The sequence below is a fragment of the Trachypithecus francoisi genome, unplaced genomic scaffold (genome assembly GCF_009764315.1).
Source record: "Trachypithecus francoisi isolate TF-2019V2 unplaced genomic scaffold, Tfra_2.0 Lachesis_group17, whole genome shotgun sequence".
Classification (NCBI taxonomy): Eukaryota; Metazoa; Chordata; class Mammalia; order Primates; family Cercopithecidae; genus Trachypithecus; species Trachypithecus francoisi.
The window spans coordinates 107851647-107995825 of record NW_022681462.1 but is presented as its reverse complement, the minus strand read 5'-3'; the positions used below and the strand labels follow the sequence as shown (position 1 = coordinate 107995825).

General features: G+C 45.2%; 1 protein-coding gene and 1 long non-coding RNA gene across 12 annotated transcripts; one reads left to right on the top strand and one right to left on the bottom strand.

The window, feature by feature from the left end:
- Window positions 1-65672: 65672 nt before the first annotated feature.
- TMEM18 (transmembrane protein 18) lies at window positions 65673-74996 on the bottom strand. Of its 5 annotated transcripts, XR_004428598.1 has the most exons (6): window positions 74839-74969; window positions 73084-73204; window positions 70421-70475; window positions 68348-68656; window positions 67929-68043; window positions 65673-67426 (listed from the first exon to the last, which is right to left on the bottom strand). XR_004428598.1 is itself a non-coding variant. In XM_033176698.1 (5 exons), exons 1-5 carry the CDS (start codon window positions 74893-74895, stop codon window positions 67270-67272), a joined length of 423 nt encoding a protein of 140 aa, XP_033032589.1. In that variant the 5' UTR covers window positions 74896-74996; the 3' UTR covers window positions 65673-67269. The 5 variants fall into 5 exon arrangements, 4 of the variants coding, with proteins under 4 accessions (XP_033032589.1, XP_033032587.1, XP_033032590.1 ...); XM_033176698.1 differs by lacking the exon at window positions 68348-68656 and having other exon boundaries at window positions 65673-67365; window positions 67950-68043; window positions 74839-74996; XM_033176696.1 differs by lacking the exon at window positions 68348-68656.
- On the top strand, window positions 74615-113388 carry LOC117062805. 7 transcript variants are annotated; one of them, XR_004428599.1, is made up of 6 exons: window positions 74615-74629; window positions 74687-75023; window positions 79861-80015; window positions 88234-88402; window positions 91921-92377; window positions 108742-109280. It is a non-coding gene; the product is annotated as an uncharacterized LOC117062805 (long non-coding RNA). The 7 variants fall into 7 exon arrangements; XR_004428601.1 differs by lacking the exon at window positions 74615-74629 and adding an exon at window positions 110278-113388 and having other exon boundaries at window positions 74885-75023; window positions 108742-110157; XR_004428603.1 differs by lacking the exon at window positions 74615-74629 and adding an exon at window positions 110970-113387 and having other exon boundaries at window positions 74885-75023; window positions 108742-110489.
- The last annotated feature ends 30791 nt before the right edge of the window (window positions 113389-144179 follow it).

The following is a 144179-nucleotide window of genomic DNA, read 5'->3' as shown; positions in this document are numbered from 1 at the left end:
TTTACAAAAGAGATACTTTCAACATAATGATACAAAAGTTGGAAAGTAAAAATAAGTGAAAATGATATGAAAAATAAACCTGGAGTAGCTCTGCCAATACAGACTCTAAGGCATAAAGCATGAGCAGAGATGAAGAGGAACATTTAATAAAAACTCAAGCTTCAAAGGCAATAAGACAATTGCAAATGCACATGCTCTGAATAACATAACCTCAAAACACATGCAGCGCGTGTTTTCAGAATCACAAAGGGTGACGGACAGCTCCTCAGTTATGCTGTTTGGTTTTAAAATGCTTGTCTCAGTAACTAATGGAAAAGGCAGGCGAAAAATCAGCAAGGACCTGAAAGAACTGAACATTCTAAGACAAATTAATGTAAATCACCACATTAACAGAAGAAAGATAAATCATATTTATTGATGCAGAAAAAAGTATTTGATGAAATGCAATATATATTCACAGTTGACACCATTCATACAAAAGGTTTAGCAAACCAGGAATAAGAAGATAATGTAATTCCCGAGTCAAAAAAAGGATAATCTATGAAAAGCCTACAGCATGGCTGTAATTAGTCATAGAAGGTTGAACACTGTCTATGCTGAGATGGAGAATGAAGCATGAAGCAAGAAAGTCCATTATCATTACCTATATGTAAGCTTGTCCTGCAGACCCCAGCCATGAGAATGAAACTGGAACAAGAGAAAATGTGTAAGAATTGGAGAGGAATATAAAAACCCACCTTTATACACAGATCGCATGATTGTTTATATTGAATAAAGTATACAATAAAGTATGAAAATAAAATTTTAAAAAGTCAATAACTGAATTTAACAAGATGCTGAATAAAGATCAGCATAAGCATTCACTTTATTTTAACATACAAGCAATAAACAATTAGAAAATAAAATGTAAAAGATACTTTTACAGTGGGTTAGAAAAGTCAAAGCTTAGCAACACACCTACCAAAAAAATGCATGAGACTTGAATGGAGAAATCCAGAAAATATTACAGAAAATAAAGATGACCTAATTGAACTGAAAGACTCAATCATTTTAACTATGTCACTTTTCACCAAAGAGTCCTATGGGTTTAATAAACAAAAACAAAAACAAAAAAAGCTAGAATAATTTACAAGGTTAAGAAAATCTTGTCTAAACAAACTTGGAATAACTATAGACTCACTGTACAGCTACAATCATTAGGCCGGAGAAAAACCATCCCAAGGATGGACATGCGGGACAGAACAAGTCTGCAGGGAGAAGCCTGCGGAGACGGGCACGCAGGTGGACAGCAGAGCGGGCAGAAGGTGCGGCCTTCCCATGAACCGCACGGGCCCTGGATATCCACGTGGAAAAATGTGACAGGATTTCTGACTCACACCACAGATTCAGTTCCGGGAACAGTAAACCTAAATGTAAAATACAAAGCAATAAAACCCCCAGGCGATAACCCAGTCAATACGCAGGAGGCCTTGAGGGCCGGAACCCTCCAGTAAACCAGGAAAAGGAGCCGTTACCATGGAAACATGTGGTGGACTCCATTAACATATGAAAAAAAAAAAAAGCCCAAGGTTCACATCACAGAGAGGTCCTGACACAGAATGAGACGCCCACGGCCGGCAGAGGACACCTACACCTGGCACCCCCAGGGAGACGCCGCCAGGGCCACAGTAGCTGGCATCAGAGGGAATAAGAAAAGGCCATGGCCCTGCCAGCACCTGCAAGAGGCTCCTCCCCAGGCCCGGGTGGGAAGGCCCAGCCCACAGGAGCAGGAGCAGGAGGCCCTGCTGAGCCCGGGGCGCTGGACCCACAGAGACTGGGAGAAGGCAAACACGAGCTGCTTGGACTCTGGATTTGTGGTACTGGCCAGACAGCTGTGTAATACTAAGACTATCATGAATGTGCTGCAGGCCTCTGGGCAGCCTTTGGTGGCATCAGAGACGGGAAGGAAGCAGCATGGTGCAGTGTTGAACATGTGTCAGGTAAACTAAATGCAACAATGACAAATTAAAACTGCAACACTCTAAACACCTACAGTTGAAACTGGAGGACCTACTGCAGAAAAGATGAAACGAGGGAAGGAGAGAATGGAAACTGGCAGGCCAGGTCCGTGGGAGCAAACGGCGGCTTTGAGCAGGAGAGGCCGCCACGGAAGCTCAGCTGCTTAGGCCGAATTCCTTCTGCGAAGTAAGTTTTAAAAGAAAAGAAAAACCAGCAATAGACACAAAGCTAAATGCATGAACACTAGGGTCAGGCCCGTGTTAGGCCTGGGCTGGGCCGGGAGCCACGGAGCTGAAGAGCTGCCTGAAGAGCCAGCACCCAGCACGGCAATGGCCTCGCCCCAGGAGAAGATAGAATGGATTAGCCCAGCGACAGTGACCAGGGAACCCACCCAGCAGCCTAGGGACGGTCGGGGAATGGAACTGGGGTTCGGCCGTCACCAGCCCCAGGGCTAGGCTCAGCCAGGTGGGCAGCTGGATTCTCCTCCACAGAACCCTTGGGCTGGCCCACAACATGCAACTCAGAGCAAGAGAAAGGCCATTGGTGTCCACCTCCTGCAGCCTCCGCACACCTGAGCCCACGCCTGACATATCCCAGAAGGAGACTCCACAGCATGCGTCTGTCCTCTCTAGGGCACCTTGTGATGAGAAAGGAATTTACTCGACATGCTGGAAACAGGAGGAAATTACCCTGACTAGGACAGACATCCACACCGCCGTCCAGGGCCTAGGAGCAGCGCTCAGCATGGCCTGACCCCTCTAGAGCACTGGACAGCTGCAGCGGAGGTGCCATTCCCAGGCAGTGTGGGTACCAGGCCATCTGGGGGGACGGCCTGGTGGGCATGTCCTGAGAGGACAGCAGCAGCCTGGCAGGGGCGACGTCCCCCTCACAGTGGAAAGTGGACGTGCCCCCAGGAGGAGCCACCGCTTAGGTTGTAATCACTCAAGTCCATCGCCACAAAACACAAGGATTGTCTTGCCAGAGGGTAGTGACCGGGAACTTACGGGAAAGGCCAGTGAGCAAAGAGGAGCCTTCTCAGTTCCGCAGACCTGGTGCCTGCGGTTGCAGTAAGGGAGGCTGAGCTCAGCCACGCTCCCCCACGGAAAGCATGGGGGTGCTTCCAGGAGGGCAGAGCATCCCCTGCCTGGCTGGGGGGACTCGGCCAACTCGAAAATAGATAACAGGGGGTCTCAGAGCCCCTCGCAGTGCTGCTTCGGCACTGTGAGGCACTTGGATGACGTTGTTGTCTTCAGTAGAGCTGTGAAGAAACACCAGAGACTCCCAGGAAATGAAGCTGAAATTTGTCTCAAGTAGAGCTGGTCCGAGATCTTCATCATGTGGGCAAGGCCTTTACCGCTGCGAGAGCACATAAGAAAGTTGGCCTTGCTAGCAGCAGAGACAGGCCTGATGTCACTGACCCTGAGGCAGGAATCTTATAAACCGTATAATTTAATTCTCTGCCAGCTCAAGCTGATCCCTGAGATCATCCTGTGTATGAAAATCGCCGTGTGCTGCAGCACGGAGGGACTGAGGCCCCGGAGGGTCCCTGCGTCCTGAATGAGGAGCCCACAGTGGCCACCGTCCCTGACTTAGAATAAAACAAAGACAAAAGCAATCAGAAAACGCATGCACCACAGGCTGAGCCGTTTTTCAAAGACGTCATAATAGGAAAATAATCAAATGGAAGAAAACTGAGAACTCCATGCCCTGGCTTGCTCCAGAGGCCACTCCGACCTCAGGCCACCAAGAGGGGAGGCCTGCAGAGGGGCTCTGCCTGGGTAGAAATCCCTCTGGTTTTTGTCTTCTACCAGATGTGGGTAACATCGATTTCATCCTTCTCAGCATCACAGCTAATGTTAAAAGGACTCAGGTCAGGAAAGACTGAAGTGCTGCAGCCCTGATAATGCTACCAGTGAGAATTTGTACAAAACATTTCCCTGGGGCTGCAAAACCAGATCCAGGCAGGGCCCTGGGTGCTGAGGACGGCACCTCCACCTCCCTTCTGCAAAACCAGATCCAGGGAGGGCCCTGGGTGCTGAGGACTGAATTCCTACCTCCCCTCTGCAAAACCAGATCCAGGCAGGGCTGTGGGTGCTGAGGACAGAACCTCCACCTCCCCTCTGCAAAACCAGATCCAGGCAGGGCCGTGGGCACTGAGGACTGAATCTCCACCTCTTCCCCTCTGCAATGCTGCCTCTTCACAGGCAGAGCTTTCATTTCTCTTCAGCTTCTCACCGGCCCAGGATGCAGGGAATGAGTAGCTTATCAGCACAGTCTCGGGTATTTTTGCTTTGCCAGCTGGGCTCCTATGAACCATGTGTCCAGCTACAGGCAAACGACGTGAGAGCGATAGCATGCGTCAGGACCTCGTAAGAAGCCCAGCCAGAGGCACGGGTGGCAGATAGGACATGGACGGGGTGAGCAAGATGCAATCTGGAGCAGTCGTGTGTCGTGACAGGTCTGCGGGGGGTAGGGGGAACAATAACCTTGGGCCTGGCTAAGATTTGCTTGGGAGAACATTGACCCAAGTCCCCAGGAGAACATTGAAGAGAACCGTGGCTGACTGTCAAAGGGAGAAGCAACTGCCGATTTTTCTTTCTGGTTCCGAGGAGATGTGAGGGGTGTGGCCTGCAGAGCAAGGACGAGGGGGTCCTAGAGCGCTGTTGTTGGTCGTTCAGCCAGAGGCTTCACGTCTCTGCCTGCACAGCTTTCTGCCTGTGAGTGTAGGTTATGTCTATACACATGCATGAAATGATCTATTCTCCCTCAGCCGCCCATATCTAAACATGGTAGTATTAGGAAGAATGGGAAAGCAACAGCCTACTGGGTCACATTGCTTCAGTGAAACCATTTCAGCCCCTGAGCCTCTGCATGCCAGTTAACACTATGAGTAATGAGAATGTCTGTCTCATGGGGGTTTGGAAAGACAAACTGTAAAAATAAAATGTGGAGTGCTTGGTAAACTAAAGTTCTTTTTTTTTTTTTTTTTTTTTGAGACGGAGTCTCGCCCTGTCACCCAGGCTGGAGTGCAATGGCCGGATCTCAGCTCACTGCAAGCTCCGCCTCCCGGGTTCACGCCATTCTCCTGCCTCAGCCTCCAGAGTAGCTGGGACTATTAGTTGTTACTATTATTCTATCAGGAGTCGCAAGACTGGAATAGTTCACTTGAATAAAAACTCAGTGCAGAGAAGCTGGATAAATTGGTGAGTTTAAAACTTCAGTGGGACTAAAACTATGCCAGTTAATTTACTAACGTATGTATTAATGTGTGCATATTCATTAATGTATGCATATTCATTAACATGTGCATATTCGTTGATGTGTGCATATTCATTAACGTGTTTATACCGAAATGAATGAAAGGCGTAGCGCCTGCCTGGAGCTGGGAACACGCCACCATCAAGGCTGCATGAACTCTGTCCTCACCACGGCTATTTTCAAATGACCACAGAAGAAAGTAAGTGGGAAACACCGGTTATTTCATTCAGTTGATAACTTAGTTGAGTACATAGCTCATGTTAAGTCAGTCTTAATGAGGAAATCAGAACATTCAGGGCTTTGGGATTAAGACTACACATCTCTCTGGCAAGCATTCAGAGCTCTTTGGGTCAGACATCAATGTCTGCAGAAGTGTTACCTGAGAAACCCACAGGCTTTCTGAACGCTTGCGGGAGTTTCCTTGTCTTTCAGGCCACTGTGTGAGGAAAAATACTCCCACCCATGACCCTAAGGGTCACAAACTGCAGGAGAGGCAGACAGTAGCCTGCCAGTCCCTGTCAAATGCTCGCTGCCCTCTTCTGGGCCAGCCTCATCCACCCAGCCCGTGGTGCCCTCTGAGACAGCGCAGCCACCGCACTGCCCACCTCAGCTGATTCAGGACTAATCAGAGCATCAGGATGCTGGGCACACCGTTATCCGGGGTGACTCAGAGTCATCTGCCGTGGGGTGGGGCTCGGAGTGAGGGACGTGGTCACTCACGCCATGTTGATGATTCAAGCTCTCACTTCTCTGTCAACTCAGTGCCTGTGGAGTAGAAGGAAGTACATCTGTTTCTCTCTTGGCCACAAGAGCAAGTTAATACATTTTTTAAAACTTTGACATTTCATCTTAAAGCAACAGTGGGCCTTGTTTAACTAGAATCTCATTTCTCCAGCCTGATTCTGCTGGACAGACTCCCAACCCAGGCAAGCCCCTGGAGGACAGAGGTCTGCAGGGGTGCTGGCACCAGACGCCTTTGTTCCTCAGCGTTCAACCCACTCAGTTATAAAATTACATCAAAGGCTAGATAAGCTTATCCCCAGCCCTTTTTAAAGGTCCAAATGTTACTACATTTTATAAGAAAATACAGTTTTTGAATCAACCCTCAGGGGCTCCAGCCTTCAGGAGACACTGGTAAGTAACTGCCATGCCTCTGGCCTCACAGTGTGGTTTGTAAACTGGTTTGTTCTTTGCTGGAGAAAACCGCACAGGTGGCCATGGGTACCCTGGTTAGCAGAGTCAACGGGATTGTCTCTGGCTCTCGCCTTGTGGAAATCATCAGCACTCTGGAGTCACCTGCAGGCCTCTGTGCAGATGTCCTGCCGAGGGGCTTCAACCTGTAAAAGTGAACCAGTGGACACAGGACCTGCCTGGCTTCCCAGCTTCACAGAGCAGAACCACACCCCAGACTGCCCTCTGCCTGATCCACACTTGTTTTGGAACTTTAATCCATCAAAGCATCCAAATAAAAAATATGTAGACTCCCCACCCTATCCCACCTGCCGTTGAGTCCTAATTCCCAGACAGACGTCCCATAACAGCAGTTTTCTCTGTGATGAGGACTCCTGCACTGGACTCCGTCCCTCCCCTGCTGGAAAAGCACAGGTGCTGTGGCGTGAGATCAACCGACTTACTTCAATTTGCTGATCTGCGGGGTAATAATTCTAAAATCGGGCAACAATACCCCCGCTAGTGTGCTTGGGAGAACCTCCCCATTTCTTGAGGCCCCTTCTGTTTTTGCTGTCAACCCTGGCATCAGAGCTGTTCACGCCATGGGCACTGGTCGTTGAGTTACTGTGTGAAGTCAAGCTTTTAAGTCCCAGGAATAAAGGATTCCTGCTTCTTTAAGCTGTGTTTATTTTACACTATTGCTGGTATACTCGGCGGGTACTGAGTGAAGATGAGGCAAAAGTGTGAGAGAGTGATTTCCAGTACAATGGAAGATGATCCGCAGTTTCTCCTCCCTTACCCAGTGCGCGACGTCTGCCCTGTGGCATCAGACAGTGGAGGCCGTCGCGCTCCGTGTGGGGCCTCCCGGCTGAAGGAGGTGACGACAGGGTGTCCTGTCTCCCTAGACGCCATGTGCACCTCACCCTGCTGGTGACTTTCTTGAGAGGAACCCATGTGTGGAGTAGGGAGTGCTGCCTTTGGCGTCTACCCAGGTCCTGCTCTGGACTCTGTCTCTTACCAGGGGTGACTTGTGTGAGTGGGACCTCTTCACCCAGAGGAGAGGGACGAAGGCCCCCTCACCCGGCGGCTGTAAGGGCGCAGACCCCCAGAGTCAGACACTTCACGGTGAACACAGCGAAGGTTCAAGATGATAGAATCTTCCACTGGCTCATCTGAGTGCAGCACTCCCAGACATCAGCTCCATTCAGAACCAGCTGCTCTGCTGAGCGCTGCTGTTTGCCTGGGGTTACAAATACCTTAAATCTCCATAGGTTGCCAACTTGAGTCAGGAGTAGAGATATTTATGTGCATGAGTAATGAATAGCGACTTTTGTGAAAGGCAAATGAAAGAAAACGAATGAAAAGACAACTTGAGTGTACAAAGGTCTTCAAACGCAGGATCTGCTTTTTCACTTTCAGTCCTTTTTTGTTGGTCACGAGGCCTACGGAGGTATTAACATGTGACTTCGCTCTTCAGGCTCAGCGAGTCCCTCTCTTACCTTGCAGGGGATTCTGGAATTTGCAGGTGGCAGAATTCTAAGAGCTAGAACTCTTGACCCTGCCTGGGGGAACCACGGGGCTTCCCATGAGGTAAGTCTGCAACTGCAGGCACCTGCTTTTCAGAGTAGGCATTTTCAATTCTGTCACTGCCACACTTGCAGTGGTGTCCTTTGTCGTTTTCCCTGATGGAAAAATTATTTGTGTAAAACTGACATAAAGGTTCTGATCTTCCAACACTCACATTTCCCATGCTGAACAGCAGGGCTCCACTCTGTCCCCAGACTTCGAAAGGGGAGGCAAGAGTAAGGCCCGGCCTGAATCTCCAGGTGCTCCTGGGAACTGTCCAGAGGTCACTCAGGTCCCGGATGGGCAGCATCTCACAAGACCAACCTATCTCGTGGCACAACCTGCGGGCCACAGAGGCCGCTGCCAGAGCCATTGTCTCAGACAGTCCCAGACAGCCCCAGACAGCACGCCGCCCCGTCAGTCCAGGGATTGCTCTCTTTACCACAATGTGTGGTCGAGGGACTTCATGGAGAATGTTCTTGTGGATGTCAGGAGCTTCTTAGGGTTCTCTAATAATAAACCCCGTGAGAAGCAGGCCCTGAGCATGGTGGGTGCTCAGTGCGCATCTGTGTCGCCAGTGCCTGATGAGCTGTCCAATCAGATGCCTGTGGCACTGGGCGTGGTAATCCAGACCAATCAGAGGCCTGCGGCACTGGGCATGTGGATCTGGTCCAATCAGAGGCCTGCAGCACTGGGCGTGGTGATCTGGTCCAATCAGAGGCCTGCAGCACTGGGCGTGGTGATCTGGTCCAATCAGAGGCCTGCAGCACTGGGGGTGGTGATGTGGTCCAATCAGAGGCCTGCAACACTGGGCGTGGTGATCTGGTCCAATCAGAGGCCTGCAGCACTGGGCGTGGTGATCTGGTCCAATCAGAGGCCTGCAACACTGGGCGTGGTGATCTGGTCCAATCAGAGGCCTGCAGCACTGGGCGTGGTGATCTGGTCCAATCAGAGGCCTGCAGCACTGGGGGTGGTGATGTGGTCCAATCAGAGGCCTGCAACACTGGGCGTGGTGATCTGGTCCAATCAGAAGCCTGCAGCACTGGGCGTGGTGATCTGGTCCAATCAGAGGCCTGCAGCACTGGGGGTGGTGATCTGGTCCAATCACAGGCCTGCAGCACTGGGCGTGGGGGTCTGGTCCAATCAGAGGCCTGCAGCACTGGGCGTGGGGGTCTGGTCCAATCAGAGGCCTGCTGCACTGGGCCTGTGGATCCGGAGGGCATCTTCTGCCTGTGGCTCTTTCTTCTACCCAGTGCAGAGTCCGCACTGGTCAGGGTTCTCCCGAGAAACACAAGCAACAGGACGTGAGGACAGACGCAGAGGGAGATTTGCTATAAGGAGTGGACTGTTGATTGGCAAGGCCGATCAGTCCCGGATCTGCAGGACGAGGGTCAGCCGGGGGCCAGGAGAGCCCTGTGTGGCTCTCTCTGCTCCAAGGGCCCCAGGCGGGAGGAATTCTCTCTCTCTGGGGAAGGGCAGGCTTCTTGTTCCATGTGAGCTTCGGCCTGAGGGGACGAGGCCCCGCGCTGGGAAGGGCAAAGTGCTTTACTCCATCTGCTGATTTAAACATGAACCTCGTCCGGAAACACAGCCAGAGGCACCCAGAGTAAGGCCTGATCATGCCGGGATCCCTGTGGCCCAGTCAAGCTGGCCATAGAACTGAGGTTCACAGCATCTGAGAACTTTCTCTTCCTCCTCACACCAAGACCCCCACGTGTGTTCTAGACAACGCATTCGTCACGGAGCGCAACCACTGATGTATTCTTCAAGATTTTCCATAACTCAGTTTCCCAGTGATGGCCAAATATCTGCACGGGCCAGGGTCCTGCGGGCGCTCCGACGCTGGCTCACACCCATCTCCGGCTGGTTCACACTAAGAGGACCATCCAAGACCGAAAGCCAGGGCTCTGGTGGGCGTTCCTATCCAGACAATCTGAATTAGAGTCTGGATTCTAAGCGGGGCACCTGCCTGCTTCCCAGGCTTCTTCCTCCAGCGCTTCAGGTGGGGACGCACGTCTGGGCGCATCCACACCGGGAGCCCACATTGAGAGGGTAACGGTTGGGTCACCGCACTGTGCCAGGGCTATGGGTCCCCAGGGGACTGGTTTTCCAGGAAATAACGAAGCAGCCACCTGGAGAAGAGGTAGAGGCGAAGCCTCGACCCTGCAATGCTGCGGGAGCGGCCCCATTCCTGCCTTTGCCAAAATTATTGAGTGTTCTGTTTTGAGAACCAAACATTCCCAGATAAAACAAAGCGTGCCCTACGTCACCCTGCAGGAATTGTCCATGGGCTACTTGGCTACAGGAGTTCTATTTCGCAACTGCTAAACCCAGTCAGCGAGGCAGACTTAGACCTGGAAGCAGGCTCTGACACAGGCCTGGGCCGTCTCGCATCACTGCATGAGTGGAAGGGGCCAATTGAGTGTGCATTTGACTTTTCCGCTACTGAACGAATTATGCCAAGGCATTTTACATCCTAAGCCAACAGGTGGGCTTCACGAGCCAAAACACAGGTGCACAGGAGAAAGGGGACCACCGGTACAGCGGCTTTAATCCAACACAGTCCACGAGGGAGGCGTCTGTGCAGGGCGTGGTCCAGCACCATCGCTGTAGTTCAAAGAGCAGCAAAGGCCGGGACACAAATCCTTTGGTCGGCCACACAGCCAGTCCTTCCAGAGCCCAGGACCTCATACCCCTAACCCGCAGCTCACCCGGGACCCAGGAGGCACATGCAGGAAATGCCGGTAAACAGCTCGGCCACGTAGCTGGAGGATCTTCATGGGTTTTGAAGCAGAGATTTTTCATAGGTCAGGGATTAGAGAAAAATGATGACCTTATTTTGAAAAACACAATGTATTGGAACTTCAAAGGGCTTCCATCAATATTCAAGGATGATTCTTTCAGGATATAACAAAATTTACAAGATAAGGAGACAGTGAATCACTGAGCTGATTCATCTATTGACTTCAAGCGTAAGTTAGAAACCTGTGTTTTAATGCAATATAGGTGAGGCAGTGTGCCCAGTGATCCCTAATTAACCTCAAATTCAATCATAAACTTCAAAACCAGAGCGGCCCCCAGTGTTCAGTGTGACTCTGCAAAGCTGCCGCCCAGTCCAGATGTGAGCAATGTGGCCCGGCTGTGGGATCCCTGACCCCAAGTCTGCACCAACCTGTCCTCCAGGTAGAAGGGGCTGCACGGCTTCCTCCCAGACAGGTCCAGGAAGAAAATGTTTTCCTTTAGAGACGGCTTCTGAACCAGCCTGAGTCATGATTCCCTCCCGTCTGTGAGGTGTTTGAAAATGAAATACATTTTTTGAAATCTCTTAACAATTTATAAAAACTAAGTTCCTTGTTTTAGCCTATTTATGCAGAGAGAGAGAGACGTATGTATTAGTCTGTTCCCATGCTGCTAATAAAGACATACCTGAGACTTGGTAATCTATGAAGGAAGAAGGTTGAATGGACTCACAGTTCCACATGGCTGAGGAGACTTCACAATCATGACAGAAGGCAAAGGCACGTCCTACATGGGGCAGGCCAGAGAGTGTGTGCAGGGGAACCGCCCTTTATAAAACCCTCAGACCTCACGAATCTTATTCACTACTACAAGAACAGTGTGGGGGAAACCACTCCCATGATTCAATTACCTCCCACCGGGTCCCTCCCACCACACATGGGGATTATGGGAACTGCAAGGTGAGGCTCAGGTGGGGACAATGGGGATTATGGGAACTACAAGGTGAGGCTTGGGAGGGGACATAGTCAAACCACATCACCATATTTGCTCACAGCATTCAGTTCTGTGGTCTTAAATTTTTACTGTTATTAAATCCAATCATTTTGCCTCACAAACATCTTTAAAGGTTCTTTCCTGCCTTTGGTGTTTGAGGAAGTGGCAGCCCACTCACATGGAAGGAAGGGAAAGCAGATGGCTGGCCACCTCCTCTGCCACTCAGAGCCTGAACTGAACATGTCTTCTTTTCCTGGCTGGCACGAGGTCTTCTGTCAGCCTTGTTCCATCCACACGCCCTGTGGGCCTGTCCCAGAGGCCACGGCTCCAACCAAGGTCTCCACACCTCCCGGGGATTACAGCCACAGACGTCTTTCAGCTGGAGATAAGCAACATGGGAATGAATCAACATTGTACCTGCTCACTTTCATTCAGATGGACTCAGGGTGTACAACATGCACCCCATGTTAAAGAAGTAAGCAGTTGACAGATTAGCTCATCAACACATTGAAAAATAAAACATTTAGAAAGCAACTGAATCCAACCATTCAGATGCTGAACCGACCATCATCATTTAAATAAAATGCAATAAAATCAAGTGCACTCCTTCATCCACATTGCACGTGGAACTCAGGCTCACAATGCAGCCTGACAAACGCAGCAACAGCTCAGGGCCAACTGAGCACAGCAGGGGACGCAGAGGGGTCAGGAGTAGGGGGGTGTCCCAGGCTGAGAACTGAGGCCGGAACCCACCCAGAGGGCGGAGTCCCCAGACGCCTCCTCCTCGGGACTGCCCCATCCTGCCGGGAGCCCAGGAAGGTCTGTGTCTGCACACGCCACACCTGTACAAAACAGCCACACACACTTGTGTGTGCACACAGATCTTAAACTGTACGCACACGCAGGTACCATACACACACCGAACACAGCACACAACCACCACACACGCCACACACACACCCCACACACCACACACATATAACACACCACACACATACACCACACTAGACATGCACACACAACACACACACACCACACATACCACACAATGAACACAACACACACCAGACGCACACAACACAACACACACAACACACATGCCACACGCATACCACACACAGAACACAACACACACAACACACAACACATACAACACACGCACACCACACACAATGAACACACCACACAGCAGACACACACGACACAATACACACACCACACACGCAACACACAACACAAACATACCACACACACCCCACATGCACAACACACACCACACACACACACACCACACACAACCACAACACACACACACAACACACACACCACAACACACATCCCACACAACACACAAACCCCACACACTATACAAAACACACACCTCACACCACACACACACAACACACAAAGCACACACCACACACCAGACACATCACACACACATGCCACATCCACCACAGACACATTACACACACCACACTTCACACGCACCACACCTCACATACACCACATCTCAAACACACCACACACACATGCTTCATACCACACACCACATACACACAGAGCCTCCACACCACACACACCCCACGTATGCACCTCACACACCACACACACACCACACACCTCACACATATCACACATTACACGTGTACAACACAGCCACGCATACTTTTGTGTGCACACAGATCGTAAACTCTACACACATACAGGTACCATACAGGCACTGCACACACCACACATGCACATACACACACCACACATGCACTGCACACACCACACATGCACATGCACACACCACACATGCACATACACACACCACACATGGACTGCACACACCACACATGCGTCATACACACACCACACATGCACACACCACACATGCACATACACACAGCACATGCACACACCACACATGCACTGCACACAACACACATGCACTGCACACAGCACATGCACATACCACACACTCACTACACATATACACGCAGCACGCACACACCACACATGCACATACACACACCACATGCACATACCACACACTCACTACACATATACACGCAGCACGCACACACCACACATGCACATACACACAACACATACACGTACCACACACTCACTACACATATACACGCAGCACGCACACACACCATGCCACACACACACTCTACTCCACACACATCAGACACATCACACTTTACACACACCACTAAACACTACACACCCATACAAACAAGCATGCATGGGCACATGCACAAAACCAAATCTCACGCAAACCCCAAACCTAGATTTAACTTTGAGAGGGCAGTTGGGGCTCCAGCCTGTCCCGGCTGGTGCTGCTGTCTGAAGAGGGAGGTGCGTGGGGCCTGAAGGTTTGGTGTTTTGAGTCACCTGACCGACTGAACGCGCGTGTGTAGGGAAGCCTGGTGGATTTAGAAGGAAAAGGAGGAGGACAGAATCCAAGGCTTGTGGCTGGAAGCCCGGCTGCCACCCTCCACCTGCTCATGTGTGTGTGGCTTCCGTGCTGCGGGTGAGCCCCCAAACGCCCCACACACACACCTGGGCGCCAGCACACCTGGGTCCCCTAGCTCATGGCAGGGAGGGAGGCACCCTGGGCCAGCAGGGGCACAGGCCTGAAGAGCAGGTGGAGGCTGCCTGTGTTTCTCCTGCTGTGCAATATTTCCTTAATCATGCAGCGTAAAACACAGGCCTTTGCCACCTCAGAGGCAGCTGGTCATGCCCAGGCGCCACTCTCTGGGGCCTTCTGCGGGCGCTGGGAAGGCTGTGCTAGGCGTGAGCTGGGCCTGCTCATGCGGAGGCCGGACAAAGGAGAGCCTGGCTCTCGGCTCACAGGGAGCCGACCTGGCCGTATGCCCTGCTGAGGGACCCAGGGCTACGTGTCCCACCCTGGGGGCACCCCGGTCTGTCTCCCAGTTGGCCTAGAGGGAATCTCATCTAATGCAACCAACACGGAAAAATACTGACTTGCATAAATGTTGAAAACAAGATTAAAAAAGAGTGACTATAACAGTATCCTTGTTTCCAAAATGGTAATACATACAGATTGGCAAAATGTTACCAGTTATTTCTGGGTGATGGGAATAATGGGGAATTTTATTTTAGTTTGACTTACTTTTGTTCTTTTTTACTTTCTATAATTGAACACAAATTATTTTTACCATAAGAAAAAGTATTTGCCCTTAAAAATATAAACACGTGTTGCACTAATTGTAACATATTGTATCAATTTTTCTGACATTAGGACAAATATCAACAAAATCTGAACCCTGACTCTAACATCAGCATTTTCTCCCATTTTGTCTGAAAGAAAAAGAGAACCCATCACTTTTCAGGAGAGTCTAATGGAATATTAATTTACAACCTTCCTTTCATAATTGTTTTGGTTTTAAAATGTTATCCTGTATTTCCGTCATGTGTCCCAGGATGTAAATTGGACAGAATAAGAATTTAAGCTATGGAGTTTGTTTTAAGCGGGATTAGTTCTCGTGTCACCTTTGAAATCCACAATGCTTCCGGATTTGCCTTTCCCAGCCGCCACCCTGCCTTCCTGAATTCTTCCGGACTCTCTGCGTGGAGGTTTTAACGTCTGTCATTTAAGGATGGTTTCCTGAGCACTGTTGTTCAACAGGATCCTACAAACGGTGGAAATGCTTACTGGGAAGCTGTCCTTCAGTGGAGGCGTCTGGACCCTGGAGTGGAAGCCTGACGATTGTGCATTCCACAATTGCAATCTATACGCAATCTGAAAGTGGAGGGAAAATACCGGAATTTGTCAAGACCTGAGAATCGAGCGTCAGGAAGGCTCCGAGGCCCTGAGCGTGAGGGGTTGGTCAGGCCGTCTGGAGCTGGGTGAGGTGGGGCTCTTGGTGACCAGAGGATGTTCCAGGTGGAAAGAGCAGAGGCCACAGCCGCAGAGATCGGGCCTGGTGCGTCTTCCCACGCCCCTGTCCATCCCCAGGAGGGCTGAGCTCATCCACCGTGGGAGGAGACCAAGGTTCAGTGGATCACACCACTGTGAGGTGAGGCGGGGGCCACAGGTCCCAAGAAGAGGAGAGGACCTGTCACTCACTTTTAAATTTTATTTTATCATTTGTTTTAGTGTTTCCCCTGTGCCCAAAACCCAAAATTGATGGTTCTAGAAATAATGGCAATCGGACTTCCAAGGTCTGTGCTTCCTCAAGCGCGTCATGCTCTGCTCTCATGAAAGCTATTAGAAACTCTGTATTTAATTAAAGGTTTAAAGTAGTCACTTCTACATGGAAGATACTACATTTACATAATATTTAGAAGTGGAGTTTCTCCCTTAAATTGTGGGTGGAATTTGTCATTGTGATCTTGTAGGTCTTTACAGAGTTCTTGGTTCTATGAAAGGAAGGGGAATTCAGGGTCTCCTCTGCATCCCTGGCGTGGCTCCCTGCTCTGTGGCTCCCATGCACGGAGGCTGCAGGCACCCAGCCTGTGTCTCGCGGTCACTGGACGGACCCAGGAGGCTGAGGTCAGTGTTGTGAGGAAGGTGGAGACACTGTTCTTTCACATAACAGGATGCAGCCAAATGCTCTTCCTAAATGTATGCTTTTCCACGAATCCCACGGGTTTCAACTCTTGCCTGGGTCTGACACAGAAGGTGCTGATTAGGGAAAGAAACCAGCTATGAAGACATAAAGTTGGGAATCTGCCTCAGAAAAGCCCTTAAGAAACAGACATTCCTCCTTCCCCTCTCTGGCTCCTCAAGATTCATCCTGCTTTGTGTTTACTTTTGGAAACAAGCAGGTTTGTTAAAGAATGACTTTTTAGGCCGGGCGCGGTGGCTCAAGCCTGTAATCCCAGCACTTTGGGAGGCCGAGACGGGCGGATCACGAGGTCAGGAGATCGAGACCATCCTGGCTAATACGGTGAAACCCCGTCTCTACTAAAAAATACAAAAAACTAGCCGGGCGACGAGGCGGGCGCCTGTAGTCCCAGCTACTCAGGAGGCTGAGACAGGAGAATGGCGTGAACCCGGGAGGCGGAGCTTGCAGTGAGCTGAGAGCCGGCCACTGCACTCCAGCCTGGGTGGCAGAGCAAGACTCCGTCTCAAAAAAAAAAAAAAAAAAAAAAAGAATGACTTTTTAAAAAACATTGGCAAAATATGGATTTCTTGCCCAATTACTGGAAAGGTTACCAACACAAGGAAAGGTCAGTCAACTCCTTTGTGGGTGATGTTTTGTTTTGTCTTGTTCATTTCTTTCTTGAATATTTTAAAACTCATTTTATAAAACTGGTTCTGCAGTTTTATTCCAAAATACTCCTGTGGGGAGGTATCCACGAGCCAGCGTATGGGATTGAAGACAGAGGCACGTGGGGCCTGAGGCAAGTTCATGACAGCAATACTGTGTTCAGGCTTGGCCCTGGGCAGGGGTGTGTTTTGGCTTGGTGGTTGGTGCAGGGCCTGGCAAAGTTGCTCTGAAGCCAGCAGAGCCAGGGCTGGCTTTCAGTTCAGGCCAACTCTGTGCTCCATCCTGGCCATGCTGCTGTTAACTTTGACGGGTTAAGGAACAGCTTTATCCACTCTTTTTTAGGATTCTGGATGTTTCTGCATTACAACTCCCTGCTCCCACTTTGTCTGAAATGGTAGCGAGGCCCCAAGTGAAAAAGGCATAAAGTTAAGGACACATTTAAAATGGGAACCAAGGTGCAGTAAAACCAGATACTCTCCCTGGGGAGGCACTGGGCTGCGAGCTGAGCCTGAGGGTGCAAAACCAGCTCTTTCAGACCCGGGGCTGGAGGCCGCCACTCGTGCCATGTACCCCTCCTCATTTGACACCAGCGGGGCAAAGCCCGAGGAGCTGGCGCCCTCTCTACAGTCGTCACCTGAGACGTGACCCATGTCTGTCCAGCAGCCCAGGCGAGCTGAAGCGGGGGTGAGCTGACTGAATGGACGGGGTCTGTCTGAGACGGCTGCTGTGTCCATGTGATCACATTGTAAAGACCCTGCCTATCGAACCGACATTTCCTTACCTCAAAATTACTGTTCTATTTTAAAATACATGTTCGGGCTCACTGGAAGGAGTGTGAGATACAAGCTCTGCACGTTAACGCAGACATCAGCATTCAGTGGCCGCAGACACGAAGCTGCAGCCCGGAGAAGCTTTGTTTACTGTGGCAGGGCCACGGTTCCGACTCTGCTGGCTATTGATCAATTGGGCAGAAATCTCTGTGGGTTACAGAATGTGTTAATGGGAATATCCGTGTACCCACAGCAGAATTTACTCACTCAAAACAAACAAACTGGAATTGCCCACACTGGGCTGCTAATGAGTCAAGAGGCATGTCGGGCCCAGGACGGTCCCACCGGCGAGTGTCACTCCAGCCGGCGTCTCCGGAAGAGGAATTCTGTGCAGCCCGAAGGGCCTCTTGAGCTGAGCGTCACCAACTTGGAGAGTGCCAGAACCTAAAGCATTGAGCTCCCTTGTTGCACTTTCTCATCTGTGTATTTTCTTTGAAAGACACTGAGAATGATGCAGCTGCATCCTTTGAAGGCAGTCATGTTCCCAGGAAAGAGGCGCTCTCAGAGTTTAACTATGGAACGAGCTGCAGATACATCTACAGAAGGGGAAGTGAGTGTAAAAGAGACCTCCTTCAAAACCTGTACAGACGCAGAGGCTGCATTCTTCAGACGTGAGGCTGGCTGGGAGTTGAGTTAGGCGGGGCCGTCTGAGGATGTAGCTGGGACCTCAGCTCCTGTCTTCCTGGGGTCCTTGGGTGGACAGCAGGCTCTATGCCCCACGGCCTGGCTGGGTCTGGCCCTGCACTGCACACCAGCACCGTGCACGTGGTAAGGAGTGGCAACTGCTCTGGTGAGCATCCGTGGATTTGGGTCCCTGATTTCTCCGAGGAAATACCAGGCCCCATCACGCCTCCCCTAGGGCCAGGAATACCCCAGGCTGGAGAGGCTGGCAGCTTCCCAAATATGCCACATTCCTCCTACCTGGATCACTCACCAAGAAATCAGGAAAGAGAACTCTAGGGCGAACCCAGGACCTGGCCCCATACCACAGTCTGAGCACATTGTAGACACAAGGAGTCAGTTTTCTCACAATAAGGAAACATTGATTCACATTATGCATTTATCCAACAGAAAGCACAAAAATACCAGAGGCTTCCCTCAAGTCTGGATGTCCCACAAGGAGATCCCCTCTGCCTTCCTCCAGACCTTGGACAAAGCTCCTTCTTCTACAGAAATGAAGCTACCATGTGACCCTGCCCAGGACCCAGCAGCACACACGGCTGCCAGCCAGAGACTGCTCCAAAGTCCCTCAGAGGCAGGAATAGGCTCTGTTAACTTGTTTATCCTCAGCTATCAGCCTCGTGTCTCCCAGAGATAAAATATACAGCAAATAACAGATAAATTAATCCAGACCACACGTATTTATGTGTGGGGCGGCTTCGTCTGGCACCATGGAAACAGTGGCAGAGTGTTCATCCTAAAGAGATGCTGTGTAACAAGGCAGCTTTCCTCAGGCAGAGGGCCCCTGAAGCAGGTGCAGCTATCAGTAAGCATGCATGAACTTCAAAATCACTGTGATTAATATGTGCAAGAAATGATACAGTGGACATTTTAGAAGATAATTGGAAGCTGTGAAAAAATGCTATTGAATATTCTAGAATTTTAAAAAGTTCAATCACTGAAATCAAGAACTAAGTAAACAAAAGAGGTAATTCATGAAGTAGAAGGTTTAAAAGATAATATGCAGAAAAAGCACAGAGAGAACACAGGAGAAAAACTGCAAGAACCAGACACACAGGCCATGCCTCGGACAAGGTGCTGGGTCTGCTGCACTTGTAACCAGCGCTCCAAAGGAGGGGAGAGCATTGTGGAAGAGGAGCAATCGTTGAAAAGGTGATGCTTGAAACATTTTGAAAACTGACAAAAGACATAAAGCCACACATCCATGAATCCTAAAAGTCCAGGTCAGCAATCAGAATAAAGACAACACAGTCACAGCCAGGCACATCAAATTAATAATACACCAAAACATGAACGAAAGCCAGGGAAAGAAAGTCTTTCCGGTTTATAAGTGCAGGAAGTGAGAGTTAACTCCTTAACAGAGGATGGAGCCAGAAGATGCTGTAAGGGCAGCTTCAAAAACAATAAAAGCAAACGAATGTGAAAGAAAGTTCTACAGGCAGTAAATATGTTTCCAAAATATAGAAAAATATAGAAAAAATATTTTTAACTGGAAGGAAAGACTTGAAGAGAACATGAAAAGTTAGAGGGCCCTTGTCAATGTATGTAGAGATGCTGACTTAGGGTGGAAGACGGTTGCTTCAAATGGAATGGCAGGAAGGAGGAAGAGACACACAGGCGGTGTCCAACGCAGCTGCCCTCACAGTGAGCGCCTCAGCCAGCGTTCAACACAGAGAGGGCCAGGGGGCCTCAACGGGAGAGGGGGCTGGGGGGCCTCATGCAGGAGCGGGGGCCCAGGGAGTGTCACACAGTAGTATTAGCATAAAGCTGAAGATACAACCACAACCCAAACATACTGTGCCTTAAATATGCTTAAGGTGAGGGTGGGGAGGGCAAGGAGAGAAAGAGACACAGACACAGAGAGAGCACAGTGAAAAATGTTATGGGAGCCTTGTTTACATAAAACTATAAAACAATATGACAAAACATAGGTAAAAAATGATAATAATAATGCAAGTGGGCTTGTAATAGTAATGTAAATATGCTTAAAGTACATTTTAAGATTTTTAGGTTGGCTGCATAGCAAAATGCATTCGTTAGTATACAGGAAACATATTTAAACAAAATATTCAAGAAGGTAGAAACTGAAGAAAAAGGTTCAAATATAGCAGGCAAATATAAGAAAAAAGAATTAGGCCTCAGTATTTTGATCTCTGCTGAGGAAGAATTTTGAGTAATAAGCATTAAAAGAGGCCAAGAAGGTTATGTTATGATTCCAGAGGATTCAGCTCTTAATAATTATAACCCAGGGACCCAGTAAAGCCTATGACATGCCAGAAACCACTGGAGATCCAAGGGGAGGTGGACAGGAACGTGGACAGAAACCACTGGAGACCCGAGGGGAGGTGGGCGGGAACACGGATAACAGGCGGGTCTCCCTCAGCCTGAGACGGGCCAAGCAGCCAAAGCTCTGTAAGGGCCCACGTATCCTCAGCACGAAGATCTGCAAGATGGTTTGGGCAAGATCCATGGAACTCAAATCCCTAATCGAAGAGAAGACACCTTTGCTCCAAGTGCACATGGAGCATTTGTAAATTTCTGACCTCAGAGAAAGCCTCAAAAACTCAAAAAATAGAATTTTTTAATTAATAAGACATGATTCTCAAGACAGAATGCAGAATAAAAATCTAGAAATTAATGATGAATAAAAATAGAGCTGAGATGCATATAAAATTATATTAAGCAACCTTTGGCACTAAAGAAAGAAAATAAAATTTCACAGTATTTTGAAAAAAATAATAAAAATACAACACAAAACATTTATCTTTCAGAAAGAAGTTTACTTTGAAAACATTTTAAAATAAAAAGCAAATTGAAAGATGTTAAAATTTCCAATGAAGTACAACATAATGAGCAAAATAAAGCAAGTCAGAAATGAATAAAGTTAAAAGAAGAATCTAATAAATTAGGACAAAAAACCCCAAAAAAACAAAGAGTAGAACAGACAAATCCACACGTGTGTTTTTAACCAACCAAACAGGGAAATCTAGCCAAATTAATGAAGAAAAATAGGAAAAAATAAATTAAATTAGAAATAGCAAGAGAAGTCATTTTCTTTCTCTTCTCTTTCAATAAGAGAATTTTAAAATCCCAAGATAAGACTTTGTGCAACTTTCTTCAAATAAAATGTAAAAACTAACAGAAATTGAAAAAATACTTTTATAAAATAGACCTCAGTAGAGTCAGAAAGTTTAAACCAATAGCCTTAAAGGAAATAAAATTAACTAAGGGGTCTCCGATTGAAAGCGAAATCCCAGAGAGTCTAACACAGGAATTCTACCAAATTGTATAAATCTGATGATCCCGGTGCTACCTGAATTATTCTGGAGCACAGAAGAAAAAAGGAAAACCTGAAAATGATCTTTCCAAAGGTAGACAAAGAATGAAACACAACAAATTGCCGTCATCCAGTAATGATGAAAAAAAATAAACAAAATAGCTGCAAACAGAATCTAACAACACATTAAAAAGATGACACATCTTTAGCACAGTCGCATGGAACATTACAGTCCTCACAGTGGGATCTGCAGCCCCTGAGGCCCCGGAGACCCGTTGAGGGGACACGTGAGGACAGAAGAATTTTCATGATGATACTTAGATGCTGTTCTTTCTCCCCCTGTGTTAACATTTGCACAGGTAATGAAACCAACCAAAATGAGGTGAATAAATCTGCTGGTGCCTTGGTTCCATCCAAAGAAAATGAGGTGAATGAAACTGCTGGTGGCTTGGCTCAATCCAACCAAAAGGAGTTGGGTAAACTTTCTGGTGCCTCGGCTCAATCCAGGTGGTAGCAGGAGGACCTCAGTCCCCATTGTCTTCATGTCTGTGCCAGGTTCACAACACACAAAGCTTTTGTCAGTTTCACTTAATGATTCCTTGGGACAATAAGTATTATTAACTATATTATGTCTCAAATCTCAAGTACAATTTAAAAAAATATTCCATGTATCAGAATGGGAAGCATACATGAAGCCCCTTGGCTGCACACTGAAGTGAACGCTCCTGGAACGACAAAGCTGCTGTGCTGTTGTTCAGGTACACACGGAGGCCGCTGCTGGCCATGAACACATGCCACTCTAAGGACTCACGCGCGGGGGGCTTGGGAGACTGAATAACGTGAGCCTGTCAAATCACCAAAAATGGCTGACAGTATTTGCTGCCTATAGTAAAATTCCAAATTTCAAGCAACAGAAAAAGAATTTTAGAAAATCTGCATCCATCACAGTGAGATTGAAAGTTTCCAAGTCCTGCAAGACTTTGGAGTGACACCAGCAATGATGATAACACATTCCATATGTTGACAATGCAAACTTAAATGTGCCAACATTGGGAAGATCAGCATAATTTAGTAAGACCAAGATGTTTCAAAATACCAATTCCTGATATCACAAAATCAGGCCTGAATACAGATCCACTGGAAATGCACGATAGGCCAGTGGATTCTACCTGATAAGGATGTGCAATGCTCAGGGATGCGGGTTTAGACTCCACACTTGCTCAGGGATGCGGGCTTAGACTCCACACTTGCTCAGGGATGTGGGCTTAGACTCCACACTGCAACTAACTTCCACTCATTTTGCGTCCCTGTTGGATCAAGGAAGAATTTCCACATTGGCTGAAAAAGCCTTGGAAATCCAATTGTTTTCTATTCAAACTTTAAAGAGATTTGCCAAACTGTAAAATAATTCCACAGTTTCCCACTATGTTTTGGTAAATATAGTTATATTTACACAAAACATTATTTATCTTAATGTTTAATGGGTTTATCGTTTTTAAATTTTAAATTACATAAATATGTTAAATATTTCTATTTCTAGTAACTAATATAAACTAGTAAAATACAGTATGATAACTAATATAAACCACACATACAAAGTATCTTTGGAGCCTCAATAGCTTTTAAGAGTTTAAAATTAAGAACCATCAACACAGCACAGACCTCATCCTGAGTCTTATTTCATGTGGAAACATTACCTTTCTTGCAAAACTGTGGAAAACCAGACAGCCATTGGTTTTGCTATTATTTATTATTATGTGGGAGGAATTAGTCAATGCAATAAGACAAAAAAATGACTAAAGAATTTAATTCAAATTCAACCAAATTTGAGAAAGGACATGATTTTATAACCGGCAGCCCCCTTGCCCCACCGCCCCCAGTAATGTAATAGCTACTACAGGTTGAGCATCCCTTATACAAAATGCTTGGGACCAGAAGTATTTTGGATTTTGGATTTTTTTTTTCAGATTTTGGAATATTTGCATTATATATATCAGCCCTAACCAAAAAATCCGAAATCCAAAATGTTTCAATGACCATTTTCTTTTAGTGTCATGTTGGTGATCAAAAAGTTTCACATTCTGGAATGTTTTGGATTTGTGAATTAGGAATATTCAACCTGTACAAACAATGAGATAACTTAATAAAGTATCAGGATATACAATTGTATGTTATCCAATAACTTTTATATGTACAAGCAAAAATTGGTTCAGAGATAATTGAGGAGAGCCTTCATTTAAGACAGAAAAATTAAAAAACAGGCTTCGAGTGAAGAAATATACAAAGCCTATAGGAAATGCTCAGAAAAACTCAAAAATAGAATGAAAGAAATGGAAAGGCATGCCACCATATTTTTATTTGTATTTTTTGGCTAAAAGTGCTCAATATCATACAGATGGAATTTCTCTCTAAGGAAATTTATACATAATGTGATCCCAGGTAAAGCACCATCAGAACGCCCCTCCCCAACGTGATCAGGAAAACTTCAATATGAAAGGTTTTCAAAGACAAATATCCAAGAATAGTCGGGGGTCTCCGGCGAAAGAAGAGAATTGCGGGACTGCTCAGGCAGATCTCAAAACGTGCCATAGAGCCTGTATCAGCAAACAGCCTAGAGTTGCCCTGTAGATAGATCAACAGAAAGAGCAAATCCAGAAACCTAGCGAGTGCATATGACACGGGCTGTGAGGACCATCGCAGATCAGCGGTAGGGGGCGCACTCCTTCCGGGGGCGCGAGGAGAACGTGTTAGCTGTTTCAGAAAACCATATGCATTCACACAGTCATAAGGATAAAATCCAAAGGACTCAGATATCTAAGTATTAAAATAACAAAATCACATAAGTTATTGAGTAAAACGTGGTAGACTAATTTAGCCTTTGACTAGAAAATTTTTCCTAAGTAAAAATTAAAATTAAAGTCCCAAAGCAATAAGAAATTTTTAATAAAATGTTAATAAATAGAATATTTTTATACCAAAAACACTAAGCAAAGTAAAAGACAAATGACAAACTGACAATAATATTTTAACTTCTTACTGACAAATGGTACAAATACGGATAATATTCAAAACACATAAAGAATGAAAAAGTAAGTTCAAACAAGAAAAACTAACTTTCAAAATAGGAGAGTGCGTTTGCTTTTTGGACCATCCCTATCATTTTAGTGATATTAGCAAAACAAAAAATGCAATGATAACAAAACAAAATAAACAAAAAGCAAAGAAAGCACGTTAACACGCCTGCATTAATCATAACGACATATAATGTGCCTTCAGGGGGAAGTAAACAATACCATACATGCAATGTTCTTGCTGAAAATCAAAATCAAACCTGAGCAGGATTATGCCCTCATATCTATCACTTGATGGAAAATTCAGGAAACAAAAATATGTGAAAAGGCATCAGAATGACTCTAGACTGGGAAGTGTGCTACAGGGCAAATAATCACATTTTCTGGACAAATTAACTGCAAGGGAAAGAATAGAGATTAAGAGAGTGCCATGGACCAAAAGATGCTTAAGAAATGTATCAGCAATTTGCAACAATGGATCTTATTTGGATTCTGATTAAACAACAAAATTGTTAAAAATAAAATTATGAGAAAATTAGGGAACTTTGGACAGTGACAATATTTCATAATATAAGATATTTTATAAAATAAATTTTAAGGGCCTGGGCACAGTGACTCATGTCTGTGATCACAGCACTTTGGGAGGCCTAGGAGGTGGATTACTTGAGGTCAGGAGTTTGAGACCAGCCTGGCCAGCATGCTGAAACCCCATGTCTACTAAAAATAAAAAAATTAGCTGGGTGTGGTGGCGCATGCCTGTAATCCCAGCTACTTGGGAGGCTGAGGCAGGAGAGTCACTTGAACCCAGGAGGTGGAGGTGGCAGTGAGCTGAGATCGCACCACTGCACTTCAGCCTGGGTGACAGAGGGAGACTCTGCTTCAAAAGTAATAATAATAATAATTATTATTATACATATACACACACATATTTTTATATATATATAAATTTTAAGGATGTGATAATACTATTAGATTACACTCTTTATAATTCATATCTCTTAGAGGACATATTGAAATATTTAGAGATGGCCGGGCGCGGTGGCTCAAGCCTGTAATCCTAGCACTTTGGGAGGCCGAGACGGGCGGATCACGAGGTCAGGAGATCGAGACCATCCTGGTAACACGGTGAAACCCCGTCTCTACTAAAAAATACAAAAAACTAGCCGGGCGAGGTGGCGGGCGCCTGTAGTCCCAGCTACTCGGGAGGCTGAGGCAGGAGAATGGCAGGAACCCGGGATGCGGAGCTTGCAGTGAGCTGAGATCCGGCCACTGCACTCCAGCCTGGGTGACAGAGCGAGACTCCGTCTCAAAAAAAAAAAAAAAAAAAAAAAAAAAAAAAAAAAGAAATATTTAGAGATAAAAAGACAAATGTCTGGGATTTAGGGATCCAAGAAAACATGAGAGAGGAAGTGGGGTGCAGATAAACCACTGTAAGTACATAATTATTGAAGCAGGAAGGGGTGTATAAACAAATTTATCACATTTTATATTATATATAATCTATACATATATAATTTATTATATTTTCTTGACTTTAGAGAAAGTTCCACATTTTCCACAGTAAAAAGTTTAAAGAAGTGAAGGAGGCAGAAATAGGTTATTTTCAAACAAAAGTTGAGAGTTGGTTAGAAGCAAAACCACACCAAAAGGGATTTTCCAGGAGGGAAGAAATGATGCCTTATTCGTAGTTTGGAGATGCAGGTAGAAAAGAGCAAGCACAAATCATTAATATGTGGTTCAAAACCAAAGAGTATTGTCTGTATCAAAACAAATTGTCTGGGGGATATAAACTGTATGGAATAAAAATGGCCAACGGCAGTAACACAAAGCAGGAGTGCAATGAAGGGGCGTGTCCTCAGCTCCTGGCTTTGTCCAGAGGTGTTAAGTGCACTAAATTCTGTTAGACTTAAATAACTCAGGGAAGTGCTTTGTAACCTCGAGGATAACCATATTATTTCAGTATTAGACTAAGATTTATAATCAACTAACCTTGAGAGTGGGAAATTGAAAAATAAGATCTAAGTACTTCTTTGATAAGATCAAAGAAGGCAGACAGGTTAGAAAGGGAAACCATGGCAAATAGAATAGATAGAAATATTGAAGTGGTCAATTTAAGTTCAAAGGCAGCACAAATTTCAAAAAGTATAAATGTGCTGTATTTGTCAAACAAAACACAAAGGCTATCAGACTGGATAAATGTTTTAAAACTCCAATGATATTCTACTTAATGACACACCTAAAATGCTGAAAGCAAAGGGATGGAGGAAGTCCACGCCAGGCAAGTCCTAGGAGAATGGCGATTAAACTCTGTCAGTGTCGACAGCAGAGGGCAAGAGACATTTGAGAGTGACAAAGCATCAACCCCAGAAGATGTGATGGTTCTAAACTGTCTGTACCTAATAACAGGGTCTCTATACGTATAAAGCAAAGATTAATAGAGTCATACTGAGGTAGGAGGCAGAACTCGACTCCAGAGGCAAGGGCTGGACACTGGACCAAATTGAGGACTAGCAGAAACAGGGCCAGGGAGGAAGCAGCTTTCCATTAGACACACCCTCCAGTGGGCCGCCTCAGTTTACCATTGCCATGGCAACATCCGAGAGTTACCGCTGCTTTCCACAGCAATGACCCAATGACACAAATGTTACTACCCCTTCCCTAGAAATTTTCTGCATAAACCACTCCGAAATCTGCATGCAATTAAAAATGGGTATAGATGTGACTGCGGAACTGCCCAAGCTGCTGTTCTCCACTTCCAGGGTAGTCCTGCTCTGCAGAAGCCCTGTTGCTGCAGAAGCTGCAACACTGCTTGTTCAATACAGCAGTTTTCTTCCACCTCTGGTTTGCCCTTGAATTCTGTCCTGGACAAAGCCAATAACCCAGTGGGCTAAGCTCCACTTTGGGGCTCACCTGCCCTGTGTCTAAAGGAGAACAGGATAGATCCAGGTGCACAGTGAGGGATTTTAAAACACTTGTATCTGAGCGATGTTAAAACCACAGTGTGGAGGAATCAATGCAAAGAACTGAATGAAATTTGTAAAATGCTACTATTTATGAAAAATGCAAAATAAAAATACATGTGGACAAGATGACGATGCATATTTTATATAACTTGGGGAAAGCCACATAGTAAACACTGTGGAATGGCTGATGGAGGCAGAAGGAAAGAAAAGAAGAAAGGAAAGTGGAAAAGAGGAAAATCAGGTGAGGTGGAGGAGAGGAAAAGGATCAGAGGCTTTGCTCACAAGAGCAAGGAGGACTATGTGCCAGGAGGCAAAGATGGCGTCCACTCCTGTCTGCCCCTGAGACCAACCTGGCCAAGCAAAGCAACGCAGCAGAATGGAGTAAGGAGAAGAAGGGACGACAGGCAGGCTTCATCCAGAGCTGCTCTCAAAACTGCTGCCTGTCATTCTTGCTTTCATTCACTAATATAATCTTAGTTTTGATCTTAAACCAACACTATTTAGTACCACACTACATTACTAAACAATACGTATCCAATAAGAGATAACTTATACATTATGTGTGTAAAATGGCACAAATTAAAAGTATTTTTAAGTGTTATAAAGGTTTACATTTAAGTGTTTTGTGTTTTACATGTCCTGCTATTTCCCAGCGTCCCCTTTTTCATGCGGGGAAGAGTTTTGCTTCTATTTTGTTTTGCTTAGGAACCCTCCCTCAAAGTTCAAGGCTAGATGCACCTATGAAATTCCAGTAACTTGCTAGCCCTGGGAACCTGCACTCCAGTTAAACATCCTACCTTTTCTGGACACACTTTAATGACTGGCAGCAGAGTCAGGCGATGCGGACCTCCCCCTGCCAGGCCCTGTGCCTGAGAGGCCTCTCTGGGAAGGGTGGGGTCTGGGTGCAAAGCCACCTGGTAGGGTGACTGTGGGAATGCAGGAAGAGGGGTCTGCAGCAGGATGTGCCTATGGCTTCACCAAACTTCCCCCTCCCTGAAAACTAGGAAAACAAGGACAAAACTATGAAAAATTAGCATGCTCAGGGTACTGCAGAATTTCAGAAAGGTGTTCCAAGGTGGGAAAGTTGCAGGAGTGTGAGTCTCTCACCACAGCCCTTCAGCTCCTGCTTGGACAGGCACAACCTGTCAGGGAAAGGCGGTGTCTGCAGCCTGCGTAAGGAGGCGCTCTGCGGGGAGGGCGATCGCCCAGAAGTGCCCAGGAGTTGGCTTTGGAGAGTCAGCACAGTCGTCTCTCCTCCCTGATCATGAGGAGGGTGGGCAGAGGCAGCCCACCGGTGACATTGTAGCCAGAGTTACTGGCCATAGCGAGACCAGCGAGGGTATAAATGGTTCAGGAAAAAGGTAATCATTCAACTGTGAAATTACAAAGAATCTGGGGTTGGGGGGGGGAAGAAACAGAAACTTATTTTAGAATAAATAGCTCCGTTCAGCTTAAAAATGAATTGCTCATTTATCTTGAAATCCTTGATCATCACCAGATTCCAGCATTCATATTTATAAGAGAAGAATAACAACAAAAAATTAGTAGTTCATTTCATTTTCCATCCTGACTCAGAGAAAATCAAAACTGTGGCTGAATGTCTTTTCAAAATTAGTGGCATGTGGCTGGGAGGCTGACATCATCGCTAGACATCTGGGGTTGCAGCTCGGTGGAGCCCCGAGTTCTTCACGTGCGGACCCTTCGAGCAGCCGAGCTCAGGGGTCACCGTGTCCCCGCTGCGCATTGCGGAGGCCACGCCAGGCTGCCCGGATCCACGCGGGAAGGCGGGACTGCGGCTGAGCCAGGCCGCAGCTGCCCAGTCCAGGCCTGCGGCTCCACTGTCATTACAATTAGGGTCCATTGTGCTCTCAGAGTTTCCTGATTTGGATGAGAGATGATGTGTTGACCCTAAACTCAGCGGTGAGAACGCGCGCTCCGGAGCCAACCGCCCGAGCTGGGCCCGGTCCTGCGCCTCCCGCGGCCGTTTCCACCTTCTCGCGGCAGGGACGACGCCTCCCCGCAGGCTGCCCAGGGATTCAGTGCATACAGTCGGTGCAACATAAACGCTTCAGTCCCCGGAGCACAGGGAGCCGCGCGCCCGTAGGTCAGCCCGCTCCGCTTCCTTCCCGGCCTCTGGCTGGGCGCGCCCCTCTCCGCGGTGGGTCTCCCAGGCCGCTTGGGGGCCGCAGATGCTGGCGCGCTCCCGAGGCAGGTCCTAGAGGCGCTCCGAGGTCAGGGGGCGCCCAGGCGAGTCTGAGCCTTTTCCGCCCCGGGGCGCGCGCGGTCGGGAGCCTCCCTCTCTCCCGGGAGCCCTGGTTTGGCGACTCAAAGGCAGAGTGTCCCTGGAGAAAGCTCGCGTAGGGGATGAGACCCAGCGCTGGGGCCCTGAAGGGGTGGCCTGAGCCCTCCACACCTGTGGGCGTTTCTCCTTAGGTGGAACCAGAGACTTGAGAAAAGAAATGAGACACAGAGACAAAGTATAGAGAAAGAAAAGTGGGCCCAGGGGACCCGCGCTCAGCTTACAGAGGACCCACACCGCCCCGGTCTCTGAGTTCCCTCAGTATTTATTGATAATTATCTTTACCATCAAAAAGATAAGGGAGTGGCTGGACAATAGGATCATTGTAGGGAGGAAATCAGCAGTAAGACGTATGAACAAAAATCCCTGTGACATGCATAAGTTTAAAGGAAAATGCTGTGCCTTGAGATGCATATGCAAACTCTCCATAAACCTTTTAGCAGCATTGCACCAGCAAGTCCCACCTTATTCCTAAAGGCGGTTTTCTCTTTGCTCAGTAAACAAAGCATACAATCAGGTTTTATATGGAGATGTTCCATTGCCCAGGGACGGGCAGGATTTTTAACCAGCAAGCTGCCTTCAGGCACTTGTTTAACAAAGACACATCCTGCACAGCCCAAAATCCATGAAACCTTGAGTCACCACAGCACATGTCTCTTGCAAGGACAAGGTTGGGGGTAGGGTCACAGATTAACAGCATCTCAAATACAGAACAAAATGGAGTCTCTTATGTCTACTTCCTTCTATATAGACACAGTAACATGCTGATCTCTCTTTTCCCCACAGGGCGGCAGAGAGGGGAGAGGACCCGGCCGCGTCATCCGAGGCCCTGAGTCCAACTCTCCTTTCCAGCGAGTAAACCCCGCTTTTGCCTGAGGCAACCGGTCATCCCGACCCTGAGAACCGAAGAAACCCTGGTTTTCCACCGAATGGGGCCGCTCCCCGGGGCAGAGCCTGACTTCCAGGGTGACACGTCTCCTAACATCGGTCCCCAGGTCACGTGGAGGTACTGGGGGCGTGAGATGTCTTCTGCGCTCTCAAGGAGGACTGTAGAAAAACGTCCTGAGCGCTAAGAACAAAAGACCGTCATGAGGGTTGGTCCTGGGGACCAGCGAGAGCGGAGTGTGCCTTCGCCCCGGTCCTGAGGTCACGTCCTGGAGAGTGGAGACAGGGGTGCACCCTAAGCAGAGGCCCAGGCAGGGAGAGCGGGTCCTGAGAACAGGCAGCCCCACCCCACGTGGCCAGAGCTCCGCGAGAGTCGTGTCCAGGAAGAGCCCAGGCCCGCTGGATCCAGTGCTGGGACCGCAGACCCGAACAGGTGTCTCCCCGGGAGGCCGCGCCCCTCTTGGCCTGCTTGGAGCCCATCCCTGTGTTTTATTGTACATTAGGGCAATTGATGTGAACTCACCCTGGCATGGTCCCAGGCGGGCATGGCCACCTTCTCAGGTCCCTCTGCATACACACATTTCGATTCCCACAGCTTAAACAGACACAATGCAGGAAGTAGCCCTTCCCGTGCCATGGAAAGATGGCATAGATTCCTGAAACATGAAGCCTCTTATTTGCCATCAAAGTTCGGGAAGATTTTAAAGACCGTTCCATGATGTCAACATGAAGAACAGTATTATATACAAACAAATCTCAGTTTGTCTCGGCTCTAGCGAATCTCACAAAGCTGATTTGCCTCTTTTCAGGAGAATGACTCTCACAGTAAGTCAGCAAGGTTAGGTAGATGTTCATACAGTCACTAAATAGCTGGGAGCAAACCACCTCCACCATTCTGCAGGGTTACCGGAAACGCTGTTTCCAATTCTGATTTATTTTGATTAGCATTACGTAAGGTACACGGCCACAGCCTGGCCTTTGATGAATTGGTTCATCTTCCAGGCAGTTTCACCGGATGGTTTCGGATGATGCTTCAAACTTCATGGGAGAAAGAGGAGCTGCAGCTTGCATCTCATCAGCTCCCTAATGGAGTAGCAGCCAAGCTCAACTCATTATCTTACTTTGCAGTCACTCACCCAGAGCTGTATGCATCAACCGTTAGGGATTTTTGAGGCCTGTTATATTTGAGACTAACATGGAAATAAAATATGTATTTCTTTTTGTGCTCTTCCCTCCTGAATGTTTTCTTTATTAGTTCTGGGAGTTGCATTTATGGCACTATAAAAGGTCATTTTCTAGTCCTGACCTTCACTGTTGCTTATTTTCAATGCTCCAGATAAAAACAAACTAGAAGTATGTTGGAAGGAAAATGCATTATGATACTTTGACAGTATTTCATAATGAAATAAATCTTGGGTTGTATTTGAGCCATTTATGCAGAAACAAAAAATGAGTGGGCTCATCTGTAAAGGTCAGACGACATTAACTCTATTATAGAGGCATTGTGAAATACCAGGCAGGCATATGCCGATAAAATAACTTATTTTCAGATTTGTGTTAAGTCGTGATTTCAAGTCAGAAGTCACATTTTGTCCAGGCCTAATACCAGATGTCCAGTTCCTGGTAGCATGGACATCCCCTTGGACAGAGAAAGCACATATTAAAAAATGTTAAAGCCAGAAAGGAAAGGAAAGTCACTGCTGTTGTTGACCAACTTTTCTGTGCAAGACCCTGTGTGAGGGTCTTTACTGATGATTTCATTTATTAATTTTGGCATCAGCTGGGGAGAGGCATCATTATTCGTCCCGCGCCATCCACCTTCCTCTGTGCCACGCCTCCCAGCCAGGTCGCAGACCCTAGAGGCAGCCAGAGCCCCTCGATGCCCCCTGCTCACTTCCCCAGCCTGGACCAAGCTCCTCACCTAAAAGCCTGAATAATCCTTCAAAATGTCATTGAGATTTGATCACTTCCCCACTCAGAATTCTCCATATAACATGGAAGGAAACCGAGGGCTTTTTCTTCTCTGTCTGAGCCTCAGGCCCTGTGCGACCTGGTCCTGCCCACCCCAGCCCCAGGCATTGCCTCCCCTGGTCACCACAGCCTCATCGGCCCATCTGCTCCCTGACACAGCCCTTTGCTCCTCAAGGTTTTTTTGTTCCTATTTCTTCTGCTCGGTGTGCTTTTCCCCACTTCAGAGTTTTCATTCCAGGAGTAACTTCACTCAGAGGGGCTTCTGTGGCTGGCCTCGCTGACAGGAGGTCCTCCTCCGACAGGTTCGGTAACCACTGCCCCTTCCCTGTCCCATGCAGCCCTCGCTGGGGTCAGCAGTGGCCTCTCCTCAGGAGCTCACTCACGGTCAGTTTCCACTGCACAACACAGGCTGCTCAGAGAAAAACATGCTGAACTGATAACCGCCGAGTTCTCAGTGAGCAAAACGAGCCCTTAGAAGCTGCAGAACGAAAAATCACCGAAGGAAGAGCATGGATGCAAAGACGAGAATTGAAAACAAAAGCTGAGATTGGCATGATGTCTGCCCAGGGGCGTGTGCCTCTCAGCAGAGAGCTGAAGAGAAATGGGGTAGAAACTGCTTTATTTTTCTGCACAACCCTTACACCACCTGACAGATTATTTCTCATTATTACTAAATTTGCTCTCACTGTCTGTCTCTCCTTCTCCCACTAGAAGTGAGGTCCATGCAGTGGAGCCTTCCCTGGGTTTGGTTGTAAATGTGGCCCTACCACCAAGAAGACTTTCCAGTTCATAGAAAAGACTTGGTAAAAAGCTCCCTTTTCTTTAAATGCATCAGCAAGCAAATGCACCACAGAAACGGCATTCGCATCGAGAGATTCAGCTGACCCTAAAGCTTGCATTGACTTGCACTGCGGGAGTGCGATCCAGAGACGCCAAGCAGGCAGCCTTCTATGGAGGGGCCTCGCCTGGCTTCATGGCACTTTTCTGCTCTGGAAACACCTGTCGGAATTCAAGGGTGAGGTAGCCACCAGCAGCTGTGAGTTCATAGCAATGAGAATTGGCTAATGTATATAAATATATACGTGTGTGCATGCAAGTATGTGTGTATGTATCTTATACTTTTTGTTAACACTCCCCAGGGCCAAGGCGCTAAGACACGCTTGTGTGTGTGTATTTGTGTGTGTGTATTTGTGTGTGTGTATTTGTGTGTGTGTATGTGTGTGTGTATGTGTGTGTGTGTATTTGTGTGTGTGTGTGTATGTGTGTGTGTGTATGTGTGTGTGTATTTGTGTGTGTGTGTGTGTGTATGTGTGTGTGTGTATTTGTGTGTGTGTATGTGTGTGTGTATTTGTGTGTGTGTATGTGTGTGTATTTGTGTGTGTATGTGTGTGTGTGTATGTGTGTGTGTATGTGTGTGTGTGTATGTGTGTGTGTGTGTGTGTGTGGTGTGTATGTGTGTGTGGTATTTGTGTGTGTGTATGTGTGGTGTATTTGTGTGTGTATTTGTGTGTGTGTATTTGTGTGTGTGTGTATGTGTGTGTGTGTATGTGTGTGTGTATTTGTGTGTGTGTATTTGTGTGTATGTATTTGTGTGTGTGTATTTGTGTGTGTGTGCACATAAACATGTGTATGTTGCCTTTCTGGGCAGCCCATATGGGTCTCTATGAGTCAGCTGAGAGAGGTTTGTGAATATCTGTAAATATGTGTCTACTGTCTCCCAGAATGAAACAAATGCCACTTGTTGAAGACCAGCTTCCCCTGGAGAGAGGCTGAGATGGAGTCCCAGGGGTTTTGCTGGAGACCTGCACCAGGGCGTCTGGGTGTTGGGGCCTTCCGGGTGGTCCCATCAAGGCTGGGTCAGCATCTTTGTGCCTCTGTCCCTCCATTGCCCTGAGCCTCAGGAGGGAGGCCGCCCGGCCAGCAGTGTCACCTGGGCCAGGGGCTGCCATCACAGTCGTCTCCAGAGGGACCTCGGGGATGCTCAGCCCTGTAGCCCCATCTTGGGGGTGCACAGTGAATGCTCACCAGTGATTCCAAGATTTGACGGTTTTAAATTTGATTATGTCACACCGAAATTTTGTTGCTTTTCAGATATAATTATCTTAAGATTAAGTGGGATACTGTCCTGCATGGAGTCAGTTAGCACTGACTAAATTGAATAAAGATATAGACCTCCTGCCGCCTGCGTGCCTGTCCACATTTCTACAGAACTGCAGCATGTCCACGAGCCAGGTCTCCTCCTTGCTGATTCTACACTGGTTTAAACTTCCTGACTCAGAGGTGGGACTAATGCAGTTGCTGGTGAAACACGAAGTGAGGTGCTGGATGCAGGTGCGTGAGGAGAGCCCATGCTGCTCACGGAAGGGAGTCTGCAGCCTTCGTTTCCTTGATCCCGTCTTTCTTTGTGTGGCCTGCAGCAAAGGCATGAACAAAGGACTTCAGTAAAATAAGAAGTGGGATCGTACCTCAATGTTGCCTCAATACAATTCTAATTACAATTCTAATTCTGCAGATAAAAAAACTGAGGCTCACCAGGAAAAGCAACCCACCAAGGAGAGAGTCTCAGAACATGCTGGAAGATAGACAGCCTTTCAGGAAACGCTGGACACAGTCCCTGATGGGCTCTGATCCTGTGGTGAGGGTGTGGAATCCAGCATGAAAGCTTTTTACAGTGGGAACTCACTCTCCACGGGCGAAGCTGTGATCTCCATCACTTTCTCCCCATCCTCTGTGCGTGGCGGCATATGCTGCTCAGAAGACGCCCCTCCTGATCTTGCTGGAATGAAAGAACCCAACTCCTTTTGTTATCAACCCAAAATAAGAGAAGAGAACAGCCGTAGGCGGTGGTCATGTTCCTTCCAACTCCACCAGGAGGCCAGGTCCTCCAGCGCGTACTAGGAAAATTCACAATACCAACAGTAAACAGAATAGAACTTCCTGATGGAATTTCTTTTTGTGATTCCCTTGTGTTTTAAATTCTCCTGTTTGTATTAACTATACTTGACCAACTTTCTAATATAAAAAGTTTATATCATGCTCAGAAATAAGTTATTAATGATTACCAAATAAAGCAAATTACTATTGTGTTTTCTAGGTAAGCACGGAGTATGTAAATGCTATTATTATCATTACTCAAATTATTAACTAAGACAATGAAGGCTTTATTCTTGAGTTTTAAATTCCTGGTTGAACAAACCTTGTTATATTTGACACTTCCTGTGAAGGTTCAAGAAAACACAGGACTGACTGAGAAAGTGACGTCTGTAGGCATCAAGGAACAGGTGCTGGAGTGTCACCTGCCACTCACAGGCTAGCTGAGCACCATGTGTGAATGCTGGGTACCCTCCCGCTCAAAGCAGGGCTGTGTAAGTTATTCCGTTTATTTCCGATGGAGTCTCAGCCGATTTGATGTGGTGAGACCAGGCATTGCCCTGGTAATTAATGATGGCCGGATCATTTGCATAGTTTTTCCCTAACAAGTAATTTTAGAGACAATGATGTGCGGCGCAACCAACAAGAATGAAGTCCAAATATACAAAACAGAAACCGAATTACAAAATGCTGGGCCAGGGCACACAGCTGGGCCGGTCATGCTTGAGTGTCTCTTACTGCCCATTACCTGCCAGGACCCTTCTTGATGGGCATCTCGACCCACAAATAAATACTTTCTGAAATAGTCCACTCACAGGGAGCAGTGCCATAAGCAAGTAATTCCTGCAGCCACAGCTATTTTTAAAACATGATTCTGGAGGTTCCAATGAATCCAATTAAACATGAGATTAAATTTTTTATGTAACTATCTTTCATTTTTTCCATATAGGAGACATGCAATAACTATTTCCTAAATAAATGAACAATTAAAAGATGAGTAAAGGGTGTTGTTTAAATCAGGTTGCTCGGTGCCGAACGAGTGACTCAGCCTCCTTGCTGTGTGCCTCCTCTGTGTCCCCAGGGATTTGTTGTTGTTGAGCAGGAAGAAGCCTAGCCTTGACTGTGTTTGGCAGTGTAGATTTGTTCCTTTTTGAAATCAGAACACAAATCCCCAAGCAGGCTTGTTGGGACTCCAGCGAGGTAGCTTTTCCATCACTGAAGGAAACGTAGCAGGCAGCGTCACTGGAGCAGGGCACAGCGGGTTCAGTCAGAATGGCCCCGGGCAGCTCTTGAGAAAACACCAGCATCTAAAGATCCCACAGAGACCCTGACGCCCACGTTGCCCTGAGGTTACAGACCCCCAAATTGGAAGTTGACAGGAACTAGACGGTGCGGGGACACCGAAGTTCACAGTGGAAGAAGTGGGATGACGTTCATGTATTAAACACATAGAACGCTGACACAGGCGCATGGGATAGCCACAGCTCCTCTGCTGGGGCCATTCCGATTCTTCACCTCACCAGAACAAGCCATTAAGCTGCCCAAGTTAGGGGGGCATAAAAATAGATGACTCAAAAGGATTTGAAACCACAGCGCAATTATAATACATGAATTTGAATTAACCAAATGTGAAATAGTAAGATAAAAATATATTTTAAAAGTTCTAATTTATATGCAGAATTTAAAATAATTCAAATCTCCCAAGCTATAAAAATCACATACTTTCAAAGCTGTTGTAATTTGTGTAGTGTGAACACTTTCACATATCAGAAAATAAAGATCTATAGTATCCTTTTTTACTTACTGCAAAATAGTCTACAGTAGGAGTATACCATTATTTATAGCATAACATTCCCAAGAGGACTTTCAGGAAGAAAACGTGAATATGAACTTACATATAGAGATTTATAAAATGAAATATTTACTAATTATCTTATACCTTAAAGTAAAAATATTTTAAATGTAATTAATTGTTCATGCTTTAATTTGTAACAAACTTTCAACTTCCAGGAACTAGGCAATATATATTTTGCCTTTGATCTATCTATCTATGATCCAGCTATCTATCATTGTCTATCATCTATATATTTATCTATCAATTATACCAATTCTATCATCTATCACCTGTCATCTATCAATCATCTATTATGTATTTATCAACTGCCATCTAACATCTATCACCTATGTATCATCTATCTCACTCATCTATTCTATCATATACTTATGATCTATAATCTATCATCTCTCTGTCATCTGTCATCTATCTATTCTATTCTATCTGTCTCTATCTATTCTATAATCTATTCACCATTTATTATCTTTATCATATATTATCTATCTACCATCTGCAATTGATCAACCTATCTATTCATCTGTCATCTATCATTTTTCCATCTGTATATTATCTACCTATCATGTATCTATAATCTATCTCTATATCTACTAGCTACCATCTATCATCTCTATCTATCTATCTATCTATGTTGATCATTTTTCTGTAGACCTAATAACCTGCTTCTCTGCTCCCCTTAAAGGTAAACTTCCCTTAAAAGTTGTTTACCTTCCATTTATGCTTTAAAAAAGTTTTTACAAACTATTATGTCATTTGAAATTTCTATCAAATAACACTGTAAGGCCTTCGGACTAGTGGCTTAGGATATTTATTTGGTACTAAGAGTAGATGATTTTTAACATACTCCTCCTTCATACAAAAAGTTACTTTCCATAGTAGTTAGGAAATATAACAAATAATAATGGTCAGAAAAGAAATGCACCCACGAAGATTTTCTTTCATTGGACTTTGTATAATTATGTCTTTAAATTGCTTGTTTAATTAATAAGCAATATAGAACAAAAAGGGCAAAGTAGTAGATTAATACTTTTTATTATATTGACATAATTTTTGAAAAAAGGTTAAATGCATACTAAATATCAGTCCATCACAGTAATGGGTAGCTACTTCACAGTTTCTATTGTTAAGCATTAACTTTCACAGAGTACTCAATGCTTTCTGCAAATTCACTGATGATCTTTGCACAGTCACGTTTGCTGAAAGGTGCTCCCAGATCTGTCAGTCCTCCACCAGGAATCTAACAGACATTTCATTAATTTAATTTTAATTATTTACATGAAACAAAAGATATACCAGCACATAGAAAAGTCTTAAGTATTGAGATAATTTTGGTCAAACTTCATAAATATGTCATTTCACAATAAATTCCAGGAATTGCAATACTGCCCATGTTGCTGTTCCTTTGGGATTGATTCTAGATGCTTCCAAATGTCTCCAGTTATGAACACATTCAATTTTTTTCTACTTTTTTGTATTTTCTTCTAGCCTTTCCTTATACATTCCAGAAGCTACTTACTTTTAGAGAATATGGAATCACTAAAGTTTTGTCATATCATGACACCTAGTAAGAAAAGTCACCATCATGTGATTTTTTTTCAAAATTGCCTTGTTTACATGAATTTTGGAATACTACTTTCAAAGTTTACATAAAACCCTGTCGAGATTTTTACTGGAATTACACAGAATATACGAATTTTTAGAGGACAGATGACATCTTTATGATAATACACGTTTCTATTCAGGGATATTGTATATGAGTCCTTATTTAATTTTGTTCAATACAAAGTGATAATTTTCTTTATTATATTCTCTCAGTTAAACTGAGTGGGCAAACATATCATCTGTCAATAATAACAGGGATTATTTTTTGAATTCTTACAGCTTTCATCTTTTTGGTTTATAGCATGCATTATGACTTCAATAGGAGCCCTTTAATAACCATCCACATAACCGGGTGCACCTCACCCCATCTGTCACCTCTGGTCCTGCACTAGGTCTCTGCAATCTGTGCCTGATACAAGCCAGAGTGGCATTTTTGAATTAAATGTAATCGTGTCCTGTCCCTACTGAAACCCTCCAAGTTTTCTCCAATTCTCTTGAGCTATATAATCCAATGTCCTTCCGTTTCCTAAGAAACCTACATGATCATGTGATGCTCCCTCTCCAGCATCCCTGATACCGCCCCGCTGTGGTGGGGATGTTGCTCTCCCTTGGCTTCCTTTGGCTGGACTGTTTTCCACTTAGTTGTCCCACGGCTTCCTTTTTGTCCTTGATCCCATCTCAAGGATCCCCACCCTGCTCCATCATGGTCCTGGTTTATTTCTTAGACAGCTGTCACAATCTGCAGCTACCCTGCTTCATTGTGTTTGTGTGTTTTTATCATTTAATTCCTTCTTAAAGAAACTCTGCTCCCAAGGGAGGAAAACGTTTTTATTTTTCTTACCTCTGTTTCTCTTACCACATAAGAGGTGGTAAGAGAAACAGAGGTAAGAAAAATAAAATGTCAGTCAGTATTTACTGATGGGATAAATGAGTGAATCCAAGTGGAGTGTCTGAGGGGCTTAAGGGTCTGGTGCCCACAGACAGTGCTGTCAGTTGGCTCTTCACCCGCCAGTCCCATCACGGTCTCGACTCAGTTTCCTTCCTCTGTAATTACTGAATCGAGTGAGTTCACCTTTGAAGGGATAGCTGCTAATGACATTGTCAGATACAGAAGAACATCATCAAGTTATAGAAATGTGCAGATGCAGGTATTCCTTATCATCAATGCAGGGTGCTCGGTGCTCCGGGGAGGCCTAGGAACATGGATGGGTCTGGTCCTGACCCCCAGTACCCCAGCTTCTCACAGCACATGGTGTAGAAAAGCACCTGAGGGTCGGCAGCTGGGCGGGGAAGCAGCAGACACAGGCATGCGCCTGGGAGACTCGGCAGATATCACAGGGAGACTTGAGCCTCTTGGCCCTCAGGGATAGTAGCAGGCACTCTGACCATCTGCATGGATATCTACGTGTATTTATTTATTTTGAAACAGAATCTCACTCTGTCACCAAGACTGGAGTACAGTGGCGCCATCTTGGCTCAGTGCAACCTCTGCTTCCTGGGTTCAAGCAATTCTCCTGCCTCAGCCTCCCGAGTAGCTGGGATTACAGGCAAGTGCCACCATGCCCAGCTAATTTTTCGTGTATATTTTTAGTAGAGACAGGGTTTTATCACATTGACCAGGCTGGTCTCGAATGCCTGACTTCAACTGATCTGCCCACCTTGGCCTCCCAAAGTACTGGGATTACAGGTGTGAGCCACTGTGCCCACCTATGTGTTTACATTTACGTGCATTTCTGTATTAATTCGAAGTGACTCTTCCTTAGTCAAGATTCCTGCCACTCCTTTAATGTATGACTCAGGCACTTTGTCCTTGCTTCAGTGACTGTGATTTAGGTGCCTTTGATTGGAAGTTGACTGCAAGTTCTTGTTACAGGTGAGAGACCAAGGCCCAGACAGAGAGACAGGAGAAGGGAGGGGAAGGGCAGAAGTCCACAGCTAGGAGCACGGGGACTCGGGCGACTTACGTTGGGGCCTATTTCTTGTTCATCCCTACAACTGCTTAAGTCTCTGTGTTTTCCTACTGACATCATCTTCCTCATTACACATCACGCTGAATTTTTCAGTAAGTCAATTCACGTCGCTTATTTTAATTCCATCGAGTTGCGTGTGACAAACCTGAATATCCCATTCATTTTGTGCCCAGGTTTTCAGACGTTTGCTTCCAGGAACATTTCCCAACCTTGCTGCCTGTGCACTGCACGCCTTGGTCCCAGGCTGGAGCGTAGTGTGAATGAATCTGTTTCCGGCAGGCATGGGGGTGAGGTTTATATCAGCCTTCATTAAGCAGTAATGACAGCCTGCCGCTAGACGCACATTTCCCACACACATGGGATTGCAGGAAGCTAACATTCGCCTCTCCTGTTTTATTTTCTGCCACCCTTGCTTGAAAGTTCAATTCATGAGTAATATATTTAGATGGGAAGATAAGTAAGGTTTATCTTTTAGCTAATGTTTATTACAATAATAATAAAGTACATACTATACACCTCATTGTTTACAATTGTGAAGTACTGGGGTTACCTATTTTGATGAAAAATGTCTTAAAACATTAAGATTTTAAGTATGATTTTGTCCATATTACTAATATTTTAATTCTGCTACCTTAAATATCTATCACTGACACATCAAATATGCTATTGTAGGGAAGTCGATTAAAAATCACAACTTTACATATATATTACGTTATTTCACAATGGCGAAAATTCCTTTTACATGGCAAGGTTGCTTTTCATTACTAATGAGCCAAAAGAGCTTTATAATCCTCTTATTGATGGTATCTACTTTTTTAAAATGAAAATTTTAGCTGGAGGTGAATATATTTTGCTTAAAAAATTAACATAGACAATAATACCTCATGTCCCCCATTGATTTGGCCTTCGCATATGACATTTGCTATCTACTCAGTAAGCGTATTTGTATAACATCGAGCATATTATGCAATACATATAAATGTATTTAGCAAATAAGCCAAATAAAATTATGCTTGTTTTAACAGCTCATACCAGTTTTCACATCTAGCTTTGTGGGATATTTTTTACAGTTACGGTTACTTTTAGGGCTGCAGTGAGGTCTGGCTGGTGTACGGATGATCCGTCTTGTTAAAACGAAGAAGCACGGATTACTCAGTGAGGCGTGGCCCACTGCGTTTTTAGAGAAAGTGCCCCGGGGCACAGGGCTCTGTGTTTTCCGGAATGCGAGGTGACAAGCCCGGATCAAGGTGGCTCAGGACAGAGGCCACTGGCTGCCACTTTCCGGGTCGTCCCCGGCTGCTGCAGCCGAGGCTGAGGAATGGCGCCGTCCCAGGAGGGAAATGGTGGCCCCCGAGGCCGGGACGCAGGTGGCGCTGCAGCCGGAGGTGAGGTGTGGATCCCCGGCCCGGAACGCGGTTAAAGGTCTAGCGACCCCACAGGCCCGCGGTGTCTGCGCTACTCCAGGCGCCCGGATTCACCGTCCAGCCGAGGCCCTGACCCTGGATCCGTCCACGCGGCTGCCATGCTCGGTTCCCCCGGCCCCGGCCCACCCAGGGGAGTTCGGCCCCTCACCGGCCCCTCTGAGGAGCGGGGCCCACACGCCGCGGGCTCCGCCGGTCCCGGGCTCTGCCAGGGCCTTGGGTTCCATCGCAGCAGCGTGGCCTGATGACTCCATTTTGTTGCTGCGGAGGAGCCGGACCGAGTCCACAGCGCCGCGCCGGGGAGGCGGGAGAGGCGCGTCCACAGCAGCCTCGTGTCTCCATATGGGACATTTCCTTGGCGGGCCCGGAGGCTCAGGCTCACTCAGGCCTAGGGAGGCGGGTGTTTCCGCGCCCGGCCCGACTTGTGAGGAAACCGGACACGCGAAGTGAGGGGAGTCGGCGCCGCCTGGAACAGGGTGAATCCGCAGAGCCCTCGGCCGCGCATGGCGACTCCGTCAGCTCCAGGGACACAGGGACCGTCCCCGGGCCCCTCAGCGCGATAGGGAGGGTGTCCGTGTTCCACAGGCCCAGCCACACCTCCACAAAGCTGGGAAAGACGAACACAGGCCACCCGCAGCCACCTGCTCGTCCCGCGGGAGGGAAGACGCGCCCGGCACGCGGTGTGGGAACCGCCCTGAGACGCGGCTGCGCTTTGGGCGGGAAGAGCCACGGATTCCAGAACATTTGGGATCATTTGTTAAAAGAAAAATCCTCGGGCGCCACCTAGCGCTGACACGCTGCCTAACTCCTCCCAGCCCTCATTTTGGTGATCGGAAAACGAAGCCAGCCCAAGTTTTTTACTATAAAACGGGAAAAAACTAAAACATTGCAATATGCAGATTGCATTACGCATATTATCTTAGCCGGGGTTTTTTTTTTTTTTTTTTGCACTTGCCTGGCAGATAAATAGGACATATATAGGTGGTGCTGTGTCCAATAAGAAAACACATCTGAACTCAGGTAAGGAAGGGTTCTCTCAACAGGGAGTGGTTCCCGCCAGAAGACCCCCCAAGCGTCTCCCACTCAGGAAGACACGTGCTTCTCTGATGTGAGAAGAAATGACCACAGCCAGAGAGATGTCCTACAGGGGAGCATGGGCGGGATAGTCAGCGGGGAGGGATCTTAGGCTGGGGTTAGCAGACGCCTGGAGAAGCAGGCCAGGGCTTGCTACTCCCTGTACGGGGCACTGGGTGGCTCTGTCATTGTGGGCGTCTCGTCCACCGTGGTCAGTTAATTGTGAGACAAGAACAGGGAATTTGGAGGGTCTGAACCTGGCCTGCCCGGGTAGAAAGAGGACCCCTGGGGCTCCTCTACATCCTGCGAGGAAGGTGATCTTCGCAGGGAACCATTTCTGGAACGTGGAGGCTGGAGTTTCTTGACCATCCTTTTGCAGGGGCTCGAAACTCAGGTGAAGTTTGGTGTCAGTAGAAACTCCGTGTTGCTTCCACACATGGCTGGACACGTGCTTCTAGCCTTGGCCAGTTGATTCCTGGTTGTATAGGTTTTACGTGTAGTCATGCATTGCTTAACGCTGGGGATACATTCTGAGAAATGCATTGTTAGTCAATTTCGTCACTGTGCAAACATCAAAACATCATAGGGTGTATGTGAACAGAGCCTAGAAGTTACAGCCTATGACGCACCTCAGCCATAAGGTGTAGCCTCATGCTCCTAGGCTAGGAACCTGTACAGCAGATGGCTGTGCCAGAACTGCAGGGAGCTGTAACACAGTGGAGAGTGTGTATGTAAACATAGCAACATGTAGAAGAGGTGCAGTAAAAATATGGTATAAAAGATAAACATGGTGCACCTGTATGGGGCATTTACCACGAAAGGAGCTTGCAGGATAGAAATTGTTGCTCTGGGTGTTGGTGAGTGAGTGGTGAGTGCCTGTGAGGGCCTAGACTCTCGGACATTTCTGTCCACTACTGTCAACTTTATATACACTGTACACTTAGGCAACACTCAGCTCATTGCAAATATTTCTCTTTTCTTGATAATAAATTAAGCTTAGCTTAACCTTATGAAATAACTTTTTAACTTTATAAACTTTTAAGTTTTTAATCTTTTTGACTCTTTGTAATAACACTTAGCTTAAAACACAAACACGTTGTACAGATGTACAAAAATATTTTCTTTATATCCTTATTCTATAAGCTTTTTTATTTTTCCTTTTTAAATTTTTTTTATTAAAATATAAGACACAAACACACACATTAACCTAGGCCTACACAGGCTCAGGATCATCAACATCACTGTCCTAACCCTAACCCTCCACATCTTGTTCCCTGGAAGGTTCAGGGGCAGTAGCACACGTGGCGCTGTCATCTCCTCTGATAATACCTTCTTCTGGAATCCTCCTCAAAGGGCCTGCTGAAGGCTGTTTCACTGTTAACCATTTTGTTTTTATAAGTAGAAGGGGTACATTCTAAAATAATGCTACAAATATAGTGTAGCAGCAGTCCCCAACTTTCTTGGCACCAGGGACTGGTTTTGTGGAAGACAGTTTTTCCATGGACCAGAGTCGGGGGGAATGGTTTCTGGATGAAACGGTTCCAGCTCAGATCATCAGGCATTATATTCTCATAAGGAGTGCACAACCTAGATCCCTCTCATGCACAGTTCACAACAGGACTCTCACTGGATTCTCCTGTTCTGCCATTCACCTCCTGCTGTGCCACAGTTTCTAACAGGCCGCAGGCTGGTACTGGTTCACGGCCTGGGGATTGGGAACCCCTGTAGTATAGTAAATACATAAAAGAGTGACACACTCATTTATTATTAAGCATACTGTACGTAGTTGTGTGTGCTACACTTTTATACAGCTAGCAGTGCGGCAGGTTTGTTTACACCAACGTCAGCACACACACATAAGGAAAGCATTGCATTGAGACCTTAGCGTGGTTACAATGGCTGCAACTGCCCTGGGCAGCAGGGATTTTCAGTATATGCAGCACATTCTTTACCGAAATGTTATGTGGCCCATGAACATGTATGCATATGTATATATATGACAAACTGTCAGTAGGTGTGCACAAAATTAGGAACCTCTAATCTCCAGAGAAAACGACCCCTGCTTTTGCTCAAAATAAAGAAGCACAGGTTAATTAAGACATTAACTTGATGGGGAATCCCTGGTGGTTCCTCTCAGACTGGCAGTTCTAGGGTCTTGAATTAATGAGAACATCAAGTGTGTGAGTTAACCTTGAGAGTGCACAGTCCTCAAATGGATGCCAGGCAGAATCCAAGAGCTCTGCCCTCTCTCCAGCATCCCCTGTGACTGTCTCACCCGTGGAGACACCGGGCTTGTATCTTTAATGTCTGCTGTATCAGATAGAATCATTCCAACGTTGCTGATTTTGTAGAATACAAACTGTAGCATATTGGCAGTCTCACCTGTAGAAGATCAAAGGAGTGAGCCACCTAGGCGCTGTTGAGAATTGCACGTCTGCACCCACAGCTGTGCTTGTGACTGCCAGGGAAGCTGGCGGCCACCAAGCCACAGAAAAACAGTGGAGCGGAGCCTTTCAGGATCTGCTCGCAAAATATGGCAACTCCTAGAAAACAAACAGAACTGTGAGGCATAGTCACATTAACCTGCACCGTGAGGGCATCTCAGTTCTTTGTGTTAAATGCCCCAGAGGAGATGTAAATGAGGGTAACTGACCAAACCCCAGATCGCATAACTGGAACTAAGTGGTTCAAAGACATTTTTGGATGAGGTTCTTAAATTCTAATAAATTACTCTACATTTAGAGGTGCTGGTCACTGGGCCTCATCACAACAGTGAACCCCAGACCTCACAGGATGAGAGAGACAAGTTAATTTTGACAAAGAAAATGCATCTGAACATTAATGTCACCAATTTCCTAGAATTCCAGGTGTGTTTAATTTAGTCAGCATGTAAAACAAACTCTCAATACATGGTTTTATCTTAACACCCAAGCTAAGTCTCCAAAAAATCTCGGATTGCAATTAGCTTAAAGAGCTTAAGCTAATCAAATAGCTTTTAAAATTAAGTTTTAATGCCTGCTGCTATATTAATGTGCTATGTTTCTATGGCTGAGTCTATGCACATTTTAGAGATTGGTAGCTTAAAGTTGTGCTTCCAAAAATTATCCAAAGAAAATTTCACATATACATAGACATAGGCACACCCACACACCACATATATACACATATGCACACAGGCTCACAGACACCAATACATACACGAACACATATATACAGGCATGTACACATGTACATACTTGTACATATGTATACAGGCATGCCCATGTACACACACACCCATATACACAGATATATACACACATGTACATACATGCTTATACACATTTATACACACATGCACATGTGCACACACACCCATATTCACACATACACACCTGCATGAACATGTGTGTATACACACTTGCACACACATACACACTTGTACACTTTTATACATGCATGCATGTGTGCACACACCATATAAACACGCATGTATACCCACACATGCACACATACACACTTGTACACATTATGCATACACATGTGCACACACACCCATATAAACACATATGCACCCACACAAACACATATATACACACATGCACACACATATACTCGTACACATTTATACATAAATGCATGTGTGCACATACACCCATACACACACCCACATGAACGCACATATATATACACACACGTATACATTTATACATGCATGCACATGTGCACGCACCCATGTACATACACATTCACATACACACACACACACACATACACAGCCAGACTAGAGCATGGATCTTTTGTTCCCTGACACTCCCTTTCATTGAATCTGGATCTGCACCAAGCACTGGAGACTCAACAGGGAGACGGTTGCTGTGACTTCTCCCAGGGCAGCGTCTGCACTGAAAACAGCATCAAGTTGGCTGGTGAGCCTTCTCCACTACTGCATTACAAGGGTTTGCACGATGGTGTTAGGGACCATAGGCAGGTAGTAGGAACAGGAAAAATTCAGGAAAGAGTTGAGCCTCAGGAATTCTGAAAACTGCATGCATGCTTTTCAGAGTTCCTAGGGAGCTGTAAACCATCATTGCAAATTTAGTTCAGTGCAATGCATTTGGATGGAAGGCCTGTTACTGGAAAGCACTGCAAGGAAAGAAACAGGTTTTGTTATCTCTTTTGAGCAATGACTGTCTGTGAAGGCTGGATGTGAAACACTAACTCCCACCTGATGAAGGCTGTGACGAGAAATGGAAGGAGGTTTAAGAGCGCCTGTGAGGAACATGAAGAAAAGAAAGAAGGAAATCTCACTGGGAAGACCTTAAAGGCCAGTTGGGGAAGTTGGGGGCTCTGGTTGGGTTTGAAGGAGACACTGGAACTTGGTCGGAAGGTGCAGGGGCGGCACCATTGCCAAGCAGCATCCCCACGGGACCCCACAGCGCACCCTGAGCTAAGAGGACAGCCACCCTCCTCTCAATGTAAACAGGCACCTCTTCATACAGATACGATGACTAATTCACCAGGACTTGCCAGAAATGAATTCTAACGTGAGGAATTTAAAGAGATTGTGCCGTGTTAGAACCCCAGTTCCCACCTGCCTTTACTGTGCTGCACGTGTGATAAACTCAGAAGTCTCCAGTTTGACGTTCTGCGCTGCATCCCAGTGATGGCAATTCAGCTCCATGTTACACACCACATGAGTACCTGTAAATGGACATCATGAGCAGGTTCCACTGTGGGCCGCACATCATAAACAGTCCTTGTCTCAGGGTCTGGTCTCCTCTACTTTTTCTTTTTCGTTTTTTTTTTTTTTTTTTTTTTTTTTGAGATGGAGTCTCGCTCTGTCCCCCAGGCTGGAGGGCAGTGGCCCAATCTCGACTCACTGCAAGCTCCGCCTCCCGGGTTTACGCCACTCTCCTGCCTCAGCCTCTAGAGTAACTGGGACTACAGGCGCTGCCACCATGCCCAGCTAATTTTGTGTGTGTGTGTGTGTGTGTGTGTGTGTATTTTTAGTAGAGATGGAGTTTCACCGTGTTAGCCAGGATGGTCTTGATCTCCTGACCTTGTGATCTGCCCGTCTCGGCCTCCCAAAGTGCTGGGATTACAGGCGTGAGCCACCGCGTTGGGCCTCCTCGACTTTTTCCCCTAACCAGGAAGGGGTCGACCCTGAAATGGAAAATCGCTTTCTGAGGCGTAAGAAAGAGCATAGAAAGTGAGAGCCGGGGTGTGTGAGGCTGTCCGTGGCTGCTGTGCTCTGTGATCCGTTTCTGCCCCAGCTCAGTGGGTCTGGCTGTTCATTCTTCCTGAGGAAGTGGGATGAGCAATGTGCACCTGGCTGGTGGAGCTGGGGCTGGCGCCTGGGTCTTCTGACCCCAGACGTGGTTCAGAACTCTGAGATCTGCCTGGTTCCTCAGCCTGACCATGTCCTTGGGGCAGCACAGGGTGAAGTCAGCAGTGAGTGACGCCTGGGTCCCCGGAGCCCCCACTTCCGCGATGGTGCCCAGGGTATTCACCTTGAGAACTGGCGTCCACAAGACTAACAGTGTCTTTCATAAATTCTATCAACTACTAGTTCTCATTGCTACTAATTCTCACTGCAAAAGACGAGCCTTTCAAACTAATAATGTAGAGGTTATCATAACAACGAAATCATAGAACTTGAAATGTCAAATTCAGAGCTCAACTTCTATGATTCTTAGATTCCACTTTGCAGAGGCAGATACAGAATTTTAGGAGCTAGAACTCACACAGTTTGCAGAACCCTCTTTGAGAAAAAGAGCGCAGAGGGCCCTGTGGACAGGCCCTGAGATGCAGAGGCAGCCCTGAGCCCCTGAGCTCTGGGGCCAGCAGAGTCCGCATTTCATCCGCAGGAATGATCCTGCCAACTTGCTCTCTTCCCTTTATCTGGATTAAGTCTGTTCCTCCCTTTCTGCCAGTCCCATGGTGAAGATTTGGGAATCACAGATGATGCTTTAAAACAAGGCATGTGTCATCAAAGGTTTTAAGGAACAGGAATCAGTAGAGCAGAGATAGCCTTAAAAAGGGTGAGGTGGAGCCGCCCCACTCAGGCCCACCATTCAAGAATCCAGTTTCCCTCGACCTTCCACTTTGTATCCAGGTAAAAATGAACACGAAGGGGACTGACCTGAGAAGGAAAGGACCCAGAAGAGGAGAGACGATGGGAAAGGTCTCAGCACTGCCAGGAATGTTGAGGACAGGCGGGAGGTAAACACAGAGGTGGCCAAAGGGGGCTACCATGGGGTGGGGAGGGCTCCAGGCTTCCCTGGGCTGTGGGCTCTGGGCTGTGGGCCCTCACCTGTGGGCCGCTGCCTGTAGGGTGTTCCTCCCGCATCTGAGTCCTCTGTGTCAGCTCTGCCTGGAGGTGGGGATCACACACTTAGGCTGACGTAAGCTGCCCCATCAAGTTTGCTTGAGCCCCCGGCTCTGAGGCATGCCCTGATAGCAAGGCCAGAGGGCGCTGAGTAACCGGATTTATGCAGCACCCCTGGGAGACATTGAAGCCACATGTCACCTTTCATCATAGCATGACGGTGGAGTTTACTTCTATGTGTGGTTTCTATAAAGTGAGTTTGTACATGTCACTTTCAAATCTGATTTCAGAGAACAGGAGTGGATACCTAGAAGTGGGACTAGTTTGAACTCAGTGGACTGGTTGGGTTTCATCTGGGGAGTTTGGCTCACCACATCTTGGTTCTCTTGTTATCAACAATTAAAACATGATTGGCATTTGTGTTATTTTAGGTAATTTACCAAAAATGTGCTGATAGCATCGCTGCAGTTTCAATGATGAAATTGGTGGAACAACTCAGAGGGATTTTTACCCAGCAGGCGTCTTTCCTCTGAGTTTATCATACCAGCTCTTTCTTTCCCAGAAAATACAATTCTGGTTGTTTTATTTTCTTTCTCTCTGTTAGACTGCAACTTCAGATACCCAGCGCACACGACACAGGCTCTGTCTGCCTCTTAGGCTCATATCTGCACAGATCTGTGCAGCTCTGCAATATGCACTCGTAGAGTGAATGAAGGGATGGAGGATAGAGTATGCAATCATAGTGTGAATGAAGGGATGGAGGTTATAGTAGGCAATAGTGGAGTGAATGAAATGCAGGGTATAGTATGCGATTGTAGAGTGAATGAAGGGATGGAGGGTGCAGTATGTGACTGCAGTGTGAATGAATGGATAGAGGTTAAATGGATGCACAATTAAATGCATCCAAACAAACTGAATTTGCATCACATCAGGATCCTTGTAGTTTTAAAGATAATTACAACTGGGAGTTTTTGGAACATAGTAATGAATGTTTTTTACAAATATGATTTTTCTAAGAGAAAAAACAACTTGCTCACCTGACAAGTGTTTGCACATGTGGTGCGTATTTCACCGTGAATGTCTAAAGCAGGGTCACTTTTATGAAGTCGTGATTATTATCGTGGTATGTTTGGCAGAGAAGGCTTAGGGCTCCCCCACACCCACATTCTCTCTGTCGCCCACACTTACTCACTGGGGACACTTCCCAGCCCCTTCCCAGAGGTGAGGTCTCCTGCTAGCACTGGCTCAGGAGATGTAGGCAGAGATGACAGGTGACACTTCCTGTCACCTGCTTAAAAGTTCCCAAAGATCCTCCCCTTTCTCGCTCTGTTTTCACCTCCAGGATAAGTGTGAATGAACCCTGGAAGATGTACGGTCTGGACAGATGGAGGCTGGGGCAGGGTCCCACAGCCACCCACCCAGAGGGAATCACTGGCTGTGTTACAGTGGTGACACCTGGGGCTGGCGTCCTGCAGCAGCCGGCCTCACTCACCTGCTAAGGCATGAGGATCATCCTGTCAGAGACTCCTTATGAGACAGAGAAGGGGGTGGAATCAGGAGTTTTTACAATGAGAAAATCGTGTCTCAGGAAGCTAAGGAGGCTTCCAGGTAGGGAGGCTGTGAACATCATGGAAGCACGTTCATGCCATGACATCAACAGTGGTGACAATCTGAAGAGCTTCCAATGCCAACTGCATTTGTGTTTCAACCTGACTTTAAGATACTTCTATTTGTAGAACAGATTTGAGCATAGCCCATAAGCGTGGGAGGTAATCCCGTCTAAAATGTTTCAAGGAGGCAGCTCTCTCATCCCATAGAACAGTTACTTTCTCTCTGCAGCCTGGAGATGCTCACATTTGTCTTTTGAAGAGGTAAGTTTAGAAAAAGGGAAGTTCTCCAGGTTGTCTGTATACTTCTCCCTTATAAATCCCAAACGATATTTCAAATTTAAGTATTTAGACTAGGCTTTGTATATGAAATGTAGAGCCAAATAGAATAAAATGCTTACGTATTTATACATGCAACTTGCCTAACTATAATGGTGGTATTTTTTTCCTAATAAGAATTTGACAAGGAAAAAACAAGAGGGAATCTGAACACAGTTGAGGGCAAAGGTGTTTTAGCAAAATAGTTGGTCACTGATTAGCTAATAGATGTCTTCACTCAAAATTCCAGTCCACCGAAGTGTTTTGGGGGAAACCTGCACAACCTCGACGGCAGTGTTTGGAGTTTCACTGAGAAGTGGGTTTAGTCCAGTGCAGCTCATGATTCCTGGCAACCCTGGCCCACATCAATGAGGTCATCTTTTCAAAACGACTCTGAAATGCATCTTTAATGAATTAAGTACAGCACACCTGCAGGCAATTGAAGTAACACATCCCTTCAGTTTCCATCTTCAGCTCTCAGAAACCACACGCTTGTTACGGCAATCAATACCATTGTCATTTTGTATTCCCAAAACATGGGCCTTGTGCCAGCCACATCTGTCTTGGAAGAAAGAAAATCGTTTTTTTCCAAAGTTCATGTCACTTTGTTTGGTAGAAGACCCTTTTGAGGCTGTGGTTCCATGAAAAGCTCTTATTTTTTGCAGCAGATCACCCTGCAGATGCTGTGCTTCAACAGAACTACCTGAGATAAAAACCAGAGGTTTCTTTAATTCTCTAATAACTATTTACTGGACACTATTCTACATGCCCTGGGAGGACACAGAAATCATGATGCAGCCCTAGATCTTGAAATAGCGATTATATCAATCCTTCTTTTATTACTTTTTGTATGATCTGGTTCCTACCTTGATGGAAATTACCATCTGGCTAGATACATTAAATGGATAGTTAAGATCCTGCTAACATGGGCTACTATTTGTTAAGTGATGCCAACATGCCAAACCCCAAATACATGTATGTCTTCCATGATTCTGCGCTGTTATCACAAGAGCATTGTGAGTGGGGATTGGACACCCCTGTATTCAACTGAGAAACTGAGAGACTCACAGAGATGAAATACTTTGCAAAATTCATAAAAGAAAGTGCAGAGACAAGATAAAGACATAGATTGTTAAGGCCTGGGCTCAGGAGTTTGAGAGCAGCCTGGGCAACGTGGTGAAACCTTTGTCTCTATAAAAAGTACAGAAAAAGAAAAATAGCCGGGTGTGGTGGGGCACGCCTGTGGTCCCAGCTACTCGGGAGGCTGAAGTGGGAGGATTGCTTCAGCCCAGGAGGCAGAGATTGCAGTGAGCCGAGATCGTACCGCTGCACTCCAGCCTGGGTGGTGGAAGTGAAACCCTGTCCAAGAAAAGAAAAGAAAAGAAAAGAAGAAAAGGAGAGGAGAGAGGGGAGAGGAGAGGAGAGGAGAGGAGAGAGGAGAGGAGAGGAGAGGAGAGGATTGGATTATCAAATTCCAAATACCTCTTTCTGCTGGTCGTGGCCAGGTGAAGGCTCTGAAGCAGGCTGAGTGAGCCACATACTCCAGCCCAGCCAGTGCGGTTGACCATGAGCCCCAGCACATGGCGGGGGGGGGGTGGGGAGTGACGGCCCTGCCCTCCTGTCTCCCCTGGGATAGGGCATGCCTGCGGGGAGTTCCCCTGCAGGTCTGGGATGGGGCTGGGATGGCTGATGCTGGAGGAACTTGGGAACCTGCAGGCACACCTGGCATGAGCAAAACAACCGTTTTGTGTTTTATGCCACTGAGAGCTGGGGCCATTTGTTATTACAGAATAATCAGGTCTGTTTTGACAGTCACCAAAGGAGCGTGGAGCACCCTATGGGGAGGAGGGGAAGACAGCAGGCCAGGAACAAGGGTGCAGGCCAGGAACAAGGGTACAGGCCAGGAACAAGAGTTTTAGGATGTGGGATGTGCAGGGGGCCAATGAGGTGTCTGCTGAAAGTGACTTTGAGAACGAAATTTTAATAGTTTTGAAGCAGAAGTCAGATTGGGGCAAGTGGAATGCCTGTGTCTTCATAAACTGAGTTCTTCCAAAAAAATCTTTTTTAAAAACAAGATTACTCGCAGTTGGTAGACTTTTGACCCTTTCTAGAGATAAGAAGGCGCCTATTAAAACTCACCATCAAAACTCACAGAAGGTTGGTGCCATCCGTGGCAGCCATGCAGCCGCCAGCCCTTCCAGGTTCCCAGGCTCTGCAGCACGCCTGGCCTCACTGCACGGCTGCATTGTCAGCATCTCCCGGCCTGGGTCGGGGTCAGTCGCTGGCACCGAGGTTTCTATACGGATCTTAGACAAGAGCTCAGTCTCATTAGGGCCATGATTGGTAATGGCATCTGTGTAAGATGTCCTGAGATGTCCCAGTGCAAAGCAGCACATTTGCTCACCACGCCACAGCCCCTGAGGGTGGGTCCAGGCCCAGCTCAGCCCAGTCTTCAGGCGGGGGCAGTGGACGGATGTCACTGACAAGTCACTGGAGGGCTCAGTCCTTCCTGACTGTGGTGGAGGCAACCAGGGGGCCCCCCGACCAGGCCACATCCTTCACCAAAGCTGGCAGGCTGAGAAGCCCACTGCAATTCCAGCCAGTGGAACCAGCTCTTCTGAGTCTAACTGTGGACCCTGGCACCATTCTATGTATCAGGGCACCAGGGCCAGCTCTCACTCCAGGGAGGGCCTCCTGGGGCAGCCCGTGAATGCTGCCCACAAGGAATCAGCTGAGGCTGAGTGAGAAATAATTGGGTTAATAGTAAATGAAATTAAACTTTAATCAAAGCGCAAGACGTTTTTTAAAAAATAATAATCACAGACCAATTGGATAGTGAGTGTCCTGAGGCTCTGACCCTTAGAGTGAAGGAAGAAAGTGGAGAAAGGCAAGAGCTGACCCACAGCCACAGGGTCAATGCATCCAGGGGACTCACAGACACGGGATCAAAGGACCCATAGACATGGGGTCAGCACGGACCAGGGGACTCTTGTATCCACACCGTAGATGCTCTGAGAGTGGCAACGCACGTGTGTCCAGGTCCCTGCAGGCAGCAGGTATCTGCATGGGGCTGAAATGCAGCTCTCTCAGAGGCAAATCCCCCAAAAATCCAAACACAAGGGCTAGGGTATCAGTGCAGCCCTGACCTCAGGACAAGTCAGCAGCCAGGGGTGAGCAGGAGGTGTCTGAGCGCCTGGTGGGCCTGGCCCCCAGTGCTGGACTCACCCTGGCCCTATTAGCCGGAGCATGGGCGTGGATGGCTGCAGATGTCTGGCCTGGAGGCTGAGTCCTGACACTCCCATCCTGACCTAAGGCTCTGCTCCCCTGTGGTGGTGCCAGGATCTGAAGGTGAAAAGTTCTCTCCCACACACTCCGGTGTAAGTCCCTCTCTGCTGCCTGGCCTGCTCCTCCCAACAGCCACGTGGGAGTCTATTTGTTCACTCAAGCCAAACATCTGCAGGGTGCCTGGGCTGTCAGGGGAATGGAATTGCGGGAGGACGTGGCGTCCTGTAGGAGAGACACAAGCATGACAGGGAGATCCCAGCCCTCGGCCAGGCCTGCTAGTGGGGGCAGGGACGCCATCAGGGGCCTGGGGTGGGATGCCCAGCCCTCTGCACTCTGCATTTGCTCTCAGAATTAAAGCAGAGTGCAGCGAGGAGGAGGCAGCATCTCCCTGCGTTTTCAGTCTTTGGCTTCCGAGTGCAGCAGGGATGGGAGAGGTGGGGGTGATGCAGGGACAGACAGAGTGATGGCCACAGACACTTGGGGTCTGGAGATGGACTCAGCTGGGAAGGCCCTTGCATCGGGGCAGTTGAGAAAGGTCTCATGGTTTAATTTGAGTGGTCGGCTGGCATTTGGTTACAGGCTTAAAGATTTAAAACCCAGGGACAGGCCGGGCGCGGTGGCTCAAGCCTGTAATCCCAGCACTTTGGGAGGCCGAGACGGGCGGATCACGAGGTCAGGAGATCGAGACCATCCTGGCTAACACGGTGAAACCCCGTCTCTACTAAAAAATACAAAAAATTAGCCGGGCGAGGTGGCAGGCGCCTGTAGTCCCAGCTACTCGGGAGGCTGAGGCAGGAGAATGGCGTAAACCCGGGAGGCGGAGCTTGCAGTGAGCTGAGATCCGGCCACTGCACTCCAGCCTGGGCGGCAGAGCGAGACTCCGTCTCAAAAAAAAAAATAAAATAAAATAAAATAAAATAAAACCCAGGGACAGAAGCAGATTAGGAGTTGAGTGATGCTGCGTTTGCCCGTTGAAGGCGTCCACAGGTGGCCCAGGTCGTGGGACGGTGGAGCTGCCCTGGAACCCCTGTGCGCTCAGGATATGCTCTGCCTTCGCTGGCCTCTGCATCTTGACGGCATCATCACTTGCTTGTCCCCCACAGTACTCGAAAGGAGACAGAGCTTGCCCCAGGGATGTCTCCCGATGGGGACCAGCTCTGTCCCACTGTGATATCAATGTCCCAAGACGGGGACCAGCTCTTTCCCGCTGCAGCCTCAACGTCCCACAACAGAGACCAGATCTGTCCCACTGTGGCTTTGATGTTCCAAGATGGAGACCAGCTCTTTTCCGCTGCAGCTTCAACGTCCCATGACAGGGACCAGCTTTGTCCCAGTGTGGCCTCGATGTCTCCCGATGGGGACGAGCTCTGTCCCGCTGCAGCCTTGACGTCCCATGACAGGGACCAGCTCTGATCCACTATGATCTCGATGTCCCAAGACAGGGACCAGCTCTGTCCCACTGTGGCCTTGATGTCTCCCGATGGGGACCAGCTCTGTCCCACTGCAGCGTTGACGTCCCATGACAGGGACCAGCTCTGTCCCACTGTGGCCTGGGCACCTGGTGGTGCTGGAAGTTCAGGTGGTGCTAGCCCCGGGGGAAGGGAGGACGTGTGTCTTTGCATCCCTGTTGCAGCCCCAGGCCCTGGGCTTTGCTCTCTGTCCCCTGAGGGGAAAGCTCAGAACTTTATTTATGACTGTCTACAAGCCAGCCATGCAAACAACCAGCCGGGTAAGGCCAGGGCTGCGGCCAAAGGCCTGACCCAGCAGCTTGGGTTTGGCCACACACATGGCACTGCGAGGGGCTGGCGAGGAGGGTGACCAAGACCTCGCTGAGCTTAGGATGATGACGGCTCCTGGACGGCAAGTCCCACAGATCTGTGTCTCCTGAGACTGGTCGTGGAATGGACTGAGGACCATCTGCAAACACCACTTAGTACCAAATCTCTTCTGCTTGAAGCCTCTGTTATCTGGTTTGGGTGACACTAAATAATGGGAAACATATGAAGAATTCTAAACATTGTGTGTACGCAGTAAGTGCAATCAAATCAATAGCAGTTGCTACTCAGAAATCTGGAAAAGCAATTTTCTGGAATGGATTCTAAAATATTTTAGCAACTCAGTGGGGTGGGGTGTTGTCAGACTGACTGTTGGCAAAGTGAGGGTCAATTATGGAGCCGCAATAACCTAAATTAGTACCACATGATGACTCAGGCCACTCCGCACGGATCTGTGTCTAAGAGGGCCTGGCAAAGTGAACTTGCAGCTCGGCTCAGTTTTGTTTTTGAGTGAGGAACTGCACAGGAGATTGCTCTTCAGAGGCTGCGACGGGACCCCCACACGTCCCTGCATTTAGAGGTGAATGAGGTAGAAAGATCGAGACCTGGGTTCTCTTATTCCTTGTGGCTGCAGCAGATGTAATCTTACAATGGCTGATGTGAAGCAGACGGTCCTGTTTGGCCCCATGGAGATGGCTCTAGTGCATCTCGGAGCCATCATCATTTCTGTCCCTCTCCCTTCATACCTGGTCCCAGCAAAGGACCCTGCCTTTGGCATTTACAGAAAATAAGGAGTTGAACTAAATAACAAGCAAGGGGCTGCTGATTAGAGCATATGAGTCCATTTTCATCCAGAGTCTTATTCCATCTTCCTCATGCACGGGCTCTGCATGGTTCTGCCCAGTTCCCTGTTACCTGGTTTTTCAGTTATTTGTGGATTCTTAGAAATTTTCCATATACTCTGGACATAAGTGTCTTTGCTAATTATTAATCTGTGTGCTGCCAACCTTCTACCAGTTTCTATCTTTTTAAATGCCTTGAAGATGTAGATTTTGTTGTAACTGGCACATGATTCTTGTGCATTTTTACAGTGTAGACAGTGATGCTTTTCAGAGACAAGTCTTGGTCTTCGTGCTGGAGGGAGGAAATGCTGGCGATGGGAGGCAGCAGGCAGGCAGCGGTGGAAGTCGCTGAGCGGGAAGTGGCCCGGGATGTAAGGCAGAAGCTGCAGGGACACCGGCTGGGCCTCCATTGAGAGCCAGGGAACGAGGAGCTGGTCTCCCTGGCTCCTGAGACCCCGGCGGAGTCGGGGCTCCTATCTAAGGACGGAGCTGCTGTGCACCGGCTCCCTGAAGTGCTCCTACTCCCTGCTGTGCACCCACTCCCTGCAGTGCTGCCGCTCCCTGCAGTGCTCCCGCTCCCTGCTGTGCTCCCACTCCCTGAAGTGCTCCCGCTCCCTGCAGTGCTCCTGCTCCCTGCTGTGCACCGGCTCCCTGCTGTGCACCTGCTCCCTGAAGTGCTCCTACTCCCTGCAGTGCTCCCACTCCCTGAAGTGCTCCCGCTCCCTGCTGTGCACCCACTCCCTGCAGTGCTCCCGCTCCCTGCTGCGCACCCGGAGCTGCCGAGGCTGGGCCTAGGATAGTGCAGGTCAGCCTTGGGTGTAGAGTGCAGCCTCGCCCCCGTTTCCCGTGGACATTTCCAGCCGCCCGAGTCTTCTGAGTCCACAGATAAGGTCAAGCGAAGGACGGCCTGTCCCTTCAGCTTCCGACTTCTACTCTCTACTTTAAAGTAATTCCTGAGGTTGGCAGTGCGTCAAGGGCTAGCGTGGGGCCCTTCATCCTTTCTCCTCGTGTGTCTGAGCCTCCCAGTGTCCAGCAGCCAGAGGCTGTGAACTCCTCGGGCCTGCAGCATTTTGTGAGGCTCATCCTGATCACAGCGCAGCCCCCACAGAGCAGCCTCTCAGTTCTTCCATTCTCATCCTGTTACTTCACTGGATAGGTCTTCTTTAAAAATCATTCGTGGGCTGGGCACGGGGGCTTATGCTTGTAATCCCAGCACTTTGGGAGGCCGAGACGGGTGGATCACCTGAGGTCAGGAGTTCAAGACCAGCCTGGCCCACATGGTGGAACCCAGACTCTACTAAAAATACTAAAAAATTAGTCGGGCGTGATGGCAGGTGCCTGTAATCCCAGTTACTCGGGAGACTGGGTCAGTAGAATCACTGAAACCCAGGAGGTGGAGGTTGTAGTGAACCGAGATCATGCCACTGCACTGCAGCCAGGGCAACAGAGTAAGACTCTGTCTCAAAGAAAAAAAAAAAAAGAAGCTTTCCTGAAACTAGAACCACTTAAACATGGAATGCACTTCTTAACTCACATCATCATTTCTGTGGGTGGAGGTGCAGCATGGGTGTTTTCTAATGTAACGGAAAAATGAAATCAGCGATGTCTCCAGGCACCTACGTGTGTGCACGTGTGTGCACACATGAGTACACTGCTGCATGTATCGTGTGGGCATGTGCATGAGTGTGAGCATACGTGCCCACGTGAGTGCACATGTAAACCTTCCCTGTGCACGTTGCGGTGTGACATGTGAGCATGTCTCTGTGTGTTCACATGTGTATGTGTTTAGGTTTGTTTCTGGACAGTAAAAACAGACTTTACAACTGGTTTGGGATGTGGCTAACCTCGTTGAAATGAACACAGGAAACCGAAGCACTGTGCTTCCCGGCTCATTCCCTTTAGCTCCGGGCGACGTTCTCAATCAAAAATATTAGACTTCTCTTTCTGACTAAGTGACAGAAATTTTCCCCAAGCAGCCAAACAGGGGCCTCTGGCATGGTGCTGTGGTGCCCTCTGGAGGGTTAGTGGGAAAAGACGCCTTCCTCAGACAGAACGCGGAATGAACTGGAAAAGCAAAGGAGGTGAGCTGCCCCAGGCCCTGACGTTCCCGTCATAGCTCACGAGACCGACCTGCGCAGGATCCACGGCTCTGGCCCCACGTCGGGCCGGGCTTCTCTTTCACGCGGCAGCTACGTGTCACATTTCCTTTTCTCTATTCGGGTCCCGGAGTGAGCAGCAAGGACGCATTCTCTATGCTCCACGCCATTCTGGGGATCAGGTCAGCAGCACCGCATCGCCAGCCCCACCAAAGCCGTTAACAGACGTGCAGTTTAGGGAATCTAATGCATATCTTTTGTTCCTTACAGTGATCTTATAAATAACTATGTCGAGTATGCCTATATACCTTTCCTGAAGGGAAACTGAAATTCAAGGCCATCATCACCACGTCCAGTTAGAACCGAGGCTCTTAAAAAATTGATCATGTTCCGAGGTCATCACAAGAAGTGTCTTCACGCAGAATCTATCGTCAGACATGGTAGTGCCTCTCAAGAGTTCTCGTGAACATATTTTTTACAATGACCATGTATTAATGTGCAGAATTCTACACCAGCTTGCAGCTCTTACCCTGGAAGACATAAAGGTGAAGCCCTGTAGGAGGGGGGTTGTAAACCTGCAGGACGATGGTGAAGACTCCGGAGGGTAATAAATGAGAAAGTGCTGGGTGCCTTTGAAGCAGCCAGGAAACCGGCATCCACCCAGGCCGCACCTGCACTCCCAGGCTCCACTGCTTCCGGCGGCGCCTGCACTCCTAGGCTCCGGGCTGCTTCCGGTTTCTCGTTCTGCTCAGGACCGGGATTCCAGTGGGGAAGCCTCTGACTCACCCACAAGTGCCGTGTGCGGCCTAGGGTTGGTGGGAGACGCAAACCCATCCCAGCCCAACCCAAGGTCATCCGTTACAAAGGACAGTGGCAGGGGAGACAAGGCCCCACAAATATCCACTCAGTACTTTTCAGGACTTACATGCTTCTAATATGTGCCAGGTATGCTTTGAGAGATTCTTGGATGGACTTTCTTGTGTTGTCAATACATAAGCTGTCTGAAATTTATTATTTGATTTGTCACATCAGTAACTTACAGAGAAGAATTTAAAGAGCAAAAAAGCCAACACGAGTAACTTTATTTATAAAGGTGTCACATTTCTTAGCAAGTAAATCCATTCCTAGGAAAACCATGGCTTCTGGCTTCAAATTCACCGTTTCTAAGGTCCTCCTTTTTTACCTGGATGCTTCAGCAAAAGGATATTCGGTTTGGAGGCTAGAGAAGAGGCAGTGATGCTGTCTGGGTATTTCACAGGCATTTGTGTAATAAATGAAATGAACTTGGAAAGCATTTAAACACCAGCCACCCATCAGTGTGAGCTAAGTAACAGGTAAAATCATAAGGATGGTGCGGTGTGTTTGTCGTTCTAACTCGTTTAAACTGACTTCACTGTTGCCGGGTCTTCATGGTTCTTCTCTGAGAGTCACTTGTCAGCTTGGGAAGAGGTGGAACCTCAGCTCTTCACAGTTCCTGATGATACATAAAGCAAAAAACTTTTCGACTTTCTAAAACCTTTTCAACACAAGCCAAAGCCAAACTACAGACTTGTAACATATTTCTTCCATATATGTGTTACCAATTTTAACACCTAAAATTAGAAATAGGTTTTTTAAAGCCCTTATTGCAAAAAAAAAAAAGAAGAAGAAGAAGAAGTATATGAACAGATTATTTACTAAAAAATCATTTGAAAAGTGTTAAACCTCACAGGTAACCACAGAAGTGCAAGTTAAAACAGATAAAACTTTCAGCTATTACTCAGAAAAGTTTCTTTTTTATGTTGTTACTTAGTGCAGACAAGGATTTCAGGAAATATATACGACCAGTATTGGCATATGCTTTCTGAAAATTGATTTAGCAACATTTACCAACTGTCACGTAGAAGTCATATATGTTGATTAAACTTCACTTGTAAGAATTTATTACAAGTCAGTAGTGGAAATGTAGGCATGTGAGGTTGGAGATTTCTGTGTTGCTGATGTCAGGAAAACAATTAGAAAAATGCTGCATCTTTAATATCAGTAACTGGTTAAGTAAATTTAGCCTATACCCCTACAATTTGTTTACTATGCAGGCACTGAAAATAATGTTATATAGTGAAATAGCATCATGATAAAAGGGACTACATTACTTTATAGAAGATAGACTTACAGAAAAAAAAGGGGCAATGAATTGACATTTAACAATTTTCTCCTGTTACAAAGACATCCAATGTTATATAAGATATAACCAAACATGGGTGAGGCAGAGGAATGAGCAGCACATTGAGGGCCAGGCTGTGAGTGAGCCAGGCTTAGGGATCCATAAACCCAGAGATGCAGATGCCCAGCTCAGTCAGATGGAGCATCACCCCCACATACAACAGAAACCAGAGATGCAGACGCCCCACTCAGTCAGATGGAGCAACAACCCCACACACAACAGGACTCATGGAGGCAGATGCCCTACTCACTCAGATGGATTATTAACCCCACCCACAACAAAACCCAGATATGCAGATGCCCAGCTCAGTCAGATGAAGTATTAACCCCACGTACAACAGAACCCAGAGATGCAGAAGCTCAGCTCACTGAGATGGAGCATCAACCCTACACACAACAGGACCCACGGAGGCTGACATCCAGCTCACTGAGATGGAGCATCAACCCTGCACACAACAGGACCACGGAGGCTGACATCCAGCTCACTGAGATGGAGCATCAACCTGCACACAACAGGACCCACGGAGGCTGACATCCAGCTCACTCAGACGGAGCATCAACCCTACACACAACAGGACCCACGGAGGCTGACATCCAGCTCACTCAGATGGAGCAGGAGCTGTTGAAGGCTGTTTTGGCCCAGGACTGGAGCAAAGGCGGTGGTCCTGAGGCTTACAGAGCAGACCCTATGGCCACATGCTTGGACTTAGGCCTCTGCTTGGCTGCCTGAAGGCTGCAGGGAGGTCCTTCTCTGTCCTCGAGTTCCTTTCAGGGCCTGTGCCAGGGTCTGTGCCAGTCAGTGCCTCCCCTGGCATAGGTCTTGTGCAGTTTTTAATGACAGCATGACTCGGAGACTATAATAGCTGCAGCTTCCCCCAAAGTGAGGAAAAATCTAACTGTACAGGCTGCTGTGACACTGGAACATGAGAGGAAGAGGAGCTAGAAAGCTGACCGGGCCGATGAGGATGCTTGCTGTCAATTGTTCCAGCCCCACTCAGAACAAGCTGCCACCAAGGTGTGGCACCCACAGCCTGCCTGGGTCTTGCCGCCCCATCCTGCTGTCCCCATGCAGTGACCAGGGCTTGGAGACATCTTTGCACCATCCTGGGACTGGGCAGCGCCACCCCCTGGGTCCTCTTCTCTGCCCTGGCTCGCTCCCTTCCTGCCTCCGAGAACCCTGCATGTGGAGTCCAGCCTCGTCCTCCCCAGGTCACGACTTGCTGGTGTGGACAACCTCTCAGGTTCACCTGCCTCCTACCAAGCACACGATTCCCTCCCTGCCAGCCCTCCCTTCCCTGATCCCCAAAGGGAAACAAACAGCAATCCTCTTCCCTCCGCAGACGAGGGGCTCAGGGAAGCTCCATGCCTTGTCTCCTCACCACGGGCAAGATCGTGAACACAGAGCCCTGACCACCCCCTCCACCTCCCTCTGGCCCAGCCTGTCAGTGCCTCCCACCTTCCGTGTTCATTCTCCACGTGGCAGCCGGAGCCACGAGCTGAAAGCACAGGCATTCCTGGCCTGTCTCCTGGGCAGACCCTGGACGATGCCCATGCTGCTCAGGAGCTGGAGCCTCTGCAGGGCTGGGGCCTGTGCGGTGCCCTGCCACCACCTCTCTGCACTCATGTCCTGCTGGGCTTGCTGGGTGTCCTTCTGTCCTGAACAGGCCACAGGGCCCCAGCTCAGGGCCTGTCCAGTGGCTGTTTCCCTGCCTGGCAGACCCCGATCCCTGCAGGGTTCCTTCTTCCTCTCATTTGCCTCAAACGTAAGTGCCCGTCAGCTGTGAAAGGATCCCCGCTGCTGTGCCATGATATTCCAGCAAGTACTGCCCTGGCACCACTCAGATGACTTAGATGCTCAGTAACTTCCTGTCCCTATGTGGCTCCTTGATGGGACGCGAACCCAGGGCTCCACGCCTACACACCCACAAACGCGGCACGCAGGTCCAGGAGGCTTTCCTGTTGGACCCAGGTCCTGTGTGTGGACCCACGGCTGCTGGGAGGATTGTGTGCAGCCGTGGGGGCCACTGGAGAGGATGCCAGGGAACCTGTGCCTGGTCTCTCCTGGGCTCCATTCCCTGTGCTGATCTTAATCTGTAGCTTTTCACAGGGGTAACCATAGCCCTGACTGTGACAGCGGCTCTGAGTCTGGGAGTCCCTCCAGGGCACGGGGTGGTCCTGGGCACCCCTGACTTTTCACATTCTTGAAATCAGAATGCATTTTATAATAACCATCTTTCAGTATGAGAGGGTGTAGATAAAACCTATGACGCAGGTAACTTCTCTTTACTCTTTAGATGAGGACGTCTATTAGCATGGCTAGTCACTGGTTCTCATGGCTTCAGTACAGAGGGGAAGGCTGCACTGAAAACGTGTTCTGGTTAACGTGGCCAAAGAAGAAGGGTGCTCCACCGAAGTCCAGACAAGGAAGCCTGAAGTTCTTTTCCAGAGAAAAGATGCTTGGACCTGACCGGTACATCTCTGATGGCAATTCTCGTCTGTCTTTTAAGCATCCCACTCAGCACCACTGTAGCTCCTTACCCTGCATTCCACCCCTGGCCCCCACCCCCACTTTTTAACATTTATTATTTTGTAAAGGGAGAGAACATGTTAACATTTCCTTGTACTTTATTTCTCACAGAAGCTAGCCATTCAGGCTGCATATTGCTTTCTGATTTGATATGCAGTATCTGTGCAAGGAGACTTTCTTCTACTGGCAATGACACAATTGCATTTGTTTGTTGAAACTCAGCACCAGATGCTGCAGTAAAGGGACCCGCCAGACAAAGGTGGAGCTAAGTTCCAGGTGCTCCTGTTTCCAGTTACAGTAAGAAGCAAAATAAATACCATTTTGTGGGGGGGGGAAGAAAGCATACTACATATTATTAGATATATTTTATTGCATAGCAATCGATAAACGTAAGGTGTCACAGGTTTGGAATGTGAAAAATATATTTTTATCACAAACCTCCTTTCCTGTACTTTATCAGTAAAAACATTTGTTCTGCTTAAACAGATGAAGCCCTCCAGTGAGTCATCCACGTTTATGGAGCCTGAACTCAGTGCTCTGTGCAACCCCCAGGGCTTTAAAGTGGGATTGCACCTGTGCTTTCATAAATTACTCAACTGCTGATCATTTTGCCTTCTATGACTTTCCCTAACATGAGGACAACATATCAAGACAATTGTTAACAATGCACTTTAAGGCACTGAATAGAAACTTACTACACAGTTAAAAATAAAGTGAAGGTTGTTTTTATAAAAACAAAACATAACTGTTCCAAAACACAGACACACACACACATACTGAGTGAAAACCACAGAACACACGTCATAGTTTCTCACACTGACATGTCATCAGCATCAAATTCATGCAAAACGAGCAATACTGTTATACTACTTTATCGCAGGCAAACTGAGATTCAGTCACATGGCCCCCTATGAAGTCCCAATAACACACAGATGGTGTATTAGTCTGTTCTCACACTGCTATAAAGATACTACCTGAGACCTGGTAATTTATAAAGAAGAGGTTTAACTGACTCAGTTCCACATGGCTGGGGAGGCCTCAGGAAACTTAGTCATGGCAGCGGGAGAAGCAAGCACCTTCTTCACAAGGCGGCAGGAGAGACAGTGACAGCAGGGGAACCTGCCATCTTTAAAACCATCAGATCTTGTGAGAACTCCCTCTCTATCACGAGAACAGCATGGGGGAAGCCACTCCCATGATCCAATCACCTCCCATCAGGTCCCTCCCTTGACACATGGGGATTATAATCTGAGGTGAGATTTGGATGGGGACACAAGAGCCAAACCGTATCAGAGGGTGAAAATGTTACACTAAAAATGCATAGTCTCTAGAAACTCCCTGGTTTCTTTTCTGTCCGTGAAGTCAAATATCTACACAGTGGCCCTGGACAATGCCGGGGAAGGAGGACACATCACCTTAATCATCTTTCTGTCCCACCTCTCAGCCACAAAGGCCTGAGAGGGGCACGAACTTGGCTGGTCACCTCCACACCTCAACATTCTCTTCCCAGGCTTGTCTACTCAAAGATAACTGTGCCAATTACATTTTGAATCAGTAACTTTCAGAAATGCACAATTAGGCATGCTATCAGATACAATGCACAGTGAGTATTCCCTTATTGAACACCTATTTTAAAATATCTGGGTCTCCAACTACCTTTCATTCTTAAACCACAGGTCCAGATTTGTCAGGAACCAAGAGCCACTGGGCAGAAGCTATTTTACAAAGTGCATATTGCAAAGTGACAGTATGTCTGTCCTAACAGAACTGGGAGCATTGTGTTCTCAAGCACCTAAATCAACAGAACACCAGGACATTAGGAAAGACATGCTTCTCCATGGAGTGCTGACTTCAGGGCTTCCATTCTGTTTTCAGTAAAGCAGCCCATAACTTTGTTAGGGCCTAGCCTCTTGAGAATTGGTTCATCAAACTGAGATACAACGTATTTTCCAAGAGCTTCCTTCCAAGGTCTCTCTGCCCCACCACTGCTGACATTTCATGTCAAGTCATTGTCTGTGGTGCGGCTGACCCAGGCACACAGGATTCTCTGCATCACCCCTGGGATCCACAGGAGAAGCCAGCACCACCACCCCCTCCAGTGGCAACCAATTGTCTCCAAATTTCGCCCCATTTCCTGGAAGGTGAAAACACCCTCACTGCGAAGCATGGCACGCGCTAGAAAACACAGCACGAGGAGGCGGGCACAGCGCCCAGGCACAGGGTAGCACTGTTTATTTTTGAACTTCGTATTTTATATTGTGTATTTTATATTTATAATTAGTACTAGTTACACATATGACATGGACTTCTTCAAATCAAACTCCCAGTTATGAAGCTCTGCAGAGATCATTCCCACAGCCTGACTACAAACATCAGGCGCCTGAAGACGCACGTCCTGATGGATACATTCAGTGCTGGCTGAAAAGCCAACTTCAGTGTGTGCCTACCACTGTGGATATTTAAATAAAACAACAGTTTTTCAAACCACGGAGTCAGCTGGAAGGATGCCCACGCCATGTGCACTGCAGCACTGGGAGCCGCCACGGTGGATGGGAAGGACGCAAACTCCAAGCAGCTGCTGCCCCTCAGTCTTCTTTCCTTCTCCTTTTCTTCTCCTTTCTTCTCTCTTGTACATTCTTCAGGTCAGTCATCACATTCAGAGTCTTCCAGACCCACATAATCTAAACACAATTGTTTGAAACACTGTTCAGATTTGAAAAACAGACACAGGGAGAACGACAACTGCAAGTGCCATCTACATACCACAATGATCATGGCATTCACCAGCAAGTGCCATCTACATACCACAATGACCATGGCATTCACCAGCAAGTGCCATCTACATACCACAATGACCATGGCATTCACCAGCAAGTGCCATCTACATACCACATGACCATGGCATTCCCAGCAAGTGCCATCTACATACCACAATGACCATGGCATTCACCAGCAAGTGCCATCTACATACCACAATGACCATGGCATTCACCAGCAAGTGCCATCTACATACCACAATGACCATGGCATTCACCAGCAAGTGCCATCTACATACCACAATGACCATGGCATTCACCAGCAAGTGCCATCTACATACCACAATGACCATGGCATTCACCAGCAAGTGCCATCTACATACCACAATGACCATGGCATTCACCAGCAAGTGCCATCTACATACCACAATGACCATGGCATTCACCAGCAAGTGCCATCTACATACCACAATGACCATGGCATTCACCAGCAAGTGCCATCTACATACCACAATGATCATGGCATTCACCAGCAGCGGGGCTGAAAATACTAGAGAAATGAACATCCCCCTGGAGTCGAAATACTGGTATTTTGAAAATAATCTGTTTAAAAAACAAAAACAAAAAATTACTAGGCAATACAACCAAAAAGTTCTAGTGACACTGTTTATTTAGCTAAGACTCTGGAGAGAGCTGATGTGGACTGAGGCGGGGGCAACCCCCTCACTGGGCCCACCCTTGGGAGCAGCCGTCATCTCCACTGCACTGTCCCGAATGCTCATTATGTGAAAACACACTGGGTCACAGGACAGGGAGACACCACTCAGCAGCACGGGGAAGACCCCGAGGCCTCCCACAGCAGGGAGACACCAGCCCGTAGCCCCTCTGGGTCAGCAGCACATCTGACCTCAGCTGGAAGACACTGATGACTTGAAATCCTTAAAACCTACAGAGTAAACGTCGACAATCCCCATAAATGAGAGACAGCAGCTGCATCTGCTCCACTGCTGCACTGGGAGGGAGTGGTGCCGGCCCTTCCATCCCTTTGGTTCTCACAGCAGTCCTCCTCTGTCAGTGCCAGTGCCTCTTTAGCAGGAGACTGAGGAAGGCGGAAGATCTCCACCTGCATGAGGCACAGCGCCAGGGAGGGCAGAGGATCTGCATGTGGGTGTGGATGATTCTCGCAGCAGCCAGCACGGAAATGCCGTGAACAAAGCTAGTGATGGTGGGCAGTGGGTCAGCGCCTCGTGATCACAGGGCTCCCGCCTTGCTGGCGCTTATGCTCTAGACCATGGGAGGCCCCAAAGTAAGAGGCAGCCAGTCTGAGTATGCGGCGAGTTCTGCTCTAGAGAAACATGAAGCCTGTCGGGGGTGAGGGGGCCTCATGGACTCATAGGCACAGCCAGGAGCGGCTGGGACAGAGCTGGCAGGAGGCCGCAGGGCGTCACTGCAGGACTCCATGTTTACTCCAGGTGACCTGAGGACACTCTGGAATGTTCTGAGGGGCAGTGCTTGGCTCTGAGGCCCACACTTCCTCAAGACACCCAAGAGGCTGGGCAGTAGGGGGATGGCTTAGGGACTGCTGCATGTCAGCAGCAGGTCAGCGAGGGTGGGGTGAAGGGCGTGGGACACACTGGGCTCATGGTGACCTTAAAGGTGGAGGGACGGAGCTTCTTGAAAAATGCCCTATTATGTCTCTGGTCTGAGAAGCCGCCCCTATAAACAGAGGGGAGCAGAGCAGTTGTCCTGAAGTGTGAATTTTGAGACGTTTGTTAGACGTCCTGGTGCCCAGTCCAACAGGTGGAACAGGCAGGAAACCCAGCACTTTTGAAACCAGGAGATCGCAGAGAAGCACAAAGACAGGAGGCTGCAGCCAGAGGCAAGGGAGGGGCCAGGAAGGTGCTGCACACTGCAGCTGGGTGTGGGAGGGCTTCAGGGAGGACGAGGACACTGTGCTGGCCTCTGGACAAGGTCGGGGTAACCAGGGACTGAGCACCACTCCTGGGACTGAACCACCTGGAGGCCCTGCGTCCAGGAGGAGAGGCGGTGTCCCCAGGGAGCCGCTTATGGCTAAGGAGGGGGCAGGGAGGAGAGAGACAGCACATGTGGCTGCAGGAATGCTGTCCTGGAGGGAAAGGCTGGGCAGGCAGGAGCTGGGCAGGAGGAGGCCCAGTCACGGGAGGGCTCGGAAACCCAGGCAGGGTCTAAGCAAAAGATTGCAGGGAGTGCTCAGCAACCCTTTGGTGAGGGCCCAGGATCAGCGTTCAGGGCTTATGGGCCACGAGGCCACAGTCTCAGCTACTTCCTGCTCAGTCTGGCAGTTTTACTTTTTTTCTGTTTTATATTTTAAAATGTAAAAACCATTTTTAGCTCACAGGTCACTCAAAAACAGTCAGTGAGGCCAGGTGGGTCTCATCTGACAGAGGCTGTGTGGTTCACCCCGGGCAGGTGCTGGGTTCCGAGTCCCCCTGGGAGGAAACCAGGGGTAGAGGAGGGGGCAGAGGATGCAGGGCCAGGGCTGCCAGCGGTGCCCCCGACATCAGGATGCGGGGCTGCGGGTGAGGCAGGCAGGTGCCTCAGACCACCCAGAAGCCCCCTACTTAGGTCCAGACTCCCCATGGAGCAGCCCACCCTGCAGTCCAAGGGGGAGGGCACGGCTGAGGCCAGCACGGACCACGTTCTCTAAAACGCTGCAGTTTCTATTCTGCAGCTCAAATTCCCACAGTCACTTCTCTGGCTCTGCCATCAGAGGCCTCAGCCAGCACCGTCCCACAGTGCTGTACTCAGAAAGGGCCGCTCTGGCGCTGGTAAAGCATTTACAGAGTCGCCCTGGAGCCCACAACTCTGGACGCATGGGCACGGGGTGTGCGCGGCTGCCGTGTTAGGATTCACTGTCTCCTCCGCGAGACCCACCGGCTGTGGGGGCGTTCCCAGGGACACCCCTGCATGGACCGGGTCACAGGCCCAGGGATGGGCTCACCTCCAGTTCATTGCAGCCGCCTCATTGATGTACTCAGCGCAGTAGACTAAGATTACTGAAAAAAGGTACAAGTCATGTCAGAATTTAGATGACCCGTTATTACTCGTTATAAAGTTATACATTATTTACAGTAGAACACTGAATAGAAATGTCACTTTAATTTTAAACATAAGGTCACGTAAACATCCTAACACTGTCAACTTGTGGGACTCACCCATTTAGCATAAAGAAAACCAAGGCCAACAGTGCTCCAGTTCTCCAGTGCTCTATGCTCCAGTCAGAGCCCATGCTCAGATCAGCACCTGCAGAGCCACTGCAGGAGGTGCCCGAGGCCCCAGGCTTCACCCAGGCATGGCTGGGTCTCACACATTTCCTCAGGGACAGCAGCCACAGATCAGCCTCACAGGACCCAGCAGCAGGAGCTGACAGCCATGAGACTCAGAGCTGACAACCAAGGGCTTTTCATGCTCACACTTCCCGGACTGCCCTCGGGACACTGCGACTGAGATGACCACAGGAGGGGAGCGAACAGCTTTGGGGTGCTGGAGGCAAAGGCACAGGAGGGAGGGCAGGGGCCGGTGGGGGCAAGGCGAGGCCTGCATGCTCCCAGGAGCACAGACTTTAGGGACTGGCCCTGGGTCTCCAGCTAATTTATGGGTAATGCTGGGACTCAAACCCATGAGAGAGTGACCCATGCTACCATAAAATTAAATAAAACATAATTCAGCAGATTAAGAAAAATGTGATGCTTTAACTTCTAAGGTAAATCAAAATGTAGAAATCCTTTCAGTCTTCTTGATTCACATCAGTAAGCAGATTAAACTAGGGGTTAGGGTGAGCAGTCCCTCCACTTCCTCCCTTCAGGAATGGACTCAATAAAGCAGAGGAAAAGGAGGCACAGGGAAAGAACCAGAGGGGAGTGGGGGGGAGGAAGGGAAGGGGGGGAGGAGGAGGAGGAAGGTCAGGGAGGGGCAGGAGGAGTAGGACAGCCAGACAGACGGGTAGGCTAACACAGGAGGTGGTGGGCATGGGTGCGGGGAGGAGGGTGTGGAGGGCTGAGGTTACAAGGGGAGGGCGGTAGGCACAGCAGGAGGGCGGGCAGAGAGGGTGCCACCAGGTGCTCCTCTCCAGCTTTTCCTGAAATGCACCCTGGAGCAGAGTCTGAATCTTGAATCTTGATGGTGCTAGTTATAAGCTGTGTAGCTGAGGGAGTCAGAACCTCTGTGTGCTTCATTTATAAAAATGGGCAAATAAAATCCAACTCTTAGGTTGGTTTGAGAAATGAATCACAGGAAATGTAACGGCAGGCAGCACAGTGTCTAGTATTACCCCAGTGTGAAAGCAGTCATCCTTCCCCTTATTCTAGAAAACATCAAACCCTTGTGCAGTTCTCTAGCTGACAAAGCTGTTCAGATCCAGGAGCTCAGCTGGAGAAGCTGTCACCTTTCTTTGAGGTGCCTGCCTCAGGGCCTCTGCGTGGGGCACCCGCTCCCACCCTCTGTCAGCTTCTCATTGCCTGGCTTCTGCCTATGCACCTTTTGCCCCTGGGTTCGCAGGGGACTGTGTGATTTAAATCAGGCCGCTCCTCCTGTTTCACTGTGTTTTTGGCTTTTCCATTGCAACACTTGTCACTGTTGATAACAACACAGGTCTGTGATGAAGCACTGGTGCTGGTGTCCCCCAGGAATCTGTGGGAGGCAAAGGAGCCCTGTCTGCCTGGTCCAGTCCAGCACTCCTCAGGGGACCCTCAATACAGAGCTTGCTCTGAGCACCTCCCTTGTACAGGCCCCACTGTGATGCAAACACTCATCACTTCTCCAGTCTTTCTAAGATCATCTCTTCTTCGGATTTCCTGTTTGCACACAGCCAGCTAACTAAAGTTATCTAAAATTAGTTATTTTTAGCTACCAAGAACATCTTCAGTGTCTCCCCAATGTCCAGAATCAAGAGGAGCCTGAGCCAGACCTCCAGGCCCTCCTCGCCTCTTCTACCCACAAGTGTTTGTTACGCTCAGCACCAGAAGTGCGTAGGTTCCGCAGAGCTGGCAGTTTCTCTGCCTCTGACCCACACCTTCCATCCATCTCAGCATCTGCATGTCAGGCTGCTGCCCTCCCAGGGCCAACACCTGCTCCCTCTCTTTTCTTATTAACATTTTACTCACTCTTCACACCCTGTGCCATGATTTCAGCTTTTCTGAATAATCTTTCTCAGTCATCCTGTGCAACTCCCTAACTTCTCTAAGTTCTGTAGCCCTTATCCTTGAAACCAAGTTGGGCAATGCCTTATTTTCTGCACAGAACTTTTATTTCCCGGTTTGCAATCTTCCTCCCATTCAAAGCAGTGCATGAGCAGAGCTGCCACCAAGGACACATCTTGTGTAAACAACAGCACTTCCGGAAACCCAGCTCTCCCGTGTGCAGCTGGTGCTCAGCACCTCCCTGGTAGGCAACAGGAACTCAAGAGATTCCTTTCAACTCCAACATCCAAAAAGTACTTTCCTTTATAGCTTCCAAGAGAGAAAAATGGGAGTGCCCTAGGAGCAGGCAGCTGACAGAGGGTTGGGAGGTCTTATAAAAATAAGTATATATTTTGAAGACACAGACGATACATAGTTTCATTTCACACAGAGATCTGAGTTGTGAAGTTTGTGTTGTTTTACTCACCTAGACACAGAAAGTGCCCAATCTGTAGTCTGTAGCTCCGGGAGGACAAGCAGGTGAGGAGCAGGCAGAGCGCATGGAAGGCAGCCAGCCCCATGAGCCAGGGCTCAGTCCAGTCCGTCTGCTGTAGGAACACCCCAGCACACACTCACTGTCCTGCCCCACAGGGCCGGGCTCACAGCCCACCCACAGCCTTCTCCCAGGGCGGGCGGGGGGTGGGGGGGCAGGGGCCTCTCAATCCTGAGTCCTCCTGGGGCTACTCAGCAAGGTATCCGGAGAGCACGGCCAGGCCTCAGAGAAACATGGGGACAGGAAAGGGAGAAGGAACCAGGAGGATGCAAACAGGATTCTCCCCTCAGTGCAACTATAATTCATGGAATTCAAAGTTCAAGCACACAGAACTGAAGGCATCTCTGACGTGCCCCTTTTGTTGGTGGAAAAGAATCATGTTTTTAAGCTGGGTATAATTAAAGGAATTACCATCCTTTATAACAATACTTGGTGATGATAATTGGTGACGACAAGGACATTAAGTGGATTGCTCAAAGAGATGCACTTGGCTCAACTCCAAAGGTAAAACACGAATCATCATTTCAGGCTCCTTAGCACTGAAGGCCTCGGAGAATCTGAGTCATCGCCACATGCACGACTTGATTTTCTCCAACCTCTCTGCAATACACTGAACCCTCCAGACAGTGCTGCACTCCGCCGCCTCCTGGACTCCTCGGGACCCTGCCGTACCTGGGGACAGTGTCTGGCTCAGGGACCTGAAGTAGACAAGCTCAGATCCACTGCTGCCCAGTCCCCAACTGATGCTCAGATGCCAATCCCAGCAATCCTCAACCCTTGCCATTCCCTCCTTGAGCGCCTTCCTGCATGAGACAAGCCCTGCCCTCCAGGCTGCAACCCCGCACAGCCCTCCAGGACTCCTGTAAGTGCCATTGCTCTCTGCCAGGGGCTGCAGCAGCCTCTCCAGGGCCGCGCCATGAGATAAGGACACAAGCGCATCTGCTCCCATCAATTCACCAACCAGATGACCAGAGGCAGGCAGGTGAGGGGAGCACGGCTTTCTGCCCAGACCCCATCGAGTGCCCATGCCACCCCTGGGCGGCCACTCGGGGCGCGGGCTCCCCTGGGACCTGCCAGACCAACCTGGCAAAGCGCAGGCCCCGCCCACACAGGGGCAGGGTTCCTCCGTGCCACGCCCACACGATCAGGCTCCACCACGCACGCCCAGTCACACTGCCAGGATCCGCCCGCATGGCCCAAGCCCCGCCCGCAAGAGGCTGGACTCGCCGGCATGCACCTCCCACATGAACAAAGCCCTGCCCCTCTCGCCCCGCCCACACAACTCAGCCACGCCCTCACGGTGCGGGACGAGCGCCCAGCCCAAGCCCCGCCCGCACGGCCCAGGACCCCGCTCACTGCGCACGCTCCGCCCCAAGGCCCCGCCTCACCCCAAGGCCCCGCCCCGCCCCGTTCCGCCCAACGGCCCAGGACCCCGCCTAGCACTCGCGCCCCGACGCCCGGCCCCGGCCCCTTCCCACAGGTCCCAGGACCCCGCCCAGGGCGCGCTACACCGCCCCGCCCCGAGCCACTCCCACAGGTCCCAGGACCCCGCCCAGCGCGCGCGCTCCGCCGCCAGGCCCCGCCCACGATCGGCGCCTTCCTGGCCACAGGTTAGGTTCTCTATGGGGCAGACCCAACGCCTCTCCGCCGTCCTCCCCCGAACGGGTGGTTACGCAGGTCGCGAGTTACCATGAGCACGGCTGGGATGCTGACGGGGAAAGAGCTGACGGAGAACGGGGACGGCATGGTGCCGAGAAGCCCGCCCTCACAGCAACCGCCGAACCCGGCCTGGCCACAAGCCACGGAGGAGGGCGCCAAATCTTCTCTCGTGAGATCTGCCCTTCTCACGAAACCTGCGCTTCCTTCTTCTCGCGGTAATTTCATGGCATTTGCTAGTCCAGATATCGCGATAGTTCCAGGTGTTCGCTGTAATATGGACAACTTACTGTCGTGCGGTGGGAGTTGTGCTCGCTCCGCCGGGAGGCCGAGGGCGTCTTTAGTGCTCTAACACAGAGGCAGGCGGAGGCGGGTGGGGCTTGGAAGGCTTGTTTCAAAGGATCGGGGCGCTGTGCCGCCACGCCAGCCTCTGTCCCACCCGGGACTCCCTAGAAGGGTCAGTGAGGACGGTGTCCGCCCCGAGACCCTGCAGGAGCTGGGGACATTGCCCACTCCTCGGACCCTGCAGGACCTGGGAAGGTGTCTGCTCTTGGGATGCTCAGGGCAGTGCACTCTTGGTCTGGATCAGCTTAGGGTTATCTCTCTTCACTTTGGAGATTTACCAGGTGTTTTTAGCTTCATTTCCTTGTTTAACGACAGATATAAAAATATAAAGTTAAGTTTCTTACAGCGAATTTTTTCCCTTTATTTTAACATTTATACCCCAGCTTTGAGATTTTCAAATTAAACATTTTATTATTTTAACATCATGAATTATTAAGTGTATATGCTTTCATTGCATATGTTAGCTCTTGAACTAGTTTAATGTTTGTAAAAATAGTTCTAGTGGTGGACTTTTTTTTTTTTTTGATAGCTTTAACCCCTCCCAGATCTTTCTTAAAATCTTTCCACAGTGTGGTCATTTCTGCTCATGCTACTTAACATGCATTCTCTCATTTCAGCGTAGAAGGTCATGGTTTCTTCTTATGGGAAAACATTTCTTTCATTGATATTTTTCGGCATTCTTCCTATATTCAACTCCAGGAACATCCGTTAGGTGGATAGTGCATCTTCCTTTCTTTTGTGTTTCTCAACCTTCCTCTCAAAACATCACGTCTGTTGTTGCTGGGTTTCGGAAATCTCGGTCTTGGCCTTCCTGCTTTTTTTTTTTTTTGGACCATGTCTAGCTCTGTTGCCCAGGCTGGAGTGCAATGGTGCAACCTCGGCTCATTGCAACCTCCGCGTCCCGGATTCAAGTGATTCTCCTGCCTCAGCCTCCCGAGTAGCTGGGATTACAGGCGTTCGCCACCTCGCCTGGCTAATTTTTTTTTTTTGTATTTTTAGTAGAGACGGGGTTTCACTATTTTGGCCAGGCTAGTTTTGAACTCCTGACCTCAAGTAATTCACCCGCCTCAGCCACCCAAAGTGCTGGGATTACAGGCATGAGCCACAGCGCCCAGCCGGTGTGATAGTTTTCATCTGTGTCCATTTTCACTCCCCTGTGCTTGTTCAGCTGTTTTCAACAGGACCTTTCAGTTACAGGGAGTAGATCTGTCCTCTTCAGTTCAGCCTGTTACTGTGTATCTCCCTGATGATATTTCGTTACTATGTGAAGCATCACTCTATTAATTTCCATGGGTTAGTTTCATCGTCAGTCCTGTCCGGTGCCTGCCTTTCTTTTGTGGGGTCTGTTTTCTTGTAATTTCTGTAATTTTGGGTCAGACTCTTTTAGCTATTAATATTAACCACAGCCTATCTATGGTCACTGGGATTTTTTCTCCTCATCTTCCCCTCAGCCTCCCCTCCCAGATCTTTCACATGTGCGCCCTGGCACCCACGCTTCCAAAATTGTTAAAACTCTGCCCCTCAGTGGCTTCACTCTCTGTCCCAGGACATTCATCTTCCACGTTTCTCCTGCCCCGCTGTTCTGAACAACGGTAGGCTGCCGGACATTTAGACGTGAAGCTCGTGAAATGTCGCCAATCTGAGATGTGCTTTAATTTCAAACATATACCATCTTTCAAAGACTTTGTACCAAAATGTAAAATATATTATCAACAATTGTATTATTTTGCTTACATGTTGAAATTAATATTTTGGACATACTGGACCAAATAAAATATATCAATAAAATTCATCTCTTTCTCTTACTATTTTAATGTGGCCACTAGAACATGGCCTACTCTCTATGTTGGTATGTGAATGCTGACGTGGACTCTATTCCATTTACTTGGAATTTTGTGCTTTCAGAAAGGACTAAATGAATCCGTGATCGGAATAAAGAAGACTCAATTTATTTCCTTGCCTTGCCTTGCCTTTTCCCTTCCCCTTCCCCTTCCTTCACTTTCCTTTCCCTTTCCTTTCCTTTCCTTTTTTTTTTTTTTCTTTTTTTTGCGTTTTGCTCTTGTTGCCTAGGCTGGAGTGCAATAGCAGGGTCTCGGCTCACTGCAACCTCTGTCTCCCGGATTCAAGTGATTCTCCCTGCCTCAGCCTCTCAAGTAGCTGGGATCACAAGCATGTGCCACCACACCGGGCTAATTTTGTATTTTTAGTCGACATGGGGTTTCACCATGTTGGCCAGGCTGGTCTCGAACTCCTGACCTCAGGTGATCTGCCTGTCTTGGCCTCCCAAAGTGCTGGGATTACAGGCGTGAGCCACCACGCATGGCCCAATTTTGTTTATTTCTGAAATAGCTTCACAAGTTGATTCACTTATATTTAATCCACATACAATTGGTTTTCAAGAGCTTTATTAATGGGTAAAATACGTTTGTGAGCTGTAATGTATTCTACAAATTAAAGCCAGTACTTGATAGCTCTCTTGCTCTTTGTGTTGCTCAGGTCCCAGCAGGCAGCTGATTGTTTAGATGGAGAGACCACAGGGGAGAGCTGCCCATTGCTGTGGGAGCAATGAGGAGTTGTGGCGGAAAGGAGAGGCACCAAGACCAGGACTGTGTCCTGTGACCCAGAGGCAGCCTTGGGAGGGGCGTCTGTCTAGGAAGAGCCCCCTCCTCAGGGAAGCTCTGAGGGGCACGGATATCCCACAGGCACCCTCACAGCAGCTCCCTCGAGACCCCAGCATCTGTATCTCCACCACCTCCCATCAGCAACTCTTCCATCTTCATGCCGGCTCCTGAGCAGCCCTTCAGGGTCAGGGTCACAGGATCTCTGCCAGGGGACCCTTCCTGCATTCAGTGCAGAAGCAGGTGGTGCTCTCAAAGTTCTGCTTCACATTGTGATGCTCATTCCGTGACCTTCAGGGTCAAGCTGACATGTGCCGTCAGCTGCCCAGGGTCTGTGTGGCCTCCACCCACCTGCACACCAGGTGTGGCACCTGCACCTGTCCTGCGAACCAGGTGCGTGACCTGCATGCGTCCACTGGTGCAGTTGGGAGGAAGGCCAGTGCCCAGGTGGGCACACAACACAGGCCCTGTCCCTAGCATTGATAGTCAGTCAGGAAGTGTCCAGGCCATTACCTGGGCCCTTGAGCCCTCAGTCACTACCCAGAGTGAGTCAGGACCTGCTTCCCCAGGAAGAGGAGCCTGGAGCACCGGAGGCTTCGCCGGCTCTACCTGGGACTGCACCCAACACCATACAGAGACCCTGCAGGCCAGGGTTGCTATTGTCCTCCACAGTGAGGCTGCGGAATCAGGGCCCCCGTCCCAGGTGCCCAGGGCCATGAGGACCTGTATCTGTACAGATGGCCCCCTGGAACCGGGGCCAGGTGGGCGCCGCCACGAGTTCACCATGGCTTGTGTTTTCCACGTTGTGGAAGTCAAGTGTTGCATGGTCTATGTTTTGGTGATGGTAGTCAGGGTCCTAGCTCCAGGATCACTAATTTGGTCCTTCTACTGCAATAGCAAGTGCTTGGGGGTTAGTGGTCCAGGACCAGGGGACACTGCAAGTGACCCGGAATGTCTGCTCTGGTATTGGGAGGAGCCACAGCCAGGCCGACATGGGCAGGATCCCCTGGACCTGGCCTCCATAACCCCATGCCAGCGGGGTGCCAGGTGCAGACCCCTGGGCTGGTGACAGCTCAGACAGTGCCAGGAAGCCCAGGAGGGTTGGACCCTGGGGGACGGCAGGGTGCATCTCAGGAAAGGTTTAAACACTGTAGCACACCCAAATAATTATGTGAGCCCGGAGGTTTCATTCCTGAAGACATCATGGTCAATAATATAGATCCCTGAGATCCCTGAGAGCCGGACTGTGGGTGCCTTCAGTTTCGGAGTCTTGGATGCGAATCAGGCCATAGAAGTGCCCTGATCTCCAACACTGTGTTCTCCATTTATCCCCATTGAACTTGCCAAGCTCAGCAACAGCCTGCAGGACACCAACCTCACGGGTTGGGTCCAGGACCCCAGGGAGCTTCTATGCGGGTTCCTGGTTCCTGGTTCCTCCCTTTGTGCCTCTGGGTCCAGGACCCCCGGCGGCTTCTGTGGGGGTTCCTGGTTCCTCCCTCTGTGCCTCTGGGCTGCACCGGTTTGACCTTAACGTGTGATCTGGTTGCTCTGTCAGTTTATACAATGCGGTTTACAATAAAGCATTTGACAGCAATGCTTAATTTATCATTTCCAAAGCTCTCATTTCTTTCTGAACATTCTCAGGTGGTATCATTTCCTCTCAGACTAAAGTTAGCATCCCATGCAGTTCAGTTCTGTGGGGGATGAATCGGCTTCATATGAAAAATGGTCTTGTTTTGTCTTCATTTAAAAAGATAGTTGTGCTGTGAATTGTCGTTGAATACTGTTTTTCTTTCTTTTCTTTCAGCACATGAGAGATATTCCACAGCCTTCTGTCTGCCGTAGTTTCTTGTAGAAAAGCAGTGATGTTTCTAATCCTCATTTTCCCACGGATATCGTGTCATTTTTCTGTTTTCAGAATATTGTCTTTATCTTGGTTTCAGCAGTTTGACTACGATGTGCCTAGAATTAGTTTTCTTTGTATTCATGTTGCTTGTGTTTGATAAATTTCTTGATTGTGTGAATTTATATTGTTAAATTTTAACATGATTTCTTCATTTTTTTCCTCTCATTCTTTTTCTTCCTTTATTAGATGAAGACTGAACATTAGACTTCCCACGATCGCAGAACTGTCCTTCGCTGCAGCTGTAAAATCGCGGCAAGGCTGGATTCATCCTGGCGGTGGGTGCAGGCCCTAATTCCCGTCACTGAGCAGGGATACGGCAGGAAGCTCCACCTCTGAGCACAGTAAGGGGATTGTTCTGATTCTGAGTGCGTCTGTTCGCTAGAGTGGGCCACACTTCCCTGGTTCTGCAATTGTGGATCATTTAGCATGACTTGTTGGGCATTGCCAGTGTCATATCGTGGAGAGTCTAGGCTCTGTTAGTTTTTCCAGTTGTGTGTGTGTGTGTGTGATTGGGCCATTAAGTTGGTTTGACGAACTGCAAACTATGCCTGTTGAACCGCAGCTGAATTCTCAGTTTGGTTCTTTTATCCTTGTGCTTCGTGGAGTTTGAGTCACACATTCAAGGTTCAGATGTCAACTGAGTTCTGGGCGGAAGTTATACACAGAATTTGGGGTTCTCTGTCTCTGATTCTCTCCTTCCTTCTCAATTTTTAGCAGGCATGTTCCCAATTTCTTCAGGAGGGAAAGACCAAGTGTTTTCTGTTAGTGTTTTGGCAACTCTGCATTGCATGGTGTCAGACTCACTCCTAAGCTAAAAACCATAAAAACCCTCTTTCCCTTTGTTTCTTCCACACATCACACTCCCCTTCCATAATCCATGCTTTTCATCCCCATTCACTGCCTTTAGGGAGTTAATTTTATATTTGTTCTTTGTCTATAGATTTTCCCTGCAGGAGAGTGACATTAGACGGGCTGACTTGGCCACCATGGGAAAGAGATATCCAGAGATGGACACATTCCCTAAATGCTTCTATGCTGCCCTGTGGGAGAGGTTATTCTACTCACCTGAGGAAACTGAGGCTCAGAAGTAGCATCCTTTGCCTGAAAGGACATAGCTCATGAGCGCTGGAAGCATGGTTTGGTGTCTGACTTGGCCAATTCCAAAGCTTGTATGATTTTCACCAGCACTCAGGACGTCTCCCTCCCTACCCAAGAAAAATGCTATCCCTCCCTTTTCCTCTAAAAGTTCTTTTGTATATTAGGAAATTATTAGGAAATAATCATTTCTCTCCAAAAGTAACACACTGAGGAGGCAGTATCTGAGGGTTTTGCCCAAATATGGCCTTTCAACCTCTGAATTAATGCCTCCAGAAATTCCAGGATGTTTGTTCATAGCATTTTTATTCTAACCTCCTTAATCAGTGAAATGGTTTGTCTGTGTCCCTACCCAAATCTCGAATTGTAGCTCCCATAATCCCCATGTGTCATGGCAGGGACCCCATAGGTGGTAATTTAATCATGGGGCCAGTTACCCTCATGCTGTTCTCCTGATAGTGAGTTCTCATGAGATCTGATGGTTTTATAAGGGGCTTTTCCCACTTTTGCTGGGCACTTCTCCTTGCTGCCGCCATGTAAAGAAGGACGTGTTTGCTTCCCCTTCTGCCATGATTGTAAGTTTCCTGTGGCCTCCCCATCCCTGAGGAACTGTGAGTCAATTAAAGCTCTTTTCTTTATAAATAACCCCGTCTTGAACAGTTCTTTATAGCAGCATGAGAATGGACTAATACAATGCGTTAGAAACATCAAGGACGCCAAAGCAACTTTTCTGATCACCGAAAATGGCTCACACTAGGGACATAAAGGCAAGATTTGCAACTTCCTGCCCATGTCTGTTCTATGCCTGGCCATCTGGCTATGCCCAAGAAAAATGCTATCCCTCCCTTTTCCTCTAAAAATTCTTTTGTATATTAGGAAATTATTAGGAAATAATCATTTCTCTCCAAAAGTAACACACTGAGGAGGCAGTATCTATACAGGCTAGATTCATCTTTCCTCCTGTTTCTATGGCAACCCTCTCAGAGAGCCAGCAGGGGCAAATCTCTGCTCTCCTATGACCTTGGGGCCTCTGGCTACCTTCAAGGCAGCCACTTTTATTTTCTCTGACAATTCAGGGCAAGTAGGGAAGACTTGTGGGTGTCCCAGGCTCTGGGCAATGATTACTGGGTTTACCATCCTACTTGTTTATAATGCAGTATAGCTCACTCAAGCGTAATTTTAAATGCAGTTGTTAAATGGCAGTGACATTTCCAGTTCCACTTAAAGCAATTATAGCTCATTCTTACTGAATTAATAGGCCCAGGCTACCCTGCTGGCTGTGGTTTACCCTGTGTTCACTTAGGGGTACCTGCTGTTCTCTTGGCATCACAGAGAGACAGAAGTCCCCAGGATGGATGGTACAAGTTTGAAATGCCTGTTTGAGATGAGAAGCCAAAATCAGCAGGGGATTATTCCTGAGCCTTTAATATGCAGATGGGCCTTTGGAGTTCATTGATTGTTAGGGCAGTTTCTCTGACATAAAAATTAGTGTTCAGAAATTTGCACACACACAGAGAATGAAGCTGGCAGGATTTAACCTGCCCAGTGTACATTTCTCTTCGGTCCAAATTCACATCTTGACATATGTTGATGAGTTTAGGCTGATGTGTCTTGTAATGATGTTGGTATTCAGGGAAGTTTATGCTAATCTTCACATGAAGTGGTCCTTCCGTAGGAATTGCTGTGGTTCTCCGACTGACATTCTGCACTACTGTGTGACTTCCTGGGCCACCATCATGAGACACTACAGCCTGGCCAGCCTAAACAGCAGAAACTGACTTCTTTACAGTTCTGGAGGCCAGCAGTCTAATATTGTTAAGACATTGACAGGTTGGTTCTTTCGGAGGCCTTTCTCCTCGGCTTGCAGACACGTCTCCTCCCCATGTCCTCACAGGGTCAGCCCCCTGTGTGTGTCTGTGTTCTGATCTTCTTATAAGGACACCAGTCACGTAGGATCGAGGCCAACCCTTATACACTCATTTAACTCACTTTCCTTATAAAGGCCTCATCTCCAATCACTGTAGCCTTCTGAGATGCAGGGTTTGGACCCTGACATATAAATTTGGGGACACAAGTTGGCCCACAACACCACCAAGGGTACCACTGGGCACAGACAGAACTTGCTTCTCTTTCCATTTTCTTCTCTCAAATTTTATAAGCATGTGGAATATCAAGAAGAAAATGGACCTTAGATCAGGGAAGATTTTATGTGAGTATGAGTTCTCTCACTTGAAGTGACCTTAGAATACTAGTTTTGATTATCAAAGCCTCAGCTTGCCTGTGTGAGAATGAGGACAATAATACTTTTCTAATGGGTGGTTTTAAGGATTTGGGATGAAATGCCTTAAATGCCCAGCTCTGTGCCAGATACATGGCACATGCTTAATAAGGACCAACCATTAGGACTGGAATGTTGCCTCCTCTAAGGATAAAGGTGTTTATCCTGCTGTTCTCAGGGGGTCCTCTTTTTATCTCTTCTTTTTAGTGCATGAGACCAACACTGTTTATTTACAAATATTTTCTGCACATGTTGATGTAATGACAATGGAAAACACAGTATTGCTTCCTTTATTTTTTGGATGGTGATATGGTTTGACTTTGTGTTCTCACCCAAATCTCATGTCAAATTGTAATCCCCACATGTCAGGGAAGGAACCTGGTAGGAGGTGATGGGATCATGGGGGAGGATTTCCTCCATGCTGATCTCGTGAGCTCTCATGAGTTCTGATGGTTTAAAAGTGTGACACTTCCCACCTCACTCTCTCTCTCTGCTGCCATGTAAGACATACCATGCTTCCCCTTTACCTTCCACCATGATTGTAAGTTTCCTGAGGTCTCCCTAGCCATGCAGAACTATGAATCAATTAAACCTATTTTCTTTATAAATTATCCAGTCTCAGGTAGTTTTTTTATATAAAAGGGTGAAAACAAACTAATACAGAAAATTGGTACCAGAAGTGGGGTACTGTTATAAAGATACCCGAATATGTTGAAGCAGCTTTGGAAACTGGGTTACAGGGAGAGGTTGCAACAGTTTGGAGGGCTCAGAAAAAGGCAGGTAGATGTGGGAAAGTTTGGAACTTCCTAGAGACTTGTTGAATGGTTTTGACCAAAATGCTCATAGTGATATGGACAATGAAGTCCAGGCTGAGGTGATCTCAGATGGAGATAAGGAACTTATGCAGAAATGGAATAAAGGTCACTCTTGCTATGCTTTAGCAAAGAGACTGGTGACATTTTGCCCCTGCCCTAGAGATTTGTGGAACTTTGAATTTGAGGGAGATGATTTAGGGTATCTGGCAGAAGAGATTTCTAAGCAGCAAAGTGTTCAAGATGTGACTTGGATGTTTCTAATGCATATAGTCATATGCATCACAAAGAGATCATCTAAAATTGGAGCTTATGTTTAAAAGGGAAGCAGAGCATTTGAAAAATTTGCAGCCTGTCACTATGTGGTAGGAAAAGAAAAACCCATTTTCTGGAGTGAATTTCAAGCTGCCACTTTCAGAAATTTGCATATGTAATGAGAAACCAAAAGTTAACAGTCAAAACATTGGGGAAAATGTCTCCAGGACCTGTTGGAGACCTTTACAGCAGTCCCTCCATCACAAGCCCAGAGACCTGGCAGGAAAAAGTGTTTTTGTGGGCCAAGCCCAGGGCACAGATGCTCTCTGCAGCCTCAGGACAGGGCGCCCTGCATCCCAGCCACTCCAGCTCTAGCCATGACTAAAAGGAGCCAAGGTACAACTTGCGACATGGCTTCAGAGGGTGCAAGCCCAAGCCTTGGCATCTTCCACATGGTGTAGGACCTGCTAGTTTGCAGAAAGCAAGATTGAGATTTAGGAACCTACTCCTAGATTTGAGAGGATGAATGGAAACACCTGGATGTCCAGGCAGAAGGTTTTCTGCAGGGGTGGGGCCCTCATGGAGAAGCTCCGCTAGGTCAGTGCAGAAGCGAAATGTGAGTTTGGAGCCCCCACAAAGAGTCCCTGCCTAGTGGAGCTGTGAAAAGAGGGCCACCATCCTCCAGACCCCAGAATGGTAGATCCACTGACAGCTTGCACTGTGTACCTGTAAACACTGGAGGCACTCAATAGCAGCCCATGAGAGAAGCTGTGGGGGCTGAACCCTGCAAAGCCATAAGGTGGAGCTACTCAAGGCCTTGGAAGCCAACCTCTTGCATCAGCATGCCCTCAATGTGAGACATGGAATCAAAGGACACTATTTTGGAGCTTTAAGATTTAATGACTGCCCTGCTGGATTATGGACTTGGCATGGGGGCTTGTAGCCCCTTCATTCTGGCCAATTTATCCCATTTGGAATGGAAGCATTTACTCAATGCGTGTACCCCCATTGTATCTTGAAAGTAACTAGTTTTTGATTTTATAGGCTAATAGTCAGAAGGGAATTGCCTGGTCTCAGATGAGATTTTGGACTTGGAATTTTGAGTTCATGCTGGAATTAGTTAAGACTTTGGGGGACTGTCGGGAAGGCATGGTTGATTTTGCAATGTGAGAAGGACATGCGATTTGGGAGGAGGGTGCAGGGTTGGAATGATATAGTTTGGCTCTGTGTCCCCACCCAAATTTCATGTCGAATTGTAATCCTCATGTGTCAGGAGATGGACCTGGTGGGAAGTAATTGGATCATGGGGGTGGATTTTCCCCATGCTGTTCTCATAATAGTGAGAGAATTCTCACGAGATCCAATGGTTTAAGAGTGTGGCACTTCCCCTGCCACTCCTGCCATCATGTAAGACATGCCTTGCTTCCCTTTACTTTTTGCCATGATTATGTTTTCTGAGATCTCCCCAGCCATGTGGAACTTTGGGTCAGTTAAACCTCTTTATAAATTACCTAGTCTGTGGTAGTAGTAGTTCTTTATGGCAGTGTGAAAACAGACTAATATAGATGGCATTATTTCCGAATAGTCACTTGGCAAAATCATGGCAGCTGATGAAATGCCCATGTTAGAGGCCAGAAGAAGTCATAGTCCAGTGTCATTTTTGTTTGTTATACAGATGAAGGGATTAAACAAATCCTTCCTGTTAATACTCCCTTCTCTCCAAAATACCAAAAAGTGTTTAGAAACAGAATTCAATACGTCACAGAAAAGAAGAATAATAATGATATATCAATCTAATGAACATTAGAAATATATACCATACAAATAATTATTCACTGGCCAATATTTAAATAAAGGTGCTGTTCCTGTTCTTTGATATGGGGTGATGACTAGAGGTAGGAATAGTCTTTGCTACTTAAACTTCACCTAAAATGTTTCTCAGAGATTTCCAATTCAAAGTGAACATAACTTTAAAGACACTTGAAAAATTATCTTAGTGTAGGCTATTTCTAAGTTACATATTTATTTATGCTTTTCCTTTAATCAAAATGTACTCCAATATTTACAAATCTTTCCAGAGTATTCAATTTAGTCCTTGCTCAGGAATTATGAATATTAGTATTTAATTCAGTTAAATGATACAATGATAAGCAAAACTATATAAATTGGCTTGGGAAGAAATACAGCTTACTTTCCATAAATAGGTGAATCCCTGGCTAGGAATACATACATGCTGGCCTTGGGACTATCTAACTTTGTAGGACACAGCAAATCAAAATAAGAGGTCTTGGGAGGGATCCACTAATTCAGTGAGTTAGATAAAGAATGATTTATGGCAGTGCCCACATTCAGGAGAAATATTCCTATAAAAAACCAGCAAATATGGAAAACTGAGCACATGAAGCAAAACTATTTAAATATTTTCAGAAATTTGGAAAACCTAAATTGCATTTTGAGACACAGGATGTCATGATCTGTTTTGTGCTGATATACTAGAATACCTGAGACTGGGTAGGTTATAATAAGCAGAAATATAATAAGCAGAAATATATAAATATATAAGTTATGAAAAGGCATCCATTTACCTGTAATGTTAGAAGGAAAACAGGAGACAGCGGATGCAATGAACGTGTGCTCAGGTGCGTGGGAGGGGAACGTGCTCAGCCTCTGTTGCCTCTGTGCCTGGCACAGGTCGTGTGGCTGCAGCTGGAACCCACATACAGCTCTGCGCTGCCCCTGGGCCCCCATCAGCCCCGCAGCTCTTGGACTCTCCATCCTCAGTGGCTGCTCCATTGGGGGTCCCTCCTGCCTGGGGCTTGTGTGGGCCTCTCCTGGCTTTTATCCTGGACAGGGCAAGTTAGGACCACTCCCACAGGGCCTCTGGGCACAGGAGACTATCCTCTCTTCCCTCGGGGCAGCAGTAACTCCTGGGCCTCCTATTAGCCCCTTTGTTCTGTGGGCCCTGAAGTACTGAAGAACTGCACAGTGGCTGGGGACTGTCTCAATCTTTAGCCCCCGGAACCATTTCTGTGCGTGGTGGAAGCATTTCTCTCTGGTGTTGTCTTGCTGAGGGTAATTTATATTGGCTGTGGAAATAGAGACAGACCAGGGTCTCAGTGGCGTCATGCCTTTTCTGGCTCAGGACGTATCAAGTCTGGGTCTGCCAAGCCTCCCGAGGTTTCCACGGCTGTCTCTATAGGAGGAAGAGGGCTGGGAGATGGTGCAGAAAGTGGAAAGGCCCTGGCCTAGCACTGGCTACGCCACTTCTGCCCACGTTCCATGGTTCAGAACCTCCCCACACAGCCCCTGTGCCATGGCCCTCCTGACACCACAGCCTTTGGGGCCTGCAGCACTGGCTGGCAGGAAAATGCCACCCAGAGTCACAGGTGGGCAATATTGCCCTCTCAACTACCGAGGCTGGTAGTGTGAGCCAAGTGCAGCCTGCCAGGCCAAGTGGGCGAAAAGAGCTCAGCAGGCCAGAGCAAAACTCAGGCAAAGGCCCCACCAGCCACAGAGTGGATTATCCAGCCAGAAAAACGACACCCCCCCAAATCCCATAACAGTATCCAAGAAGATTCAGCAGGGCAGCTACACACTGTGCACCCCAGGCAGCAGCTCCTCCAACCTCCCACACTTACGAGGAGCCCAGCAAGCTCTTCCTTAGGCTGAAGCCATCCTGACTCAAATCTGCAAAAGAATCGGGTATCTTGAGGGTGTTAAATCAAGTTTAGCCTAAAGCTGCCTCCTTACAGATTTTAAGGTCAGCCTAAAGGTTTTCCTGCACATCATGAATATAACAAGGAGAGGTGTATGTAGACCGTAGCCTACACTTGTGCCAGCCACTGAGTTTCGGCCAATCAAATGTAGTCAACTGTTCGAACTGTGTTCAAATAAGGCAAATAAGGCAAATGCTGAGCTATAACCAATCCAGCTGTTTCTGTCCCTCCCTTCCATTTTCTGTAGGTCACTTTCCCTTCAATGTCCATAAATCATCTTCCACTGAATGGTTGTGCTGGAACATCTGAACCTACTCTGGCTCAGAAGGCAGTCTGGTTCGCAATTCATTCATTGCTCAAAGTCTTTTAAATTTAATTTGGCTGACGTTTTTCTTTTATCAAGGATTACCCCACAGCAGGAGCCCCTACAGAAGCCCCCACGTCATGCCTGCCATCTGCCTTCCATCTTTCTCAGCAAAGGAGGAGACCAGATTTGGAATGGTGGAACACAAGTTTTTAAAAGTTGGCAACTCCTGGAAGCCACTGGAGTGACTCAGAATCAACATTCTCAGGTAAGAAGCTCCAAGACTTAAGAGCGTGCTCTGCCCCTATGATTTTTTGTGGAGGACTGCATCCCAGCACATCCGCATATATCCCAGCACATCCGCATATATCCCATAATAATAGCTGACTTGTCCTGCATCTCACTTTTATCATGAGAAAAATCATAGTTACAGAGTAACGTATTTTCAACCACATCAAGAGATGATCTCCTCAGTAAATAGAAAGGGTTTATAAATAAGAAATGGGAATTTGTATGTGAAATTGTGTGCATGAAGATCACTGACTTTATGACAAAGGAAAGTCTGGAATTAGGTATTTACTGGGTTCTTTCTTTTCTTCATTATGAAATTATGCTTCTTTGTTGAAGTTTGGTCTCAAGGGCTTGGTCCTGGCTGTAGAAAACACATCACAAACACACAAAACTTGATACCTTTTTTTCCATCCAAATGCCTTCTTGGTCTTTAATTAGACCTAACAAAACTGTAATGATTTCATTAGTGGAAAGAAAGAAAGAAACCAGAAAAGTGGGTGTCATTGCTCGTAGAGAAGCTGATCATTCCATGTGTTTTGTTCTGAGCTTTTCAATGTTCCATCTTATTAGAAGATTGCTAAAATGACAAGTATTTTAAAAATAAACCAAATAAAACCATTTCGTAAAATGTAACAGACCATAAATACACTCCACATTGCGTCTAATAGTTTGCTGTTTTAAAGCATGTGTGTTAAGTAATCACTGGCTTACTCCACTCTCTTCCATTGGCTGACAGAGAATATGCTGACTTTTTCTGTAGTGTGTGCTAATACCGACCTCCACTAGAGAGCCTAAAAAATAGACGTAAGGAAGTTAAAACTTCTCTTTCTCTTGATTTTGAAGTTCTGTTTCCCATATAACTTATAGAAGCTTATTTTTATTTCCTTCACCTCTACAACTTTACAGTAAACTCAATTTCATCATTTTAAGAGTTCAGCCCCTCCTAATAATATCTCCTCCACACAACCGTGCACAGCATTTATTCAAAAGGCTACATCAAGCTGTTTTGTGAAAACTTGAGCTGACAAATGTCCTGAAATCACCATCTTCCATTTCCTGCTGGAGGGCTACGCTTTTCTTCTGCAGTTTGGTGAGACAGCCTTCTCTCTGCAGCCTCCTCCATTTACTTTAAGGGAAGGTCCAAGCTTCTATTATGTCTTACTTCATAGGGGGATTCAAATTGTTTATTCAATAGTAGTATTTTAAATTTTATTTTGCTTATGTCTTTGGTTTTCACTAAAGAATATAAATGAAACAGACATTTATATATCTATTTTAAATTCACTCTGGCATAGAAAAGAAAGTGAATTTAGAATTTTGGCAGGTCCTTAATGCTAGCTTTTCCCTCTTGCCAGGCTCACATTTCTAACGTAGTTGCCTTTTTTACCCCTTCGCAATCTATCACAAAAACACCCATGCTGTTTTTATAAAGGCTTATTTTTTTGGCTTTATTTTCTACCATAATCAGAAGAAACACAGAGACTCTAGCTGTTTAAAAACCTGGGTCCTCGTTAGAACTTTCTGTTGCCAAGGGCAGGCGTCTCTTAGTTGCTTGCTGAGCAGAAATGCCACCTTCCCACTGGCTCCATGTCAGCTCTGGTGGCCTAGGAAGGAGGGGAGAGAAAGCTGCCAGGAACAGGCTGCAAGATTCCTCCAAAGACCTTGATGTCCTGGTTAGGAAACCATGTGTTCCTATGACTTCCCATATAAACAGGATAAATGTTTGTTATCCATATGGCCGGGGCTTGTGTTCCAGGAGTGAGATTCAAGTTGCTTAGCATTTCCTAGAAAAGTGTTAGTCTGTTAGAAACAGGCATGAGAAGCCTGGTAATTATATATTGATTACCAGCCCTGCTGATCACATTGGAGGAAAGAAAACACTATCTTCATCTTAAGTGGAATTTCCAAAGCAACCATGAGGAGTTCCTTATTGGAGCCATAAGAGTTTCAGAGATGATACATTTATTCCTAGGAAATGTATCAGACATGCATCTTCCAGCTTCTGTACATTATAAACTATGCAGAAAATGTCCAGTTGACTCAAATTGATGACATGATCATTTTTCATTTTATTACACTGTGACAGCTGTATATATTTCTCTTGTTTGCTTAAAGTTAATTTGATCCAGAAATTATTGGTCAACATAAAGTTTATTTGGGAGATAATTTTATATGTTGATGTTCCTTAATTAATAAATATTTTCAAAACTCAACAAAGGTATTGGCACCTTACATTTTGCATACAAACGTATAGTATGTTTTATAAGTGAAAATAGAAATAGAATATTATGCCAGAAATAAAGAAGCTTTTAAATTATTTCACTATTGATACACCCCTACAAACTGGACTTTTAAACTTTAATGTACTGTCTAGATTTAAGTTGGTAAAGTCTTACATGTTAAAAAATAATTGTGCTTATCAAACATTGATTATGAAACTACTTTCTCCTAAACCTTTTTTTAAATTTGGGAACGTAATTTAATGTTGGTTTATCACATCTGTTGTTTCAAAAATCACATTAGTTTTAGAAAAAAGGGTAATATGAACCAGAAGGAATAAAACTGTAAAGAAAAAATAAAGAGAGAGGGGAGAGAGCCATAAACTGTTGTTCAAATCACTAGTGTGTGCCACCGAATTTACCCAGTTCTCACATGCCTCCAAGGCATTGCCCTCATGACTGTCCTGCCGGCTCATGGGGAAGATCTCTCTCCTTCTCCATGCAACATTTGCCATTTTGGGGAAGTCAGTGTCGTCAGGAATCTAAGGCTATTTTTCTTTCTCAGAGCCTTAACATTTTTCCCCAAGGCCAAAAATATTTTCTACTTTAAATGTCTTAAAATACTCTTCCTATCTTTCCCCATAAAGACCAAATCCCTGAGGGCTGATGTGGCCAGGGATGTAGTAAAGGCTGGCCCTGGAGGGAAGAGGGGACGAGTCTGAGGAACAGAAACTGATTTTAAATCTCAAGGTGCTGAAGCTGGAGCTCCACATGTGACCCCTGGAAGCATGGGTGAGTGAGAAGAAGGTTCCCTCAAAGAGAGGCTGAGCCACAGCTGGGTGACCTCAGTCCTTGGTGAGCAGGCGTCATCTGCCTCTAGCTGGGCCACCAGCCAGTGTCAAATGGCTCCACTTTGGGGAAAGATGGTATCATCTGGAGCCCCCATTATCTCTGCTATCATTTACACAAGCATGTGACATTCACTCAGATGTCACCAAGCACACACAGAGACTGCACTGACTCCGCACAATCAGGACATGTAATTTCAATAAAAATCAAACATCAGGAGATCAAAAATCAAACAAGGCTATCAGACAGACTTGACTTAACAACAATTGATAAATATGCTCAATAAATTATTTGACAAGATGGGAGATGTGTCCCCTATCTTGACATAATGATCATATGTTTACATCATAATAATCATTGACTAATAATGTCCATAGCCTATTTGGGATTCCTTAGTTGCTAACCTGATGTTATTTTTCTGTTCCAGGACCCCATCCGGGATGCCACTGTGTATGCAGTTGTCACATCTCCCTAGACCCCTAGCCGCTGGCAGTTTCTCAGATTTTCCTTGTTTTCAATGATTGGGATAGTTTTGAAGAGTAATGGTCAGGTATGCTGTAGAATTTCTCTCAGTTGGGGTTTTTCTGATGATCCGATTGGGATTATGGAATTTGGGGAAGAAGACCATAGAAGTAAAGTGCTATTTTTATTACACTCTGTCAAGGCACCTTTGGTCAATGACTCATCACTGTAGCACCCGCCTCACCTGGCGGTTGTGGCCTCTGCCAGGTTTCTCCACAGGAAAGTTACTCCCTTGTCCCACTTTCCAGACTCACTGGAGCAAATTCACTATGCATGGCCTTCACTTATGCAGCAGGAGTTACGCTCTCCTCCTTTAAGAGCATGGAGCCTGCCACCTTATTTGGAATTCCTCTGCAAGGGAGGTTTGTCTATTAAATATTTACATATTTACCCATTCGTTCATATCACTATAAACTCATAGATATTTATTTTATAAATTGGATTATGAACCAATGCTGCTTTTTGTTATCATTATTGTTTAGTCATTCCAGTTTCAGTTGCAGGCCAGATCTTTCCTTTGGCTCCTGTGGCCCTGACATGCCCCGGCAATGTGGGCTGTTCATTTTTATTTTTTCAGCAGTTATTAATTTTCTAGCACTACAAAGTGCCCCCAGCTTACCTTGTCTGTTTCCTGTTCTACTCCTAGAATCCACAATTTCTCTGGTGAGCCCTGGTTCCTTTTACTGGAGATTAGCAATTGAAGCAAAGATCTGGGTATTTCATATTATCTTTGAAATTGGGATGTCATTGCTCTAGTGAGTGACAGAGCAGGAATCTACACATGTACATACGTATTTCTATAAATATTTCTTTATGGAATCTATGTTGAGGTCCACATGGGTGTACACTGGTTTCTCCACGCCTAATCCGTGTCCAGATGATCATTCTGGCCTTTCTTCTTTTCTTCTTCCTAAGGTGGACGCTTAGATTATTAATTTTATATCTTGCCTTTTTTATGATGTGCACTTAATGCCATAAATTTCCCTGTTAAGTACTGCTTTCACTACATCCCTCAAATTTTGATAAGTTGTATTTTCAATGTTATCTAGTTCAAAATATTTTAAAATTTCTCTTGAAAGTTCTTTGACTCATGTGTATTTAAGTGTGTACTGTTTAATCTCTAAATATTTGGGTTTTTTCTTTCCATCTATTGTTCTGCTACTGATTTGCAGTCAATTACAGTGTGATCTGGGAACATACTTTATATGCTGTGTATTCTCTGACATTTTTAGGTGTGTTTTACAGTCCAGCATGTTGCCATCTTGGTTAATGTTCCGTGAGTGGGACAATGTGTATTCTACTATTGCCGCATGGAGTATTTTATAAACAGCAATTAGAGCAAGCTGATGGTTCTGTTCAACTATGTCCTTACTGATTTTCTGCCTGCCGTATCTCTTGATTACTGAAGGGGAGGTGTTGAATTTTCCAGCTGTAGTAGTAGATTCGTTTCTCTATCTTTTCAGTCCTGTTGAGTGTTGATTCGTATAACTTGATGCTCTGTTGTTAGGTATGTCCACGTTTACTATTGCTATACTTTACTGAAGAAGTGAACCATATATCATGTAATGCCCCGATCTCTGAACATTTTTTCTTGTTCTGAAGTCACCTTTGTCCTAAGCTAATTTCTCTAGTCCAGTATTATTCTGATTAGTATTAGTATGGATTATCTTTTTCCATCCCCTGTGTATATGTTACATATACCTTTTGAAATTTTTCTACAGTTCTCAAATTCCTATTGTTGTAAAATTTTCAGTCATTTTTATTGTGAAGTTCCTATTGACATATTTTTAAGTCACTGACTCTTGGCAGAATCCATTCCACTGATGAGCCCATCAGCAACATTCATTATTTCCTATTAGAGTGTTTTGATTTGTAGCCTTTCTTTTTCATTCTTTCTTAGCATTTTTATCTCTTTGGTTACATTGTCCAACTAATTTTGAGTATTGCCTTCTTTTACTGTGACAGCCTTTAACATATTATTCATAGTTACTTTAAATACTCTAATACTTCTAAAATCCATGCAATATCTGAGTTCATTTTCATGTTTGTCTCTTTAGACTATTATTTCTTACTTTCTAGCTTATCACATAGTATTTTATTTTGTCAAAAGCCAGATATAATTATCGGATAATAGAAACTGAGGCAAAAATATCTTTACTGTGAGATTCGATGTTAATCTGGCTAGGATTTGGATTGTGTTTATTTGTTTTCTAACTATATATGCCAGATGCTTCATATTTCTCTTGTGCTTTGGTTTTTGTCCCATATTGTCTTGGGGCTTCCCTAGAGACTTCTTCTTAAGTAAAGTATAAGATGTGCACTTCTTTCCATTGTATTCCTCAATTGCCAACATGAGGAATATAAAGTAGTCACCAGTAAACAAAATAGAAACTACCATAAGAGGAAACGATGAATGAGTTTATGTCAATATATTTAAATGTGAATAAAACAATTTCCTAGACAGACATCACACATCAAAATTATACAAGAATAAATAGAAAATTTGAATAGATACCTAGCTCTTAAAGACACAGAAGCTGTCATTAAAACCTTACTGCAGTGTAGACTCATGTGTCAGATGGCTTCATTGATAAATTCTTCCAAACTTTTACTAAATAAATAACCAAGACTATCATTGATGGGCACTTGGGTTGGTTCCAAATCTTTGCTATTGTGAATAGTGCTGCGATAAACATATGTGTGCATGTGTCTTTATAGTAGAATGACTTATAAACCTTTGAGTATATACTCATTAATGGGATTGCTGGCTCAAATGGTATTTCCGGATAAAGAAAAAGTGGCACATATACACCGTGGAATACGATGCAACCATAAAAAAGGATGAGTTCATGTCCTTTGCAGAGACATGGATGAAGCTGGAAACCATCATTCTCAGCAAACCGAGAATTCTCAGCAAAACAAAGACTATATCAATTCTTCATGGTAAAATGAAAAATATAGAATTCATTGTAATAGGTTTTATGATACCAGTATTACCTTGATTCACAAATCTGACAATATGGATTACTGGACAATTTATATCTTAAATGTGGATTCAAATATGACAAACAAATATAAGTAAAATGGGTTCCTTGATATATAAAATAGATAAATACAAAAACTGAGTTTATATTAATGTATTTTATATATTAAGAAAATAAAATAAAAATTATCTAGGTAAATGACAAAAACATTTTTGATAAAATTCAATATTTATTAATTATTTTTAAATACCTTATAAAAATTTGCTATAAAAATTACCTTCTTTTTCTGAAAAATGGTATCACTGGAGCCCAAAACAAATCTTAGATCCAATATTAATATATTAAAAACCTCTATCTTCAGATCATGAATAATAAAAAGATATTTATTATTAACAATTTTAGTCAACATTTTATAGGAGTTTCTTGTCAGTGAAATAAGGCATGTAAATACATGGTAAAATGTTTTAAGTAAAGAAATACATGTATCTTCATTTACAGATAACACATGGTTATAAAAGTAATTTTCTATAAATTATCAAATTTAATAATTTAGGTGAGTTAGGCTTGCTGAATACAATGTCACTAAACAAAAATTATTTTATTTTCTAGCATTTAATATAAAAAATTTTTAATCATGCTATTTACCATAGTATCAAAAGTTATCAAATATCTCGAAAACAATCTGTCTAAATATGTGTAGCACCTCTATACCAAAATTATAAAAAGATTATTGAGAGAAGTGGGTGACAACCTATACAAATGAAAGAACATACCATTTTCTCAAATTGGAGGAAGCAGTATTCTGAGAGTAAAAATTCTCCTTATATTCCAGTTGGCTATTTTTATTTGTGTGTTGATGACAGACATGCTAATATAAGATTATGTAGAAACAGAAAGAAACAAGAATAGCAAAAAATTTTGAGGAAGAGCAAAGATAAGAATATACATTGCCCAATATCAAGATTTATTGGAAAAGTAAGTTCATATGACAGTGTGGCACTAGTGAAAGGGATTAAAAACAGATTGATAAAGAGTCAGGAGAAAAGAAAGCACATGGGGAAACTTCATCTAAAACAAAGCTGGCCATTTCACAATATTTATTCTTTCCATCCATGAGAATGGGATGTATTTCAATTTGTGTCATTTATGATTTCTTTCAGCAGTGTTTTGTAGTTTTCCTTGTAGAGGTCTTTGACCATACTTCCAAAAGCAATCTACAGATTCAATGCAATCCCCATCAAAATACCAACATCATTCTTCACAGAATTAGAAAAAACAATTTTAAAATTCATTTGGTATGAAAAAGAGCCCACAAAGCCAAAGCAAGACTAAGCAAAAAGAACAAATCTGGAGGCATCACACTACCTGATTTCAAACTATACTATAAGGCCATAGTCACCAAAACAACATGGTACTGGTATAAAAATAGGCACACAGACCAATCGAACAGAATAAAGAACCCAGAAATAAACCCACATACTTACAGCCAACTGATCTTTGACAAAGAAAACAAAAACATAAAGTGGGGAAATATAATGACCTGAAACTAAATACAAGACCTGAAACTATAAAAATTCTAGAAGATAACATTGGAAAACCCCTTCTAGACATTGGCTTAGGCAAGGATTTAATGACCAAGAACCCAAAAGTAAATGTAATAAAAACAAAGATAAATAGTTGGGATTTAACTAAAGAACTCTTGCACAGCAAAAGGAACAGTCAGCAGAGTCAACAGACAGCCCACAGAGTGGAATCTTCACAATCTGTACATCTGACAAAGGACTAATATCCAGAATCTACAACGAACTCAACGAAATCAGTAAGAAAAAAACAAACAATTCCATCAAAAAGTGGGCTATTGGCTGGGCACAGTAGCTCATGCCTGTAATCCTAGCACTTTGGGAGGCCAAGGCAGGTGGATCATTTGAGTTCAGGAGTTTGAGACCAGCCTGGCCAACATAGTGAAACCCCGTCTCTACTAAAAATACAAAAAAATTAGCCAGATGCAGTGGGGTGTGCCTGTAGTCCCAGGTACTCGGGAGGCTGAGACAGGAGAATCACTTGAACCCAGGAGGTGGAAGTTGCAGTGAGCTGAGATCGCACCACTGCACTCCAGCAGCTTGGGCGACAGAGCAAGATTCCGTCTCAAAAAAAAAAAAAAAAAAAAAAAAGTGGGCTATTAGAGAAATCCAAATCAAAACCACAATGAGATACCACCTCACATCAGGTAGAATGGTGATCATTACGATCATTAAAAAGATAGGAATCAACAGATGCTGGCAAGAATGTGGAGAAATAGAAATGCTTGTACACTGTTGGTGGGAGTGTAAATTAGTTCAACCATTGTGAAAGACAGTGTGGCAATTCCTCAAGGATCTAGAACCAGAAATACTACTTGACCCAGCAATCTCATTACTGAGTATATACCCAAAGGATTATAAATCATTCTAATATAAAGACACATGCACACATATGTTTACCGCAGCACTATCCACAATAGCAAAGACTTGGAACCAACCCAAATGTCCATCAATGATAGACTGGATAAAGAAAATGTGATACATATACACCATGGAATACTATGCAGCCATAAAAAAGGATGAGTTCATGTCTTTTGCAGGGACATAGACGAATCTGGAAGCCATTATCATCAGCAAACTAACACAGGAACAGAAAACCAAACACTGCATGTTCTCACTCATAAGTGTGAGTTGAACAGTGAGAACACATGGACACAGGGAAGGAACATCACACACCAGGGTCTGTCAGCAGGTGGGAGGCACGGGGAGGGAGAGCATTAGGACAAATATCTAATGCATGCAGGGCTTAAAACCTAGATGACAGGTTGATAGGTGCAACAAACCACCATGGCACATGTATACCTATCTAACAAATGTGCACGTTCTGCACATGTATCCCAGAACTTAAAGTAAAATAAAAAATAAATACATAAATGAGTCAGTTCTGAAATTCTGAAAAATACAAAAGTGGACTAAGGAAATGAATAGACAATTCTCAAAGGAAGATGTACAAATGGCCAACAAACATATGAAAAAATGCTCAACATCACTAATGATCAGGGAAATGTAAATCAAAATTACAATGTGATACCACCTTACTCCTGCAAGAATGGACTTAATCAAAAAATTAAAACACAGTAGATATGGGCATGGATGTGGTGATTAGGAAACACCTCTACACTGCTGGTGGGAATGTAAAATAGTACAGCCACTATGGTAAACAGTGTGGAGATTCCTTAAATAACTAAAAGTAGAACTACCATTTGATCCAGCATCCCATTACTAGATATCTACCCAGACGAAAAGAAGTTATTATATCAAAAATATACTTGCATACACATTTTATAGCAGCACAATTTGCAATTGGAAAATCTTGGAACCAACCCAAATGGCCATCAATCAATGTGTGGATAAAGAAACTGCACTATATATATGTGTGTATATATATATATGATGGAATACTATTCAGTGATAAAAAGGAAAGACTTAATGGGATCTGCAGCAACCTGGATGAGATCAAAGACTATTATTGTAAGTGAAGTGACACAAGAATGGAAAACTAAACATCATATGTTCTCATTGATATGTGGGAACTAAGCTATGAGGTCTCAAAGGCATAAGAATGATACAATGAACTTTGGAGACCTGGGGGGAAAGAATGGGAAGGGGATGAGGGATAAAAGACTACAAATAGAGTGCAGTGCATACTGCTCATGTTATGGGTGCACCAAAATCTCACAAACCACCACTAAAAAACTTACTTACATAACCAAATACCACCTGTACCCCAAGAATCTATGGAAAAATAAAATAAAATTAAATAAATTAAATAAATAAAACAAAGCTGGCACTGTGCAACGAAAAAGGAAAGGCTTTTGGGTGAGTGGTGCTAGATCAAATGGAAGTACACAGTGAAATAAATAAAATATAGATGGATTGTAGATCTAAATGTGAGATGTAAAACTATCGCACTACCAGAAGATAATGAAATATACTCTCCTATGTTATTAGAGTAGGAGGGAAAAATCTTAAATGGATTAAAAGGCTTTGGCTATAAAGAAAAAGGAACTTGTATTGATCAAAGACCTCGCTAAGTTTGTTTGTTTAAAAAGTCACCGATGACAAGAAAACATTTGCAATACCCATGACTATCAAGGGAATCATTACAGTAATAATAATATTTATAAATTAATAAAGAAAAGTGTCAATAAAAGGGCAAAGATCATGAACAGGCAACTCACCAAAGGATGTCTCCAAATAACCAATGAATAAATGAAAAGTTGTTCAATCCCATTGACCGTTAGGAGAATGACAATTGAAACAATATAAAACAAAATTACATTCCACCAGAAATGCTCTATTAATATTGTTGACCACACGAAGTGCAGGTGAGGGTGTGAGCAGCTTGCACTATCAAAGCCTGCTGCTGAGAGCGTCAGTTGGGTCACTTCTCTGTGAAACTCTGCCATTCTCTCTTGAATCCCAACATACACGTATCACCCAGAGTTTCTACTACTAGGTGGATACCCAACCAATAGTCATACACACAGAGAAAGCTTTTGGTATGAGGTGGCATTAAAGTGAAATTGCAGTAATTATTCCCTGTGGTTTGAGGTTGAGAGAATAAACACTTACAGAAAAGAGCTGTATTTCCCTGAAACCAAGCAAGGATTCCAGCTGACTTGATATAGAGTGAGAACCAACGCAAGAGAGCGCAGTGACCACGGAGAGCATGTAGGAGGCCTGCGTGAAGATCTGCGGGTGGCAGTGGCGGGAGGTGGGCAGCGAAATGTAAAATCGGTTTGGGGGATTTCCTGGCTTCCTTGCTTCTGCCTTTATCACTTCACTCCCAAATCTTCTCTAAGGTCTTGAGGCCCCCACGGTCATCACGCAGTTATGACACTCAGCTGACTCCACCGTGCAGGGGCACTCAGCTTTCTGATGAAGCCGCCTCCTTCCCTACTCCTGGTTTTGTGGTATTTACTTCCCAGGCCTTCTCCCACCTTCCAGGCCCTCTGTTTGCTTACCCAGCACACAGGGCTTACTTGGTCAGAACTGGAACTTCTCAGCACTCCCTCTAGTACCTTTTTCCTCCTGGGACTTTCTTCTCTGGTGACCTCATCCAGGCCCTTCTCTTCAATTACCACCTTGGTGCACAGATTTGTATCTTCAATCAGACCTCTGCTGTGCAGCCCAGGGGCGGCGTATGCACCTGGTGGTCTCACAGCCACTCAGCTCTTGGTCCCCACCCTCAACCCACAGACTTGGGTGAGTCTCCGTGAGCCCCTCTCAATGCCAGGGCCACTGTCCACCACACTGTGCAAACCTTAGCACTTCACAGCATGCAGTTACTGTATTTATAACTTGTTCATTTGTTTTTTTTGTTTAATTCTGTCTTTACTGGACTGTAAATGCTGTTATTGTTGGACTTATTCTGACTTGGCCAATATTGTATCCCTGGGATGTAGCAGGCATTCAGCAGAGTTGCTGAATAACTAAATCAATAAGTAGATAATAAATCATGAGTTAATTGATTTTTCCCATCATGACAATGGCAGAATGTATTTCCCCTTGTTCAGAAAGTTGGGCTCTGCAGGCTTCATCCCATGGATGTAATCTTCTCCCCTCCTTCTCCTGGGGTCACTGTGGTGACTTCTGCTTGCTCTGCCTCGCCGAAATGCACCCCTGAAAGTCACTCCCATTGCTGTGGAAGCCTCCTGTCCAGCTCTGGTCTCCTGATCACTTGGCCGTGTTCTAGAATGTACAGCTCCTATCTACTGATTTCTAATTCACTACCAGGATAATTTTCGTCTTGTTCTTCCATCGTCACTGTCAACAATTAAAATCAGTTATTTTTCCATGCAGAAAATATAAATTTTCTTACATTTTATTTATCATTATTTTTACATTAGCTCTTTCATGCTACTACATTTTTACTTTTTCAAAACATATTTAGAAGAAAATTTGAGGAGATAGATACTTTCTGAACTTAATCGTACCCATAGGTTTTCTTTTCTCGACAGAGTGAAGGATCATTTAATTTCTCTGGCTCTTTCAATGGGCTTGCTGAGAAATTTATAAACTGATAGTGGAATTTCTTAAAGACATTCTAGATAACAAGGGAAACATCATGTTTAATGTGGCAGGAATTCAGCCCCTGAAACATTGTTTAACAAATCACCAGCTGAATCTTATCATAGAAAAACAGATTTATTTTTCAGACAGTTTTGAGAGGTATCTAAAATTCAATATGTGTGCTGAACCTTCTAATGCTTTTGAAGGAGTCTGCCTGCTGAAAAGCTAAATAGCATCAGACTTAAAAGCGTGTTTCTCCTGACATCAGGATGTCGGCTGATACTAGCCAGAATGAAATGTACTCTTTTCCTCCATTTTCAGTCTATCGGCAAGACTTGAGAAAACCACAGTGACCTTTCTGCCTTCAGCTACCTCCCTTTGTCCTGTCTCTTTGCAATCACATATTTTTTTTCCAATATGTGATTCCAATAATTACATCTTCAGTGCTGCTGAAGCAATTTGACAAATAGTAATTACAATGTTCATTTCATAAGGATAGTTTGGCATCATGATTTCTAATGATAAATACAACACAAAGTTTCTAAAATGCTGATGAAAACATAAAATCTAAGGCTATTTCATGCCAGATAACTAGAGCATTAATCATCCAGTTAAAGATATGTGTGTGCATAGATACATATGCTTAAGGTGTGCGTCCTTCAACAGGCCCAAATATTTACGTGCCTGTATTACAAGCTGTTCATTCATGGATCACAGAATGCTCAATTCTTGAAAACTTGTGGTGGAAAGGACATCAGTTAAACTCATTCTGACCTGGCTTTGAATCTCATTTTTGCAGCTTATGGGCTTCTGTTATCTTGTAGGAACAATGAGAGTCCTCCGGGGAAGATCTTCCTCGTCTGGATCCCCTACGCAGAGCCTGTATGACCCTGAGTGGGTGGGTGCACACACGCGTCTCACATGCAAACGAGTCCATGAAGGAAAAGCCTGGACCGAGCTCCGAGTCCTGCCTGGGAGCTGCTCCTGGCTTCCGGACCAGGCAGGAATCTCCAAGCCTCCTCCTGGGTGATGGGGAGAGGCCAGTCAGCGTCTGCTAACTGCAAATCACGGGTGGGAACGACCACAGTTTCAGATCCCAGAACGGGGTTTTCTTAGCAGCGCCTAGCACAGTGCCGAAAGCCAAGTCGAGGTGATGAGCCTCGGGCGGGGGTTTGAGGGGAGACGGTGCAGGGAACCCACAGTACCAGACGGGGCCATGTCCCCTGAGCAAAGCCTGGAACGGAGACAGCAGCTCTGGCCTGGCGCAGCCCGTGGCCGAGCCCCGCTGGAGAGATACGGGGCTGTGTGTCGCGGCTCTGGACGGAAATCCCTCTTTCCTCCCTCCTGGCTGGGTCTTTCTTCCAGACGGCGCTGGGCCTGCTGCTGTGTCATCTCACGTGAGTGGCAGTGTCTGTTCGGGAGGCGTCTTCATGTTCGTCCTTCCTGTCAGCCCTGAGCATTCCTTTACCATCCGCAGATTCCATGCTGTATTTTTATACACACAGTCGTGTAAAATACACACATCGCCCATTTTAACAATTCTGAAGTGCACTGTTCAGTGACAATATGCACATTCACGCTGTGGTGCCGCGGACACCTCTTCCGTCTTCAGAACGTTCCACCTTCTCCCCCGGAAACGCCGCACCCGTTAAACGATAGCGCCCCCTGCCGCCCCGCAGCCCGGAAGCCCTCGCTTTACCTTCCGTCTCTGGAAACTTCACTGCTGTAGATTCCTCGCAGACGTGAAATCCTGCAGCGTTTGTCTTTTTGTGACTTGGCATAATGTTTTCCATGTTTTTGGGTTGAATCCATGTGGAAGCAGGTGCCAGCATCCCTGCTTTTTAAGGCTGGATAACATTTCACCATCTGTGTGCCCCACACCGTGTTTACTCGTTCATCCAGCGATGGCTTCTGGGCTGATTCCACGTTTCCACTATTCTGCGTGGTGCTGCCAGGAGCAGTGGTGCACAGATCCCTCCTATCTGAATCCCAGTCTTCAGTTTTCCTTTCTGTTTGTTGGAATATAGCGAGAAGTGGAATCGCTGGTCATATGGTAATTCTATTTAGTTTTTTGAGGAGTCTTCACACAGTTCTCCCCAGTGACCACACTATATTATATTCCTCTCCATACAGTTCTCCACAGTGACCAACTATATTATATTCCTCTCCATACCCTTCTCCACAGTGACCACACTGTATTATATTCCTCTCCATACAGTTCTCCACAGTGACCATACTGTATTATATTCCTCTCCATACAGTTCTCCACAGTGACCAACTATATTATATTCCTCTCCATACAGTTCTCCATAGTGACCAACTATATTATATTCCTCTCCATACAGTTCTCCACAGTGACCACACTGTATTATATTCCTCTCCATACAGTTCTCCATAGTGAACACACTATATTATATTCCTCTCCATACAGTTCTCCATAGTGAACACACTGTATTATATTCCTCTCCATACAGTTCTCCATAGTGACCGTGCTATATTATATTCCTCTCTATACAGTTCTCCACAGTGACCAACTATATTATATTCCTCTCCATACAGTTCTCCATAGTGAACACACTATATTTCTCTCCATACAGTTCTCCACAGTGACCAACTATATTATATTCCTCTCCATACAGTTCTCCACAGTGACCACACTATGTTATATTCCTCTCCATACATTTCCCTACAGTGACCATGCTATATTATATTCCTCTCCATACAGTTCTCCATAGTGAACACACTATGTTATATTCCTCTCCATACAGTTCTCCACAGTGACCACACTGTATTATATTCCTCTCCATACAGGTCTCTACAGTGACCACACTGTATTATATTCCTCTCCATACAGTTCTCCACAGTGACCAACTATATTATATTCCTCTCCATACAGTTCTCCATAGTGAACACACTATGTTATATTTCTCTTCATACAGTTCCCTACAGTGACCAACTATATTATATTCCTCTCCATACAGTTCCCTACAGTGACCAACTATATTATATTCCTCTCCATACAGTTCTCTACAGTGACTACACTATATTATATTCCTCTTCACACAGTTCCCTTAGTGACTGCACTGTATTATGTTTCTGCCATGAATGCTTAATAATCCTGATTCCTCCACAACCCAACAAATGCTTGTCATTTTATGTTTTCTCTGTACGTTTTTAAACATTAGCTGTCTTACTGGGTATGAAAATTGTGTGTGTGTGTGTGTGTGTGTGTGTGTGTAAAGTATATTTATATCATATTTTCATTGCTTTTTTTCCTACCCTAATAGATTGAAGCTCAAATTCAAGAATCATCTCCATGTGTACCTGCCATAGACCAAATGTGTCCCCGCCATAGACCAAATGTGTCCCCCAAATCCACAGTTGGAAACCTAATGGTCAAAGTGATGGTATTGGGAGGTGGGACATTTGGGAGGTGATTAGGTTTTGCAGGTGGAGCCTCATGAATCATCATGATAAGATTAGTGCCCTTATGAAACGGACGCAGAGAGTACCCCGTCTCTTCTGCTATGTGAGGACACAGGAAAAAAGGCACTGTCCGGAAACCAGAAAGCGGCCCTCACCCGACAGCAGATCCCCCACCGCCTCGATCTCGAACCTCCGGCCTCCAGAACTGGGAGAACAGGCCACCTTGTTTATGGAATTTTCTTAGAGAAGCTCAAATTCACTAAGACAGTGTTCTCACACATTGCTTATGCATTAGCCCAAGGACTGGCACTTAATGTACATTTTGCTAAATGACCTGACATAAAATGGAAGGCAAATTTATCCTGTGATGACTTAGGTGTACTGAGAATATAAAGACCTGTTATTCTGATGAAAGTAGTCAAAGTAATATACCTTTTACATGTGATGATGTAAGCATTTATGACAAAAAATTTCAAGAACATGAGAGTAGAGAGTAGCATAGTGAACTCCTTTGTGTCTAACTCCAGCTTCAGCAACTATCAGCTTGTGTCCAGGGTGGTTGTATCTACATTTTCACAGCCCCAAAAGGATATTTTGGGGCCAAGGAAGAGAGACCTCCTTCCGTGGTTAGCTGAGTGTTTTTGTAATATTGAATTTCGTCAAATGTTTTTTCTACATCAAGATTATTATTTTCTTCTTTTTTTAATGTAATGTGTTACATTCATCGATTTTCTGAGGCTGAACCTCACTTGCATTTCTGGCATCTATCACACTTGTGCAGGGTGTATAATCCCTTTAACATGTTGAACTTGGATTGCTGCCTTTGTTGTTGTAGAGTTTATGAGTATTTACATTAAGAGACACTGGTTGGCAGTTTTATTTTCCTGTTGTATCTTGTCTTGCTTTGGTGTTGGTGTAATGATGGCTTCACAAGATGGGTTAGGAAGTGTTCTCTCCTTGAGTGTGTTTTGGAAGGAGAGTACTTTGTTTTGAGGATTGGTATTATTTCAGTGATTTCTAGAACTAGCCAATAAAGCCATCTGGTCCTGGCCTTTTGCTTATTGAGGAATTTTTGAAGACTGAATCGATTTGTTTACTCCTTACAGGTCTGTTCAGATTTTTATTTCTTCTTGAGTGGGGCTTGGTAATTTCTGTCCCCAGGACTCTTTCTATTTCCCAAGGTCACCTAATTTGTTGGCATACAACTATTTCCAGCATTCTCTTATGATCCTTTCAACATCTGTAAGGGTGGTAGTAATATACCCACTTTTATTTCTGAATTTGGCTATTTACACCATCTCTCCTTTTTTAGTCAACAAGTTAAGGGTTTGACAGTTTTGTTTATTCAAAAAAATGTAGTGTTTGGTTTTGTTGATTCTATTTTTTTTTTCTCTCATCTACTATGATGATCAGCATTGTAACCTTCAGCATCTCCACACCTCTGGTAACTTTGGGTTTAGTTTGCTCTTCTTTTGCTAGTAAGGTTAGGCTACCAACTGAGATCTTTTTTTTTTTTTGCTTTAGGCCTTTTTACCTATAAATCTCCCTTTGAAGGTTGCTTTCTTTTCAGATCATACGTTTTAGTAAACTTTGGTTTTGTTTGCATTTATCTCAAAGTATTTTCTAATTTCCCTTGCAATTTTTTTTCTTTTACAAATTAGTTGCTGAGGAGTGTGTTGCTTAATTTTTATATGTTTGTAAATTTCTTCATTCTATTGGTGATCAGAGAAAAGGCTCTGTATGAATTCAATCTTTTCACATTTGTCGAGGCTTGTCTCAGACTAACATCTGTTCTATGCTGGAGAATGTTCCGTGTGCACTTGAGATGAATGTCGGTTCTGCTGCTGGTGGGTGGAGTTTTCTGTGGGCTGCTTCTAGGTCATTATCACTCCTCTGAATATTGTTCTTGTCATTACTGAAGTGAACGTTGACATTTTTATGAGCTCTCCTTTCCATTCTGTCAATGTTTTCTTCATATAGTGTGGGGTTTTTCTGTTTGATGTATATTTGCTTTTAATTTTTCTATCTTCGAGATCAATAAGCCCTTTTATCAATTATTCTTCATCTCTAGTGACCCTTTTTGACTTAAGTCCTGGTGTGGCCCCCCAACTCTTTCCCGGTATCTTCCTGCAGGATGGCTTCTCCACCATCCCCCTCACCCTACCTATTCCTTTGGCTCTAAAGCAAATCTTGTGATTATTAGGTCATTTAAAAAATTTTGCCAGGTTTGTACCTTAGCCAGTGAGTTTCTTGCTTCTATGTTTAAAGTAATTAACGACAAGAAGGATCTTCTGCCATTTTTCTATTTGTTTTCATGTCTTCTTTGTTGTTCATGATTCCCCTTATACAGCCTTATTTTTGTATTTGATTGACATACTCTACTCCTTTGATCCTTGACTAATTTCCCATCTGTATACACTTTTTAGTTATTTTCCTTATATTTACCTTTGACATTACAATTAACATTCTAATCTTACAGCAATCTATTTTGAATTGATCCAGCATAGCTTCAGGAGCAGATAGACTCTGCTCCTACACAGCTCTACAGCCTGATGTTACTGTCACAAAGGATGCCCTTGTGTGGTGCATCCCCTCCCCGGTTTTAGTAATAGCTGGACAGGCAAGATCATGGCGGAAAGAGGTATATGTGTAAATGGTGCCGGCTCCAGATAATTCTTGCTTTGTATTCTGAAACCTAATTCCAGAGAAACATTTTTACAAAGCATCGCATGGCTTTGGGTTTCGATGGAGCCACGTCTAGTTCATCTCCACACTCTGGGCACCTGTATCACCAGGGGTCCAGAATGGACAGCTGCTTCTCTAGTCTCTAAAACTCTCACCTATGCTTTTCAAGTTATGTAGGAAAGAAAAGAGGGAGTTACAAACAAAAATACAATGATGCTGGCCTTTTTTTTTTTTTTGAGACCTGAGTCTTACTCTCTTGCCCAGGCTGGAGTGCAGTGGTGCAATCTCGGCTCACTGCAACCTACAACCTCTGAGTTTAAGTGATTCTCCTGCCTCAGCCTCCCAAGTAGCTGGGATTCCAGGCGCCTGCCACCAATTCCAGCTAATTTTTGTATTTTTAGTAGAGACGGGGTTTCACCATCTTGGCCAGGCTGGTCTTGAACTCCTGACCTCAAGATCCACCTGCCTTGGCCTCCCAAAGTGCTGGGATTACAGGCGTGAGCCACTGTGCCCGGCCAATGCTGGCTTTTATATTTACCAATATGATTACTTTACCAATGTTATCTTTTTTGTATGGGTTTGAGCTACTCATTTATTTTTTAGCAATTTGGAAGAAACTTGCAACACACAGGATAAAATAGATTTTGTTACTGACACAAAATCTCTAAAATGTTAGTGTCTTTAAAAATAAATTTGCTCTGTCTCTTACTACATGTGCGCCGTGGGTCAGGAGGAGGCTCTGTGCATTTCCCTCGTCAGGGCAGCGGGCTGTGGAATGACATACCATTGGATGAAACGCTCTGTGGATTTGCACTGTGTAACATGGCAGCCTCAAGCCACATATGGCTCTGAGCGTTTGACCTGTGGCAAATGCAACCGAGAAACAGAATGTTTAATTCTATTTCATTTTAATGTGGCTGGTTTCTCCCATACTGGACTGCAAAGGTCTAGAACGTGTCTGGTGTCTTGATGAGACAAAGAACTCGGCTCTTGCTGGTTTCTTCCCAGCCATGACAGAGTTCACTTTTCACTAAGGCAAGTCACATGCCCTTGTACAACCTCCAGGGGGCAGAAGAGTGCAGTTTTAACAGGTGCCCAGAAGGAGAACCAGAAGCATTGCTGGACATCAATGATTCTGCAAAGCTGAGAATAAACCCCAGATTGCTTAGGGGAAACCAGCTGGGTAGTGGTTTAATGATTGGAGGAGCATGGTGCAGGCAGTAAGTGAACACAGTACCAGGGGAATTTGTAGAGAAGAAATGAGGACCCAGGGTGTGAAATTGTTCAAGGCCAAAGACAGGTGGTTGGTCTCTTTTAACACTTCATCCCCCAGGGCCTGCCTGCATGCTTAAGGGACCCTGGTTGCACGGCTGTGCAGGTAGCCCGAGCTGCCCAAGCCTCACTCTGTCACAGAGGCAGGCCCGTCAGGTGTGTTCCATCTCCCACACGGCCTTGTCCCTGTGGAGTGGCTAAGAGAATTACCTGAGACTGGGTAATTTATAAGAAAAAATATTTATTTAACTCACTGTTCTGTAGGTTGAGAAGTTCAAGGGCCTGGTCTTTGCTCCCTGCGAGCTTCTGAGCTGGGTAACCTGGTGGAGAAGGTCAGAGAAGTGAACAGATGCAGAGAGGACCAACCAGAAGCAGCAGCTGCACCTTATAACAACAGCTCTAGCGGGAGCCAGTCCAGTCCAGTCTCTGAGAGTGAAACCACACTCACTACCTCACAAAGAGGGATTCAGCCCCAGGACGTGAACACCTCCCACCAGGCCCCACCTCCAAACACCAACACACCGAGGATCACGTTTCACATGGAACTTGGTGGAGACGGCTAACAACATCCAAACCACAGTCAGCTTCCTCACCTCCTGCAATGCATCCTTGGCTGAGTTTACTCAGTATACCCGGGATGCTCATGTCCACTCACCAGATCTTCCATCTCAGGCACCCTCATCTTCCAGACGCAGCTGCTGTGGTCCTCATGTCCACCCACCAGATGTGCTTCCATCCCATACACCCTCACCTTTCAGATGCAGCTGGAAGTATATGAGTCATAATAAATAAACTCAATGTAACCTTGCCTCTTATTACATCAAACGCCTGAGTTGGTGGTGTGAGTTGCCTAATACTGGCTTTGAATCCCAGCACCACTGCTTTTTCACTTGACCCCACGTGAGTTCCTTAAGCTCCTGTGTGGCTTCAGGCAAAGCTTCTGGCCTTCGTGGGTCTTGGTTGGCACATTTGTGAGCCGAGTAAAATATATTATAAACTATTAATCCGCAGGGAACCATGGTCATGGTGATTATTTTAACTTTTATTTCAAAACACGATTAAGAAATACATAATTTTCCTTTAATTGTTTGTATCTTTTCAACTTACTTAGATTTATTCTCTATTAACTAGTTTGTGTTACTATTGTAATAATCAATAATTAGAAAAATAACCTAACCCTCACTGATTACTCGTGGGATTCAGGAACCCGATGAGTTCCCTGAGAATCACCTTGCTGTAGGGACTGAGCGGAGTTTCCCTGTTACTGAGCCCGGCCACTAGGTGGTGGAGGACCACTTCACTTTAGCTTTCTTGTCTTTCAGTACTAAAAAGGCTTGCAAGGATTATGCACCTTTTCTCCCACCCCTCCTTCCTTGAATGGTGAATTTCTATAACATTTGTTTACTGTCCTTTTAATAATTGTTGACCCTTTCTGTGCTTTCATTTAACCTCAAGTCTAGATTATTCAAATTGACTCATTTGGTAAAAATACACTGGGTGTCTATCAGGTAGCAACAGCTTAATGGGATCCCCTGTGAAGTGGTCAAGTGCTGAAGCTGTGAAAACTGGGGCCGGCGGATCGTGTGGGGACTGCCGCTGTGATCACTTTTAGGGCAGCGTCAGCAGAAGTGTGTGCGTTTGCAGGCAGATCTATGCTGTTTCAAATGTGGTGACACCAAGGTACAGTGCGGGGGACACGTGGCAGGGTTGGGGTGTGGAGGGAGCTTGTTCATCCTTCTTGGAAACCATGACATGGGGAAGGGGATTTAGGCCTCCTCGTTCCACACCCCTCCTTTCGAGAGACCAAGGCAGCCCTTTGATCAAGGTCACATGGTTCCTTAGAGGCAGCTAAGAAGTAGTTTCAGGAGGAGCTCTCCGCATCTTTTTAGAGACAAATCTCCTCCGTGGGAGGCTCTCTGAAGGGCCATGGTGTGCGGGGCCAGCGAGGCTGACTTCGTGACTGGACCCCCACAGAACAGCCACAGTCACAGGGATGGGACAGCTACACAGAGGTCAGCAAGCCCCGGGGATGAGGGGAGGAGGAGGGGAGGCCTTGGGGGTGGAAGGGGTTCCTGCAGAACATTGTTCTAGGTGGGGCCTGAAATAACTCCTTCTACAGACGAAGAGGTGACAGGTGTGGGACAGAGGGTGGAAGGGGCAGACCATCCCAAGAAGACACATGCCAGGACACTGAGGCAGCTGCTGGGGTGGGTGCGTTGGGTGGCGGAGGGGCAGCAGGCGCTGGTCATCGAGATGAGGCTGGGGATTAAACAGTGGCTCTGTCACAAAGGCCTTCTAGGCAATCCTTGCAAGTGTGATTTCTTTTTTTCAAAAGGCAGTGGAAAAACTTATTTGCGATCCTAAATCTTGGTCTATTCTTTGGTTTCGAAGTTTGGAGACTTGCCAGAATACTGATTCATTACCAGCAGTAGACTCAGGGATATGTCGTGGGAATGCTTGTGCCTTTATGTAAGTTACCTTTATTTCTTCAGGAAAATGAAGTGAATATGAACTTCATTAAATTTTTGCCAAAGGTCTTTTGCCAAAAAAAGCTTTTCTCCTTGAAAAGAGTCATAGATGTTTGCTTGAAAAGCATGTGTGCATTGATTGATTATCTATAGATTAGACTGGATTTTTCAGCCTCATTTATTATATTGGTTATGTCACAAGGTCATACTGCCTTGAATATTATTTTGCCACAACAATACGAAGGGGCAAGACAAGGAAGAGGAGGAGGAGGAGGAAGAGAAAGAAGAGGCGTCAACATCAACCCCCTGGGTGTCAGCTGGTGAACGTCATCGCATGGTTGGACATTAAATATGAGCCCTTTAGAAAACGTGGGAGACATAATTCCATTATTAATACCCATGTGGGTGGGCCAAGTAAGTGACCCACATGTGATACTGGAAACTGGGAAATGGAAGATGAAAAGAGCTTGTGCTGGGGAGAGAGGAACAGTGTCTCCATAATCAGAATGCTTCAGGGGCTGTCATGCTGGAACGTAAATTAGCACACGATTTTGATAGAAGACATTTTGAATGCAGTAGAAAAGCTTCAGCATGGTTCCCACCATGTACCCAGCAATTTAACAACCAGGCACTCTACCAAAAGAATAAGCATGCCAACTAAGCAACATAACGAGACCCTGTTTTACAAAAACTAAGAAAAAATTAGGCAGGCATGGTGGCGTGCACCTCTTGTCCCAGCTTCTCAGAAGGCTGAGGCGGGAGGATCGCTTGAACCCAGGAGGTCGAGGCTGCAGTGAGTTGTGATCACACTGCTGCACTCCAGCCTGGCTGACAGAGTGAGATCTTGCCTCAAAGAAAAAAAAAGAAAAAGAAAAAGAAAAAAGCATGCACGGTGAGATTTTGTAACAGAGGTGACAATTGATCGAGTATTTAGAGAAAAATATTGGAATGAAATATTAGAAATAACCTAAATATTCAAGAACAGGCAATTATCAAAAGTGTTATGGCATATGCATAAAATGGAATACTTTGAAATCATTATGTATTATGATGGGAGAAATACGAAAACTTAATGAAATATAGTTCTCGTGCCCTAATTGTTGTATATGTCACCACTCTATGGCAATACATGAAGGATGTCTTATTTTTTATTTTTATTTTTCCATATATTGAAGTATGATCTACACAAAGCAATGACCACAAATCTCAAACATGAAGCTCAATGGACTTTCCCCACGTGTACAGCTGTGTGCACACTACCTGGGTATAGGCATTGAACACACATACCACAAAGGCTGATCCCTGCTCCCTCCTGGCCAGCAGCCCTGGGAGCAAACATCACCACAACCTGTTCTGAAGATTCATTTCACTTCTATTTTGAATTTCATATGAATATGTATCTTTGTTATCATATGTATTATCTTGCTTCTGGCTTCTGTCAAGGAACATTATAGCTGTGAGATTCATATTTTTGCAGCATAGTTTATTATATTTTCTGTTGCAACACGGTATTCCACTGTGCAACATATTTATCCGTTTAACTACAGCTGAACATTTAGATTCTTTCTAGTTTTTTAGCTCTTATCAATAAAATTGCTATAGACATTTTTGTGTCTGTATTTTGGTGGGCATAGCAGTCATTTATACTGGTAGTAGTGGAATTGCTAACTCACAACTGTGTGTGTGTGTGTGTACATGTTTCTCTGTTGTAGATATCACCAAACACTTTCCCAAAGTGGTTGCACCACTTTCTATGCCCATGGATGGTGCAAAGCTGCTTATGTATTTATGAGCTACGTGGACATCTCTTTCATAACACACATGCGCACAGACATCGCCTTGCTTTCTCACTCTCGTATGTCTTTTCATAAATAAAAGTAAGCTTTTAATCAAGTTCGACTTATTCATTCCTTCATTTATTGTCGCCATTTTTGGAGGATGCAATTATTTGTATTTTTGAAATTTTGATATATCAAACTTATGGAAATGTTGTAAGAATATTTTTAAAACTGTCGATAATGTGTTACCCAGACACACCAACTGCTACATTTTGCCCCATCACATTATCTGTCTATCATCTATCTAATATCTATCTATCATCTATTGATCATCTATCATCTATCTGTCTATCGTCTATCTATCATCTATCTACCTACCTAATCATCTCTCTTACCATCTATCTATCATCTATCTAATGATCTATCAACCTAATCATCTACCTATCATCTATCTATCTATCTTTTTCTGATCCATTTGAGACTAAGTTGTGGACATAGTGGTTCTTTAATTTTTACATACTTCATTGTGTATTTTCTGACAGCCTAAGCACAGCTATCACTATTGGAAATATAATTGTAATGCAATACTATGATCTAATCCACTATCTGTATACTAAATTAAGTACTATATTATCTAGTGCACAATTTATTAATACACAACAATATCCTTGACAGCTTCTCTTTTCAGAGTCCTGGAACAAGACCTGGGGCACGACCTGCTGCACGTGTGGTTGCACCTGCCGTCCGCCGTGTGGTCGCACCTGCCGTCCGCCGTGTGGTTGCACCTGCCGTCCTCTCTCACATGGAGCAGCTCCTCGGGAGGTCTTTATCTCTCTTACCTCGACACCCTCCGAGTTCAGCCCAGTGATTTCTTCCAGCCCCTCAGTCTGGGTTTGTCTGACGCCTCCTCGACGTCCCATCCAGGTGTAGTCTGTGCAGCAGCAGCACCGCCGAAGCCCCAGTGGCCTCTCCAGGCTTCCTGTTAATACCCCGTGCAGATGAGGCCGTCCTGCCTCCATGCTGAGGCTGACTTTGATCACGTGGTCAAGGGGCTGTTGGCCAGTTTTCTCCACCGAAGTTAGAACCTTTCCTTTTGTAACTAATATGTAAGTAACTCGTGGGAAGACACTTTTTGTCCTGTTTCTCTTCATTCACGATTTTCTAAGCTCACCACCCATTCCTTCTATATTTATTTGCTATCATTCTGCTGTGAGTGAAAATTTTTCATTTATTTAATCAGTCACTCATTAACACCATTTATTTATTTGTTTCAATCATGTCAGTATAGACTTATAGAGTCTTTTTTGTTTTTCCTTTTTGCAGCGACAGGTCTGGCTGGGTGCCCAGGCTGGCCTCAAACTCCTGGGCTCAGGGGATCCTCTGGCCTCTGCGTTGCTACCACACCAGGCTAAACTCATGGATTTTTATCATGTTAATTATCACAATACTTTACTACGGTCACTCAGTTTGGCTGTAAAACGCTCCCAGCTCTGGCTGGTGGGAGCCTCTTTGAGCTGCTTAAGTGTCTCCGAACATGCACCAGCGTTCTCTGAAGACTTCCTCACTCTCTAAGGCGTTGAGGCTCCCCGGCAGTGGTCTTGGGCTCAGCTCTTTCTCCAGGGACGCTGGTTCTTGTCAGGGGAGAATGAGATTTGGAAACCAAGCTCTGGACCGTGGGTAAGCTCGTTGCTCCTGGGCCCTCTCAGCGGGCAGAGCCAGATGATACGTGCTTAGGAGGCTGAAACTTCTCCGAAGTGACGTAGTCCATGCATGTCCATGCCCTCCCCGGCAATCATAGACAGACCATTCTCCTCAAGATACTTCCCACGTGTTAAGCAAGATGGCTTCAGAATTGCTAACTCACTCCCCTGCACAAAGCAGGTGACTGGTGTTCAGCCCTTGTTCCGTTGTGGAGACAGAATTTACACACAGTGAGATGCTCAGTGCTTCTGTGCTTGACTCAGTGACTTTGGCAATGTGGCCACCGAGGAACCCACATTCCCATCAAGACACAGAGCATTTCTCTCACCTGAGAAAGTCCCACTTGGGACACTTTTATTCCTATTTTATTTTATTTTTTTGTTGAGATGGAGTCTCGCTCTGTCGCCCAGGCTGGAGTGCAGTGGCCGGATCTCAGCTCACTGCAGGCTCCACCTCCCGGGTTCCCGCCATTCTCCTGCCTCAGCCTCCCGAGTAGCTGGGACTACAGGCGCCCGCCACCTCGCCCGGCTAGTTTTTTGTATTTTTAGTAGAGACGGGGTTTCACCATATTAGCCAGGATGGTCTCGATCTCCTGACCTCGTGATCCGCCCGTCTCGGCCTCCCAAAGTGCTGGGATTACAGGCTTGAGCCACCGCGCCTGGCCGACACTTTTATTCCTAATGAACAAGTGTTTGTAGTTCTAGTGGCCACCGATCTGACAGCCAGAGTTTACCGACGCCGAGCTCCCCACGTCCTGTTGGGTGCATCCCTGGGGGCAGGTGTCAGATGAGGCCACTGCCCACCTGCCCCAGAGGTCACTGAGCGTCTCCGCCTTTCAGTTTTTCCTCCCCAGTTCCCATTTGCCTGGTCTCTTTCCGGAGCTCCACTTTGTGAAAATTCACAGATGCTGCTGCTCTACAAGAGAATATGGAGGGCTAGAAGCCGCCACGGGAGCTTCCGGGGTCCACACATCAGAGCCTTGCCCAGCCTACCACGTGGGAAGAAGGGTCTTCTCCCCAAACCTGTGTCCTGCATCTCCATCCACGTCTCTCTGTTTTAGAAGGTTAATCTTGAAATGTTTACTTTTAAATCATGTATACATTTACATAACTGAAAACACTGATTCATTCTACAATTCTTATTTTTGAAAAGGCCAGAGCCTTTGTGACATTCATCAATTTCTTTTTCTCACAGAAAATTATTTTCACCATTTGCCACTTTTTTTTTTAATTGAAATTGAATTCATAGAAGACAAAATTATCCACTTTACAGTGTCCATTGCGGTGGCATCTAGTACATTCACAGTGTCCTACAGCCACCATCTCTCTCGAGGTTCACGATTTTTCATCACCCCAGCACACCCTGGACCCGTGACTCCATTCACCTCCTCCAGATTCGGCACTAATCTGCTTTCCATCTCTGCAGATATGCAAAGCGTCAAATGGTATGTGTCTGATCTCTTTCATTTGCCATGTTTCTGATGTTCCTTTACGCTGTGGCAGGTATACTATTTAAATCTTTTTTATAACTGAACAATATTCCTTTGTACATATGTATCTTTTTTTTTATTTTATTTTTTGAGACGGAGTCTCGCTCTGTCACCCAGGCTGGAGTGCAGTGGCTGGATCTCAGCTCACTGCAAGCTCCACCTCCCGGGCTTACGCCATTCTCCTGCCTCAGCCTCCCGAGTAGCTGGGACTACAGGCACCAGCTAGTTTTTTTGTATTTTTTAGTAGAGACGGGGTTTCACCGTGTTAGCCAGGATGGTCTTGATCTCCTGACCTTGTGATGCGCCCGTCTCAGCCTCCCAAAGTGCTGGGATTACAGGCTTGAGCCACCGCGCCTGGCCTAATACATATGTATCTTAATTATTCATTCATACATCCACTAACGAATGTGTGGGTTCTTTTACCGTTTGGATATTATAAATAACATGGCTATAATTTGGATATATTTTTCTGTGCAGATATGTTTTCATTTCTCTTAGATATATACCTAGAAGTGGGATTGCTGTGTCACACGGGAATTCTGTGTTTAACTTTTTGAGGAACCACCTCACTATTTACCAGTCTCTGAGTCACTTTTCATTCCAACCAGTGAGATATGAGGGCTCCTATTTCTCATCAACACTTTTATTATTATTATTATTATTATTATTATTATTATTATTATTATTGTTTTTGAGATGTCACCCAGGCTGGAGTGCAGTGGTGCAATCTTGGCTCGCCACAAGCTCTGCCTCCCAGGTTCATGCCGTTCTCCTGCCTCAGCCTTCTGAGTAGCTGGGACTACAGGCGCCTGCCACCACGCCTGGGTAATTGTTTTGTATTTTTAGTAGAGACAGGGCTTTAGCGTGTTAGCCAGGATGGTCTTGATCTCCTGACCTCGTGATCCACCCACCTTGGCCTCCCAAAGTGCTGGGATTACAGACATGAGCCACTGCACCCGGCCTTATTTATTAGTTTTTTAAGGTGGAGTCTCTGTCATCCAGGTTGGAGTGCAGTGGTGCGATCTCAGTGCACCGTGCCCAGCTAGTTTTTTCTTTTTTCTTTTTTGTATTTTTAGTAGAGACAGAGTTTTGCCATGTTGGCCAGGCTAGTGTTGTATCTGACCTCAAGTGATCTGCCTGCCTCAGCCTCCCAAAATGCTGGGATTACAGGTATGAGCCACTGCAGCTGGGCCGTAAGTCACTGTGGCTGGCCTCACTTTTATTACTATAATTATAATTACTATTATCGCCACCCTGGTGTTTGTAACAAGGTGTCTCATTGTGGTTTTGACTGGCATTTCCTTAATGGCCATAACATTGACCATATTTTCATGTTCTCGTTGGCTGTTTGTGTAGCCTTTTTATTTTTTAGTTGCAGGAGTGTTTTTAGATATTTTGAACACCAGACCCTCTTCAAATACATAATCTGCAAACATTTTCTCCCATTCTGTGGGTTGTCTTTTCACTTTACTAATGGTGTCCTTTGATGCAAAAACCAAAAAGGTTTTAGTTTTGATAAATTTATATTTGATTGTTTGTTTTTGTTGCTTGTGCTTTGGGCATCACGTCTAAGACAGTAAGATATTATCCAATATCTCTGTTTTTTATCTCTTATTTCATGTCTTTGATCCATTTTGAGTTGTTCTGGTAGGAGGTATGAGATACGGGTCTGCTGTCATTCTTCTGCGTGTGGATATCTGGGTGTTCCAGCAGTATCTGTTGAAGAGACTGTTCACTGCCAGGGCTGTGCTGGTCTTGTGGAGTGTCTCAGGAGGTGTTCTCTTCTCCTCAACTCTTTGGAAGAGTTTGAGTAGGATTGGTGTTAACTCTCTTCTGAGTGTTTGGTGGAATTCACCAGTGAAGGCAGCTGGTCTGAGACTTTTACTTTGTAGGAGGTTTTTATTGTTGATTTGGTCACTTTGTTTGTTATAAGGCTCTTCAGATGTGTTTCTTATTGAGTCAGTTTTTGTAATTTATGTGCTTCTATGAATTGCCCATTCTACCAATATTATCTAATTTGTTTGCATGTATTTCTTTACAGTTTTCTCCTGTAATCTTTCTTATTTGTGAAAAGTCAGCAGAAATACCCCCACTTTTGTTTTCTAAGTTGTAATTGTTCTTTCATTTGCCATAATCCTGCTAAAGATTGCCAATTTCGTTGATCTTTTCAAATAATAAAGTTATGTTTTTGTTGATTCTATTATTTTTGTTGTTATTATTTCATTTATGCTCTAAACATTATTTTCTTCTATATGCTAGCTTTGCATTTAGTTTTCTCTTAGTTTTTTAGTTATTCACAGTGTAAAGGTAGATTATGAATTTGAGGTCCTCTTTTATGGTGCAGGTATGGACAGCTATAAATTTTCCTCTGAGTGCTGCTTTGGCTACATCATCTAAGCTTTCGTATGTCATGTTTTCATTTTTGTTAGTCTCAAAGTATTTTCTGATATGGTCTTTCCTGGAGAATGTCTCATGTGTCCTTGAGAAGAATATATAAGTTGCTAGTGGTGGTGGAGTGCTCTGTCAGTGTTTGCTGGGTCCATTTGGTTTATACTGTTGTTTAGCTCTCCTATTTCCTTATTAATCTTCTGCCTAAATGTCTTATTTATAATTGAAAGTGAGGTACTGGAGTCTTCAACTGCTTTGACAGAACTCTTTGTTTCCTCTTGCAATTCTGCCAAATGCTTCCTGTGTGTTGGGGCGCTGCTGTTGTGTTTTTGTGGAGGGTCAATTCCTGGCATGTTCTACTGTATCATCTCCTTTGAGATCTCTCTGCTTGTCTCTTAAAGCCTTTTTTAATAGTTCTGTGAGCTTTCTTCTATTACATTTTGCACAGGGCTTTTCTGGTAAACTCACCTAGGTTTCCAGCTCTTTCTTTAACTGCAGACTCTCAGACTTGAACTTCCATAAAAAAAACACCAAATTATCCACTTTTCTTCAAAGCTTTAGACATAAACCTCTCCCACATTGTGCTTGTGCACACATATACACACTCTTTTCTCCTCCTCATGGACAAGGAAGGTGCCCATGAATATTAGCAAATGTAAATGGAGCCTGGGAGAAGGTGCTTAGAGATGTTGTATGCAAAAGGCATCTCGACTACAGCTCAGTCAGCCTAAACGACCCTGTGCAGCATTTGAAATTCCTGGACAGGCCGGGCGCGGTGGCTCACGCCTGTAATCCCAGCACTTTGGGAGGCCGAAGTGGACGGATCACTAGGTCAGGAGATTGAGACCATCCTGACTAACATGGTGAAACCCCGTCTCTACTAAAAATACAAAAAATTCACTGGGCGTGGTTGTGAGCACCTGTAGTCCCAGCTACTCGGGAGGCTGAGGCAGGAGAATGGCATGAAGCTGGGAGGCGGAGCTTGCAGTGAGCCGAGATCACGCCACTGCACTCCAGCCTGGGAGACAGAGCAAGACTCTGTCTCAAAAAAAAAAAAAAAAAGAAATTGCTGGACAAACTTATACCAAAATGTAGACAAGGTATGTTTCTGAAGATTGTTAAGATAACTGCCATATTCCTTTTTGCTTCTCAGTGCTTGTACATTTTCCACGACACAGGTATTACTATTATACTAAGAAAAATATCTATTTAAGCTTTAACAATAAGAAATTATCAACAATATGTAGCAGTATATTCCTACTTAAATAACTTAGGTACTGATTAAGAACAGATCCCACTGAAGGGATATATTCTACAGGCAGGTGCAAATGGGAACTGATTTTGTATTTATGTGCCACCATCTACCAAAGAGCATATAATCAGGATCCTATTATTTCTCACACTGTTCTTTTGGGCATATTCACAGGAGTAGACGAGATTGCTTTGTGTGCACTGACAGCTTCCTAAGTCAAGGAAGAGATCTTCCTAAATTGAGCAGTCGGCAGCACAGGGAAGGGACTCTGCCTTATCAGAATGAAGGATGTCAGTGAGGAACCAGGGAGTGCTGTTTCTTTGAACCCAGTGGGGAAACATCATGCCTTACCCTAAGCCTTGTGCCGGAATTACGCATGTCTCAGCACTTTGTTTGCCCTTGTTTCTAACTTACTTTCCTTCCAGTGAGCCACTTGCTTTCTATTTGCCTTCCTCATTTCTGAGGACCTCCTGGTGCGGAGGCTGAGTGCTGGGCTGGGAAGAGATGGTGTGTCAGTGCTGCACTGACCAGCCGCTCACTCCAGAGCAGATGGTCACTATGTCGCATTAGGCAAGGTGCTTTATTTTACCCCAAATGACCTCATTTTTATCATAAACTTGACTGTAAGTAGCTTTCCAGGGTGCTGTGAGAATTAAACCAGAAGCACTCGGCACCTCCAGGTCCTCAGGGCTTTCACCCATATTCCTTGTTACTTGTAAATGAGCCTTTCATGTAGCCAGCATTTACACAGACGCCACTTCAAGGCGTTGGTCTCTGTATTGATGACACAAAGATAAAGACATTGTACATTTTCTGCCCGTGAGGACATTTTCCGCCCGTGAGGACATTTTCCCAGAGATTCTACAGGCTTTTTTGGAAACTTGAGTCTTCATTTCTTCAGGACAAATGCTCCCAGATGCACTAGCTGGGCTGAATCATTACTGCTTGCTTTCCAGCTTGGTTCCGCAACTTCGCCTCCCCCGACCTGGTCTGAGTTCTCCAGTGTCTCTGCATCCTCACCAGCATTCTATGTTGTCACTATCTTACGTTTTTAATTTTAGCCACTCTGATAGGTGTGTGGCCACAGCTTGTTGTGCGTTTGATCTGTTCTCCTAAAGGCTGAGGATTGGGGCATCTTTCCACGCCCTCCTTGGCATCTGTGTATCCTCCTCAGTGAAATGTCTGTTGATGCTTTTTTCCCAGTTTCTGATTGAATTTTTCTAAACTGCTGAGTTGTGAGAATTCTTTCTGTGTCAAAGTTCTGCTCCTTTTTTTGTTCTTTGCAAATATATTTTCTCCCAGTCTGTATCCTGTCTTTTAATCCTCTTCATATGGGCTTTTACAGAGCAAAATGTTTAATTTTGAGGCAATGCAGTTCATCAATTTCTTGTCTTAGGAATCTTGCTTCTGGTGTCAAGTCTAAGGACTCTGCCAGGACCCACATCCCAGAGATTCTCTCCTGTGTTGTTTTTAAAAGGCTGTATGGTTTTCAGGTTTAAATTTAAGTCTTGATCCATTTAGAATCGATATATTAGGTGTGGGATTTAGGTTGATTTTCTTTCTCTCCGTTTTCTTTTCTTTTTTTTTGCCTATAGATGTCCAATTGGCCTATGTGTCTATCCTACCACAGTGCTGCACAATTTTTTATTTCTGCAACAATATAATAAATTTTGAAATTGGTTAGAGTGATTCCTTCCACTTTATTCTGGTTTGTTTTATACATTTCCTTTTAGCTTAGTGAATGAGGCTTGACTCTTGTTTTCATTTAATGAATATCTGTTAGGCCGTTCTGGGCCAGGAACTCTGTTTACAAAAGTAAACACTGTATTCTCACTGAGTATGCAGGCTGTCAGAAGAGATAGATCAAAACAGAAACTAACAATGAAGTTAAAGGTGTTTAAAATTGGAATAAATCTTATGCAGAAGAAGAGAGCTGGAGTGGGTGAAAACGTGGGTCCTTTTGGATAGGGCAGTCAGGTCTCTGCAAAGCCACATGTTTAACTGAGAAAAGCTGAGCCACAGACACGCCAAAACACAGGTGAACAATGAGCTGGAAGCACGGACAAGCTCAGAGCACGTGGGCGCTGGAGGAGGCAGTGAGGCCAGGGAGGGGCTGAGATAGGGAAGTGGAGGCAGGAGTCAGGCTTGACCACAAACCAGCCACAGATAACAGGAAAATGGAGCTTTGTCTGGAGATTGCGTGGATGAATCATGAGTTGGTCTATGCTTGAAAATCATTGCTGTTGCTTTGGGTTGCAGGGGCTGCCAATCGTGAAAACAGGGAGGACAGAGAGAGAGAGAGTGTGGCCGTCCAGGGAGGAAATGGGTCTCCCGAGCTCGGATTGGGGCAGTGGACCAGTAAGGATGTATTTGTGAAGCATCTGGGAAGAAGAGTTGGGAAGGTTTTCTGCTGGAGTGGATGAGAATGCTTTAAAACAAAGTAAAAGGGAGCTATGGGCACTTTTAGATTACAGCCGATGGACCAGCGGGTCACTGGGATGTGAGCTCTGCCTGGGGCACAGGCGTGGTGGAGGGTGTGGCTTGGTCTGAATTTATTCAGGTTGAAACGTCTGTGAGCCCTGAAACGCCAGAGGCTCGATTCAGTCACTTGCGTGATTGGTGTTAAAGTTGTTTCATCCGCACCGGTTCTACTTAAGTCCATGTTTTGTTTTCTTTTTAAATTCTGTAAAATCCCAAAAACAGTATAATAAACAACAATGCATGCTTAAATAAGAGCCCACAGGGAGGAGACACGTGGCTCAATCTGGAGTTCAGAATGGTTCACAGAGGAAGGAAGGGCATTTGCACCTTAGGTGGGATTTTGCTGGCCTGGAAGGTGCAACGTATCACGGGCCGGGTGTTCAGTCCTCACCTGGGTGTGGTTCTACCTCTGATGGGAACCGGCTTGGGGCGTGGGTGTCAGGGAGGCCCAGGACTTTGAATGGATCCCTCAAGAATAACTATTTGATGCTGACGAACCATTTAGCGGCAGATCTCAGGTCGTGTGAGTTTGTAAGTATGATTGTGGCTGATGCAGGACGGTTGGGAGTTGACGGAGCAGGAGACGCTTCCTCGTGGGTAGCAGCTCCCGGGGTTACTCTCCTGCCTTTCATCATGTTGAGCTGAGGTTTGCAGTATTTTTTTTGTTGCCGATTTCATGAGTTCAGTTCACCTTCTGTCTGTCCCCTGTTATGTTGACCAAGAGCTGCCCGTGATTCGGTAAAGACATTGTGAATATTGGCTTTTGAGTAAATGAGTAGGAACAGAAAAGGTGTCTTAACCTCCCCGTCCTCACCAAGTACCGAGATAGAAATTGTTGAAGGCACTGGGAAGTTTCGGTTACAGTTTCAAATAGTTGGGGAAATTTGTCTCTGTAAATAATGAAGAAACAATGTCCAGATCTAGTTTAGAATGGCATCATAATGGGGATATAATGTTAGAATAACAAGGCTAATCTCATTGTCTCAAGGAACGAAAACTGTTCTTTCGTGTACATCTGTAACCATAAAGTGAGAGTCGTAACAAAAATATAAGCATTGACGTGTTCCAAGAGCCAAGAGCCTCAACAGGACAGGTGCCAGCCTTGGTGTCAAGGGGATTCTCTGGAGAATTTTAACACCATAATTTCTATGTTTATGTGATCGCTTCCAGTAATTACTTGTATGTTTTCCAAAGACGCTCAGCTGCCATCTAAGTTTAAAATTGTATGTGCTTTATTATAAGCTCTCATTTTTTAGGTTATGCTAAGAATAAGAACATGGGCATTGGGACGGCACATCCACGTGGATTTAAGGATTGATTTGCCACTTTATTAATCATAGACCTTTGAGCAGTGACGTTCCTTCCGCATGCCTCAGTTTTCTGTCCAGTAAGTGGGGAGACATCGTACCCATCTCCTGAGGATGCTGGGGTGAAAAGCGAGACCCCACAGGCAGCAGTGACCGCCGGCGACGGCTAGCTCTTGTTCTTAGGAACCAAAATGCTCTATGCGAGTTAAGGAACACTCACCATTTTATTTGCATTTCACAATGATCTCATGGTAGAAACACTTTTGTCTTTAGGGCCAGAGAAGGCAGGGTCCAGGCTGCTCTCAGTCCCACGGGGTCAATTCATTAAAGTGTGAGCTCAGACCACCTGGGTCCAATTCCAGGGCTCACTCCGGGAGCCCACACACCCCTGCTGGACAGTCTGTCCCCCAGCCCCTCCCCAGGTGTATATATCTATGTGTGCATGTGTGCAGGGGTGTAGTGTGTGTATGTATGTGTGTGCATGTGCGTACATGTGTGTGGGAGTGCTTGTGCCTGTGTATATATACCTGTGTGTGCTAGTGTGCATGTCTGTACAGGTGTGTGCATGTGTGTGTGGGTGTAGTGCACATGTTTATGTGCATGCCTGTGTGTATGTGTGTGGGAGTGTTTATGCATGTCTGTACCTGTGTATGCATGTGTGTACATGTGTGTGCATTGTGTATATGCCTGTGTGTGCATGTGTGCAAGGGTGCAGTGCATATGTGTATATGTGTACCTATGTGGGGGAATACTTGTGCATGTCTGTACCTGTGTGTATATACCTGTGTGTGCAGGGGTGTAGTGCATGTGTGTATCTGTGTACATGTGTGCGGGAGTACTTGTGTATGCCTGTACATGTGTGCATGTGTGTATATACCTACCTGTGTGTGCGTGTATATACATACCTGTGTGTGTGTGTATACCTGTGTGTGCATGTGTGTATATACCTGTGTGTACATGTGTGTATATTCCTGTGTGGGGGTGTGTGTATATACCTGTGTGTGTGTGTACCTGTGTGTGCACGTGTGTATATACCTGTGTGTGCATGTGTGTATATACCTGTGTGGGCATGTTTGTATATACCTGTGTGCGTGTGTGTATACCTGTGTGTGCATGTGTGTATATACCTGTGTGTACATGTGTGTATCTCTGTGTATGCATGTGTGCATATATCTGTGCGTATGTGTATGTACCTGTGTGTGCGTGTGTGCAAGGGAGTTGTACATGTGTGTATGTCTGTATATGTGTGTGCATGTGTGTGTGTTTTTTACGACCATCTGTAAGGTTTGTGGGCCAAGCCTGGGTGAAAGCCTGAGAGGAAATGAGGTTTCCTCTCTTTGGGAATACGTATTCAGGATGGGAGAGTCTGGCAAAGTTTCCTGAGGGTTCGTCTATATTTATTGCACATAGGAATGTACTCAGGCAGAGTGTCAAAGGGAGATGTCAGATAACTCAGAACCTTCATTCCTCATAAAGAACCCAAACCCTCCTTCAACTGTATCCATTGCCTTTTTATTTTACATTTGTAGGGATTCATGAACTTAACAACAAAAAAAAGACAATAAAAGATGATTAAACATTTGAGGGCATTTTGAATTTGTGTGCTATGGCATAGCTAAAAGGTAGTTTTAAGAGCATCCAGAGAAACAGAAAGTGCTCCAGATTTATTTGGATGTAAAACAGAACACACTTGATTTGATTTGTAAATGTAGTTTTCTGTCCATCAAGATAGCTGGCACCAGACTGAGTTCTAGAAAGTGACTGTGAGGGGATCTGGTCAGAGGGTGAAGTGATTCGTAAAGGAGAGGGAAACAGCAATGGCCAGTGTGAGCTTTCTTTGTCTGTAAGAAAAGGATGTGATTGGATTGTTAAATTTGCATGTGAATATGCCTGGGACGTAAATACCTTTCTATAAGGACAATAGAAGGGTCAGAGGCCTGTGAAATTGAAGTTCGTTTCTGTGGACAGTCAGGGACCTTCTGAGGGGACTTCTTCAGATCCCTTCCAAGCCTGTGATGACATAATGTGAAAATAACGGCTGTCCCTGGGAAAACCGTGGATTTAATGACAGGCAATTGACCATCTCTGTTGTCTTTCGCAAAGCAGTGGTTTTCTCTTTCCTGGAGAAAGGAAGCGAGGGCGGGTCTTTGCATTGACTCAGGTCCACTGAGGTGTGCAGGGGGCTCTTCACCGTCCACGGCGGGAGGAACCACTGAGGATGTAAAAGCCTGCTCCTCACAAACATTACGCCCTACTTCACAAGTGTATACTTAAAATGTCCATTAACTGAACTCTGTGGGGCGCTTGGACAGATAAACAGAAGACTTTGACCCACACTTTCAGGCAGGAAAACAAGAGGCTTAATTTTCTTTTTTCTATGTCTGTTCAGTTTTAAAGAGAAATTATTTTTTCCTCAATCTGCTATAAAACCTAATTTGAAGGCATTAAAAAAACTGTATCTGTTATTGGATTTGGTATGCAATTCTGCTTACTCTGTAGGAACATAAAGAAATCTAAAGAACCTAAAGAGAGAAGGACCACCTTCGCAAAAGGCAGCACAGACATAAAATTGCCTGTCATTAAAGGCTCGGATTTTCCATCAACAGCCATTATTTTCACATTATAGAATCATAGGCTTGGAAGGTGTTTAAAAGCAGTTTCCTCAGAAAGTTCCTGACTTTCCCTAGAAATGAACTTCTTCAACTTTGCCATTTATATTTGCATAAAAATTTCTACAGCCATTCAATTTGCAAAATATATGGATCTATCAACTGTAAAATAGTTCTTAAGTGTATTCTTTTCGAGTATTTGAATCTGTTGGTTTTATGTCTCAGTACAAATCCACCATTCCAATATTAGTCTTCAGCTTTAATTGTTCAACTGTAGAATTCTGATCGTTGATTTCTCTGAGGAAGCTTTAAATGTGAATAGTCCATCTTTATAAAATATTTCTTCCAAATAATAGAATTTATGCGACTAGCATCTCCCCATCAAGTTTTAGACATGTACGAATGACGCACATTTACTCAAGTTAATAGCACGGCCATTGGCAGGAAATATGGAGCCACCGTCAGGCCTTGGCATAGCTGGATGGTGGCGCCTGGAGAAGTTGCAGGGATGTGGCTGAGCCCGGCTCCCGGCCACAGAGGTGGGCGTTCCTGAGCCCGGGGAGCCCCCAGACAGTGCCAGAGGTTAGGGTGGTCAGGGGCTGAAGCCACTCCCGTTGCCAGCTGTAGCTCCAGGTCAGGCCCCACCCCCCACCGAGATGGGATAGGCTGGGGCCCTTCATGACGGACAGAACATACATTTTGGGACCCCAAAATCACTCAGCAAAGGTAAGTCAAGCTGGAAAATGCGTCAGGCCGACCTGCCTCCCATTTTATTTCTAAATACAATAGCTACAAAGATTTTTTAAAACCCTACATACCTCTCACAATTGGCCCACTAGGAAATCCCTTGTGGAATCTCCCCCTCCCCAGGTGGAGTTGTCAGGACCGAATCAATGTTCACGGGCCGGGTGTTCAGGCCTCACCTGAATGGTGGTTTCCAGGGGCTAAGGTAAAAGAGCAATGGAGATGTGATAGCCAAAAGTACAAAGTTTCTTTTATGCAAGATAAATAATTTCTGGAGAGCTACAACAGTGCAGCATATATGGTTAACAATATTATATTGTATACTTAAAATTTGCTGTACAGTAGATCTTATATTAAGGGTTATTATTAATAATAAGAAGAAAAAGGCCAGTGGTGGCTCATGCCTGTAATCCCAGCACTTTGGGAGGCCAAGGCAGGTGGATTGCCTGAGCTCAGGCGTTTGAGACCAGCTTAGGCAACACGGTAAAAACCCATCATTACTAAAATACAAAAAATTAGCCAGGCATGGCGGCATGTGCCTGTAATCCCAGCTACTCAGGAGACTGAGACAGGAGAATCGCTTGAACCTAGGGAGGCAGAGATTGCAGTGAGCTGAGATCGCACCACTGCACTCCAGCCTGGATGACACAGCAAGACCCTGTCTCAAAAGAGAAAAAGAAGAACAAGAATAAGAAGAAAAACAAGAAGACAGGGGTTTGGAGAAAACCAGGAGGTTATGAAAATAATTATGACCTCAATTCGGGTGATGATTTCACAGGTATATACTTATTCCCAAATTAATTCCATTTTATACATTATATATATGTGTGTGTGTGTGTGTGTGTGTGTGTGTGTGTGTGTAGACAGCTTTTAACATGCCACTAATACCTCTATAAAGTGGTTTTTTAAAATAATTCAAAGGACAGTGCCAATGTATCATCAAATACAGAACATCAATAAAATTACATAAACTACTAAAAGAACAAAATTAAAATAGTGGAGTTGAAAATTTTCTTAACCCAAATGAAGAATTCATAAGAGGGGCTTAACAGCATTTTTGAGCTGTTGAACCATATTTGAACAGCATGATGAGCAAAGGCGAAGATAAATTAGTAGAAATTATTTATTTGGAATAATAATAAGAAAAAATGAATAAAACTTTAGAGAACTGTGGGACACTATAAAGTGCACCAACTATGCACATAGCAGTCCCAGACAAGAAGAGACATAGAAAGGGGCTAAAATATTTAAAGAAATAATAACTGAATGCTTTACAACATAGTTTTAAAAAATAACAAACACATCCAAGAAGTCCAATGAACTCCATGTAGTATAAACACAAGGATATTAACACTCAGACATATGGTCAAAACAAACAAACAAGAGACAAAGAAAGAACCTTGAAAGCTGCAAGAGAAAAGCAACACATTATGTACAAGAGAATATAAATACAGTTACAGATAAATTCTCATCAGAAACAATATGGACAAGAGGCATTGAATTGAATAATTCATTGCACTGAAAGAAAAAATAATGTCAACCAAAAATCTTGTATTCAGTGTAACTGTCTTTCAAAAGGGAAGGGGAATATGTGAAATGAAAACAAATAAAACAAAAACTAACAAAATTGAAGAGAGAAACAGACAATTCAAAAATAGTTGGAGATGTCAAAATTCACTATCAATAAAGAACAGAAAAACAAAGAGAGGAAAGTCTTGAATAACACTATGGACCAATTATATCTAACCGACATCTGAAGGACACTCACCCGACAGTAGCAGAATACTCATCCTTCTCATGAGGACAGAGACCCTTCCCAGGGGTTGATCATATGCTAGGACAATTTACATGAGTCAGCAAATTTAGCAGGATCCACATCAGATAAAGGCTGTCCTCTGACCACAGTAGAATGAAATTATAAATCAATTGTAGAAAGAAAATTGACAAATTTACAAATATGTGGGAACAAAGCAACACACTCTTAAATAACCAATGGGTCAAAAAGAAGAAATTATAACAGAAATTAGAAAATAACATGAATAAATACAAAAACAAAAAGTACCAAAACTATGGAATACCAGAGCAGTAAACTTGAAGTATAAAATTGATAGTTGAAAATATCCATATTAAAAAAAAAGAGAAAATTAGGCTGGGCACGGTGCCTCATTCCTGTAATCCCAGCACTTTGGGAGGCCGATGCAGGTAGACCACCTGAGGTCAGGAGTTTGAGACCAGCCTGGCCAACATGGCAAAACTCCATCTCTACTAAAAATACAAAAGTTAGACAGGCAAGGCATGGTGGCAGGTGCCTGTAATCCCAGCTACTCGTGAGGCTGAGAAAGGAGAATCACTTGAACCTGGGAGGTGGATGTTGCAGTGAGCCGAAATCACACCACTGCACTCCAGCCTGGATGACAAGAGTGAGACTGTCTCTAAATAAATAAACAAACAAACAAACAAACCAACAAATAAGAAATCTCAAACTGATTAAGCTTCTAGTTTAAAAAAAAATCTTAAGGAAAAGTAATAAACTAAGCCTTAAGCAAGCAGGAAGAAGGAAATAATAATTATAGCAGAAATAAATGAAACAGACAATAGAAAATCAATAGTAACAAAATCTACAAAACCAAAAGTCAGTTCTTTGAAAAATCAACAACAAAAGTTGGTTTAGTCTGCTAGGACTGCCAGAACAAAACACCACATGCTGGGCAGCTTAATCAACAGAAATTCCTTCTGTCACAGTTCTGGAGCCTAAACACCCAATATCAAGGTATCTACACCTTTGGCTTCTCCTGACATCTTTCTCCTTGGCTTGTAGATGGCCACATTCTCACTGTGCCCTCACACGGCCTTTCCTCTGTTGATGGGGACTGCTTCTTCTTATAAGGACACCAGTCCTGTTGGATTAGGGACTCACACTTCTGACCTCATTGAACTTTAGTAACCTCTTTAAAGGGCCTGTCTCCAAATACAATCACCATGGGGCTTGGGGTGTCGATCTATGAATTTTGGGGGACACATTTCATCCCATAACACTGACTAAGAAAAACAGAGAGAAGATTCCAATTATGAAAATGAAGGGTTAAAGAAGAGATACCACTCTCAACCTTATAGAAATAGAAGGGAAATAAGTGAATACTAAAAATGATCAAATGCCAAGCTGGGTAACTTAGATTAAATAGACACATTTCTAGAAAAGCAAAAAAGTAGTGAAACAAACTCACAAATAAATAGAAATCTGAATAGACTTACTGAAACTGATGACATTGAATCAAAACTTTAAAAACTCCTTACAAAGAAAAACAAAGTGCCACATGACCTCACTGATAAATTCTAGCAAACATTTAAGGAGTTATTACCAATAGTTTATAAAATTTTCCAAAAAAGAAAATGAAAAAACACTTCCCAGTTCACTGTATGAGGGCAGTATTATTCTTTTCCTTTTTTTTTTTTTTTTTTTTTTGAGACGGAGTCTTGCTCTCTTGCCCAGGCTGGAGTGCAGTGGCACAATCTCAGCTCACTGGAAGCTCCGCCTCCCAGGTTCCCGCCATTCTCCTGCCTCAGCCTCCTGAGTAGCTGGGACTACAGGTGCCAACCACCACACCAGGCTAATTTTTTGTATTTTTAGTACAGACGGGGTTTCACCGTGTTAGCCAGGATGGTCTCGATCTCCTGACCTCGTGATCCACCCACCTCTGCCTCCCAAAGTGCTGGGATTACAGGCATGAGCCACCGCACCCGGCCGAGGGCAGTATTATTCTAATATTAAAACTGGATAATGTTATCAGAAGCAAAGAAAGCTACAGACAAATATCTCTAAGAAATATAGGTGTATAAATCTTCAAAAAAATACTATCAAACAAAATATAGAAACATGTAAAAAGGATTAAGCACCATGACCGGGTGGTATTTATGTCAAGTATATGAGTTGATTGAATATCATAAAGTCAGTCATGTCATTGATATGGTCTGGCTCCATGTCTCCACACAAATCTCATCTTGAGTTGTAATCCCCACGTGTTGGGGGAGGGATCTTGTGGGAGGTGATTAGATTATGGGAATGGTTCCCCCATGCTGTTCTCATGATAGTGAGTGAGTTCTCATGAGATCTGATGGTTTTATAAAGGGCTTTTCCCCACTTTGAACTGCACTTCTCTCTCCTGCTGCCATGTGAAGAAGGTCATGTTTTCTTCCCCTTCAGCCATGATTTTAAGTCTCCTGAGGCCTCCCAAGCCATGCAGAACTGTGAGTCAATTAAACCTCTTTCCTTTATAAATTACCCAGTTTGGGGTATTTATTCATTGCATCATGGGAACAGACTAATACAGTGATGTACCATATTAATAGCATAAAAGACAAACCCATATGATTGCTCCAATAAATGCAGAGAAATAATTAGACACCATTCAAGACCCTTTCATGATCAGAAAGAAAACTCAGCAAGAACTTCAGTAAACTAGGACTAGTTAGATGATTCTGTATTCAGTTATTTGCATTGAAAATTTTATAAATGCATAAGAGAGAGTGAGAGAGCATGGTGGGAAAGGATCACTCTACTCTTTTGGACCCCCATTATGCTAATGAGAACTGTTTTCCACAGAGCCATCTAATGTGGACATCGCTGGCCAGCAGAGCAATTACTGATCATATCAATTTTCTTCTTATTGCTTCCTTTCATTAATTTCCCTGTTAATCAGAAAGAATGTGGGCAAAAAGGGCTTATTTAAAATGACTGGAAGGAGAATGAGAATCAGCAGTGGGGATACTTGGTATTCCATTGCCATTACAACCATCAGCTTTCTGAGGCAAGATAATTAAGAGGTAGAAGAAATTTCAACACTGAACACAGATATCACATAAAAAGTTAATAACTTTTCTACACACACATTGTTTGCAGGGGAAAGTGCCTAATCATGGGCAAATTAAATGCAGATTAAATTACTAGGTAGTGTCTGACACATTGCGTAGATAGTGATTATGCAAGGGACTCTAGGGAGATACATATTCTTGGAAGGAAACTCAGTAACATCATGGACCTAATTTATATTCTGAGCTATTAACTAATACCATGCCCAGTAAAATATATCTATTAGTCTTAAAGTGAACATAGTTGGCACCAGGGCACATCAGAGTTTCTCCAAAATTAAGGATGGTTAAAAGTGACACAAAAAAATGTGATAATGCATCAGTAGAGATGTGAGCAGGCACCTTGGGTAAGTATCTCCTTCATGACCATTTCCATACCTTCACCCCTCCTCTGAATCCAGGGCCTGCACAGTTCAACATCAGGGGTGTCGACAAATGGTGCTTGGCTCTCTGCATCTCTGAATTCACTCATCCCTCCTTCCTTTCTGCAATTCAGCTAATAATTCCTGAGCACAAGCCCTGGAAAAGGCACTTGCATGAAAAATGGGAGCACTGTGTCCAGTGAAAACTGCCAGTGTCAGAGCCTGAGTTCCCAGATCATTCTGCCAATGGTTTTATTTTTTCTCTTTTATAAACGACAGTCTCACTGTGTCACCCAGGCTGGAGTGCAGTGGTGCGATGATGGCTTACTGCAGCCTTGACCTCCCCAGGCTCAAACAATCTTCCCACCTCAGCTTCCCAAACAGCTGGGACCACAGGTTCATTCCACCATGTCTGGCTTGAATTTTATAATAATAATATATTAAATACATAAAAAAACTTTAATATGTATGAGCCAGGGTCTTAGAGAAAATACTTGGTGACCATGTTGATGTGAACTGATGTAAAATGCTGGGTTGTGCATTAGCTACCAAACAAACAAAACAAGCAAACAAAACAGAAACAAAACTCTTCAACATCTTCTCTCAGGGAATTTTTATCCCATTGAAGCTGTGACTCAGGGCCTCAGCTTCAAAAATTTAAGAGCCTGGGTTTCTTTTTTTTAACTGGAGTAAAGAAATTAGGTGCAAATAAGATGCATTTTCCGCCGGGCGCGGTGGCTCAAGCCTGTAATCCCAGCACTTTGGGAGGCCGAGACGGGCGGATCACGAGGTCAGCAGATCGAGACCATCCTGGCTAACACGGTGAAACCCCGTCTCTACTAAAAAATACAAAAAAACTAGCCGGGCGAGGTGGCGGGCGCCTGTAGTCCCAGCTACTCGGGAGGCTGCTACTCGGGAGGCTGAGGCAGGAGAATGGCGTAAACCCGGGAGGCTGAGCTTGCAGTGAGCTGAGATCTGGCCACTGCACTCCAGCTTGGGCGACAGAGCGAGACTCCGTCTCAAAAAAAAAAAAAAAAGATGCATTTTCCATCTCAGTCAATGTAACATCACCCTTCTGATAGCTCAGGTATAAAACCTTCCAGTCTTTCTCTTACCCTGCTTTTCTCTTTACATCCAGTCCATCATTATGTGCTCTTGGCTTGACTTTGACTTTGAATCCTTTTTTTTTTTTTTTTTGAGACAGAGTCTCACTCTGTTGCCCAGGCTGGCGTGCAGTGGCATGATCTCGGCTCACTGCAACCTCCACCCTCCAGGTTCAAGCGAGTCTCCTGCCTCAGCCCCCTGAGTAGCTGGGACTACAGGTGTGTGCCACCACGCCTGGCTAATTTTTGTATTTATAGTAGAGACACAGTTTCACAATATTGGCCAGGCTGGTCTCAAACTCCTGACCTTGTGATCTGCCAGCCTCGGCCTCCCAATATGTTGGGATTGCAGGCGTGAGACACTGCCCAGCTGACTTTGAATATTTTAAAAATAGGATTGGTAAACTTTTTCTGGAATGGACCAGATATTAAATATTTTCAGTTTTGCTGGCCTTATAATCTCTGTCAAGACTACTGAACTCTGACACTGTAGTGGCAATGCAGGAGGAATAAATAAAAGGCATCCAAATTGGAAAAGAGAAACTCAAATCCTCTCTGTTTGCTGGCAACATGATCATATACCTAGAACACCCTGAAGACTTCTCTACAAGACTCATAGACCTCATTAGTGACCTCAGTAAAGCTCAGTATACAAAATCAACATACAGAGCATCAGTCACTTTTCTATACACCAATAACATTCAAGCTGAGAACAAAGTCAATAACCCAATCCTATTTACAATAACCACAAAAAGATAAAATACTTAGGAATACATCTAACCAAGAAGGTTAAAGATTCTACAAGGAGAACTACAAAACACTGATGACAGAAATTGTAGACAATACAATAAATGGAAAAACATTCCATGCTCATGAATTGGAAGAATCGATATTGTCAAAATGACTGTATTCCCAAATCAATCCACAGATTCAATGTAATTCCCATCAAATTACCAGTGTCATTTTCACAGAATTAGAAAAGCACATCCTAAAGTTCCTATAAAACCAATTAAAAACCCAGTTAACTAAGTAATTCTAAGCAAAAATAACAGATCCAGAGGCATCAAATCAGCCAACTTCAAATTATACTACAAGGCTATAGTAACTAACAGAGCACAGCACTGGAATAAAAATAGACCTGTAGATGAATAGAACAGAACAGACAACCAAGAAATGAAGCCATATATCAACAATTAGCTGCTCTTTAATAAAGCCAACAAAAATAGACAATGGGGAAAGACATCCTATTAATAAGTAGTGTTGGGAAAATTGGCTAACTATATGCAGAATAATGAAACTGAACCCTTAACTCTCACCATTTACAAAAACTAACCCAAGATGCATTAAAGACTTAAATGCAGGTCTTGAAAAATGTTAAAATTCCAGAAGAAAATCTAGTAAACACTCTTCTGGACATTGGCCTTGGTAAAGAATTTATGACAAAGATTCCGAAAGTAAGTGGAATAAAATAACAAATAGACAAATGGGACTTAAGTAAATTACAAAGCTCCTGCACAGCAAAAGAGATCACCAACATAATAAATACACAATCTACAAAATGTGAGAGGATATTTACAAATTATGCCTCTGATAAAGGACTAATATCCACAGTCTATAAGGAACTCAAACAATTGAACAAGAAAACAAACAACGTATTAATAACTGAGCAAAAAACATGAACAGACATTTCTCAAAAGAAGAAATATAAGAAGCCAACAAACACATGAACAAATTTTCAACATCACTAATCATCAAAGAAATGCAAATCAAAATTACAATGAGATATAATCTTAAACCAGTCAGAATGGTTTTTACTAAAAAGTCAAAAACATCAACAACAGATGTTGGCATGGGTGCAGAGAAAATGGAATACTCATACACTGTTGATAAGAATGCAAATTAGTTCATCCTCTATGGAAAACAGTATGGAGATATCTCAAAGAACTAAAAATGGAACTATCATTCAACCCAGCAATCCCACTACTGGGCATCTAGCCAAAGAAAAAGAAATAATTTTGTAAAAAAAGACACTTGCCCTTGTATGCTTATTGCAACACTATTTACAAAAGCAAGGTCAGGAAACCAACCCAACTATCTACGAGTGGTTTATGGGATACAGAAAATGTGGAACATATACATCATGGAATATTACACAGGCATAAAAAGAGTGAAATCAGGTCCTTTGTAGTAACATGGATGGAACTGGAGGCGATTATCCTAAGTGAACTAAATAGAAACAGAAAATCAAATAATCCATGTTCTCACATATAAGTGGGAGTTAAACAAAGGGTACACATGGGCATAAAGATGGAGAGACTAGACTCTGGGGACTCCAAAAGGTGAGAAGGAAGGAAGGGGAATAAGGGTTGAAAAATTACCCACTGGATGCAGTGTCCAATATTTGAGTGATGGTTCCACTAGAAGCTTAACCCCATGCATTATGCATGTAATAATACCCATGTCACCCCATGTAACATGTAAGCACATGTACCCCTTGAATGTAAAAATAAAAAATAAAATATTACTTAAAATTTAAAAAATGAAATAAAGTAAACCCTTTACCCCAACTTTCAAATTCCTGGTGTCTGGCCAGCTAACACTCTAGAGATTCTATTGCTAAACTTTAAAGGGAGAATGGATCCTGTGTGTCAATTAGCTCAGCAAAGGCTCTCTTTGCAACTTTCTAAGATTTAAGTTTGGTTAGCTGTGTTATATTCTTTGCTTTATTGGCATTAGTTGAGATTTCTTTGACACATTAAGACTTAGGAGATTGAAATCATTGATCCTTACTCTTTGTCTTTTTATTTCACTTTATTCTAATGTGCTTTATTTAAACTCTAAAGGTATCTGCAGTATCTCTATGTTCTATATGAATGTGCACTGACTCCAGCCTCTAATGTGCTTTATCTAAACTCTAAAGGTATCTGCAGTATCTCGATGTTCTATATGAATGTGCACAGACTCCAGCCTCTAATGTGCTTTATTTAAACTCTAAAGGTATCTGCAGTATCTCGATGTTCTATATGAATGTGCACGGACTCCAGCCTCTAATGTGCTTTATCTAAACTCTAAAGGTATCTGCAGTATCTCGATGTTCTATATGAATGTGCACGGACTCCAGCCTCTAATGTGCTTTATCTAAACTCTAAAGGTATCTGCAGTATCTCGATGTTCTATATGAATGTGCACGGACTCCAGCCTCTAATGTGCTTTATCTAAACTCTAAAGGTATCTGCAGTATCACGATGTTCTATATGAATGTGCACTGACTCCAGCCTTTGTTTACTTATTTATTCAGATAGTTTGCTAGTGGCATATAGGCATACTACTAGTTTCTGTGTGTTAACTTTGTATCCCCCAACTTTGCCACATTTGTTTATTAGTTTAAACAGACTTTTGGTGGAGTCCTTAGGGCTTTCTATATGTAAGATCATGTTGTCTGCAAACGGGGACAATTTGACTTCCTCATTTCCAATTTGGATGCCTCTTATTTCTTGTCTTGCCTGATTGCTTTGTCTAGGACTTCCAGTACTATGCTGAGTGAAAATGGGGAAAAAGAGAATTACCATATGATCCACCAGTCCTACTGCTGGATATTTATCCAAAGGAAATAAAATCAGTATGTCAAAGAGATAGCTGCACTTCTATGTTTACTGCAGCACAGTTCACAATAGCCAACATACAAAATCAACCTCAGCGTCTATCAACAGATGAACAGATACAGAAAATGTGGTGTATACACACACATACACACACACAATGGAATATTATTCAGCCCTAAAAGAGAAAGAGATCCTGTTATATGCAACAACATAGATGAACCTGCAGGACATGGTGTTAAGTGAAATAAATCAGACACAGAAAGACAAACATCACGTGATCTTGCTCACACTTGGAATCTAACAGTTTGCTCTTATAGAGGTAGACATTAGAACAGTGGTTACCAGAGACTGAGGGCAAGTAGGGGGTTGGGGAGAGACTGGGCCACAGGTGCAGAGCTACCGTGAGACAAGAGGAATGCATTCTGCTGTTCTATTGCAGGGTAGGGTAGCTAGAGTTAACAATAATGAATATTGTATTTCAAAATAGCTAGAAGAGAGGTTTCTGAATACTCCTACCAAAAGGAAATAATGAATATTTAAGATGATGGATATACTAACTACTTAATTACTCTTATCTGATCACTACACAATGTTTGCATATATGGAAATATCAGGTAGCACTCCAAAGATATGTACAATCGTTCCGTGCAAAAGTTGTCAGAATTAAAATGGCATCGCTTGCGTTAAAAAAAAAAAGTCTAGGAAGACCATGGAGAAAGGGTTCTCATGCATGAATGCCTGATAACAAGAACTATCACAAAAGGCTCTGCAGAAACTACAGCCTCACACAAAGGCCATAAAAACCTTACATGAAAAATACTTCTGGCTGGGCGCGGTGGCTCAAGCCTGTAATCCCAGCACTTTGGGAGGCCGAGACGGGTGGATCACGAGGTCAGGAGATCGAGACCATCCTGGCTAACACGGTGAAACCCCGTCTCTACTAAAAAATACAAAAAACTAGCCGGGCGAGGTGGCGGGCGCCTGTAGTCCCAGCTACTTGGGAGGCTGAGGCAGGAGAAGGGCGTAAAACCCGGGAGGCGGAGCTTGCAGTGAGCTGAGATCCAGCCACTGCTGGGTGTGCCCTGCACCGTGGGCTCCGGAACGCACATGTAACCTCGTAGGCTCGGACAGCCAGACACCGGGGTGTGTACCTGGCAGAGCGCATGGTGAGCGCTCAGAAATATGCATCCTTCACCGTGCGGCTGCCCAGCAACCTTCTGGTATCAGCCTCCTCGCCTGCCAGTGACACAGGGACCCCCAGGCGCAGGTTCCACAGCAGGGCCTCCTTCCCCGCCTCTGGCGGGAGCCCCCGCTCCACCTGGCCAAGGGAACCTCCTTTGCTTGGTGGGCGTGGGTGCTTGGAACCCTCCCCTCTTTTGCACAGGAATTAAGCAGAAGTCTTCTCCCAGGTAACAAGCCTCGGACTTCAGTTCCACGTAAACGCAGGAGCCGTGGCCAACCTAGCTTTGCCCAACGCTGACTTCAGCAGCAGAGGAAGCAAATGAGGTAAGTATCCTTTGTGAACTAGGTACATGTTCCTACTAGACTGAGCAAAAGATGCCATTTGCTGAACACCGTTGGGACAATAAACAGCTGACAGCATGTAAAGTGAGAGGTAGTGAGAGGTGAAGGTGGACCTTTGTGAACTAGGTACATGTTCCTACTAGACTGAGCAAAAGATGCCATTTGCTGAACACCGTTGGGACAATAAACAGCTGACAGCATGTAAAGTGAGAGGTAGTGAGAGGTGAAGGTGGAGCTCTCTGGTCGGCCCTCTCATGTTAGAAGGAACGGGGAGGGGAGAACAGGAGGCTGGATGGGGAAGGGGCCCAGGCCCAGCCAGGCTGTCTGTCTCCCCCCGATCCTACAGCCCACTCCTGAGTCCCCTGTGCACCCTACTCTTGAACAGCACGCAGGATTCACTCACGGCCTCTGGGCGGTCCTTGCCTTTGCGGTCCCTCAGGCCCTCTTCTTATCTTGGGGGTGTCAGATCAAGTCCAGGCAGCCCGGTCACCCCAGGCAGTCGCCGTCTGTTTGGATGAGAAGGTGCAGCTGTCAAGCTTCTGAAGCTGGCAAGAAACATCTTAAAGAAGGATCAACTTCTTCAACAGGCACAGACAAGACCTTTGGATTTAGAGAGTGTTTGCCCCAAATGGTTGTCTCGGGCCTCCCGGGAGTCCTCTGACTCCTTTCAGAGGAAACCTCTGTGGCCCCTGATGAGTCAGGGGTCCGCCACACTTCCTCATGTAGGCCACCGGACTGGGGCTCCTTCATCCTTAGTCACACTCCTCACATGTGCTCTTCGGTGCTTTTCTTACTATTTTTATTGCACACATTGGTGCAAATTGTGATCTTATCTTAATAAAATATATACAATCCAAGTTGGGAAAGGGAACTGCCATATAGACCATAAAGGGAATTAATTATGCCAGGAAATTAAGGTGCAGACCATTTTCTTCTGAATATTAAAAAAATGTATTTTCAAAACTTCAGTCAGTCCTTTCTCCCATGGTAGCTGAAAGTCAATAGTGTCGTTAAGTTAGCTGCACTTTCGTATTTATTGAAAAACTTACCAAAAGGGCCAGCATCTGTCGGCTTGCCCTGCTGGGTCGTTCTCCAGCCGGGCCTCCTGAGCTAACATTTGGCATCTGCAGGGGGCATCTGGGCAGGTGTCCTAGACAGAGGCCGGTCGGAAACTGGCCAGAAGCCAGCCCTGCCGCGTGTTTGCCCCTAGGCTGGCCTGTCACACACAGGGATATGCTTCGGAGACCTTTTATCAGGACAGGCCTGGGCTTCGTCCTGACAAGTTTATCACTGGTTTTTAAGCCTGAGCCAACAGAGGTGTTCATTATGGGGTACAGTACATTGTTCCTGAAGCGCTGTAATTCTAAATTAGATAAAAGAAAACTGTTTTTCTAATGCATCGATTATTTTTAAAAATAAAGTAAGTATTTCACACGGCAGATGATTCCTAATCAATGATTATGAGTGATCTTACATCTTTAGCTTTGTCGTTTGGAACTTTTGTCTTTGGTGGCTGGCCTCATTCCAGATGTGAAGGTGATATTTGTGCAGAGAGAAAGAGGATGTGTCTGGTATCTGACAGTTCTCACAGAGTTAACTATAAATTAAATGAGGATGTCTACCTGCAGAGGGGTGGGGCTTTTTCTTGAGACAGGGTCTGAGTCTGTCAGTCAGGCTGGAGTGCAGTGATAAAATCACAGCTCACTGCAGCCTCCAACTCCTAGGCTCAAGTTTGCCTCAGTACTCCCGAGTAGCAGAGAGTACAGGCCGGCACCACCATGCTTGGCTAATTTTTAAATTCTATTTTGTAGAGATGGGATCTCACTTTGCTGCCCAGGATGGTCTTGAACTCCTAGGCTAAAGCAATCGTCCCTCTTCGGCCTCCCAAAGTGCTAGGATTACAGGTGTAAGCCACCATACCTGGCCTGTACTTGAACCATTAAAGTCAAATTGTTTTTGTCAGACTCTGAATAATACACACCCTCATTTTCCCATTGGAAAAATCTCTCTCAAAACATGCCATTTAGGTGAGATATGCAGTCAGAGTCCCCCCTCTATCCTGGGGCATGCAAGCAAAGTAAACCAATCAATCTCTCCCCTTGAATTTAAATTCTTGCCGAATGGGGCAAGTTGGGATGAGCCGAAAACGGAGCCAACCGTGAGTTTGTTATCTTAATCACGTGAGTTTACCTGGAAATATCCTGAAGTCAGCCGGCTAAACTGTTCTTAATTCTGTTAAGTATTAAATATGTTTCCAACAAAGCCAGGCTTTCTCTAATTATCCAGCCAGTGATCAAAGTGGTGTAATAATAGAGGAATCTTTATTTTGCAGAAGAGTGCATAACAGCACTATTACTTACCTTGCATTGAGGCAGGAAGGACGCTTCAAGCATGAAAAGAAGCATGAAGTTTCTAATCTTAGGGTTGAAAAGGGTCTTACGTAGTTGAAGGTTTTGTCTTCCTACAGCCAGCATTCATTTAGGATTCACATTCAACTTACCTTCCAGTGCCTGCAGAATGTGGTGTTAGGATTCTTCCTTTTGCTTCTTTGTAGGTGAATTATTTCTTCCAAGTGGAATGCACGATCTTAGGCTGTGACTTTGTTTCTGTGCTCTCCGTTCTATTTGAAATGCCCGGAGTAGTGCATGGGAGACACTCAATGATATGACTGAACAAATGTGGAGAAAAAAATGTTCTCTACTGTCTTTTCTATTTGCATTTGAAAAGCAATTACAATATCCTTGATGTAGTGACCCAAATTCTGCCCTTCGTGCCCCCAACATTTTACTGAGAGCAACAAGAAATAACCAGATGAGTAAAGACCATATCAGAAGTTGGGGTCAGAGGATGAGGAACCTGCCAGAGCTTTCCAGATTTATAATCTCTTGGCTCCCGTGAGCTAAGAGATGCAATTTCCTCTCAAATTTTCTATATAGCTCCTAATTTTTTCAAGTAGGTCAGAATTTTACCCTAGCAGAGAGTGGGGGAGAACTCTCGATGTGTTCTCTACTCATGAAAATAAAACTGTGAGTTTCAGTACAAACACCTCTATTATACTGATGTGTAGGAGCCATCTCTTTTCCAATGACATAATTTTAATGCCATGCAAAAAGCACATTTTAAGATGATGTAACTGGAATGAAAAAAACAACAAAAACATGAAATAATAAAACTATAAAATATAGCAGAACAAGATCACGGGAAAGAAGCAAAAATACACGGTCCTATTGAGCTCCAGATTCATGTCGGAGCTCAGAGAAGCCCAGCAGAAGCGGTTCCTGGGAATGGAGAGTCAAGCATGGCACATGTGAGAGCAGCTGTCGCTGCCATGTGGCTCCTGAGACCAGGGCTGGGCTAAGCCTTTACAGCTCTCCCTGGAGCCTTCTGTTCAGGCAGCCCCCTCTGGAGGGAAGCCTGGAGAGGGGGAGGAGGACGTGACTTGCTAAGTCCGGGAGGACAACCACAGTGCCTGCTGGCCAGTCCCTGCCCCTACGATCACCAGTGTTCCCAACAGGGCTGAGAGCCATCAGTGGAAGGGTGGGCTCTGGAGCTCACACCATCCTGAGCACTGGAGCAATGGCAGAATTGTGGGATGAAAGAGGCAGTGTGAGAAGGACAGTGATGCCTCCTCTCAAATTAAGCCTTGAGATCATATTCGTGAAGAACTCTAAGCTAAGGACACAAAATCAACGGGTTTATGCTGGAGTCATTCTAGATGCAATTAAAATAGCAGAATAATAGATACTCAAAAAGGCAAATAAATAACATCCACATAATTGAACAACAAATTATGAGACAACTGGTATGAATAAACCAAGAACAAGTATATGTGTAAAAAATTAGAAATTTTAAAAATAAAAATTGTAGTAATTGGATAAAGGAATAAAACAAATGATAAATTAGATGTAGCCCTAAATTAGATGTATTTCCATGGGTCTATTCCATATTCCAATGTGGCAGCCAAAAACCAGATGTGGTTATTTGAATTTGCATTAATTATAAATAAATTAAATTAAGTTTATTTTCTTTGTTGCACTAGGCAGATTTCAAATGCACAGTAACTGTGGCTTGTAACTGGGGTGCTGCACAGTGTATGACAGAAGACTTCACTCATTGCAGACAGGCTGCTGAATGGTGCTGTTCTGGATGATTCCCAAGTGAATGAACAAAACACACACACACACACACGCACAATTTTCATCTTATAGTGGCTATTTTAGAGAACAGAGAATGTGTAAGGTTGCTTAATTCATTTTATTTTATTTTCTGTGTAGGAAACTGACAAGGCCCATGTAAAGAAAAAGAAATAGTAGGCTTATATATATTTTTGAAGTGCAAAGAACCTAAAGAAAATAATGCAAATATAATTTAGCAGCATAATTACATATTACAGGAATTCATGCTTTCAACCAACTTTAGAAAAACTAAGAATGACATTTCTTATATTAATGAATTAAAGAGGAAACTATATATCCATCTTTATAGTTGAAAAAATATATAATTTTTTAAAATAATTTTTGTATAAGCTTTACCACCTAACGCCAACAATAAACACATAGAAGATATAACTATACATGATATAATTAATATATGGTGTGTGGATATGTATGTAGCTTTAACATTTGTATGTTATCTAAGCTATATATAAATATATATCCAATTAAACATTCAAGAAATATAGACGAACAGATATCTATTAGATATAGATATCAAAAATCTCACGATGTTACAGAAAAATCTATAAACATCATGAAAAGATATAAAACTCTGATTAAATACCAAGATGTGTTAATGGATGAGAATCTTTAAAGTACACAAATTTTAAATGGCCCAATATTCCACATTTTGATATCTGCTTTACAGAAAAACACATCCTCAGATAAATTCTTGATGCGCGCATAGAATGTACATAATAGCATTCGTTGTAATAACGCAAAGTGGAGATTTTGTTCAAAAGATACAAACTTTGGTTAGACAGGAGGAAAATGTTCAGGAGAGGCACTGGGCAACACAAAACCTGTAGTTAATAGCAATGTATTGAATACTTGAACATTGCTAAGCATAGATTTTAAATGTTTTCACCACAACAAATGGTATGTGAGGTAATCGATGTTAATTAACTAGAGTAAATCATTCCACAACATATACATTTATTAAAACATCACGTTGCATATCATAAATATATACATTTTTATTTGTCAATTAATAAATAAATCTAAATGACAATGCAAAACAAAAACAAAACAAATGGAGACTTTTGCACTTGGAAAGAAGTGAGGTCAGTAAGATGGCTAGCCAGACCCAGAGCTGGCCAGCCCACCCTGTGCATGCATGTGCCCCTGACCTGAGACACAGCCTGGTGAGCCCAGCCCCAGCACGGCCTAATCACCAGCGAAAGAGACTCTTAGGCTAGGCCAGTAAGACATTCACAAACATCACTAGCATTGATTATAGGTGAAGAAATTACACAGAGGCTGCACAGCAGCATCTACCTAAAACCAAGTACAAACTTACACCACAACACCCATCTATATGAGAAGGTCTTTCCTGAGAGGTAACTGTTTCACTGATTGCATAGACATCAAATAGGAACACATCAAACATGAAAAAGTGACGGGCACAAACATTTTCCAATAACAGACCCTAATCATAAGAAAATATAGGTGTACAAAGTGCCAGAAAAATAATTCAAAGTAATAATCTTAAGAAAATTCAGCATCGCTTCTCGGCCTTTTGGCTAAGATCAAGTGAAGAAAATTCAGGGAGGTATAAAAGAATACAGATAGACAGTTCAATACTATCAGGAAAACAATGTATAATCTGAATGAAAAATTCAACAGAGATGGCTATCATAAAAGAAAAACAAACCGAAATCTTAGAGCTGAAGTACTCAATCAATGAAATTTAAAAAATGCAATGGAGAGGCTGGGCGCGGTGGTTCATGCCTGTAATCCCAGCACTTTGGGAGGCCAAGGCGGGCAGATCACAAGGTCAGGGGATCGAGACCATCCTGGCTAACACGGTGAAA

Bases quoted from the DNA above. Each gene is read 5' to 3' on its own strand.
- TMEM18 (XM_033176699.1), bottom strand. From the start codon at position 74,176: ATGGGCACTCGATGGGGTCTGGGCAGAAAGCCGTGCTCCCCTCACCTG. The intron at 70,476-73,083 runs GTGAGTAAAACA...ACCTTTTTTCAG, and splicing joins TGGGCACTTTCTGTGTCTAG to TAATCTTAGTCTACTGCGCT. The intron at 67,427-67,928 runs GTGAATGCCATG...TGGCACTTGCAG, and splicing joins TATGTAGATGGCACTTGCTG to TTGTCGTTCTCCCTGTGTCT.